Source organism: Uloborus diversus, chromosome 10 (assembly GCF_026930045.1).
Source record: "Uloborus diversus isolate 005 chromosome 10, Udiv.v.3.1, whole genome shotgun sequence".
NCBI lineage: Eukaryota > Metazoa > Arthropoda > Arachnida > Araneae > Uloboridae > Uloborus > Uloborus diversus.
This window is the reverse complement of record NC_072740.1, coordinates 72,131,060-72,275,238: the sequence shown is the minus strand read 5'-3', so window position 1 is coordinate 72,275,238 and position 144,179 is coordinate 72,131,060. Positions and strand designations below refer to the sequence as shown.

General features: G+C 33.5%; 2 protein-coding genes across 2 annotated transcripts in view; both read right to left on the bottom strand.

The window, feature by feature from the left end:
• The window catches only part of LOC129231842 (beta-arrestin-1-like), a 66,319-nt gene extending 1,048 nt beyond the window's left edge, over positions 1-65,271 (bottom strand). Inside the window, exons 1-13 of the mRNA XM_054866224.1 lie at positions 64,796-65,271; positions 53,888-54,025; positions 52,693-52,723; positions 50,486-50,546; positions 43,363-43,604; positions 38,611-38,738; positions 36,547-36,682; positions 23,521-23,605; positions 22,120-22,192; positions 17,070-17,213; positions 11,461-11,547; positions 6,096-6,245; positions 1-1,415 (exon numbers count right to left, since the gene is read on the bottom strand). The exon at positions 1-1,415 is cut by the window's left edge and continues 1,048 nt beyond it. Coding sequence (XP_054722199.1) covers positions 1,331-1,415; positions 6,096-6,245; positions 11,461-11,547; positions 17,070-17,213; positions 22,120-22,192; positions 23,521-23,605; positions 36,547-36,682; positions 38,611-38,738; positions 43,363-43,604; positions 50,486-50,546; positions 52,693-52,723; positions 53,888-53,934 — 1,269 coding nt within the window. The 5' untranslated portion in view covers positions 53,935-54,025; positions 64,796-65,271 and the 3' untranslated portion in view covers positions 1-1,330. The remainder of the gene's footprint in view (positions 1,416-6,095; positions 6,246-11,460; positions 11,548-17,069; positions 17,214-22,119; positions 22,193-23,520; positions 23,606-36,546; positions 36,683-38,610; positions 38,739-43,362; positions 43,605-50,485; positions 50,547-52,692; positions 52,724-53,887; positions 54,026-64,795) is intronic.
• Positions 65,272-72,917: 7,646 nt separating this feature from the next.
• LOC129231047 (glutamate receptor ionotropic, kainate glr-3-like) lies at positions 72,918-142,084 on the bottom strand. The gene is made up of 9 exons (XM_054865295.1): positions 142,029-142,084; positions 136,590-136,859; positions 121,384-121,490; positions 118,205-118,295; positions 117,927-118,085; positions 113,676-113,820; positions 111,751-111,983; positions 88,342-88,598; positions 72,918-73,170 (listed from the first exon to the last, which is right to left on the bottom strand). The coding sequence occupies exons 2-9, from the start codon at positions 136,815-136,817 to the stop codon at positions 72,918-72,920; spliced, it is 1,473 nt and encodes a 490-aa protein (XP_054721270.1). The 5' UTR covers positions 136,818-136,859; positions 142,029-142,084.
• Positions 142,085-144,179: the final 2,095 nt, after the last annotated feature.

The following is a 144,179-nucleotide window of genomic DNA, read 5'->3' as shown; positions in this document are numbered from 1 at the left end:
AATAATAAAGTTGTAGTAGTCAATTGCAGTATAACATTTATATGCATTTTCTGGACGGCCCTTAAACAGAAGAATTATCAGAGCTTTACTATACATAAGAAAAATCCAGATTGTGCAAAAATAGCATCAAATGAAAATTCTAATGCATCATTTTTGAAAGGTTTCCCTTTTTTTCAATTTCTCCTTCTTTTAATAATTAAGAGCTTTATATTTATTTTTTTTGGACTAGTAAAACAAAGGATTTCACTTAAATATTAAATAAGCACATCACTATAACAACACAAGCTAACCACAAATATTTACCACACATACATGTGCAGCATATATTATATAAATATTACACATACATATATATATATAAATTATACATACAGGACTCGATATTGCCCAAAAAAAATCTTGCAATACAATTTATAATTACTTTTAAGTTTAAAAATTCCATTTGCTATTTTCTAAAAAGGCCATTCTGACACAATACTAATAAAAAATTATTTTGTCATAACTGAATTTAGCAAATTAAACTGCAAATAAAAATCTGAACAAGAATGCAAACTTAATATGCCATTGCCCGAGTTGTTTATAAATACTGTTGCAGAACTGCTAATGAAACATTATAAGGACAAAACATGAGTCAGTAAAATCAATTTAAAACGTTGGCCTGAAGCCAAAAGTGTGATTTTTTTTTTTAAATTCAAAACTCGATAGAAGTAATTAAAATCAATTTCAACACTAAAGAATAGCATAGGAAAATATTCATTCAAGTAAATTTTTAAAACAATCAGTACAGTTGATAAATTATGGAGAAAACCTAGCTTAATATTTTATAGCAACATTTAAAAATAAAGATTAAAGTGATTTTGCATCTCTTTATAAAATTTCAAGAAGATTAAAAATCAACAAACAAGTATTTACTTATGAAACATACTTAAATAAGGAATTTTAAACATTTGGTACATTTGAATATTTTCCTATTGAAAACCATTTTTTCTCGATGAGTCAAAACATAAATTAAAAGACTTAAAATCACATACTTGCTCAAAGTGGAGAGAAATTATTTCGAGTCCTGTGCGTGTGCAGGTGTGTGCGTGCGCATGTTATGCTTTGAATGCATGAGTACATAAATCTTCACACATACATTTTAGAATAATAAATTGATGCTTTCATATTGAGGACAAAGCAGAACACAATTGGACAATAAGCCGGGAAATTAATGCACTACTATTTGCATAAATTATGCAACACATATGCTATATTATGCATACTCACGCACACACAAACAAGAAGAATGTAGAAATGTCACAGAAAATAAATATGTTGTGCCAGAGCAAATTTATGCTTCAGTCTCCCCTCTTAAACGCAATCGTGCAAAATCTTCAAATATTAGGTCATCATCTCCATCATCCATGGCAGCATCCCTATAACACACGATAATACTTGTATGCTTAACATTTGGAAACAAATGCATAGCTGCCAACATTATCAACTTTAAAAATCTTACAAAGCATGCCGTGGCCGTATTTGTACACATTTTTTTAACCAACACACAACAAACCGTAAACTAAAAACATTATATTTTCAAATGTATTACTTGTAATTAATCAGCACCGAAAAAAAAAAGAAACAGAAAAAAAATTGGATTCACGAAAGAGAAACATAGGATTACAACAAGCAGTTAGTTTCAAAAAGGCAGGCCTGTGCATTTAAAAATTTAAGAATACAAATGTGCACTTTTAAAATATTGTCTAATATTTTTCTGTAGGATGCATCATTTAATATTAATTTTTAATAATACTCTTTTGGAAGAAACTAATAATTTGATGTATTATCTTACTTTTTCTTTCGTAAATTAATGCAGACAGCTGCTTTTGCTGAAACTACTTTAACTGGAACTTAAGCTTTCTTAAGTTGCTGACTTAACAACATTCAAAAATTTTATTTCAATAACTTATTCAAAACAAAAGTTTTTTTTTGTTTGTAAGTTCTTAATGATTAAAATGTTATCCAGGTCGTTATCAGACAGAGAACTGCACAGCTATATCCTCGCCTTTCTGACACTACTGAATATTCTTTTACACTCTGCATTGCTATGAGGTATGGCTAGAATGGAAAGCATAGAAAAAAGGAGAGCCTTTGATACTTCAATGAACCATTGACATCAACTAATTTCTTCAAAGCAGCTTATTTTTTATCCATCCTCTCCCTTTTTAGCACAACATCTGGCAAATTATCTATTTGTACAGAGCGAAATTCACTTTGGAGCTTATCTTAGGCTCTTCATCTACAGTTTCTCTATTCTTCTGAAGCAACATAACAGAAAACTCATTTAAAAAAAAGCAATACCAGAGATCTAAAACCTAATTATCTTACAATTATGCCATAAGATCTTACAAACTTACAATACCTCCAGAAATCTTACAATGTAAGGCTAAATCTTACAAGTTGGCAGCTATGCAAATAGCTCCTCTTGAATCAAATACGAGCAAAGAAAAATTGTTGTAATTCATATGTTAAAATCTATAAAAACTATTAAAATACTTGAGAAATTCTTTATATATTCAAATATTAGTCAATTCATAAAAATACATTAAGATTTAGCAGAATGAAAGACATTAAAATTCTAAAATACAAGTAATTTCCAGCAAAACATATGATTAATTCAAATTAGGTCCGAAAAAAATTGGAAATTATCTTTCAAATTTAGTCTACTGCAAACAGGGTTGGTGTAAAAAGTTTTTTTTTTATTGAAAAGAAACAAAAAAAAAAGTTTCTTTGGTTTAAATCGGGTTTTTATTTAAACACTATTTGCAAGAAAACAATTTTATTTTTGGAAAATCATGCAGATTTTATAAATTTATTGTTTAAGGCATATTTAATATTCATATTTGTACCTAATTTCTTTGTAATTAATTAAATAATTAAGAATAAAATCTTGGAATTTCATTTCCTCATACTTAGAGAATTCTATAGGAGAATATTGTTTGAAAATCTTTAAATATTATAAAAAGTACAATACGTAAATGGGTTAGTACAAATAATCCAAGAAATAATTTACTGTGATAGTTCAGACATTACTAATTACACATAACCAAGAATAAATTCTTGCAAATGATTTTCCTTATAATCATAGCTATCTACTATAAATAAAAAATAAAAGAAAATTAAAATCACTTTATTCTTAAACATGTGGAAAGTATTTTTTAGTATCTACAAATAAATCATAAGTCTGATGTACATTACATAGGTCTGCCAGATTTCCGATATGCTCAACTGAGACACCGGAATGTCCCCCCCCCCCCCCCCCAGTGTTGTAAGTACGCAAAAGAGTACACACCCAAGTGGATTTTAGAGTATTTTACACAGCTGTTCAATGTTCATTTTCAATGCTATGAGTCAATGGTCACTAATTATGAACCTAAAACAAGGGTATTAAAAAATGACATAAGCAGACAAATTTAAACATTTTACTTCTTACATGTCAATATTTATAAGCTGTTTTGAACGAAGAAACACCTTTGAATGAGGAATACAAACTTTGCCAATATTTTACATATACTTTTTATTGGTAGGGACTTCTTTTAGAAAGTCTTTTTCAGTTTTTAATCTTGTTGTAAAATTCCTCACAAATGACAAAGTAATAGACCTAGATAATCCTTACCAGTTAATTATTTTTAGACTTTTTTTCGGTCATCTGTAATCAAATTTATCTTTTTCCGGGACACCAGGTTTTTGTCTGAAAACCGGGACTGTCCTGGTCAAACCAGGGCGTCTGGCAAGCCTAACATTACACAACTTTAAAAATCAAAAGATCAACACATATTTTGTTTAAAGATTTTAAAAAAAAGTTAAAACTCATATAATTTATTTACCTAATATATCAGTGACAACAATTATAGAAACAGGACAAGTTAGGTTTTAAGAAAATCATTATGTTTCCCCATTGTAGACATTATTTCTCCTGGTTTTATGAGTTTAGGATTACAACTTCTTTTATACAAGGGGGAAAAAAATTAATTAAAAGCCTCAGTAGGAACTAAAATGAAAAAATTTTTTTTACACATTTTAATAATGAAAAATTAATGTTTATTGATTCTTCCACCATTCATACGAGATTTTTTTTATTATATTAGGATCCAAAAAAAATCTTAGAAAGGTGAAAATTTGGCATTACATTTTTCTTATAAGAGCACTGAGTTACATGAATATTTTGTTTTCATAATTTTCTAGATTTTTTTTCTTGCTCTTACTGCATCGTCTATCGGGGATGCAAAAAGTGTGCAGATATAAGCAGAATTTTATGCCTACTCTACTTGCATTACCTTAAAAAATAAAAGTTTCTAAATTTATTAAATCTGTAATTTATCTATAAAACTTTGCTAGCCACTTTGCATTAACTAGATTTTATTCTTTGCAATAATATGTAAAATTTATGAAAACATTTGAGGGAAAAAATAAAATTTTCAAAAAAAAAAACTATTTTTGGAAAAAAAAAAAAAACTTGGTTTAAACCAAACAACCCTGTTGCAAAGTAGTTTTAAAATTGAGGGGAAAATCAAAAACAAACACACGAGTAGAAGTTCAAGTTACGAGTCAATTCCTTAAATTAGTTGAACTTGAAGCTGATTTTATGGAAAAGGTTAACAAGAAATTTTGTGAGACAAATTTTGATTTTGCTTTGATTTTTGCTCGGTCATGGACAGAGATTTGTAGAAATGAAAGATTTTCTGCCTCTGAATACTTGTAGTAAAAACTCGTCTATTTGGGATTCAAGTTACTGGAAAGCTCAAATAACTAGGATTCCTGCTTAAAGTCTTGCTACAAAAATGGCAAAACAATTCCAATTGCAACAAATATGCATAAACACACAACTCTGGCTTTCCCCCTCCCTTTATATGGCAAATATTAAATATTTGAAAAAGATTTTGCAGTTTTCAAGGACTTTTCAAGCATGAAATAAACTTTTTCAAGGAATAGTAAGGATTATTTGTATGAGTGAACTTTTTTACAATAATAAGCATTAATTTGGATCACACTCATATTAAAGTTTCAGCTTTAGACAAGACCTTTTACATCGCACTATAAAAACTTCAAAATCTATCTTTAACAGTGGACGATAAGGATCAGATTGACTACCACTGACCTAAGAGTACTAAAATTTGACGCTGGAGATTCGGCAAATAAAGGCACTAACTGCTGTGTTCAAGTATTGAGTAACTTAAATGAAATTTAAGAAAGATAAATGAATAAACTGTAGATATATATATTTTTTAAAAAAGCAGATTTAAGGGAACATATGTTAAGATAATTGAAAGTTTTGGAAGTTGCAAAAGGGTAGAAATCTCAAACGCTGCATACATTTTCATCGAAGCACAAGCTTGATGTTAGCAAGAGTCATTCAGCGAGTTATTAATTGATTTTGATCTTATACTAATTTTGTAACTCATCGTTTTCTTCTCTGTCAACTTACCTCTGTAGCTTGAACTTATAAAACTGAGGATTATTTACTTCCTATGTGACGAGATGTCTGTAGTGTATCTTATAAAATACCAGCCAACAACACTCTTGTGAACACAGAAACTGACATAAGGTTAATGCTTCTTTCGAGTTACTGAGAGTAGCTTCCCTTACATATTATGCAAATTCTTAGGGAAACCAATATCCGTTTCCTTTGCTTCAGCATTCATTAGGTTTTCTAAATTTTTCGAACTAAGGTGAAGGCAAAACAGGCAAAACTAAAACGATTCTTCATAGTCATTATGTTCAACATCTTTTAATTCTTTAAAAAGCAGCAGAAATTACTCTGGTGACATGAGATCAGAGATGGAACACTAAAGCATGAGAATTAGCTTGACCACAGAGAGAAGGTGGATGACCTAGAAGCAGAAACATCATTTGTGTCATTTGTAATAGGTTGTTTGTTATTATTTTGTAATAGATAGGATCAGCAGAATGAGCTTCTTAATATTAAGCACTTTCCAACTGATTCTACCAATTACAAATAATACAAATGATGTTTCGGTTTCAAAGTCATCTGCCATCTCTCCGTGGTCAAGCTTTACCTCACACATACACTTACATTATTTGCATTGTGTACTTACGCATCAAGACGGATAAGATCTGTTTCAATTCCAACATTTTCATCACTTTGAACAGTTGGAATTGAACTTATACTTCTAGCAGCATGTGGAGGAGGATCATCCAAAGGCTTAGGATGCATTAAAATAAACGGTAGTTCTGCAACTAAGTCACTGACAAAAAAAATTATAATTAGTATCAAGCACAGAAACATTAAGTAGGCCAAACATAACATAAAATTCGATTTAAAGTGAACATGAGTATAAAAAATGGCACATAACAAAGTATGTTCACTAAAATATTAGGGGGATATCACACGAGAGAAATTACGGGACATCGTAACCGCAATAGGAACCGTCAACTCTATCTGGAACTGGTTTTTCGGACGGGAAGTTGCCTACACAGGCCGAGGACTGCTGATGGCCTTTGAAAAAAGTGAGAAAGGTGACAAATTTGAAAACAAAGGTGACTAAAAGGTGACAAAAAAAGTAACAAAAAGATGACCAAAAGCAATTTGTTAAGAACTCAAAAAACAGAAAAGGATTATCTCTTTTTACTGACTTTTACCAAAATAGCCTATATTCTTTTTGTAAAGATTTCTACAGTTTCACTTTCAATAGATGTTTTAATTTTTTTCCATTTTCTTAGTTTCTTCTTCACAATCCTTTCTTCTTTGCTCTTCTTTTTGCTTCTGTTTCAATTCCAAATCCTTTTTCCTTTTACATTCCTCCATGTATGTTGTGTAATTTGCGTGTGCTTGTTGTGCACATTTAATCATTTCTGGACCAATTGGTAAAGAAAGCAAATGAGGATATTCTTTTACAGCGTCTTTAACTATAAGTATGCTGTTTTAAACTCTTTCAGTCCTTGCTGTCTTATTTTCACCAAAAAGATGCTTTGAAATGAAAAATAGTCTTTCAATGTCAGCATTGCCATGTGATAATGCAAGTGAAGCTTTTATCACCTTAGAAACATTGGGAAACTTTAGAACATTGGAAGTTGAGTCCTTTTTTGAAATGTGCTGCTGCCAGTAGATATCAATGGTTTTGTTTTTGGATGCTTCATCATCTTTTTCCAGCTGCAAAAGTTTCCATTCATCTTGCAACCTATCAAGTGGAACATTAAAAGGCATGATTTTGGTAATCTTTATCAAATCCTTACAGCTTCTAGATTGACTTCTCTCTTTCGGATCCAAAAATTTGAAACTTTTCAGTAACCCGTTTGATACGCAACTTTTTTCTATTACATACTTGCATGCAGTCACACAATGCTTTTTAACACCTCTTAAAAACATAACCTTTTCATTTTCTTTCAGTTTTGACAGTTCATCTGTCACCTATCCACTAACAACGAGATCTTCAAGAGGTAGTCTGTTACCAACTGCAAACAGTTTATCCGTGTCTACGTTTGAAAAATCAACTTTCTTTATGACAGAGGCTTTTATAATTCGAGTCATAAAAGTTTGAACAATGGTCTCGATTTCTTGGTACAATTTGTGCATCATAGGCGCTTGGCATTGAAAGCGTTTCGTGAACTGCATAAACAAATCAGCAGATGAAAAGATAAAATGCAGCTCAGCTTTTATAGAAGGTCTTATTAAAACATTTGCAACAGCTTTATATGATCTGCATTGCATAGCTGAATTCTTTTTCAAAGGCACACGTTTAAAAAAATAATACTGAAGAGCATCCCACTGTCTGTTTGCTGCAGGTCCAAGAGTAAGCCAATGGGTAGTTGTGTGTTTCAGGAACTTGTGATGAGGTGTATTTAGTTGAGCTTGCACTTCTTCGAAGTCCTCCTAACGGGAAGGCCAACCATCAAAATAGCTATAAGTACTAAGAAGAAGTTCAGATGCTTCTTCACCTAAATACTGCAATGCTTTGACATACGCATTATGCATTGTATGAATACTGCAAGTACCAATAATTATTAGGCTTTTTTTCTCGTGTCTCAAGGATAATAGTGTCAAACAACCTAAAAACCTTTTTATTAACATAAAGACCATCCAAAGGAAGCATGAGACATTTATTCATGGATAATTACTCTCGGTAAGTGCTTCACATAGCTTCTCAATCGAAATTTCACCAACTGCCTTGCCCAAGAAAAAAGTTTTGAGATGCCTTGTTGTGATACAACATTGGCTTTCAGACCAATATTTTGTTGTTCGTTACAGTTCTTTTTTGTCTTTGACATTGGTAGTGTCATCAAAGCTCAAAGTATAATAGGATAAACATGCTTCTTTTAACATACATTCCCGAAAATAAGGAGCATGTCCATCTGTAGAAGGGATAGAAAGACTGGTTCCGCTCATAGGGTGCAATTGCAAGCGATAAAAAAAATCCCTGATTTCCCGATAGCATAGCTATTTTTCTTAAACAACAACAAGGTGGGGGGCATATTTAAGGCTATTTTTTAAATTAATTTCACTGTTAAAGCTACCATTCAGATACTTTTCAAAGATTTAATTATTTAAAAAAACATTCCTAAGACGCATTTCAAAAAATGTGAGAAAGGTGACAAAAGTTGCAAAAGGTGACTAAAAGTAACCAAATTTTCAAAAGGTGACTAAAGGTGAGAAAGGTGACTGACTCCTCGGCCTGCCTACAGGGTTACTGCCGGTTGCGTGGACGGTTGCTCGATTTGTTCACAACGGGGGCTACCATTTTTTAGCTTACATCCATGTGCTTGCGCTTGTTCATCGCTTTTCGTCAATTTCACATTTGGTTATCACGCTGCGTCGCGTTAATTTGACACTTATGGATGAAATTAGTAATCAAATACTTAATGCAGCTCTTGCAGCTTCAATTGTATGTGGATTTGTGAAAAGATGGCCAAAAACAAAAAAAAAAAGGGAAATGATCAAGGCAATGATTTCAGAGCTAGAGCATCAATTATTATTTCTTGCAGTCACCAAAGCTCCTCCTGTTAAATTCATATTTGAGTTTTAACATTAATTTGTAGAACTTATAGTGAAAATTTCAGAAAACTTTTATTACTATTAATTGAATGTTTGATTTAAAGTGATACTCTTGTTACATTTAAAGAAGACATACAGAATATATGACTTCTCTATGCTTATTTTTTCCCATAACTACTAAATTAAATCTTAATTTTAGATAGGAGTTATTACTCACTTATTGACAGGTAAGAAGAAATTTTAATTCTAACAAATTATACCTAAATTCATAGCTAAAAACAAACATAAAAAATTTTAAAAAAAAAAGCCAGCAAACTCTGATCAATAGGCCTTTCATAATTATTTTTTTAAACGAGTTCATAAATATATTGGAGATGTGCTAACACTTTAACTTACACAAATATAACGCCACTAGATACATATTGCACACAGGAAAATCTGTGGCCGAGTTTCAGACAGTTAAAAATAAAGTGACGCTTTAAAAAAATAATGAAACGATGATGCGCATTTACACAAGCTATACAAGCATTTATAATACAAATAAGCTTAATACTGAGCAAATTAACACTGCATTGAATATTAGTACGTCTCAATCAATATTTCAAATGTTAATAAAAATAACTTTATCATTTAATAATGCCAAACATAATTTTTGACATCTCAACAAAATATTACAATGTGCGTATCATTTTTAAAAAATTCTTTGTATTATCATATTCTTTGATTTTCAGAGGGATTATTTTTCTTGACTGGAATAGAGGACATGTGTTACTACACAGTCAAAATATTACTAAATAGGTGGAGCTAAAAGTAGAGTAAATATTTCACCATTTCACTTTGCCTCACATTCTCCTACATTTTAAGTATTTTCAAATGGTACATACTGTATGTACCCATCAGTTTGAATTAAAAAAGAAAAGTACAGCTTCAATGCTATGATTTTTAAAAAGGAATTTTCACGTAACTTTTTCAAGGAAAAAATTTACTGTAATTGTTTAAGTATCAGAATGGGGTGGTTTCTTCCAGTCAAAAGTAGTACTTTTATCACTGAAATTGATAGAATAAGCAAAAAAAAAAATAACTTGGACACAGAAATACTTTTATTTTCCCAACTGTTATTTTTTAATTGATTTTTTTAAATGTCCGATTTTTCAAACAAGGCGTGGTCTTGATGACGTCACAAATACACGTGAGTAAAGATGCGAATTAAATATTTTGCTCTGTGAATGTCAACACGAATGGCATTTCATCATTCGTGACGTCACACGACAGAAATGTAAACAATGAAAGCGCCACGATTTAAGTAATTTTTTTAAAAATATTAAACAAAAACAAATTATTTAAAAAATGGTCAGATCCTATGTTTTTAAACATGCTCTTTCAAAAAAAAAATACGTTTAAAATTTTGGAAACGTCCCCATTGTAACATTTGTGCAAAACGATTTTCAAAAACCCAATGAAACGAAAAACACCAATATAAATTAAGAAATGCATTAAATTCGCACTGATGTTAACTAACATATAAGTAGCAATTTAAATTCAAAATCAGATGCAAAACCAAAGAATAAATGTCGCTCATCCGTTTTTTAAAGTGTAACTGAAAATTTTTGAAACATAAAATAAATAGAACAATAAAAAGGAATCCCTACATTTCTGTCACCACGATTGCAAATGTATTTTACAGTGATGCTGCCTGACGTCACGAAATCCCAGCGCCCTGATTGGTTCCTTCGTAACTTGCCCAGAATTAAAGGCAATTTTTTTCTAGCGGAGGGAAAAGTTTGCCTCTATACGAGCAACTACGAATTTCCATAGCACACGAAAATTTTGGAGCAATCGTTTGTGGAAGTGAGTAGAAAAACCAGTTCCGGATAGCGTTACGGTTGCTATTGCGGTTGCGATGTCCTGTAATTTCTCTCGTGTGATATCCCCTTTACAAAAGTAGCGTAACAAACTTGGGCCATTAATGTAAAATTCGAAAGGAATTCAGGAGTAGAGAGTTTATATGTCCGGGTTGGAGTCAAACAATATGGTGAGTTTAACTAAACCACCTGTCAAATGTCCTTCTAATTGAAAGTAAAGAGCCGATCACCTGTACAAATAATGCATGGCACAAAGTACTAGGGTTTGTTCTCACCTTGCTGATGATTTTGAATCGAGATCCTCATTAGAGGATCACGAATGAGGCTCAGGATCATTAGTGTTCACACAGCTAAATACACTAATTAAATTGAGTATAATACAAGTTTTCTTTGATTTTCAAAAATGTATAGCAAAAACATCAAATAAAAGACAAATTTCAGCTCTGTCAATCTTAAAAACCAAGAGGAAACTGCTGTATTTCATGAAGAAATCTATACATTTAAGCAAGTATGTGAGCTCTAAAATGAAAATTTGAGCAGTAAAGCAAGAGTTTACATTAAGAGCAAAAAATAAAGTAAAAAATAAAAGTAATCCAAAATTATACATACCCACCAAGAGGTCCAAGACATAATTTCACTTTGACTTTGTATTGGACAATTATGCCAAGGTTCTCTTTCTGTGCAGGATCAGCTATTCTAAAAAAAAATGATAAACGTTAATATAACTTTCAACTTTCTGCACAGTAAAGACTAAAAATATGAAAATATAATACTAAAATATATGCAAATGTTTTACTTAATGCATCTAACAGATAAAATATAAAGCAATTAGCTCTACATGTCTCATTTTCACTCATTTTTTAGATGATACAACAATATAATTATATTTTGAATAGAATTTGAATTTTAGTTTAATCACTTTAACTTTGATTAGTACAATATCATAAATTTAATAGCATATGACCCTGGATATTCTACAATTGAGACAATCTATGAATATCAATGGATTTTTTTTCATTACATTTCAAATCTTAATCTTATTGACAATGCTATCCACTTCATTTCAAAGTCAACTGAGCAGCAAGAGCATTATCAGGCTGGTTGCTTGCAGGATACAATTTCCTAAATTTAAGTTTATTTCAACAAAATGTTTTACCAATCAGCAAAGTCAGGAATTTGCAATTCACTTTAAGAAAAGTAGTTACATGTTTCTTGAATCAAAATTATGAATGGCAGTTTCTGGTTCAATGAAAAGAAGGAAGTATCCCCAGTAGGGTAGTCTTAAACATTAAAAAAAAAGTTAAATACATGTACCTCCACATTGCTACCTTTGTTCCACTAAGAAAAGTAAATTACAAAACCAAAATTTGGATGAATTGAGAGAATATTTAGGGGTCAGGACAAAATGAAAGTTTTAAACACTTATATTGCTTGTTTGTTAAAGTTCACTGTACGAAAGTCACTTTGAAACAACTCAATTAACTAATACAATTCACAAAAAATATTAAGAGACATCTTGAGTAACTTATTTCAACAGCACTGAGAAAATTCTTCAAACGTTCAAGAGGGTGACGTTGATGGCAAATGCTGTTATAAAATATCAGTAAACAAGAAAATGTTGTATATAACATTGGCATTTTAGAAACTTGTATTGCAATGTTTGCAAATGTAAAATAAATCATCCGCAATATTTCTGTACTTAATCATATCATAAGTAAAATTCTTCCACCAAAATATTAAGTGTTTTATTAAAATTTCCATTTTTTCCACGTTTGATTAGCATTCTTAAGTGTTAAATCTTCATAATCTCTAAATATTGACCAATCCACTTGCCTTTTTGAAAACCTTTCCCGAAATTTAATAATATCGCATAGGATAAGGACAGGCTTCTGGATAATACAACTTCCGAAATTAGATTGCTTGAACCACTCAACGTCCAGGCAGTTTTAAGCTGCATAAAATGTTTTTAAAACGAGCTGATGTGTGCATCACATGACTTCCTTTTACTCCAATTTAATGTCATTTTCCCATTGTTGGCAATTTTAATGTGATTCAATAGTTTACTCTCTAAATATCACCAACAGTGGCCAAATCGAAACCAGATTTAAAATTTAAAAAAAAATCGCCAAATTTGTCTCCAACTTGGCGACCAAAGACCGGCGATATATCGCCAAGTGTCCAAATTATAACACCATTTGAGTTTACATCGAAATTAACAATGATTTCCCCCCAAAAAGGGGCAAAGGACCCCCTTAGGAACATCCAAATGCAACCAAAAGGGAAGGTGCACAACTAAACCCTACTAGGAATCCACGTACCAAATTTAAACTTTCTAGGACATACCGTTTTTGAGTTATGTGAGATACATACGCACATACATACGTACATACAGACGTTACAAGAAAATTCGTTGTAATTAACTCGGGGATCGTCAAAATGGATATTTCGGGTGTCTGTACATTCCTAGGCATATATCGACGTGTGGTCAAGTCGAAAAAAACATTCATTCGGGGGTTAGCAAAATAGAAATTAAGGCCGATTTTTGAGTGAAAATTTTGCAAATACAATATTTCCTTTTTACTTCCTTTTACAAAAAAGGAAGTATTGTATTCGCGAAAAAATTTTCACTCAAAAAATCGCCCTTAATTTCCATTTTGCTCACCCCCAAATGAATGTTGAGTTTTTTTTTCGATTCGACCACATGCGGAAAAGTGCCTAAGAATGTATAGACACGCGAAATATCCATTTTGACCATCACCGAGGTAATTACAACGACTTTTCTTGTGACGTCTGTATGTATGTGCGTATGTGTGTATGTGCGTATGTATCTCGCATAACTCAAAAATGGTATGTCCTAGAAAGTTGAAATTTGGTACATAGACTCGTAGTGGGGTCTAGTTGTGCACCTCCTATTTTGGTTGCATTCGGGTGTTTCTAAAGGGGTCTTTTGCACCTTTTTGGGGGGAAATCATTGTTAATTTCGATGCAAACTCAAGTGGTGTTATAATTTGGCGGTCACTTGGCGATATATCGCCAGTCTTTTGGTTGCCAAGTTTTGTCGCCAACTTGGCGAAAAATTTGGCGATTTTTTTTTTTTTTTTTTTAAATCTGCTTTCAATGTGGCCATTGCTAGTGATATTTAAAGAGTTAGAGAGAGAATCCCATTAAAATTGCAATAATAGGGAAATAGCAATAAATTGGTGTAAAAGGAAGTCATGTGATGCACACATCAGCTCGTTTGTAAAAAGAAGTAAAAACAGAAAGAGATAATATCAATTATCAAAATAAATTTAATGTAAGTGTGAAATGCATTATAGGTGCCTTTTATAAAGGAATTTTTTAAAGATATGATAAGCTACTGAACAAGGATCCCACCACAAACAAGTTCAGAATTTCCTCTTGGTTCTCACCAGCATTCAAAAAAATTTTTAATGAGACCCTAAGATCTGAAAAGAAAGACGCCTAATAGGAAACGCCATTTCCTTATTTTCTGAAAAACTAAACTGACTGGAAAAAGTGCCATCAAGAAAAAGATTGGTTAGAACTTATGTTATCTGATATATTTCTTTGAAATGATGGCAACAACAATGAATACAAGCTGTTGATTTAATATGATTAACCTGGCATGAAGCCTTAAATGCACAAAAAGAAACACCTTCATAATTGTTACGCAGAAAAACCAAACTAACGTTTATTTGAACAATACATTACTTATCAAAGCTTAATTTATAAGCCCAACGATAATGGTGGCTATCAATAACACTGCGCCACTTTTTGGTATAGATATGAGGGCTGTTAGAAAAGTATCCAACTTTTTTCTTGTGTGTGAAAACCTGATAGATGTAAACCAACTGTATTGCATGAGCCAACATTGAGCCTTTCTGTTCAAACATGAATTTTCCCAGTCTGTCAATAGGGTCAGTCGCTGGCAGAGTTAGACGGATGTAAAGTGAAGTGTCCAAGTTGGATTTTTTTAATTTAAAAAAAAATAATTACGTGACTGAAGCACATGCTCAAAGACTATGCTCAATCCATTTGCACAAATGAGACATTTTTACGCATACATTTGCACTTGATTCCCGGCATTTTACACTTTGGCATTTAATTGTGATATATTTGAATGTATGGAAATAGTATGAATTATATAATGAAGTATCAACTTTCTAAAAAGCTTTCTTGTATTTACAAAATGATTTGAACGTGTTGCTGATAGTAATGTCATGCCCGCAACACTGTACAAATTATAACTTAAGATTGTTTTTTTTAGAAAAAATAGATATAATGATACCTAACGGTTGCTTATATTGGAATATATCACAATTAAAGGTCAAAAAGGTTAATGTTTAAAATTCCAGGAAATAAGTGTAATTATACGCATAAAAACACCATACCCATGCAAATGGATTGAGCAAATAACTTCTTGTTCACCTCGAGTTTGGGGAATAGTCAGAAATTCCAAGGGGTCATATCAGGAGAGCAATGAGCCCATTGAATTGCAGGAGAAGTTTCTTGCTGAAAATTCATGCCCCAGAGATGTGCTGAGGGATTGTCACTGAATGACATTCGAATCTTTCGAATGGTTTCTACTTAGCTGTCATCCAGCTTCTGACAAAATTTCATGCAGTAGCGCTGCTCCAGTTATTCCTGTTTATTCGTCTAGAAATTAATAAGTCTGACAAAAACTCTACAAACTAACTTGGTCAAAATCTGTTTGCCAGCAACTGATGCTATTGACAAACAGGAAAAAATTCAAATATGCACAGATAAATTCAAATTCCGTTCATGAAAGAGTTCAGTTCATATTCTTGTTTTCACACACAAAAAAAAAGTGTTTTCTAACAGCCCTTGTATATAACATTGAGTTGACTAGCCAATTTCTGTCCAATTGGGTCTGCTAAACATTAATATATAAAATTAAGTCATGTAAAATATACCACTTTAAACTCATGAAACTTTAATTGCCATAAATGAATGAAGATATATTTTTTAATCAAATCTAAATATGTTTATTTACCTGCATTTTGAATTTGAATGCAAATTTAGAAACATTATAAACTCTATATGTACGTTGTGAACAAAAATAGCGAGATTTAAGTACTACCACTCTACTTGATTGGGTAACAGATAAACCCATCTTTATAAGAATAAAACCTTCCGATATTTTTCCATAGGTGCAATGGTCAACATCCCTCTTTAATTGAAAATTTTCCCCATATGATCCAATAAAACTGGTCAGTTTTTGCAAGTATTTCTGGTAAGAAATATTTTGAACATTACATAAAGAAACAAAATAGAAAGTTTTTTTTTTTTTTTTTTTTTGTGGACCATGTAGGGAACACAATGGAATTTAGAGATTTACACAGGGTTTTGGAATGTGAAGTTGGTAATTCTCCCAACAAACACAACAGCAGAAATGCAAACCTATGACCAGGAAATAAGTGCTTTGAAAATCTAAGTGAAGATTATAATATGTTTTCTATTTTGGAAAAGGTTATGCAAAAGTGTCCCCACAACCAAAAAGTTACTTAACTACATGCAATAACACACGCATCAAAATAGCTTTCTTTAACATATCATTATAAAATTTTCTGGAGCTTAAATAAGTCTTTTTCCAAAAATTTATTTGGTGGAAGACCTCTCTTCGCGCCATAAGGTTAACAAACAAACCACCAGTATATTGCCCTGGGCAAGTGAACTGCAGTATTTGCAGAAATGAGTTTGAGATATTTGAAGAAACTTATTTTGCATTCAATACTAACAATAGGGAAAGATTGGAACTTGTTTTCCTCCTTTTTTTCAGCAGAAAACAAATATGCAAGCTTGTACAATAAAGCTAACGTAAAATAGACAAAAATAAAAAAATTTAAACGAAAAATCTGCAGCTACTGCCCCTTACCTGTTATATGACACTAGGTTTTTCAAAAGCCTTTTTGTCAGGAAAGAACTGAGAAAGATTAGACTTATTGAACTTAAAGCATTCATGTATTTTAGCTACATTTCCCAATATATATACGTAAAATTCCAATTAATACATTATATTTTAAACTTTCTTCCCAGTTAAATTTCAATCAAACTGCAATAGGATACAATATCCCATAAACTCTACAAGTACTACAATGAATAATACTTAGACTGCTAAAAGTCTAGAAATCCCTTATTAGAACATTTTTTACACTCATTTCAGAACAGAGATAACAGATTATAAATAAAATATTTACATAGTTGAAGAAGCCAAATTAGTGTCTTCGTGCTTCAGTTGTCCGTCAAGTGCTAGACCCCTCTTATCTTTATTATTAGCTAATAGAGGTCTGAGATAGTATACTTTGGAGAGAGTAAAACCTGGACCAACCGGACAACCATCTCTGCAAAATAAAAAATATAAAAATAATGTTAACATCATTGGCAACAAAAATAAAATGCATCAATATACGCCCTGTAACTGACAAAGATAAACAAAATCTAAATAAAGTTTAAGCATTTAAAGTGATTGAAGAACTAAATAAAAGACAGTTTTATAAAAGAGGCTAAAACATATTTTGCACATCTCTTTTTAATGGAAAAGTAATATTACAGGACATATATACAAACAATACATATGAAATTTTATGCTGAAAGTTATACTTTGTTTCACAATAAGTTGGCACTGAAGGGAAAGCTAGGCAAGCCGAATTGCAGCCGTTGTCAAGGAAACGAGGTTACTCTGCGTAGGGCGCGTGCCAGTCAGTGGCGCGACTTGCCGAATTTGGCGAGGGAAAAAAATAATTTAAAATACCAAGAAGGAAACAACTATCCTTGAAGTTTTCAAAGAAATTAGATTTGTCTCAAATATGTTTCATCATATTTTTATCACAAATGCAAGGCTGTGAATGGGATTTCATTTTACAGCGGCGGAGAGCTATCGGTCACGAAGTAATTAAAAAGTATTTCTGAATGATTAAAAAATTAGCAGGAAAACAAATAAAAAGTAATAATTAAAAGAAGAGAGAATATGCTCTGAAAGACGCATACTCTGTCTCTGGCGATTTCTTCGTTTGCTGATAAAAAGCATGTGCCCTCTTAATACGGACCATCCAGTATAAATATATATCATGTATTTCAAAAGAAAAGATAAGACGACTGAAGTTGATATATGTAAGGAGAACGTTAGCACACAGCTGTGAACATTTGCCCATGGTAATAATGGGTACGAAAGGCATAGAAAAGAACCGCATTCTTTTCAAAAGTATAACATGAAAAACTATCGAACATGTTCTCCAAAGCGCATCTTCGTTTTTCTACTGTAGATTGAAGTTCTTCAACAAGCTTTTCGCGAAAAAAGAAATGTAAATTTTCAATCCTTGCCGGCAATTTTATTAGTTTGTTAAGAAGTGGATCTTTTACCCTGCCTCTGACATGGAAATGGTATTCCACATGTGCCTCCTCTTATCCATATCCTATGTATATATAGCTTCTTTCAAACTTGTGCTTTCAGAAAAAATGACTAAATTAAACTGAAATTGCCATTTAAAAACAAAACAGCTTTCGGGACAAAACTGATTGCATATTTGAAATAATCTGCAACCTTTGTTACGTCCCACATTCTTTACCTCTGTTTTGAATCACTTCTCTTTAATTTTTCACATGCACCTGAGAAATGCGTCCTAAGTTCGTTTAAATCTTTGCAATAAAAAGGAACTCTTAATATTTATGGATTATTTTCCATAATCCCTCTGATTTAAAAATCCAACTGTGCAGGAAAGTAAAAGAAAATGTAACAATGTTAAATTGTTCAAAAGAAAACTAGAGACACCTGTTTTGAGGTTTCAAGGAGCCCCTTTTTCATTGGAAAAAAAAAAAGATTGTGCTCACTTTTCTGCATTAAAACTGGGTGTTCCTTGAAACCATGAAACACGTGTCTGCAATTCTCAGCAAATTTGTGTAACTCAACATTGTTTTATTATCTAAAATAATATACTTCAACCCTGTACATGCGTTTTCCTTTTATACACTCTAGTAATAATGGTAAAGATCAAATAACCAGTTTTGGAGAAAAAAAAAAGATTGCTCTTTTTAAAAAATTCTATTCAAATAAAAAAACTTAGAAACTTCATGGAAACAATTGACTATTACTGCATTCCAGAGCTTAGAGAAGATATTAATTTTGAATTTTTCAAAAAAAAAAAGGTCGATTTTAAGCTCAACTTATTTATGAAAAAAGTTAAAAATAATAAACGAAAATGCATTGAGGTTTGTGCAAATAGAAAAGTTATGGCTCTCAATTTTGCGTGACTGTGAAAGTATATGATTAACCCTGAAACTCAATTTATTAAAAATTATTTTACTTACCTTAGCGTAGTTAATGAAGCCTACTTTATAGGTATACTTTGGGAGTGAGTAAATTTACTTCCTATAAAAAAATTAATTTAAGGCAGGGGTTCTAACCCTGGAGGGGGTAGGGCAAATCATTTCGCATTTTGAGGGAGATGTGTATGTTTCAAATTTAAAAAGAAAAAATAACACTTCTTCATCCAGCAGTTCATTGGTGTAAATTTGTAATAGTGTATCTGTACATACGTGTGTGTGTGTGAGTGAGTGTGAGAGCATTATTTTTTTTTCCTCCATAAACTTTTTAAACGATCCAAAAAAAAAAAAAAACTTTTGTCGTAGCAAGGATTTGTACACAACAAGTATTTGTTACATTTAAACAAAATTCGGGTTTCTTTCATTTGTTCACAACAATGTTCTTAAAGTTTGGGCTCATTATGTGAGAAACGAAAGAATATTTATAACTACCAAGTAATAAATCTCGAATTCAAAGAAAAAAAATCCCGATGTATTTGTAATTGCAACAAATAAATAATTGAAAACTAATATTTTCATTTCATTTTTTATTTCTTACTCACGAAAATTGTTTTTAAAAATGTATTCAATTGCTTGGAAATAACGATGGAAAGCATAAATGAGAAAACAGACCAGGCGGAAATGCTTTGACCACAATAAGGGGAGTTCATTCAAGAGTCATAATGACAATCAGATGTTTTTCCTTGGGCGATGCGAAGTGGGGAGAAACGAGTTCTGGGGGGTTTGCCGGTCCACAGGAAACCCGCCAAGGTTAACCTTGAAAACTCAAGTCTTCGCCAAGACAGAAGTCGAGTTACGGCGCTTTGATTTTCCTTTCGTAATCAAATTCTTACAAATTAAGTATATTTAACACACAACAACTTCAACTATATGTCTCAACCACATACATTCTTTATTTTTTTCACATCATTTATGAATTTACACCCGTTTAAACCTCCAAATTTACTAGAACTACTTCTCATCGCGGAATAGCACATCTCGTACCTTTCCCTTCAGTGCCAACTTAGATTGGAACATACTATAGACAAGTAACAGTATTATTTAATACAGTGGTGTGAATTCTACGGCAAGTGGCCCATATGTGTCTCGCGAAGCTGATCCATGTGACCCATCCTTATGTTTCATGTTACAAATCGAAAAACATTCTGAAGCCTTACAAAGCAATCCATCATCCTCATTCGTTATTACGAATGATTGTTGCAAATTTGAAGCCAAATAGTCAGAAATTGTTTTCTAAAAACAGATGGAAACTTCATATTAATAAAATAAGTATGTAAATAATGATGACAACAATACCTGGTTCGTATGCTTTTCCCTTTTCTTTTTTCCCCCAAGTTATCTAAAAGTTTTTGAATAGACTTAAATTTTATAAATATGTGTTCTGTCCTGAAAGTTTCATCTTAGCATAAGGTGCGACCCTTGGGTAAAAAAAGGTTTGGCACCACTGGTGTAAGATAAAATAAAATACATATCAAATACATTAATGCAAGAGGTTGGAAGAAAAACCAGTTCAAAAATATCAATTTAATGACAAATGTTAATGCATATGCAAATGCATATGTTTTGTGTTATTGTACTAATATCCCATGGCAAGCAATATGGCATGTCACATGAATGGAGCATATCATCACCTCAGGGTAACAGTAAGATATCTTAGTGTTATCTCTGGGTTTAGATAGCTTACTGTTGCTCTGAGGTCAATCAATATTAAAGCATCCCTTTTAACATTTCATTCAATACTCTTCAGTATTTTAAAAATTACAAAACAATATTTATTCATTCTGAAAATTAAAGCAGGATTTTGTCAGTGTTTTTGCTTCATGAGTACTGAACTGATGAAAGATGTTTTTACAAGTAATACAATTTACAAATGATATGGTGAATATTAATGGCTGTCTTAAAGCTATATACAGTAGTTTTACTGTATACAACTTTAAGACAGCCATTAATATTCACCATATAATTTGTAAAGTTGACCACTCTTGTAAGTTTACCACCTGTCTAAGTTGACCTCTAGTTTCAGGTACAGAATTAGATCTATATCATTAATTCAACCTATATAAGTTGAACACCTGATTAAGTTGACCACTAAATTAGTGCACCGCAAGTGGTCAACTTACACAGGTTTCACTGTACTTCTATGCTCATTATATCTTCTTTTGACAAGCTGCACCAAGTGCCAACAATCCTACTGAAGTAATCATTTTTCTCTCTTTCCAGATATGCTGGAGATTTGAATAGCTTAAAACAATGGCCTCTCGTTGAAAATGTTGCCCTTCATTTTGATAAATTTAAGCAACTGAATTACGTCTCCTATAAATCAGCTTTGACTATGCCCTTTTTTCATGACTATGCAATTTTTTGCCTTTTGAAGTCTGATACCATAATTTAAATCTGAAAGTTCTCTTACTTGCTTAGTAATCCTCTTTTGAACCCTTTCTAATAAAGATATATCTTCAGAAAAGGACACCAAAACTGAACACCATACTCCAAATGAGGCAATACCAATCTTCTGTGCATAAAGATGAAATCTCAGAATTGTTTGAAATTATCATGAATTGTATGAAAATGTTGCGCGCTACAGTGCCATTATATTTTATCAATTTCAATACTTATAACTAAAAAAATAAATGAAAAGGCCGAGTAGTTATTTAACACACTAACAAAGCAACATGTAGACTAGTATGGAGTGGGAACTTCCACTGTCAATGATGCTTTAAAGGGATGTACTCCATTCACAAAACCAATATTTAGTAGCCAATAGAGTAGCCAATACCTCCTTCCGAAAATTTTCGTGTTGCGAGTGAGGAATTTGTGTGAGCTCTGAAATTTGTTTGAGCGGGAGTCAACTGTATAACATATTTTTTCAAAGTAATACAGATTTCTTATTTCAAATTTGTATTTTCAATAATTCATATAATAACTTACTCGCTTTCAATTTCTGCAACTGTACATTTGTACTGAGCCGTAGAAAACAAACATATATCTGCAAATTGTCGAACTACAAAAAAAAGGGGGGCTGGTTATAAACTTGCTGAATAAAACAGTAAGTATTTAATAAACAACAGTATTGATCATGATAAAACTAAGAAAAAAAAAACTAAAGATATCATTAATAAATTACTGGCAATATAAAAACAAGTGCTGCAAATAGATCCTTGCTTTGATTTATAAACTACTAGCAGTACCTGCGCCGCAATGCCCATGCGAAGAATTTAAAGAAACTATGTTGAATAAAAAAATCCACTCCCCCCCCCCTTTTCTGATCTGAAATGATCATTTTTCTTCAACTAAAATGCATGCACACCTTTTCAAAAACCCTATTAAAGTCTCTTTGTAATTTAAAACTCTAAAGTAATCCTTCAATTCACCGCTTAACACGCCAAGCAAGCACACTACCATACCCCTGCTCTTTAGCGAGTGAAGCGGACATTTTTCTGCAATTTAAAATGTTTTGCCAAATAAGCAGTACTATGATAAAAAGGTTATAGAGAACAATCACAATTGAATAATACAAGAAATCAAATTCTTCACTTAGATAAGTAATTATCTTCAACTATAAGAACAAAAACAAACGTTGAAGAAATAAGGAAAACAAAACCCAATAGAAAATCGTACAAAATCAAATTATGTACCTGAATATCAAAAAAAAAAAAAAAAACACATTCAAAAATCAGTTTGCTAGCCGCACGGCATGGTTCCTTGCTGCTATCCAGACTGTCGGCCAGCGCCCTCTGTATCAGTTAACTTACCCCACCATCTATTAGAAATTCTTAGAACTAAGCAAGGGCATCCGGGAGGCAAGTTGGGGATCAAGCCCCCCCCCCTTAGAAATTGGAACCTGAATGCATTTAGTACTTTTTTTCTCTGAAAAAAAATGTAAAATCATTTCTTCTCTAGCCATCAATGAATAATTTAATAAAAATGTAAAACTGTAATAAGTCTAATCTGCACTGCAATCAGTTTCTAAGGGGAAAATATTCTGCTAAACCATGGGGAAAATATCTGAGCCCCCCCCCCCCATAAAATTATGCATATGGGTGCCCATTGAGCTAAGCTTATCCCGCTATCTATTAAGAATTCATAGAACTAAACAACTAATTAAACATTTAATTTGTAATTATTTTGGTCAATCTGATTTTCAAAATAAATAGCCTACAGCCTTCCTCAAAAAATGGACCATTCAACACGAAGAGAATTTTTCAATTTAAACCAGTAGCTCCTGAGATTAGCGTGTTTAAACAAACAAACTCTTCAGCTTTATATTATTAGTACAGATTTGACTTTAAACAACATATTATAATGATTATTGTAAAATACATGGCTTACCTGAAACTTTAATTTTTTTAACAGTTCGGTTGGAATTGTTGGCTATATGAACATTGACAGCAATATCTTCTCCATGGTGATACAGCTAGAGAAATAAATCTTACATTACATATTTGTATTTATAATCTTCTACAAAATTATTTCACAGCAGAAATAATTTTCCTCAATGTTTACTTCTTTTAAATATTATTAAATGTACTAACTGAATCACATAAAATAGCAGCACTTCCTTTAACTATAGTGCCTAGAAAGAGTAGTGTGCCGATCGGCGGGGAAAAAGTGAGGTCAGATCTGAGGAAAATCCAGGTGGCGCTACACTCGAGTAGTACGTTATGCTCCTCAATCAGACTCGTTTTAAATCAGCGATTGCATGCTGATTTCGCAGTTTAAAAGCCCCGTTTTTCGAATTAAACTTATTTTTGCGCATAAGACAAATTCTGTAATAAGTGCTAATTGTTACATGGGTGTTCGTTTATTTTTTGAAGCATATAAAATTACCTTATTATAACACTACCTTACTTCAATGAAAATAGTAGACTATAAGGGCCCATTCATTAAATACGTAAGGGTCCCGAGGGGGAGGGGGGTTGGAAAAGCCTCTACGTACCCTTACTTGGGGGGAGGGTCAAACTCATTCTTACATAATATTTTCCAAGTCGATATTTCACATTAGAAATTGCGCGGTCAAGTGATTTGGCAGAGATTATGTTCCATTTGCGTCTGGAAGGTAAGAAACGTGTTAGGATAAGATGTTCTTTTATTTGTTTTACAAAGAATTTATAGTGTAAAATATAATAAAGGAGTCGCATTGCGTACGGCATGTTTTATTTGTAATTAATATTACATCAAAAAAACATTCAGTTTAGATTCTTTTCAGTAACTATTTCTTTACGCAAAAGGTTTAATTTAATAATGTGAATTTAATAACGATTCCAGTGATGTAACGATTCAAGATTTGTTATTTTATCATTTTGGAAAACAAATTGGAATCTTACATAAAAATGGGGGGGGGGGGTGAAAATTCTTACGTACCCTTACATGGGGGGGGGTCAAAAATTGCCAAAATCATCCTTACGTAATTAATGAATGGCCCTTAAGTATTCAATAACAGCGCGTCTCTTATTTCTCTACTAATAATAAAAATGAGTCTCTCTGTCTGGATTTCTGTCTGGATTTTTGTCTGGATTTCTGTCCGGAATTCTGTCTGGATCCCTGTGATGCGTTACCGTTCGGCCGATTTTCATGAAATTTAGTACAAAGTTAGTTTGTAGCATGGGGGTGTGCACCTCGAAGCGATTTATCGAAAATTCGATTTTGTTCTTTTTTTATTTTTAAATTTTAAAAACAGTTTCCGAAGTTAACTGTAAAGGTTTCGAAAGTTTCGCCTTATTCTTAATTTCCTTAACTTTTAATTTGTTTGATAAATCCATTGATTTTTTCTTCAGACGGTAAGTTACTTGATGCATGTTTTTAATTTTTCCGCAACCATACTTCTTTGTAAATTTGCTATATTTCTTTTGTTTTTCAGAGCTCTCTGTGTCAACAAATATTTACGTTTCTTTTTACAAAAATTACAACTTAATTTTTCACTCAATACAAAACCTTGACATTTACAGTGTCTTAAAGATGAACCATCAGCAAAATATTCAGTTCGTTTCATTACAGGCAACACAAATTTGAATTCCTCTGATGTACCCATCCCATTGCACACGATTCTAGCATCAACGTCAATAAAAAGTTTTCTGACATCCGACACTGATTTAAGAACAGGATAATCTACTTTTACACCTTTGACTAAAATAGTAGCATTGATTTGTAAATTTTCTTCTACTTCAATAATGATCTTTTTATCGTCAATATTATTTTCCACATAATTTTCATTATATACAAAAACTACAATATTTGGAGATTTTTTAAATTTCCTACAAACCCAATATTCGTTAGGCAAATTAATATGAACAATTTCATCTATAATAGATTTATACGTGGTTATTTCAGTTTCATCTGCGGAAAGATCAAGTTTTATTTTTTTCAAACAGGGAACATTTTTCTTAACTGCATAATTCCTGATGGACCTTTGCTTTGGTATTTTTTTAGTAAAGTATGTTGGCAGATTTGGGAAAATTGTCGGAATTGCCTCATCTTTCAAAAAAGGTCTTCCTCGAGGAATTAAAACTTCCTCACCATTTATAATATGCTTATAATGCGTTTCAATAAAATGTTTTTCGAAATGCAGAGCACAAATTGAGCAATATTTATCAAAAACTTTATCTAACCTGGGAATTAACGAGTTCCACTTCTTTAGTTTTTCTTCATCTGCTGGAGCTTTAAAAAGCGAAACTTTTTCTTTGCATGTTTTGTATCCACTTTTGCACCCTGGTACGAAACAAGATGAAGCTTTACTTCTTCTAATATTAAACTTTGATGCCTCCATTAAAAGCCTTAAACGCTGTTTCATGAAATATTCACGAAATAAAGGTAAAAAAGAGAAACGCGGAACTAAATTGTAACAAAATCCCGCGTCTACTAATGTAAACATCGCGAAATTGAACGTACGCCTCGACCGCACTGCCCTCTAGCGGTTTTCATACATTTTGTCTTCAAGAATCGAAGGGGAAAAAGCGCCGATCGGCACACTATTCTTTCTAGGCACTATACTTTAACACATAAATGAAAAACCTTTGTGTATTGTACTTTTGGCGGGAAAGGTTGGAAAATTGCCAAAGTGGCGCTTACGATGGGTGTGGTGGATGTGAAAGTTTTTTTATTCTTTTTCAAGCAAAAACATAATCTTCAAAAGAATTTTCTAAAAAGTTAAATATGCTGCCAACAGATGGCACCACAAGGGGAAAATTGGGGAGGGCAAAGGAAGAGAAGCATTATAAGCAAGAGTAGAAGTAGGGGAAGGGAATGGACTTCCCTCCTTGATAAAGGTCCTTTACCCTGATTAACTTACGTTGTTTAAACAGAAAGTCGAAAGGCTAAGTTTCATAAGTCATGCAACAATATTATGTGCTTATACAAGTAGAGATGATACCATGCAGACGGAGAAACAGAATTATTGTCAATGTGAAGAAATGAACATTGGAAACTTGTTTAAAAGCTTACCAAAAATTTATTGGTCCATCAAAACTAAAATAAATAAATGAATAAAATAAATTAATAAAAAAAAACCTCGCCATAAGCGGAGGCGAAGTTTACAACTCCCCAACATCTAACGGACCTAACACCTAAAAGGCTGATGAAAGAAAAAGAAAGCGATTGGACTCTTTCACTATTTATACTTGCATGCCTCGTTTGTATATGATTGGGTATCAAAGGATGCCAACCTAAAACTGAAACTTTACAAGTGCTGAAAGAGTAGAGAAGTTAATCTCATTTGAATAAAGACTTTTACATTACATTAGGAATGAGAATGCGGCTAATTATCGTTTATCGATGTCTATCATACTCTTCTCACAAAAGTGGGTTGCGAAGGGTGGAAGAGACCTGAACACCCGATATAAACCCTGTTTCTCTTTCTCTTAATTAAAATCTTCATTGCTCATCTTTTTATTGGATTTTTTTCACGGAGTTTGTTTTTCAAATAGCTCCTTAGCATTGAGCTATTTGCACTTTTCAAGAAAACGTAATATCTAATTTAATTTGGATAAATTATGATTTACCATTTATAAAAATGGTTTTGCGTGTAAAAAAAGCTTTCTCTTAATATTGAATTTTAAAGTAAGAGAAAATTGACGAAATATCATGCGATACAAAAATGCAACGTGATTGGCTTGATGTTACTATGCATCGTTGTCCCAATGTTTTCATTTTCGCTATCCTTATCGTAGCATATTCTACGTTGTTGGTGACAATTTAGTAATGTTCTTAAAGCTTCTTATATATATTTTTGTTGTTTATTGCAAGCAGTGTTCTTTTTGGCTTGTAATGAACAGCTATGCATGCTAAATATTGTCACTTCTAAAAATAAAGATCATTAAAAATGATTTAACGGAACTCGCATTATTAACAAAACTACACCAATGGTTTAATAAGGTAAACTACACTTTTTTGTGGTAGCCTACTTGTCGTAATACTCTCCCCCTCCCCCCCCCAAAAAAAAAACAGAGGAAAAAGAAATTTTAAAGAAAAAACATTCATAACACTTATAGGGGAAGCTGTTGTACCCACGGACAAAATTTACTTTTTAATTTTTGCTAGTCTCTGGAAATGGATAATCGATTGGAAACATTTTCTGCCAGAATCTACAACTTATAATCTAATTTGGAAACTTTTGTCAGGTAAAAATCTCAAAACTTACAACTTCAAAAAAATTTTCTTAAAAACCATCTTTTTTGTCCGTTGGTACAACTCCCAGCTCACCACACAGACAGGTGCCTTTGTACCCATGGACATATAAAGAAATAATATATAAATAGGTCTGAGGAACTCAATTATACTCAATACATTTTCATAAGACATTTTATAAGGAAATACTTCAAACATCCATTGAAAATAACATTATAAAAATATCCAACAGAAATTAAACTCTGAAAATTAATCGAAGGTTTTTTTTTTCCTTTTTTTAATTTTCCTTAATTTTTAACATCAGTGAACTACAGTAGGCGCCGCTTAATGTGATCACTTTGGGACAAATATAATTTGATAATAATAACCGACTGATAACAACAACCGAAAAGAATCCAAGAAACACAAAATAATGGGTTTTTTTCAATTAAAAAGCATTTATATTTGCAACCGCAATTTAAATTACAATGACTCAACTAAACGCAGTTTTAAAATATAAATTACTACATTAGCAGAGCAGAAATATTTAAGCATAAAAAGAAAAACTAAAATATGTAATTTCGAAGCACATAGTAATAGGCAAAATAAAATATGACCATTTACACACGCATCCTCTTCCCTGATTTGCAAACCACAGTTTCAAAGCAGATTCAATTACCGTCATGGTTTCGCTTGTTGTTTAAATTTTCATTTAGCTTTGCTTTGTTTTCAATCTTGTCTCTATTCTTTAAGAACTTACAAAGTAATGGCTGAGAAACTTTTTAAGTCGTGCTGAAGCATTTCTTTAACTCAGAATGGGTAAACTGTCAAAGCGTTTTAAAATGTTAATTTTCTCCTTGACAATTAGGTCATGCCGCTCTTCCTCCACGGATAAAACGTTTGGCCAATAAGAATGAAGTTTTTAAGGTAACTGGACAGGGAGAAAATGTCTTCTGCTTTACTAAAAGAAGGAACTTTATTTTTTCCGGAAACTACACAGTCCAGTCACATTAATGTGACCATCTGTCAAAAGCCAGAATAACCACCTTTCGCAGAGCGGACTGCTGCGAGACGTGCAGGAAGAGAGTCACTTAGGTCCCTGAAGGTCTTCTCTGGGATGTTGAGCCATGCCGACTCTAATGCCGTGGCCAGCTGCGCTAGATTATGCGGTTGAGGATCCATGGCGCGAACAACTCGATCGAGATGGTCCCACAGATGCTCGATTGGGTTTAAGTCAGGTGAGTTTGCTGGCCAGGGGAGGACGGTAAACTCATCCTGGTGCTCTTCGAACCACGCACGTACACTGGCAGCTGTATGGCACCTCCCATTGTCCTGCTGGAAGATGCCATCATCCTGAGGAAAAACAATGCGCATGTAGGGGTGGACATGGTCCGCAAGGACAGATGCGTACTTGTATTGATCCATCGTGCCTTCCACAATGATCAGTGAACCCAGAGAATGCCAGGAAAACATTCCCCAGACCATAAAGCTCCCGCCTCCAGCTTGGACCGTTCCGGCAATGGTTGCAGGGTGGTTCCTTTCAGAGGTTTCACGCCTTATACACCAACGTCCATCTGTCGAATGGAGCATAAAACGCGATTCATCTGAAAATGCTACCTGTCGCCACTCAGTGGGCATCCAGCTGTTTACTGGCGTGCAAATTCTAGCCTTCGTCCTCAATGAACAGCAGTCAGCATAGGTGCACGAACCAGGCGTCTGCTTTGGAGGCCCAGACGCAGCAATGTTCGCTGAATAGTAGTTTGGAAGACACTTTTGGTAGCCCCTTGGTTCATTTTGGTGGTCAGTTGTACAACGGTAGCCCGTCTATCTGCCCTAATGCATCCCCACTACTGCCGTTCGCCTCTGTCATCTATGGCCCGTGGTGTACCACATTTGCCACGTCGCTGACTTTGGACAGTCCCATTTTGCCATGCACAGTACACTTTTACCACGGCGGCACGCGAACAGTTCACAAACTCGGCCGTTTCGGAAATGCTTCCACCCTTGGCCCGAAAGCCAATGATCATGCCCATTTGGACGTCCAGGGGTAGAAGTGACCGACTTGTCACATATAGGACATTTTCCACAAAAAATATAGGACAAATATAGGACACATTATATAAATATTTTTGCTATGAAAAAAGAAATAATACATATCATATATTATTCAGTTATTCTTATCAATGATTTTGTTTAAAAAAAACCTCAACAAAATACCTTACATCTATAATGGCTTTCCTGTAGTTGAAAGAATAATTTTTGAAAAGGTGTACTTTATAGACTAAATAACTAAACAAAATTTGAACAAAGATAATTTTTATTTTTTCTTCCTTACTCATGACCCACGTACTAATTCCACTGCTCTTAGATTTTATATCTAAACTGAACCCTTTACCACTTGTATTAAGAACAAACAGAGCTTGAGAAGGATCCTTCTGACGTTTTTCAGAGTTTTCTTTATGCTTGAATGTTTTAGCATGCTGCCTCGATTGGGAAAATCCACTATTGCTTATGGGCACTGAACAGTTGCAAAAACGGCAAAAAGCGGTAAAATCATCTTTTCCTTTAGTGCACCATGCACCAAAATTTGTAGAATTAATGTCCTCCTGGTTCAACAGCTCCACACGAAATGCATGTATTTTAAGACGTAATGTGTTTTCATTATAATTTTTTTCCAGGTGCTGAAATTGAACTGTTTTTCTTTTAGTTATGCATTATTTTGACATTAGTAATTAATTTTTGATCACAGTTTTCAGTAACTTTTATTTCATTCGGAACTGCTAGGTCAGCGTTGGCGTAAACGTAATGGCGTAAACGTTTTGCGTCTAGGTAAAAATGTACTAATCGGTATCTTAAATTGAAATTGTAGGTAAAAATCTTACCGTTTGCCGATTCTTTTTGGGCGCTTGTATCTTTAATTACTTCGAGAGTTATTGAAATTGAATAAAGAAAATGCACAGTACTATCTAAACGAAAAACTCACTATATTGACAAAATTTTTACAACTTAGAATAACAAATTGACCAATCGGACTCCATTAAAGATCATTCTTCCGTGTTCCTTCAATTTATTTTATTTATTGTTGGTCGTCTGCTGCGATCAACGCCCGCTGCTGCTAGGAAATCCACTAGTCACATGGTTTGGTTTATGAGCAGCAAAAGGGTTGCCATAGCTCGATCTACTCTTATTATTAGTCTATGTAAGGAACTAACCATTCCACGATCCCAAAATTCCACAAAAAGAAAAGATTGCAAAAAGAAAATTAGAACATTCCGATCAGAAAATGCACTGAACGCAAAATTATACCAACGGAAACGAAAACCATGAAGGAAAACAAAACTAACGGCTGTTGCCCCCCCCCCCCCCCCCCAAATGCAAAATTCTAAAACCAACTTCAGAATTAGTTCTCGAAACTCCACCCACTATAGAGTGACGTCACATTGCTGTAGCCAATGAGAGATGATGCCTGTAGCAGAATTTAGTCAGTTGAGTTCTTTAATTTGAAATTCGTTTGGGCACGTACTTTCAGCGAAAAATCCGATGTCAGAAAGTTTATTTACCGTTCTTTTTAAAAGATATATTTGGTATAAAACGGGAACATAGGAAATATAGGACATTTTTGAAAAATATAGGAAATATAGGACGATTTTGATGCTTTTTTTGAAAATATAGGAAATATAGGATATATAGGACTACTTCGACCCCTGGACGTCGGATAAATCGCTTCGTTTCTGCATTACGCCAACGATTGAAATGTTTTCCGAAGCCCTCACACACCCTTTATCTATGCTCAACTGCACTGTGCTGCCACCTGCCTTCTGTGATTGGTTATTTAACTCTGACGTGGAAAGTACGTGGTGGTCACATTAATGTGACTGGACTGTGTACATTAATTCTCTCACTCAAAGTGTGAGAAGTTCACCACCTGCAACCATAGAGCTCCTACATCCATGCCTGCAACATATCCAGCGATTGAAGTTTTTCATCTGCAAACGAAAGGCATCATAAAGGGAGTTTGGTCACTGAAAACAAACTTCCTGTTTTTTCTAGAAAGAGATTGCATTGCTATTGAAAACCACAAAATGCCACACAAAAAGTTAGTCTTGTCAGGGTTTGTCATTGTATTTCTGTTAATTGATGAACAAAAGCGGGGAGAAATGCGAAAGTTTATGAAAAAGTGATAGCAATAAACGAAGACACTGATTACAATATCCGACTTTTTTAACATGTGTTAGTGTACAAGTGTTCCTGGACTTCGTGATTCTGATAACATTAAGCGAATGATAACATTAACCGTGATCACATTAAATGGCGTCTACTGTATTTAAAAAAGTTACTACTCTTAAGAGAGTTAATGATGTTGTGAATAATTAAAATGTAATTAAATAAAAAAATAACTCGATTCATGATAGTATGGCTCTCTATGTACCTACATAGTAACTTCAATTTATATGCAAATGGAAAACTTTAACCAAAATTAACCTATTACAAAAAAAACTCAGTTTAGGTTGAACCAACAAAAATCTAGAAAAGTCGACTAGAAATGAAAACAGGTGGGACTGACGGTCTGTAGATCCTATTTCAGATGGGGATTACTTCAACACTATATCTTCAAGCCCTACTTCAAATTCAACATCATTGTTGAAAGCAAATTTCGGACGTTGATGACAAGGCACCATTTTGAGGTATTTCAGATTATAAGAAGACTCAGGTTTGACCCAAGGAGACTAAAAATTGCCGTACGTGGGCACACATGGTTATGTGCCCTTGGGTACAAAGGTACGCCATTTTGGTTTTGCAAGCCAGTCACATCGACAGGACCACAGTTTTACAACATTTAAAATCAGAAACAAAACCTTCAAAATATAGGGAATCATGATACCTACAACAAAAATAAATAATGCAATCCACGACGGACGAAAGAAAAAGAAATTGCTCCTTTTTTTTAATTTAGATCCTAGTAAAACTGAAAAATGCGATATAATCTTAAATGTTCATTTGATGGAGTTGAAACTTCCTGGGATACTAGAGAGGGCTGCGACACACACATTAAACCCCAATTAGGATCTCTCTTGACGATACCCAGAATTTCCAGACGAACGTCCATAGGTACAACCGTCCGAGGGTACAGCAGCTTCCCCTACTAAAATACTAATTTCTTGCAGCAAAGTTTTTCTGAACAGGCTCTTAGTTTTAAGCTTCAAAACTTAATGTAAAAATTTGAATAAATTTCTACATATACTTAACATTAACAATGGTGCAGATTAAATGATTTAGTATGTTCAAACAGCCTATTTACTGTATATGCAAATTTAATAGCTGTGCATCACATGACTAAAAGCAAGCATATGAACTTTACTTAGCTAATGCAGTTGTAGAAAGCGTAGCTGAGTGGCGAAAGCATAAACTTCCTAACACTGTGGTCTGCAGTTTAAACCTTGTGGTTTCATAGTTTTTGTAAACTTATTTAATCATTTTTCTTTTTAAATGTTTAGTTTTATAATTAAGAGATTTTTTTTTAATCAAGGATCAAAGCGTAAAATATTTTCTTCTGAAGTAAAAATTTTTTTTAGTGCAGTTTAAAAATAGAAAATATTTAAAAAGAATTGTATTAATATTGTACTTAATTACTTTTTTGACTTAATGAGTTTTAATTAGGAAGGACGGATTTTCGTTGTAATTCAATTCTGTGGCTTTCTTCCTCACACTAGATTTAAAACAAATGTTCTCTAATTTAAAATGTTTCAATAAATAAAATCAAATTTTTGGAGTTTACTGAAACATAACACCTAACAGAGAACACTTATGACATCTACAAAAACAAGTTTCTTTTTCCTTCTTTTCTTTTCAAGGAGAGTGTTATAGCTTGGAACACTTTTCATATTAATTTTTAATGTCAATTATTTAAGTCAAATTAAAAATTTATAAGTCAAATTAAAACAGGGTGTTTCTGAACTCTTGGACAAAACTTTAAAGGGGGGATAGTACACATCAGGAGTAATAATATAATGGCAAAAATAAGAGTCCCAAACATCTTCCGAAGGAGATAGGCACCATTCAAGTTTAGGGTCCAAAATTTCAAATGATCATAAGAAATAGAAAAATTGGTAGATTCCTTTGGGGTTTTCGCTAAAATTATTCTTTTTATCAATTTTCTTGAGCTGCAACCAATAAACTCGACAGGAATGTAATTTGGTTAGAGATTATTTAAATTTCGTCGCCAGTGACGAAAGGGTAAAGGCGCTATGCACATACAAGATGCTCAGAAAGGAACGATTGAAAGTATGAAAGCTTGTGTTAAAGGAACGAAACTGTCGAGTTGTAAGGACACTATTGTGACTAGGATGGCTTTTTAGATATATACGAACAATTCAAAGGGACGTACAGTAGGTTTTGGAAAAGCAGGTTGGTTGTATGTGAGTATCTGCCGCCACCTTGGTCGGAGGGATATGGTAGTAGCTTAGTGTAGGTCAGGGGTGATTGTGAGTTCATCAAAAAATACCTGAAAGTTTCAAAGTGAGAACGGGGTGGGGGGGGGGGGTAATCTTTGGCCCCTATTACTTAAGTGCACCTTTGCCGTAGTATTAAATAGTTCTGAGTCAAAATATTGTGTGTACATTTGATTAAATTTTTAATGGGTTACAAAGTTACTTTTGAGCTGGTGTTATACAAATTATCTTAACATTTGTCCATCTTAAGGGATAGGTGTCCATCTTAAGGCTCTTGCAGGTATATTTGATGAGTATTACATAAATAAAAAAATGCGGAGATAGGGAGATAAAAGCATAACAAAAAAAAACATAATTCTGGTATTTTCGGACATAAAAATACCAGAAATACGTCCGAAAATACCGGAAATTCGGTAAAATACCGGAACACAATCACCCCTGGTAGGTAAAAATAAATGAATCACTCCATTGCGGTCAGTTAAGGCATTCTAGAAACAGAAATGAGCTCGAAGATCGCACATAATAAAAGCTGCCACTACCGTTTCAACAAAGTCGCTAACATTAGTTCCATGCCATTTAACACCTTCCAAGAAACTGATGGTTTCAAGAAAAACTATTCTGAGTAGACTGAAAGATGCTAATATCTTGAACCGGCGTCTATTGCAATTGGAATGGATTTTTGTCGATTGGATCCTCGCTGCACTTGATTATCTGGGTTGTAACAGACACGATTTTACTCCATATTACGCTGTGTTTTGTCTTGTATAGCTGCTAGAGGAGGTTATCCAACTTACGGTTTTGTAACCTTTATTGTGTCATAACTTTTTAATAAAACAATCTTTTATCTGAGTTTGTAATCATTTCCTAATCTTGTCATAGGGTACAGCTATTTTAAGTTTCATGAAGACCACTCGTTTCCTTTTGGGTTTTTTTTTTTGTGACAGAGTATATTTCAACTTCTGAACACAGTTCAGTTTGTGTGACTTAATCACGCTCAATGATTCTGATTTTGAGCTGAAATTTTAAGTTTTAGTCCAAGCATTAAAAAAAAATCTAATGAGATTTAAAAATAGCAGTGAAAAATAGTTGCTTGTTACTCCAAAGGCTAAAGCGCATTTTACCGGCATTTTTTAAACTACATCTTCAAAATTTATTTTCAAGAAAATATTGCTAAAAAAAATAATTTTAGCGAAAACTGCAAACAAATCAACCAATTTTTTCGCTTTTATGATCATTTGAAATTTTGGACCCTAAACTTGAATGGCGCCTACTCCTTCGGAAGACATTTGGGACCCTTTTTTTGCCATTATATTTTTTGTCCTGATGTGTACTATCACTCCTTTAAGATTTGCCCAAGAGATCAGAAACACCCTATATTTTCTTTTTTTTTTAATTCAGACAGTTTGAAAATTAAACCTGACCAAATCATCAAAACCAGACCAGTAGAAACCTAACTTTTACATCTACACAACATACTGCTTTAGATCTACACAACTCATGCCTATAAACAAGCGGCTAGACCAGTTTTGTTCAAAAAAAAAATTTCGTCTCCTATATGTTTTTGATGCAACCTAGTTTCATCTGTTTTAGTTAATCGGTGTACAATATTTTCTCGCGCATGAAAACTCATTCATTTGCAATAAGCAATTCTTTTGTAGCCGTTACATTTTTTACATAGAACTGTATCGTTTTTAGCTAGTTTAAATGTACAAGAGTGTCATTGATTTTTTTATGCTATTCAGTGTTGTGCCATATATGCGTATACTCTCAAAAATTTTTTAGACACATGGCATATACCCTCAAGCTTTAAAAATTTTCATACTATAACATTATGTATATGATTGCATACATATATTGTGCATAACTGATTACTGGGAGTATATACTCAGAAAAATTGATGGGAACATCACTGATGCTATTGCATACACTGGTATCAATTTCCACCTATTCAACACATTATCTGTAAAAATCACTTATCCAAGGTTACCGTGCGACCCTGCAGATAATTGGGAGCTTACTGTGGAGGGATAAAATATATGTTCTGTATTTTAATCCCAAGTTATTAAAATAACTGCTGTTAGTACAAATAGTTTCATGTCCAGCCTCCTCAAATGAATAACAAAGTTCATCTCAACAGAGAAAAAAAAAAAAACTCATGCAGCAAAAAAGCTTCAATTTCAAAAATCATTTGTTCTGAAATATTTGAAAATTGATAAGATAAAACAACTTTCAGCCAAAACTTGAGTGCATTTACAAAAATAATCTAAGAATTTTTAATTTGTTACATATACTGTTCATATTTTTTGACCTCTTTATCCAAGGAAGCCTCCAGATGCAATTTATTTGGCGACATCATGAAATCTTTGCTCACTTCTACGCTTGGCTGCTCACCTTGCCGACTAGGAGCATACATAATTTTTCGAATTGCCAAGCGAACAGAATTCCTATAGATAAAAATATTCAAAAGTAAATACTTAGCTAAAATATGAATAAACTGAAAAAATATTGATGTTTTTAAAGAGATAATTTAAAACCTTTAATCAATAAATATTTTTCATGTTGTTTCCAATTTCTTCGAGTCAATTTTAGTTTTGTAAAAAAGTATATACAGTCAAGCTTTGGTAACTTGACATGTAGATAACTTTACAACTCCAATAAGTCAACATTTAATTTTCCAATGATAGGCTTAATGTTAATTTCAATCGGCGAAAATTTCTTTAACTTAACATACATTTACATAAATCCTTATGTAATACAATATAAAGTTCAGGGACAAGTTGAATAAAAACCTTACCCTGAATAGCTCACATCACTGAAGCATATCCACCTTCAAAATAGTCATCTTGAACGACTATGCACTTCTACTAAGGCTTGTATAACTTTTGGAAGCACTCCTGGAAGTCATTTTTGCAACCTCCTGTAAGACCTCTTGCAATGCAACTTTAACTTCATTGTGGTGAAGAAGGCGACTTCCATGTTGAGGATGCACGCTTCGATTGGATGTCAAACAAATAAGACCACAGTTCATCGAACTTAGCCCTGTGTCACCTTTCCTATTCTTAGCAGTTAAAAAACTTTTGCAGGGACACCGGTTTCTTTTATCAGATGCAGTTAAAGCTGCATCACAGGAGGTCTTACAGGAGGTTGCGAAAAATGGCTTCCAGATCCAAAAGTTGTACGAATGTTGGAGGAAGTGCATAGTCGCTCAAGGCGACTATTTTAATGGTGATGTGCTTTGGTGCCCTTCCTGGTAACGTTTTATACAACTTGTCCCCAAACTTTTGGATTGTTCTTCGTATAAGTCGACCTCCACTTGCTGTTCCAGTCCACTGTTTACTACTGATATTTATTCACATTGACCATTTCTGAAAATTTCAAGTTTTGATTACTTCGTCGGTCAAGCAATTCGTTTTTGAAAAGAATTCTTTTAGAGAGTTCCCTTGACACTCAAGAGAATAAGTCCACCATCCTCTGTGCCATTGATGCAAAATGCTAAGGTTAAGACCGGGTTGGAAAAATGTAGCCAGGGGAGTTCTGCTCCCTAAAAAAGGAGGCACCACAGCACATGTTCTTCATACACTGGTGTGAGCAGGACTGTTTTTCAATAAACATGATGATTGGCAAGGAGTTCATATCTCTTTTGAAAACATATGGATTATTCCTCATCATGAGCTTTTCAAAAAAAACAAAACAATAATTTACAGCAATCTATTGTTATAACATGAATGATAAGCACTAGTAAATAAACAATACAGAAAACATGAAAGGTAATTTACTAAAATACAGAAAGCACTTTAGGAATTAAAATTTTACGAGGGAAGTTTTAACAATTCACTCTTTTCAAATATTTTAAAGGGAAATTTTAAAACATAAAACATATTAACTGGAATAATCGTTTTCTTGTGGAACGAATCTGTCGGAGAAACAGTAATTAGATAGCCCAAACAGGTTAAAACAATAAAAATATGGATGTTTAAAATTGCTTCTAGCAGAAAGAATTTCACTCGAATGTAAATTTCAGTTTAATCCACACTAATACATGCTTGTATTGCATCATAGCAATAACTTTATGTATTAAACATATGGAAAATTAATGGATTCTCATTTTGTCTAATTTTTTCACTGTCCCAGATTTTTTAACGAAAAAGTGGTCAAAAAATACCATCTCTGCATTATACTTACTCGGAAATAGTTGATAATATGTGCCTTATTTTCAAATATTCTTAGATCAATAAGACAAAATATTTGAATATGATATAGCTCTCTTTTAAACAGCAACAAAAAAATTCAAACCAGACTTCAAAGCTTTCAAGATTTCCTTAATGAATCATGTAAGTTTATGCATTAACATTTTCAGTTATAATGTACAAACCTTTTATGAGCTTTTTCATCAGCATTATCTGCTACGTAAGCTTTGAGTTCATAATCTACACCACATGGCTTTCCAGTATCACCAGGAGATGGCTGAAGTGTTACAGATGCTGGACAATGAGGTGGGAGCTATATTTTTAGGAATTTTTGCATATTATAAGAAATTGGAAACATTTACTTATTTATTAATTGTAGTTAAAGATTCTGCAAAATAGAAATGCTGACACTATCAAAATTGACAACGTTGAAAGTTTAAAATAAAAACATGAACTGTCATATAAATTCTTAGAAGTTTTACCTGAAATTTATGGCTATTCTCAAATAATAAAATTCAGCATAGTTAATCACCTATACTAAGTGATTTGAATAATTAAACTGCACAAAGAAAGGTTTTTAAATAAAAAAGTTTTACAGAATAAGGGATGTATGCAGAATGTCACAAGTAGTATCCTACCCGCCTTCTGAACTATCAGTCAACAGGGGCGGACTGGCCAGGTCGGGTAGTCGGGGATCCCCAACTGGGCCAACCGCCGAGTGGGCCACTTCAAGCAATTTTGTTATTGAACATAATACATTCAAGTTCCCACTTAACATTTTTAAAACTGTTATAATTGTTTTTAAAAACTTATTTTGTTTATTCTATGTGAAAAAAGCTTCCTTAAACAGGTTCCCCCCCCCCCCCGATTCTAAGTAAGGACAAAAGTAAATAGCTGAAGTCCACACGTGTGAATACTTTCCTCTCTCATCAACTTTCTCTTTAGTTTTTAGAGCCCAGGGCCATGGCTCCCACATTGTGGAAACAGGAGGGGCGAGAGAAAGTGGGGCCTTTTTCATCCCGAGTCCTTTATAGGCCGTGACACAGCCTATAAAAGGGCCAGGGATGAAAAGGGAGCATTCAAAACTTATAATTGCATGTCTATTAACAAAAATTGAAGGGGCCTGCACCATCAGACAAAGCGGCCCCGACCCTGCTATAAATACGCGGGCCATGCTTTGGGGTGTTTATACATGATCAGGGGCGTGCAAAGGGGGTCATTTAATCCCTGCTGGCCTGGTTCCGAGCCTGAAGAGGTCTCAAGATTTTTTAAACGAGGAGTGAAAATGTAGAAACGTAGGAGTTAACAAGATGAAGAAGGGCCCGTAAAAGTCATTTGTAAAGGGCACCAAAAGTTCTGTGCATGCCCCTGTACATGAGAATCTTTTGAATATCCAAAAACTGCCTGAAATGAGTAGAGCTTCTCCCCCCATTCAAGCGATTTTCATCAAAGAGCAAACTTGATACATACAAAAAAGGGAAACGAACTGAAACCAGGGATGCCAATCCCCCCAGGTTCAAAAGCACCAATTCTCCCCTCCCCTAAAATTTTTTCTCAACACTCTTTCTCCCCTTTTATTTTTTAGCTCCTTTTTTTATTTTATTAATTTTTAAAAATATTTTTTATTTAATTTTTTTAAAATATTTCTATTTATTTATTTTTAATTATTTTATTTGAAAAGTTCTGTGCAACGCCAATGATACACACACACAAACAAAATAAATAAATGAAATAAAATATAAACAGAATAAAATAAAATAAATAATTTAAAAATTAAAAATCTATAAATAAATTTAAATGTAAAAATTTAAAAAAAATCCCCCCCCCCCTTTCGATGGTGCAACTTGCACCATAATCCACCCCGGGGAGCACCCTACTGAAACCCCAAATTAGTGACCCCAGCTGAAGAAGTGTTGAAATGCTGCACCCTCAAAGCCAGGAGTAAAGAGATAACGTTTTCTGAATGAAAACAAATAATCATGATGCCAGCAGCCCCAAAGGAGAGCTAAGAACTTTAATAAATTTATTAAATTGCATACTTTACATATTATTCCAGAGATCAAGTGCTTTATACTGCCGCGGGCAGGTTAATGGCAGTATCTGCAGAAATTAGTTTGAGGCAGTTGAAGAAACGCGTGTTGGATTCACTACTAATAATCGGGAATTGCTGTAATTTAACCTTTTTTTTTCAGCTGAAACCAAATACACAAGCTTGTACAATAAAGTTAAATTACAATAGATGAAAAAAAAATCAAAATTTGCTTTGACTGCTCTTTACCTACCCATGGCAAATATAGCCCTATAGGTTAAAATTGGCAAAATAATGGTTTTGCCCTACCCATGTTACAAAATCGTCATTTTGCAGAGATTCACAAAAAATCAATAGTGAAACAACCGCATACACTAAGACTTCTAAAAAGTCAGAATATTGCCTCTCAAATGTATTAGGAAGTATGTTGACTAGTTTTTATCCTAGTTATATCTCTAAATGTTTTTAATTTCACTTCGAAGCTTTAAGGTACGGTTTTGCCCAACTTTCCCCAAACTGAAAATAAAGCAGCGTGCTTTACTTTAACTTATTTTTCACCAAAACATTCACTTCGTAAAACTATGTATTTATTTGAAGATTCGATGAAAATTTTAAAAATTTGCCACATTATTTGTTTTGGTGTTTCAAAACTCATGTTAGTCATTGTTCTGCTCTCAGCCACAATCAACAAATTGTCAAATAGTTTTGAAGCAAATTACTACAGCTTCTTGACAGCCACCAAGAAAATTCACTCCTTAAGTTTAGAACTTGAGAAAATGAGGGAATTTCGATTCCATTCTTAAAAAGGCAAGTGAATTCGTTTCTTATCTGCAGAATGAATTAACTGAAGAAAGAAATTCGCTTATGTTCAAACATTGGACAAGATCTTTTTGTGGACTATATGCTGATTCATGTTAAGAGATCATTTAATAACGGCTATGATAAAGTGATTGACAGTATAGCTTCCTGCTCAGTAGAACTATCTTGGTTGCTCAACAATTGAGGGAAATTAATTTCTTTATTTCAATGCCCAAATTTTACAGTTCAACCTTTTTGAGCCATTTCACAAAAAAAAAAAAAAAAAAAAAAAACGCAGTTTTGTACCGCAGGTGAAAGCTCATCTATTTTATCAAAAATGAATGATTTTAAAATGTAATGACCACATTTTTTTTCATAAGAAATCTCATATATGTTTGTGATTCCTTAAGCACGAAAATTTTATTCATCATTACCCTTTTAAATTATTATTTTTAATGAAATATATCAGCTGTCATGCTCTTGACAAAATGTTTGTTTTTCCGTGGAATGGTGTTGTTGTACCATATATGTATGCAATTTAAATACAGATTAAAAACTTAAAGTATTTTGAGGGTTGAAAAGTAGAAATGTCTCAACAGAACATCCTAAACATAAATACCATACATTTATTTGCTATCCAGACATGCTTTCAAAAGACCTATTATATAATAAAACCTTTACACACACATAAAATAACACCTTTATATTTTTATAAAATGCTGGAGTCAACTTATTTTCAGAAATTCAGTACCTAAAGGAGGCACGTTAATAGAATGTTTAAATAATTCGTGACATCGATAAGAATCAACTTTTAGAACAAAATAACCGTATTATTTTTGTAAAATTAATTTACATACAGTAAAAATAAAGTTAAAAACTACAAGAACCCCTATAGGATTTGTAAAAACAAAGAATTTCGGAAGTGAGAGTTTTTTTTTTGAATTCTAAAATAAAGAATTTACCTTCTTATATGGTATAAATCCTCACACTCAGTCTAAAACAATGCATCATATGACAATGGCACGTTACAGATACACACCAAGTTGGAGTTAACTTTTAATTAATGTTCAAGTTTGAAGAAACTGGCATTTTCTAATGTTTTTACTTCAAAACACAATTACTGAATTTAAACTAACACAAAGTAAGCTTTCCTGTAAGGTATATTGCACGAATCAACACGTATCTCTCCTGCGTGAAACCGAGTAAACAACCCAGGTAAACAAGTTTGAACAGATCTAAGATTCCTTTTGGGTTACCAAACACGGGTTAGTTTCGCCTGGGATGCCATGCTTAAAAAATTATCACCTCATTGGCGAGAAAAATATTTCAATTTTGTGCAAAAAATCGGATGTTGTCAAATGGGGGGGGGGGGGGTATATCACATCTGTACCAATTCCACTTACTAAACAAGGGAAGGATATCAGTCATGTTAATGCTTTGTGCTGCTAATACATCATCCAGCTCTTTTTTTTTTTTTTTTTTTGTCTCCTTTTGTACCTAGTTCAAATAAAACCATTGAAAAGAACTTAGGTTTAAATAACAACTAAGAAAATGTCAAAAAACAAGCATATTGCAGCATTTTCTCATCTGCAGAGGTGGTAACCTGTCAATTTAACTTCCACTCTCAATTAAGGAAGAATTGGGAGCAACTGGTAAAATTGGCAGCAAGAATTTTCTCACACATTTGAAAGTGAAGTGGGTGGTTAGCTTCACTTCTAAAAATCAAACAGGTAAAAATCAAGACACCTCCCTTGGCCCCCAAATTAAATTAGTCTAATGAAAACTATGGAACAAAAATAAAGAATATGAATTTAGTTCAGAGTATAGTAAAGTAATTCTGCTTTAAAAACTACTACTATGAAAAAAAAGAATTATACATAACATCAAATTTTAGTTAACTTCAGATAAATTACATCAATAAAAAATTAGTTGCAGTAATAAAAGCTTTAAAAGCATCGATGCATGTGGAGGGGGAGGACAATACATGTAAGATGAAGAGAAAAGCATATAAACACAAGAAATTAAACTGTAAAAGGCAAAGAAAAAGATATTTTTGATTGCCTGAAAGCATTAATGATTTCATAAACAAACTTTCATAACATATACATACTTCAAAGAAAAATGGATATGCATCTGGACCCAGTTTTTTTATTAAACGCTCTTGTAATCTCGTAAGAGGATGTTTCATTTCACCTTCTTGTGGGTATATTTGTTCAGAGGCTAAATAAAGATCTTTCCTAAATGTAAGTCCAAGCACATCCAAATCTTCTCTTCCATATCTAAATGCAGCTAATACATGTCCATAAACTTTATGATCTTTTACAAATTCTGGATCAATCAGAACAACGCCATCTGAAAATTAGGAATACCCATTTTAAAGAAAACAAGCGATCCAGAATCTTAGCATAAAAAAAGGCCCAAAAAATCAATTATTTTCGGTTCATGACTTACACTAAAAGACATATATATATATATATATATATATGTCTATATATATATACACAGTCGAGTCCCGACTTACGTGAGGGATGTGTTCCAAGACCCTTCGCGTAAGTTGAAATTTCACGTTGTGGAAAAGGGTATGTTTAAAAACTTTTATAAACATACCTATACGATTAAAGACACTTGTAAACACCACCTCAAACTGTTAAAAACCATTTTTTAACTATACATTACCGTTTCTTTTTTTTAAAAATTGAGTTTTTATTTATTGTATTTACAAAAAAAAAACGTTTTATTTAACATAAAAAACTACTATGATGCACAAAATCAATGATCAATGGGAAAGGAAGACGTAAAATAAACCACTACGGTACATACATTATGTAGTAAGAAAAACAAATGCACTATAGTTGTTGAAACTTTCTCTTTTTCCTTCTATTTTCACAAACTTTAAATGAAACAGCGCTCTTAGGTGTCATTATATTTTATTAACTTTCCCATATAGAATGAAAAAAATAAATGGAAAATGAGGAGCATAGAGTTATTTGTATAAGCGATGTTCAGACTAGTAAGATGTGGGAACTTCCACTCTCAGTGATGCCAAAGGGCTAAACATCCATTCACGAAAAAAACGAGATTCCCTTCGGAAAATTTTCGTGTTTCGGGTGAAGAATTCGCGTTAGGAATAAAATTCTTTACCGGGGAAAAAATTGCGTTACAGCCATTTCGCGTAAGTTGGATTGCGTTGTAGCGGGAGTCGACTGTATTATACAGGGTGTTCCGTTTTAACCTGCAAGACTTTTTTTTGCAACCATTAGTCTTAGATGTATACTTCCAATTGCAAAAATGTTCAAAATCAGATGCAGGGATAAGGTGACAGTTTGAAGTGAAAATAAAAATGAGTCAAACATATAAAATTTAACTTTTTATATGGGCCCCAGGTCCCCTAACTTATATTTAGGGAAATAATCTCCATTGAAAAATAATTCCAACACAAAAAGTTTGAAATTAATATGATCAATATTCACCGAGATATGAAACGCAGCGTTTTGTGACTTACACCACATTTCACTCGCCTTCAATAACACTTTTTGGGGGGAAAATATAGTGGTTAACAAGTGTTTGAAATTACATGTGTGCACAGAGTGTGATTTTTCAAATTATTCGAAGTTTTTGTGCAAGCATATTTGTGTTTTTGCGTATCACGGCATAACATTTGCATTTGTTTTTGAAAAGCAATGAAAAATATTACCTTGTTTTTCTTACTTTGATGACCTGTCATTCTTCTGAAAGAGCGATAAGTTCCAATCTCATCTTCTGCATTATACTTTAAACTGGAATATTTCCTCAAGTTTTGGTCTCACAAATGTCAAGTTTTTTGTGTTAGTAATAGTTTTCAATGGAGATTATTTCTCTAAATATTAGTTAGGGGACCTAGGGCCCGTATAAAAAGTTAAATTTCGTATTTTGACTCATTTTTATTTTGCTTCAAACTTTCAATATCTTAAGTCTGCATCTGATTTTGAACATTTTTGCAATTGGAAGAAGTATACATCTAGGAGTAAAGGTTGCAAAAATGAAGGTCTTGCAGATTAAAACGGAGCACCCTGTGTGTCTGTGTGTATATATATAATTTCTTGCAGCTAATTAAAGCCAGTATAAGACATGCTCATTTCTTTTAATTTCACTTTCTAATTCTTTTATTTTTTATGCTAATGACAATGCTACATATTATTTTCCTTTTCAGGTCAGGTAGAGCAGGACCAGCAAAGCCAAAGGGGAAATTTAATTCTGCTTTATATAGTTAAGAGATTTTTTGAACTGTGCTTCAATTAAAATTTTGTAAGAACAAGTTTTTTTAGGGGCTCCTATGTAGTCAATTGGTTAGGACAGCTGTCTTTCAGCTAGAACCAGGGTTCAATTCCCAGCTTAGAATGAAAAAAAAACACCTTTCGTGCTATATTGCAACATTTAGTAATCCCAAGGCTTCACATTGAAAAAGTTTATCACTCATTTGGAAGAAGAGAGCCACAATACGAAAAAAATGAAACTTTACTAGAGAAGCATTTGAAGTTGAACTCTTCACGCAATTTGTATTAAGAAAGTAAGTTTGCTGTGCTCTCCAGAGGTTAATATTTGAACAAAAAATCTGTCATTATTTTCCAAAGAAGATAACGTCCTTTGAAGGTCTTTAAGTTAAAAAAAAAGAAAATTAAAAATTGCGTATAGTGGCACTCGTTTTACAAATGAGCAATGTGCTGTTGGAGAAAAGTGCTTTTCACTTCAATTTAGTAAAAGTTTATTTGTGTAAAAGATGGTTGTGCAAAAATTATAATTTTTTTTTTATTTGTATTTATATGAACAATTTTCTAAGCTGTTTCTCTAGCACAAATAAAAGCTTCTTTATGTGGATGTTATAGTGTCCTGTAATTTTTATATTAAAAATAATATTGCATAGTATCCTGGAATGGAGTAGTTTGCAGATCAAACACATATTAGTAATAGCTGATATGATAAATAGAAAAGTGACATGTACCATAGCTTCAGTTTTTTCTATGAAATCATTAACTGTCACAGATCCCCTCTCTCTCTCTTCTTAAACAGCAAAATATGTTTCAAAATTTTTGAAGAAATTTAAAACTCTTTCGTATCTTTATCACATTACTTTATAATATCAGATTACAGATCGTAGCTATTATAAATTAAAAATCACAATTTGAAGCTGCTCATAAAAGTGAGCTTAAAATATTTCGATATCATCTATAATATAAGTGAATATGTTGTATATTTTCAACTTGACTGATCCTTTTAAAAAGTTTACTAAAGAACTCAAGTAGATCTGAAAGATGGTCGGTTACAGATGAAACTCATAGTTAACTTATGAATCTAAAGGTGATACTTTTTCTCATAAAACATATCCAACAGTTGAAAGCTTAAATTTTGAAAATTTTAATTTCTAACAAAAGTGGGACTATGACATAGTAACTACAGCAGCAGATTGGGGGGGGGGGGGCAGGAAGTCCCAGGTCCTCTACCAAAAGGATGAATCAGCTTCTTTTTATTTATTACTAGCTGTACCCGATGCGCGGGGCTATGCCAACAAAAAAAAAATATCATTATACTGATTTTCATGACAATCAGTTGAACGGGGCAGAAGTTGCTACTCTGCAGTGCCACCTGGTGGCGAGTGGCTTCAATGAGCATATTATGCACCTTCTCCGTGGAAAAATACATATATATAGCAATTTTCATAATAATCGGTCCAGGTATCAAGTGAAGCCGTGACTATACTCAAATTTTGTACTCACGCAGTTTGCAAGATCAATCAATCGCTAAAAATATCAAATAGAAAAAGTTTTAAATCCCCCCGTTGCATGGAAAGCCATAAAACAATAAAGAAAGAATTTATTTCTTCAAACTCAAGAAAAATGGCAACAGCTAACTTCTTATCAATGAGATCTTTCACGCGAATTAATTTTTACAGCCGATAATTTTATTCGTATTTATCCAATGGATAAATTGGAATAAAAAAGGAACTATTGATCGGATTTTTTTCAAACAAGGTCTTCTAAAATGACAGGCAAAAAATTAGAAGGGTTTTGCAATGTCATTCAACTATCATTTAACACTTCGTCTTGCATGTGAAAACTAATTATTTGCATTGATCATAAGAACAAAATAACAATAACATTAACTACAAGAAAACAATTCCTAATTTAACACAGTAGCACTAGAGGAGTGGTTATTGGAACCATAGAAAAGGCCACTGTGAAAAAAGTAACAAGGTACTTTGAAGGGAAAAATGACAACTGCAGCCTCAAAAGAAAGTAAATAGTTTTAGTGTCTCTGCTTTATTTGCATCTAGTAGGAAGATGGTAATGATGATCCAGTTACCTTAACAAGTCTCAACTTTCAAATGCTTAAGGGTGATTTTCCAAAATCTTGACAATATTTGTTAAAAACATTACACAAGAATTGCTTGACCTAGAAATTTTCTTTAATTTTAAGTTAGAAATAACTTTTGTGATGTTATTATATTCTTATTAAAATAATAACTTATTTATTTTTTCAATGTAATTTTTTGAATAACTAAAAAGCCACTCTTCTGGAATAGCCCAATCAGTTTCTAAAATGTACTTTAATTATTTTCAATGTAGTAATACATTATGCATACTTAACAGTGTAAAATAATAGTCTGTTAACTTATTTAATTATTTAAATAATTATGGTACATCATTTAAAGGTTTCTCCCATGTTTTCATGTCACTCTCCTGGCCTAGAAACGAGTTCAATTTTTTTTAGAATTAAAAAAAAAGGAATTTTTAATCTGCGGTACTATAACACTGCTTATTCTCAATATTTTGTTAGATTTCTAGAGTATTTTATTAATATGATTTGCCTGTTGTTCTAATGTTTAAAATTTTGAAATTCAAAAATTGGGTATGTAACATTTCTGCTGTCACTCTGACGACATTTCCGTTTTGAATAGATGAAATTTTGATTCTACGTGTAGCATGTAATTGAACTAAGAGGTTAGAATAGAAAAATAACATTTTCCTTACTTATAGTTTTAGGCCTACATAACAGGTTTCTCTCCTGGTATTTATAAAGTACTAACAACACATCCAGTAGAATAGAAAGATTTATTTCCACTACATTAGTTAGGAAATAATATTGATTTTTGGAAAAGAGAGTAAATTTGGCTAAACAATAAATAAAAAATGTAGCACTGGAAAAATTCTATTGAATGATTTTTTTTTTTTTTTAAATGTTGCCCGAATAGGTAAATGAAGTTGCTTTAAATTTCTGACTTAGATAAATTACAGAACAACTTTCTAGAATTATGCAAATGCTTTTCTAAATTAGAATTTTAAATAAACAATAGAACTAAATGTGGAAACAGTTATTAATTTGTTCTTTTAGAATTTTAGTACAGCAATTGATTTTTTTTTAATGAAAAGATCTGTCATTTGGAGTGTAAGCTATTCATAGTAAATAATATGGCAAAACCTATATAAAAGGACTGGGGCTAAAAGCAATGTTCGCTATTTGGAAGTGTCTGTAAATGGAAGTTTTACATAGATTTTGTTTTGCCATGCAATAAACATACGTTTTGATTATAAAATGTTAAATAACTTTTGATGAAATTCATTTTATCACTCTCCTAGTGAGTGAAAATTTTACCACCTCATTTGAGGGGCGTAGGATAGTTAAAGTGAGTTCCTTCTACTTATGTCCTAATAAATTCCTAACAAAGAGTATAATTTTTTTTAGATTTTCTTAAGCATTTTTATTTGCAAAAAATTGTGATTGGAAAATGTCAGATATTTTGGAAAATCGCCCTTATACCAATAAACTAAGTCCTACAAATAATACTCTCTACTTTATTTTAGTTTCACAAACATGTGATAGATATAGAATATTAAATAATGCTGAAGCAGCAATTGCTTTAGTGATTCTTTAGAACCGCTGAATTCCAACCACTTCGGAAAATATTAATCAATATATACCTAGTAAGAAGCGCAAGATAGCACAGAATATATGCCCTGACAACAGGCAAAATCCTTCAAATACAAGCCTTATATTTCCACAGAAAGAAAGATGAAACTTTAATTCTATCAGAAAAGTGAGAAAACTGAAAAGTGTATATTATTCTTTTTAGAACCAGTGTCAAAGTTTTTGGTGAAAGCTGATCAACTTTGAGGTAAATCAATGTACAATGGAACGAGAAATTATCGATTTCTCCCAAGAATCACAAATATCTATGAAATTTTTGATAGCAAGAAGGTGTGATGAAGCTTACATGAATGTTTGAAACTATGGAAGTGTTTTATAGTAAGTTACCGCCCTAAAGCCAGGGCTAAGGCAGAAATACTTAAAATACACCTCCAGCTCAGTTATTCCATCCGAGGACTGCAGTTTCGTGCTTTTTAGCACTCATCAGACCGGAATAGGAATCACATGAGCTGGAGGCGAAAAATCTCTTAAGGAAGCCAAGAGAGCCAAACAAACTGGTAGCTAATGCAGAATTAGCAAACCAGATGAGCGACTGCAGCAATGGTGTGGTTCAACTCAAAGATTGATGGCAAAGCTAAGGTATTTTGTAGTAAGTTACCACAAGTGTGCTACATATCCGACAGGAAAAAGGTATGTATTGTAATTGTTAATGTGCCAACTGCATGTGAAAAAACCACCTTTTATACACTTGTTTAAACATATTGAAGGCAACACAATGAGACTAGAAGTATTTTCAAGAAAGATCCACAATATTTAAAAAATAAGGCCAACTGTTCAATTTAATTCTATTTCAGCAGACTTTGACAAGAGTTCCTGGCTGAGGAATAATGTTAATTAAAAACTAATATTTTCTTAACTGTAAATTTCATTAATTACAAACATTTTTATAATAAATAATGATACTCTGATCACTCCTATTTGCTTTATATATACATATTTGTGATCTTGGTTTTTCAATTTTTAAATAAAGAGATTCTTTTTTGAAAATGTCTTTATCAAATTCAATTTGGAAGCAGAAAATGATATTCAAAGGCAAAAAACTTTTATACATAATCTTAAAATATCATTTGGCATCTTTTTCATGCCATACCTAGTAAAAATTAGTAAAATTTTTCTTCACCACAGGATGGTGATCCATCCTTACGTACGTAGCACATTAATGCACACATAAAAAAGTTTAATTTGTATGATAATAAACCAAGAATTTTAAAGCATAAAGTTTATATATTCTGTTGCGATAAGATTTCTAGCAGCATGTTATTTAAAAAACTTACCAATTGGATCTACATGAGTGATATGATCAACAAAATCCCTCTTCCCAAGATAAACTGTGATCTGCAAAAATGAGCAAATTGTAAAACGTTATGCACAAAATTGAAATCAATATAACTTCAGTTTTCTTTCATTTTGATTAGAGTTAGGATTGGTTCGATTTTGCCCACCGCATGAAAAAACCCAAGTGGTTCTCTTTCGAAACTTCCGCATAAAGTTGTATTTTATCTAAGTAAACAAATAAAAATATTTATTTCAGCCAAATAGAATCTATAACAGTGTATCATAGAAGGGCCACAGAGAGTTAAGACGGGTCCCTTGTCAGTTTGGTTGCCGGGACCCCCTACCTCCGTTGAAACTTAAACTTATTCAACAAAGATTACAAACCAGGCCCCTAGTTTTTGAAAAGGCTGAAATGACTTCTCGTTGGCCTTGCGACATGGGTATACAATTTTCAGAGCTGAATAGAAAATAAAAATCCATTTGAAAAATGCTCAAGTGGGTTTTTTCTAAAATTTATGCTTAAAATGGACAACAACAGCATCTTTTATTTCCAAATTTTTATGCTAACTTATCAAAAATGATCTCCTAAATCCGAAAGTCTAATTCTTTTTCTGCACAAAAAATTCATTTATTACTTATTAAACATTGTAATTGCCCCAGAAGCACCACGAGAAGAAACGACCCCTGACTGGCCTGACGTCAGTCGTACCCTCGTACACTATGTCCCCTCCCTCACACTATGTTTTTCAATGGCAGTTGAACGCTGATGCTCGTCTAAATTTTCTTACTTGTTAGGTACATTTAATATTTTGTATACATTTTCAATTTGCAAAGATTATTGTACAATGGAACAAGGATTCTAGAAAGCCGACATCTATAATTTGCAGAAAATAACGTTACAAATCCGCATTTTTTTTGGGGGGGGGGGGGCTGAAATCAGAGATTGATGTGAAAGCTGATTTTTTGGTACATATTTTAAGTTAGTGCTGAATAAGTCATGATAGTTAATACAAATAAGAAAATAAAGGTGGATGGGCTGTAGAGTTAATAAGTTCGTGGTTTGACAGACATGGATAATGTGTGCATTAAATTTTAATCTTCACTTTCAAGTACAAGGTTTTTAAAGTTAAATTTGAAAATTTATGGCATTGATAAACTGCAAAATATCTTTCAATATTGCTGCTAACTCAGAAAAAATTTGTAAGCAAATTAAGAAAAATGAAAAACGTTATTTTAATGCCAAAAACATGTATCGAAACAAAAACTAATTGATAGAAAAAGTACATTAGAATATCGGAGATCTTGTTCGACGCAAAATGTGACATTTCAATCAGTTCCAGTTCAATTTCTTTTTCAAATATTCAACTTCTTCAAAAAAAAAAAAGCTTCCAATGGTGGACAAAGGATGTAAGAAAAAAAAATTAATACAAAACGGTTTCATTTTTGAAAACGTTTTTGTAAAAATATGCACTATGATAAATACTAAGTATTTTGGTATTCTTACGGAGTTTACATTTCCAAGCTTACAGATAATGATATTGGATGCAGACTTAGATAAATTGAAAAGCTTTCTGCGAACACAAATCCCAACTGGAAAATTTTCTGCAAATAATTATTTTGCCTAACTCACCCTTGAATAAAAAATTAAATTTTTATTCAAATATGAAAGAGACAAAAAAATAGTGCTTTAAATCATTTAATCTTTTTTTACAATAACATATAGTTTGCTTATTTTTTCACCAACTGAAGAAAACTGCCAAAACCATTATTCTTTTACACATGTGCTTTAAAAAGGCTTTTGGAGAAAGGCTTTAACAGAAATAAGCTCTGGGATTTTCTTAAAAATTCCCTTAAAAAAAAAATTAATTAACGTTAGCATTTGAAAAAAAATTTCTGCAGAGCCAAAAATTTTCTGCGAACGCCGTTCGCCTATATTATGCAAGACTGATTGGATGTACACTTTTTTTTTAAGATACATTGCCTAGTATACACTTGTTAATACACCCCCCAATCCCATTATACAATTTTTTTTGCTGTGTAAAACATCCTTGAACAAGAGAATATGCTAAAAATTAGAATAAGGATGACAAATGCCAACATGCATGCCAGAAAACTTCTCATATGTTTAAAAAAAGAATTCAACATTTATAAAGAAAAATTAGAACAGAGAACACATCAATAGAGATATATTTTAAAAAGTACATACCTTTCCATTTGGGGAACTCTTCTTAAAAACCCTGTAAGATATTTATGCATATACAAAATATAATTACATAGAGAACAATGTTTATCACTAAGCACTATATTTTAAGGAATAGTACATTTTTAGATTATAGATATATTTGAAAATATATTAACTGTCAAATTTTTAAATTGAAATTTCATCAAAACTCCAAGGAAAGGATTTCTAACTTGGAATATCAAAGCAAATCCTTCTAAAACTAGTTGAGTCCCATTTTGCGAATACAAGGTCTAACAACCCTCTAGTTGCAGTGAACTTTTTTGTTGCATTTTCAAACACTTGTAACAAAATGCTAGAAAACTGGCTATAGCAATCCAAAAAAATTTTAATTTCCAGCTTTTCACAGTACTTGTCCCTTTTATTTTCCCGACCAATTTTTCCACAGGCAATGTTCCTCTGATAATAGTGTGCACTTCACACTGATCATGTCACAAGCCAAATCAATTATCTTGACTGCTCCCTCTCCCCTGTTTTTTTTAATTATTTAAAATTTTCATTTCTACAAGTACTGCATACTGTAACAAGTGAACTTAAAGTTTTGATAAATATATTTCCAACCAAATGATGTTTAATCAGGGGCAGATAAATTTTTCACTTTTCACTCCAGGATTTCCCCCATATCTACCACTATTTGTGGTTTAACCAGGGGGAAAGTCATGGGGGTCAACTCCTGAACTGTCGCCATTATTACACATTCACATTGTGTTCAAACAATTTATGACTAAAATGTAAACAACTGCAACTTATCTTTTTAATTCATTAAACAATTTTAAAGTAAACATTTGAAATACTAATTATTAAATTAATTAGTATCGGTTTTACCCCATTAAGTGTATTATTCGTGGCCCCAAGCATTTTCAGGAATTTTTTGCACCCGAATGTTCATTCGTAGGGGAGGAGGGGGGGGCGGGTAATTCCTAAGCATGATCTCTCTAAAATGATAGCCCGTGTCCGCCCCAGTGTTCTATAAACCAAATGTAGTGACAGTGTGCTTTGTTAATTTACTGACAATCATTTTTATTAAGTTTCTTGTGAAATCATTTTGACAGCTGAATGGATCATTTTATGCTCTTATTTTATTGGCAATTGAAAATTTTAATAAAATCTATAATGGACAGAAATATAAACATTTTAATTCGTGTATGGGAAAAGAATGTACCTTGTTCCTGGTCTTCTACTAGCTTCATCAATATCCATATTATCCATAAATCAGATGCACCAACCAAAATGAGAGAGTTGACTTTTACCCAATAGAGTTAATTAGAGTAATAGTTCACAACTCACAAAACATTTTTACCTGAAATATAAAATCTTGTGTAAAATCAATTGAAAACTGAAACTTAAAAATAATTCAACTTGGTGCAGTGGGTAGAAAAACTAATTTTCTCTTTTTTTGCATTTAACTGCAACTATTTACATGCAAATGTAGCTAACTAGAATTAATTTTCCTCAATTATACTGATTACAGTATGCGACCCCAATTTTGGAATCCCGAAATCGAAAGACCCAAAAAATAGAACTTTTTTCCTTAAATATTTTATTTTTTAAACTACAGAAAAAATTAACATATTTTTTCCTTTTCTTCAGTTTTAAACTTATTGAAAACACAGTAGTTTCAGTTCAGCTTTTTCCTTTTTAATGTTTTCTCGATGCCATGCGTTATCCATAAATAAGCATTTTGCTGTAATTATGCTTTTAACCTATTACCCGCTGGTGTTGCGTTGACGCAACGATCAAAGTTCACTATAGGGCAGTTCTCAAAAGGTGGGAGCAAACACAGACCTCAACTTTGAAGCTTCAACACCAAATAACTTTCATTTTAATTAACTCAAAAATTTTTGAGTTAAATTATAATACTGTATAGAGACAAGAATTGACATAAATTATGGAAAAATTGCTCTTCAAATGCCCTTAAAAAATATTTTCTTTGCTAAAAGGCACAATTTTGGACATACCAAAACGTTAACTGAGCAAATGTACCATTAAAAAAAAATGTTTTTTAATTATTTCCATACGTTTCAAAAAAAAAATTAAATGTATGAATCTTACACTGAATAACTTTTTATTAATATTTTACACAAATAACAAAAGTAAAAACAGATTATTTACTTTGTAAACGATTTTAGAAAAAAGTAAGTTTGAAATTTGATGTATGTCCAAAAGTTACGATCTTTACAATGCTATTATTTGAGAACTAAGTATATGATGTTTTCGTTTTAAAGGTATTTATCGATCCTGAGAATCAATTTTTAATTGTTTAAAAGTGTTTTCATAAGCTTTTATGCAGTATCTTAGAAGAAAAATGATTTTTCTTAAACATACATGTGAGATGTCCAAATCGCGTTACGATCTTGATGCCGATAATTCTGTCCGTTTATTCATAATTTTTGATCATCCAGTCTTCTAACCTCAATAAAAAAGGTTATTAAAATGTTATCTTCTTTAATCCATTGGTATTTTGCATAATTAATACGTTACACATTGAACAATACATAAATTACAGTAGAAACATGGCTGGTTATGATCGAACGAAAGCCATTTTGCGCTAAAATCGACAAGCAAACTCCGTTGGCGACAACACAGTGTATAAGCTAAAGGTTACCAGAAGGGAATTCCAGTTTGACAAATGTAGTTTTACGTCAGCTGCACCAGTTTTGGCTACTTTATCACCTGCGCTAGCAATTTTTTTTCCCCCGCTTTTATTATTTTAGAATTTTTTTTTTTTTTTCTTTTTCTTTTCGAAACATAATTTAACGATCTCCAAATAGAAATACGAATTTCTTTTTTCAATTATTATTTTCAGACATCGTTTTAATTTTTATGACATTAAAAAAATATTCATTTTTAAAACTGATGTCACTTTTTACATTTGTATTATTTTTAATTTGAAGCTTTTTTTTACCTTTCATCAACTTTTTCAAAATCATTCCAAAACTTATATTTAACTTTATTTATCATTATATGTAAAGATCAGTATGTAAAGCCATTCAAGTATTTGATTAATATCCTCTTTATTATTAAATTGCAAAATTCAAAAAGTAGTAAATAAAATTTTCATTGGAAAAGTTAAAAATCAGATTAACAATTGTCAAAAATGGTGAAACTTACATTAAGATGATGTCCAAAATCCGTTACCTACAGGACAACAATGTCCAAAATCTGTTACCTACAGACTGCTGATTTAATTTGCTAATTGACAATTTTTACAAATACCTGCTGTCTTTTCATGTTTATATATTGTGTTCTAGGTATGCATACTACAGAATAAAAGCAAAATTGATGTCAAATTTGAAAAATTTTGAAATTGCTCAAAGTTAACTTTTTTGTTCCCACCTTTTGAGAACTGCCCTTTTATCTTCATCATCGTTCTGAGTTTTTTTCGAAAATCTGTTCCAATGCTTCTTCCAAAGTAAGCTATCTTGTTCTGGGCATTTCAAAAAGCAGAGACGTAAAAAAAAGCAGCTTCCACAGTCAAAATGCACAGAATAGAAATGAAATCTGTTTCTGCCCGTAAAGCAGTTCAGACTGACACAGTCAGTCTACCCCTTTTTCGCTGATGTTGAGTTGGACGCAATGCCTGTTTTTAATTCCCTCTCCTCCCCCACAGAAGTAGTTTCTTTGTGGAATGTTCTGATAAGAAGGGCCTTGACTAAAAGTATTTCATATCTAAACCCTAACTTTTTTTTTTTTTTTTTGAAAGAAAACTAGATCACAAATTTAGTCAAAAAAAAAAAAAGACCACGTGAGAACAATAATTTTTGTATATATAAAAAGAAATATTTTTTTTAATTATTATTTCTAATATTATTCTTAAATCCAAAACAGCAATCTGTATAAAAATTTTCAAATTTGACATCAATTTTGCTTCGCAAAATGGCTTTCGTTCGATCATAACCAGCCATGTTTCTACTGTAATTTATGATTGTTTAATGTGTAACGTATTAATTATGCAAAATACCAATGGATTAAAGAAGATAACATTATAATAACCTTTTTTATTGAGGTTAGAAGACAGTGGATGATTAAAAATTATGAATAAACGGACAGAATTATCGGCGTCAAGATCGTAACGCGATTTGGACATCTCACATGTGTGTTTAAGAAAAATCATTTTTCTTCTAAGATACTGCATAAAAGCTTATGAAAACACTTTTAAACAATTAAAAATTGATTCTCAGGATCGATAAATACCTTTAAAACGAAAACATCATATACTTGGTTCTCAAATAATAGCATTGTAAAGATCGTAACTTTTGGACATACATCAAATTTCAAACTTATTTTTTTCTAAAATCGTTTACAAAGTAAATAATCTGTCTTTACTTTTGTTATTTGTGTAAAATATTAACAAAAAATTATTCAGTGTAAGATTCATACCTTTAATTTTTTTTTTGAAACGTATGGAAATAAAAAAAAAATTTTTAATGGTACATTTGCTCAGTTAACGTTTTGGTATGTCCAAAATTGTGCCTTTTAGCAAAGAAAATATTTTTTTAAGGGCATTTGAAGAGCAATTTTTCCATAATTTATGTCAATTCTTGTCTCTATACAGTATTATAATTTAACTCAAACATTTTTGAGTTAATTAAAATGAAAGTTATTTGGTGTTGAAGCTTCAAAGTTGAGGTCTGTGTTTGCTCCCACCTTTTGAAAACTGCCCAAAACCAATATTGTTGTTGTACCACCAGAAATAACAGAAGCTAGTGACAAAGAAGATGGCAACAACAACATTTTAAAAACGATAATGAAGTTTTGCTGGAGAATACTGCTGGTGAAGTTTTAGTCCATGTCAAAAAAAAGTTTGATTGTCCAAAATCCTGAAGTGAAAAAACTCAAAAACGAAAAACAGAAGTATTGCAATGGACAAAACAGGAACCTATTGACAGGTATCAACCAAAAAATGAAGAATATGTCTCTATTCAGACTGTAAGAAACACTTTAGAAGTAAAAACTATAGTATGCATACCTTCAATTTTTTTTAATTCCAATGTTTTATCGCATCTTGTTGAACAAACGAATTTATATTCCCAGAAAAAGTCATCCAGAATTTAAAGAAACGGAAGCCTATATGGGAAGCTTAATCGGCATCCTTTTGCTAACTGGGTACCATTCTTTGCCACAAGAAGAAACGTATTAACCAGTTGATAAAGACATTTCTGTCCCGATTGTACACGAAGTGATATTACGCTCTCAATACAGAACAATGAAACAGAATTTGCACGCTGATAATACCTACTGCCATTGATAACAACGATAAATTGTACAAAGTATGACCATATTTAAATTTTCAAAATGAGAAATTCTATCAATTTGGTGCATTTTCTCATAATTTAAGTACCAATGAGCAAATAATTCCATATAGAGGTAAAAATTCAGGGGAAAAGTTTTTAAAGGGGAAACCAATAAGATTTTACAATAAATCTTGAACATTAGATAATTCAAATGGCTATGTATTCAACTTTGACGTTTATACAGGGAAATCAATCACAGCAAACTGATTCGACTATGAAAAATTTGGCCCTGGTGGGAGAGTAGTTTGCTCAGAGTGATAGAAACTCCTATAAATCATGCTATGTTCTTCCATGGACAAGTAAAGAACAGTAAATACAGTCTGTCAATTATCTGCACGATGTAGCCATAAAAGCAGTTACTACCGTTTGCCTGCCCACAGAAGAAAGATTCCGCTCTTCCATGGGCAGGTAAAGAGCAGTAAGACAATACTGCTGATTACCAGCACAACGTAGCAATAAAAGCAGTTACGGCTAATTCCCGCTTTTTTATTAGCAGCAACCAAAATTACATATTTGTACCATGAAACTAAAGTAATATAAATTTCAAAAATGCAAAAAAATATAATAAATAAATAAATCTGCAGTTACTGCAGTTTACCTACCCACGGTACATGCGCGTAAACCTCCACTATGACTCAAGTATCATGATTATTGAATGTGCTAGTTTCCTACAACAGAAGTTATTGCTACACAATCAACAAAATCAAGACACTTTACCGAAATAAAACTGGGTAAATAAAGAAAGATAATAAAAGTATCGAAACTATCTGCAGATTTTGAAAAATTTCTGCGCACAGCTTTCGCGTTTTCGTCTACTGGTTTTAGACACAAAGCAAACGGAGCCTGCACTAAGTTTTAATAGCATAATTCACATTTTAAAATTTATAAGCCAACAAGTAGTTTGTAACCCACCAAGCATCAAAAAATGCAATGTATGAGATAAACTATAATTTTTCAGATAAATACCTCAAAAAGAGTATTTTAACATTTTGACAAAATTTATTAAAAACTTTTAAAAAACAGGAAATTACGCACAACCCATCATCGAAAATAGATTTTTCTAAAAACATCAAAAAACAGCATTTGGTTGAAACTTCAACGCAATTGCAGCAGATCAAAAAATCGTTACAAAAAATTTCTTGTTTTTTGTGCACTTTGCACCACTAATAGAATCTTTTCCACACTACTCATCATTAACTTAGGGAACAACAGTGAGAGTCAAGTGCACATAAAAATTTTGAATTTTTCTGATCAATTTCTTGGTATGCCAAATTAGGTTGAAGTTTGGACCAAATGCTGTTTTTCGATATTTTAATCGGTTTTAAAAATATTTTTCTATTTTTGATGACTGGCAGCATGGAAAAGTTGCTATTGGTGGCACTAAATTTCCATTAAAAAAAATTCGAAGTATGGCATAATTCCCTCCATTGCCACAAATCCATAGCAGTTTCGACAATTTCAGTTTTTTTAACATTTTTATTTTAATTCTGTCAAAATGTTAAAAGGGAAATAATTATGTTTATCACATATGATGCATTTTTATATGCTTAATGTGTTATAAATAAACTACTTAATGCTTATAAAGTTTTAAATTTGAAATATGCTATTAGAAAACTTAGTGCAGCTTAGTGCTCTCTGTTTGCTTTGCGTTCAAAACCAACAAGAGTAATTCAGAACTCGAGCTTAGTCACAGGTAAATCTTTTAAAATAAGAACCAAGTTACTCAGTCATGGAAACGGCACTCCCATAAAAACAGGAAAATAAACACAAAACATAAAGCTGTCATTACTGGTGTTGAAAAAAGAAAGAAGGAAATAAATAAAGAACCACAATATTTGGTGTGCATTTTCAATACGCACAAATTCCCAGTCTGACATCTGATAAATAAGATAGAGACAAACTACTGGAAATGTGGTCCAATCAATGCTATGCTGACTGGATGAGAAAACCTACTTATGCTACCATTCTAGGTTATCTATGTTATATTACATAGGCAGAAGAAAGGGAAAATACTGAAAATATTTGATCATAGGAAGTACTGGATGGTTGTGCAACGGTTTCAACTGGACTGTTCTCTCCCAAAGTTTTAAGAGCACCAGGGCCTTATTTAGTCTAGATGGCTCATAGCTGCCTACAGAACTTTTTGCTTACACTTTTGTATCTCAAAACAGAAAAAAGGATTACGATGTCTCGCACTGTTTGTATTATGAACTAATTTGGCCGTACAATTCGCCTACAGAAACGACCAGGGTACGTAAACGAATCTAGTAAATATCACGGCCATCCTGAGAATTCATAACAATACAACCACAGCAATGGCAATTGACAAGAACAAAGATGTCAAAACATTGTCATGAATATAAATGAAAAAATGTAGGACAATTGAAAGAAGAAATAAGGATCAATAAATTCAAGAGTTTAAGGCTCCAAAATTAAAACTTAGGATTATGGAATACTATGATCAGTTCGATTTGGTTCTCAGACATCAACCAATATCAGCCAACCTAGAATAAAATATCTTACGTCAAAAGAAACCGAAGTAAACATAGCATCAGAAGCAATTTTTGAATCTACAGTCTCTTTTACAAGTCCTATACCAGCAAGCGAATAAAAATACTACTACTAAAATAGCATGGAAGCTACAAATGTCCATGAATGAATAAACGCTTTCATTGTAGAAAACTAATAGAAGTAAAAGTGCTGAAATGCAGAAATTCAACTCGAAAAATGATGTTATTGCCTAAAACAGTGTGGATAGAATACTCTGTTGAGAGTATGGACAGACATTTTCTGTACACCCATTCCTCCTTTTGTTCTTTGTCGAGTTCTGTGCTGTTTAACCTTAATTTTGAACGAAGCTACACAAAGCTTTGTAATAGTATAGATTTTAAGTTCAAAAATTCATAAGCAATAAGTAGTTTATTATACATTAAGAATTTAAAAATGCATCATATGTGACAAACATGATTATTTCAGATAAATACGGTGAAAACAGACAACATTTTGACAGAATTTAGTAAAAACATATAAAAAATGGAAATTGCCAAATCTTCTATGGATTTTCGGCAATGGAAGATATTATATCACACACTTAAAAAAAATTATGGGAATTTAGTGCCCACCAATAGCAACTTTTCTGCATCATCCATCATTGAAAATAGAAAAATATTTTTTGTTTACTAATTTTGCTAAAAACATCGAAAAAGAGCCTCATTTAGTCCAAAATTCACTCAAATTCAGGCAGATTAAGTAATTGTCAGAAAAAAAATCAAAATTTTTATGTGCAATTTACTCCACCAATGGCACTTTTCCTGCACACCCATTATCAAAATTTAATAAAGTGTTTTTCGGTCCACCCTATTGTGCATACGGGCATGTTGGTTCGCTTTTCTACTTTTCCATCAAAAAATTGAATAAGCACTTTGATTTTCTTCCATGAGGATCATTAAACATTTCTCGCCATCCGAGATTTTTTTCAAAATATTCAATTCATCGACTTATATTAATTTTTTAAAGTGAAGTGGACAATTGTGCTCTGAGGAAGGGTGCCTCCCCCCCCCCCCCCGTTAGTCCTTACAAAAACAACTGCTAAACAATTTTAATGATAAATATTTTTCAATAATTATAACTAACTTATGTTCTTTTGTGTTTAGCATGAAAAAAAAATCAAGTTTAAAGAGTAATTAAAATAGAAAACTGACTAACTTCTACTTATACACTTTTTATGCCAGAACCATTCTACATTTTTTCAAGAATTAGCACAACTTGCATACCTTCATGAACTTTACTGTTCCTATAACTAGAATTTTGCTCTTCTAATTCTTCTAAAGTTTTTTTTTTTTTTTTGGGGGGGGGGGGGTATACTAAATATGCTCCAACATATCCCGTGTTCTTAGTCTGAAGAAACGCTATCATTATTTTTTTCTTTATGACAAAAATAAACTACAAATAATTATGAACTAAATGAACTTATTTTGGAAAGAACTTTTTACTCCGTTCTTCATTAAACCAATTTTAAAAAAAAAGAAAGTTGCAGACTTATGAATATTGAAAAAATAGCAATAAAATGCTTCTTAAATACAGTAGTCTCGCGAAAATCCGAGCTAATTGGGGCTCACGCTACCTCGGATTACAGAAAACTCCGATTATCTGGAAAATTCTCAGCGATTTAAATTTTATACTTTTCTAATGGTATAAAGTATAGCACCTTACACTTTCTTGTAAAGCGGAAAGGATGCCATTTTCTGCGCGAAAAATTATCACTTAAGTTTCAACAAAAATTTAAATACTATTTACCTTTAAACAAATTTTTATTAGTTTTAATTTCATGATGTCTATACATCTCTTAGAGTGCAAACTTGAAGGCAGCTTAAAAATGCATTTTAATTGTCTCTAAACCCATTTTTATAAGTATTGCCCACACAGCAGTTTGTGTATGCTTATGTAAGAAAAGTACTTCCCATAACGCAAAAAAAATTAGTCATGGAGGGTTAAAATTTCGCATAGACCAAATCGTACGATGTCAAGTCACATTCAAGAGTGTCACTTCACCTGTGGAATGGATTGCTATTTGTTCAATATAACTTTACCATTTGATTTTGTAATAGGATTTGTAGGACTATAGGTGCTATTTGTTGGTCAACAAACCCTAGCTCCCCCTACTAGATTTTCATTGCTTACTGAAATGGATTTTAATTTTAAAAAGGGAAAAAAACCTATTTAGAACGCATAATGCTAATTTTTTTTTAAGAATATTTCTTTAAAGGCAGAAAAATAATTTATAAGTTTTTTTTTATTACGGGTAGCAATAAACATTGCAATCTATTGTAAAATGCATATTTGAATACTTCATAAAGTTTTACTTCATTTCAATATTTGCTTTTATTCAAAGAATATTTTTTAAAACAATCTCCCAATGAAAATCAGTTTGACTCATTAAATACAGTACCAGACAGTTTTTCAGAACAATTGTACTTACGTGCCTTCCATACATAAATTTGGAAAATTACATATCAATTCTATTGAAAGACGAGAATTTCTAAAGTTGCGTAAAGGAAATTTAAGGACAGGTTGTCAAAAAGGTGAATTTAAGATATCTTGATTCTTTAAAATGTTAGCATCTATTTTCATTGCATCATAAAAAAAAGCAAAATTTAAAAAATTTACATGACATTGAAGTTGATAATATATAACAGATTTAGAAAAAGACCATTTTATTCTTTTCTTCTCACACACATTTTGTTCTTAAAAGACTTAAATTTTATGGCCTTTTTAAAAATGATAAAAAGTCAAAATATGGTACGAGTCAGATTCCCACCTTGAGACCATAATAAAAGGCACAATAAAAATTTGTTTGGATGCAACTACTATTTTTTATTTTTCAATGTTTTTTTTTTTCGGCTTTTAAAATTTCAGTTTACTTACAATTCTATTGTACATTTTATCAATTGCATTCGATTAAAATTTTTTTAAATGTAGTAGTAAATTAATAACAAGAAAAATAATTAAATATACAATACTTAAAGACAAAATCAAGCTTTTCATTATCATGACAATCAAATGAAAGGCAATTTTTATTGCGAAATGACCTCATCCGACAATGGTGTCACAGCTCAAAAAAAAATATGGGAAAAAACCAAGGTGGTTTATGCAATACTACTTTTAAACAGATTTATTCTTAAATGTTACAACATGTGTAAAACTTGTACCTATAACTTCGTGTTTACTGATTGGTTTTTCTAGTCTAAATCAATAGCGTAGGATGAAAGTTTAAAAAGTCTTTTTCTACTCTGTGAAATTTTAATGATATCTGACACTATTTTGCTGCAAGCAGGTAAATAGCAGTATCTGCAGATATGAGTTTGAGAAATTTGAAGAGAAACGTTTGGGATTCAATGCTACCAATAGGGAAATATTGCAATTTGACGTCTCTTTCACGCTATTTTTCAGCGGAAACCAAATAAGCAAGCTTGTACAATAAAGATATAAAGTATAATAGATGAGAAAAATGCATTAAAATGACTTTTGCAGTTACTGTCCTTAACCTGCCCAGAGCAGTTTTGATTTGTATTATTTGTACACGACCATGCACTAATTAAACTAAGTTCAAGAAAGAGTCAAATTCAGGTTGTAGATCAATAATTGTGTTTTGAAAGTTTTGAGATGCGTAACTATTCTTGACGAATATTAATGACAATATGGCCTCTGATGAGAGAGCCTATTGCAGTTGCTCATCATTAAAAGTTTAGTACAGTGGAAAAACTATTGTAGATTTAAATCAGATAGAATTATCTGGAGTAAAAATTACTGAAAGTTAATATCAGTTTCTTTCAACTTTTCTAAAGGTACAAGGGGGGAGAGGGGAGGTGCTTCTGTGAAATGCACAACATGTATCATACACTAAAATATTCAAAACATTTCACTAACACATCCTACTCTAGTAGGATCTGGTGAAACAAACGCACATTTCATTGATATGCCGATTCGAACGTTTAAAAAACGCTAGAATAATAAGATAATACTAGCACAAAGAAACACTTGAGATTTTGCCGCCGGTTTTTGAGTAGGAAGAAAGAGAAAAATCAAATTTTTGAATAAAAAATCGCGAAAAAAGAAAAACATAAGGGAGTACTTAAATGCCGCACAACTCTCAAAAACATAAATTGTGCATAACATATGAATAACAAGTTTATTCCCACCTACACGAAAATACCGTCATTCTTTACATGGACCGAATAATTCATAAAAATTGCTCATTGGAGCGCCAAAATACTTACTTTTCAAAGTACTTGCCAAAAAATCTCATCTTCAGAGCTGTTGATTACTGAAGACAGTCAAAATACATACACTTACGACGTTTCTGTACAGCATATATCGGCCATATAAATTCGAACACATATGAAAAATCTTCAACTTCTGGCTTTTGACTTGCTCCTTTTAGAAAATAGTAGCGGAAAATCTTCCAAAACAAAATTGAAAAGCTATCAAAAACACGAATGTTATTTCGAATTTTCATAAAAACCTTGTGTTTGTTTATGAGTCGCGATACTGACGTGCTTGGTTTTCACCAACAGAAACGGTTTCCCCCACTAATTATACGTAGAATTAATTCCAATTAGCAATGCCGACCAGAGTTAATCGAATATCCGCGAACATGCAAATGAAGCACAAACGTCACGGCATATAAAACACATTAAAAGAAGAACGGTTTGCGAAAGAGGCAACAATTCCCTTGCCATCACTCGTGTTGCCCTTCGGTTATAAAACAACATTGTGGGATGAGTAAATAAATAGATAAGTAAAAAAGAAGGGAAATTTGTAAAATAGCACAATTATCCCAGAAAACAAATTTTTTAAAGGGTTTCTGATCTAAAATACCTAAATAAATTCAAGGAAAAGTGAAAAATATTTTTATTGATCAAAGAGGAGGCAGTTATCAATGTTTTGCTTTCTTGAAAACTAAACTATGAAGTAGTACTTTGCTTCGTTTTGCATGGCTTTGTATTCTTTACTCAATTCCGAAATCTTTTCTATGGCAGCTACTTTCCATCTGAACAGTTTAGCTAGGTATTTAATGCTAATTTTATTGAAAACCACAAGGACATTCTATAGGCCCTTTTTGTGAGTCCCCTTTTTCATTAAACCAGTTCCATAAAATGAGAAGAAAATTAGGTATTCTGTTGAAGATACAGTATAAAATAGTATCAATAACCTAAAATTCACACTATCATTCTGAAGCTCTATGTGTAACAATTTCCCTGAATTCACTTTTCAATCAAGCATTGAAAATAATTCCTGCAGTCACATGGGTTTTGTTGGCAGCTATTGCGGATTGAAGTTGCAAGGAAAGAAAAAAAACGGATTTATTCTCGGGATTTTTGGGAGTTTGTTTAGTTTCAAAATTCCCAATGTTCCCCGAAGTTCCGGGTTTATTCCCGTAGCTCCAAAATCGAGGGTTTTTTTTGCATCTAAATTGCGGATACAATTATAGGACTCCTAACTCTAAATTCGGATTACTCGGGACTGCAACCTTTCCGGATTTTAAATTCTGACTCAAGAAATAGTGAAAACTATACTGTCGTGCGGTATTTGTCACGATTTCCTGCTTTTGCTAATGTTCCCGCTAAATTTATTTTATTTTTTGATCAATCTGAGTGAAAGTACACTTCATTATGCTAAAACAAAAGCCGGAATTAATGGTCCGCGGGTGTTGCTTTTTATTATTATGCAGTGTACCAATGTATACAATAAATAAATCATATTTTTACTGAAAATAATTTTGTACTTTTGTTCTATGGAATTTGTACTGCATACAGTAAACTCCCGATTAAACGGAGTTGGGTGGCACAAGTGCCACGGATGACAAGAACAGCGAATAAACCGCAAAAAGGCTAAAATGAGGGACAAATAAGGTAAAAATTGTCCCTCCTCAAAAATTTAGCTGTATTAAAGCATAGTACTTTCTTACAGTAATGTAACTTCTTACAGTAATGTGTATAGTAAATATGTACAGTGCAGTAAAAATGTTTTGTATTTTTGCACATCAGAACTTAATATCAATAAAGAACAAGTACACAGTCCAGTCACATTAATGTGACCATCTGTCAAAAGCCAGAATAACCACCTTTCGCAGAGCGGACTGCTGCGAGACGTACAGGAGGAGAGTCACTTAGGTCCCTGAAGGTGTTCTCTGGGATGTTGAGCCATGCCGACTCTAATGCCGTGGCCAGCTGCGCTAGATTACGCGGTTGAGGATCCATGGCGCGAACAACTCGATCGAGATGGTCCCACAGATGCTCGATTGGGTTTAAGTCAGTGGAGTTTAATGGCCAGGGGAGGACGGTAAACTCATCCTGGTGCTCTTCGAACCACGTACATACACTGGCAGCTGTATGGCACCTCGCATTGTCCTGCTGGAATATGCCATCATCCTGAGGAAAAACAATGCGCATGTAGGGGTGGACATGGTCCGCAAGGACAGATGCGTACTTGTATTGATCCATCGTGCCTTCCACAATGATCAGTGAACCCAGAGAATGCCAGGAAAACATTCCCCAGACCATAAAGCTCCCGCCTCCAGCTTGGACCGTTCCGGCAATGGTTGCAGGGTGGTTCCTTTCAGAGGTTTCACGCCTTATACGCCAACGTCCATCTGTCCGATGGAGCATAAAACGCGATTCATATCTGAAAACGCTACCTGTCGCCACTCAGTGGACGTCCAGCTGCTGCACTGGCGTGCAAATTCTAGCCTTCGTCGTCGATGAACAGCAGTAAGCATAGGTGAACGAACCAGGCGTCTGCTTCTGAGGCCCAGACGCAGCAATGTTCGCTGAATAGTAGTTTGGGAGACACGTTTGGTAGCCCCTTGGTTCATTTTGGTGATGCAGTTGCTCAACGGTAGCCCGTCTATCTGCCCGAACGCATCTCCACAACCGTCGTTCGCCTCTGTCATCTATGGCCCGTGGTGCACCACATTTGCCACGTCGCTGATTTTGGACAGTCCCATTTTGCCATGCATGGTACACTTTTACCACGGCGGCACGCGAACAGTTCACAAACTCAGCCGTTTCGGAAATGCTTCCACCCTTGCCCCGAAAGCCAATGATCATGCCCTCTTGGACGTCGGATAAATCGCTTCGTTTCTGCATTACGCCAACGATTGAAATGTTTTCCGAAGCCCTCACACACCCTTTATATATGCTCAACTGCACTGTGCTGCCACCTGCCTTCTGTGATTGGTTATTTAACTCTGACGTGGAAAGTACGCGGTGGTCACATTAAAGTGACTGGACTGTGTATATATACAATGAAGAAAGCATAATAAATATATAAACTAAAACAACTGAGTTTATTGACAATTTTTCAACAAAAAACAGCCATTGGTATTTGCTTTTTACTGCGAAAATACATGTTCCTGATTGTTAAATTACTCCCGGAATCGCGGATAATCCGTCTCACGGATAATCCGTTAGTAGAAAATCGGGAGTTAACGGTACTTATGAGAAGAAAAAAAGAATTATCCAATTATCCTTAACCGAAAGTGAATCTTAAAAATTGCTGCACAATTAATGCAAAACGCTTACTTAATTATAACACGTGGTAACGAAAAAAATTTTATTTATTTATTTATTTATTTATTTATTTTGAAAAGCTAAGCTGAAAGTACTGTGTTTTCAACAAGGAATGCCGATAAAAAAAAAAAAGTGTTTCAGTAAAAAAAAAATGTTTATTAATATTTAAGGGAAAACGTTCCGGATTTTGGGATTCCGAAATTCGGGTCTCATACTATATCTTCACAAGACAACTATGGTAGTAAAAATTTTGAAAAGTTGGTATGCGTTATTTTGCCTGTGATCAATAAATGTACAGTGAATTCAAGTAGAACGCCGCATCGGCTTAATTCACCGCACCACGAAAAAAGTGTCGGGGGGGGGGGGGGATTTTAAATGCTCAGAAACGCCGAACTTAAAACCGATGATTAACTACTCCATGGTCTATCAGAGTTGAAAATACCCATTGAAAAGCATGTTAAAACAAAAACAGTAACAGTAACAGTATACAGTATATACTTGCATAGGGCTTTATCCCTCACCTTTTAAAGAAAATATAAGAAAATAACGGAATCCTTCGTTCAAATCGATTCCCGGTTCTTGGAGAAAAATCGAGAACGCTTTACGCGTTTTTAAATATAGTCTTAATCTTAAGAAAGAAAATGAAGTTTTATTATCATTTTTGCTATCTAGAACAACATAAGAATGTTTCTGAATGAAAAAAGTGCGCTTTGAAGATCTTTTCTTTTCTCTTTTAATGGTTTGTTTTTAGCGAATTGTTGTTTTCTGTCGCTTTTATTCTCTACTAACATCATTAAAATATGCAAAGGGTCACGTTCACCCCCAAAATGCCCCACTGACATGTTCCAATTGTCTTATTTAGTATTTTTTCTTCATATTTAACTTTTTGTGCGTTGTTACAGGAATGTTTCTTTGGAAGGGAAGGAGGGGTGGGTCACAGCTCCAAATTTTTCACAAAAGAAGCCACCAATTAATTTTAGTTGTATGAAAAAAAAAAAAAAAGATTAATACCTTCGCCCAGTGAAAAGTAAAAAATATCGTACAGAAAGGGAAATAAAGTTTTTTCTTTTTTAATTTCCTCTGAATGGAAAGTTTTTTCCCCTGAAAAGTTCTGAAAGAATATGCAAATATTATTGAAATGTTAATGAGGAATATATGAGATTCTGTGTTGTTAAAATTATCTTACTATGAATCGGGAAATGTACGTTTCAAACATTTTTAAACGAAAAGAAAAAAAGTGTTCAGTATATTATGGAAAAATATGACAAGCCTCAGTTTGAAAAAAAAAAAAAAAAATGACTGGTTAAAAAAGTCATGGTAGCTTAGGAGAAGCTGAGAAATTGGAATTTTTATTTTTGATTAAATATATCACCACGAAAATTACAAAACTACAGCTATAACCCCCAATTTTTCACCCGGCGTCATAAAAGATGACCTACACTTTCGTTTTTAGTTTAACTAGGAAAAAATTTTCAGATCGTCTCTCCCCTAACAACATCAATAGAAATGAGTCTAAATTTTCGTTTTTCAGACGAAAAAAAATTTCATGGGAGAGTCTTCAACCGTTGTCACTTCCTTCGCGTAGGGTTGGTCAACTGTTTGGGGGAAGCAGGGCCGTCGCTAGGTCGAAAAACTAGAGGGGTGTACCCATTTCGCGGTCCCTTAATTGTTTTAAATGCATGTTCCAATATGCAGAGAAAGAGAGCGATTTAGCTTCTGGTTTCAAAAGGATAGTCATATTACTTGACCTTAGTACTAGCAATATAAATTTAAATTGTAAAGATAACATGCAATCAGAAATAGGGGGTGTCGGAGGACTACCTCCTGGCATTTTTTCGAAATCGAAGATATAAAAACGCAGTTTCAGACCATATTTTAACTTGTTGAGGAAAGGGAGAGGAGGTCCAGGATAGCCTCTCCCGATAATTTTTACCCAAATTTAGGTTCTCAAAACACAATCGTACGTTATATTTGATTATTTGCAAGAGAGGGGGTCCAGGGGCTTTCCCCCGGGAATTTTTTCAGATTGTTATTTGAAAAACTCTGTTTTAGACGATCTGTGGTGATGTTAAGGGAGGAAGAGACTCGGGGTGATCCCCAATTATTTCTTAAATTTCAAACTCCAAGCACACAATTGTCATTTACACTGGTGTGCAAAAATTAAGGACGAGACGGTTTTTTCAATATAACTTTGTACAAAAGCTTTCCAAATCAACACATTTAATACCGTAAGATCCCCAATACGTAAGGACATGTGTAATGTAAGCAACACTTACTAAAAGAGAAATCAGAGGGATAAAAAGAAGCTTTATTGAAAAAGTAGCATGGAGTGCAATGCGACTGAAGGCCGAAACATCCCTGTGGGTGACCAGCAAGAAACATCCGGTCTTTAGTAGGGGATATGATCTCCCCCGATCTCAGGCAGGTTTCACAGCGCCTGCCCATGCAGAGAATGAGGGTGTCAATGAATTGTTGAGGCATTGCTGCCCATTCGTCTTGCAGCGCCAATCGAAGCTCCCGAATCGTTACTGGTGGTAAGGTACGAACTGCCAAGCGTCTGCCTAGAAAATCCCATACATGCTCGATGGTATTGAGATCCGGTGATCATGCCGGCCAATCCATACGTTCAATATCCTCACTCTCTAAGAGCTGTTCGGCAGCTACTGTGCGATGACATGGTGCATTGTCGTCCATGAAAAGGAACTGCGGACCCATAGCGCCTCTAAAAAGACGCACATATGGAAGAAGAATCTCGTTACAATAACGGGTCCCGTTGACTGAATCTGCGTCGAAGATGTGAAGGTCTGTACGACTACCAAGCATGATGCCTCCCCAAACGAGAACACCGCGACCTCCATACCTGTCCCTTTCAATGATGTTCGAGGGATGATTGCGGCTTCCCCGCTCTCTCCAGATGAGTATGCGATGAGAATCGCTACTCAGACTGAATCTGCTCTCATCTGTAAAGAGTACTCGTCCCCATTCATTGTCTCTCCAATTCCGGTGTTCCCGGCACCACAGAGAACGCCTTCTCTGATGGGCAGGCGTTAGAGGTACACACCGTATAGGGCGTCGTACAAACAGACCACCACCGTGCAGTCTTCTGGCCATGGTAAAACGCGATATCGGTCGTCCAGTCGCCTGTGTCGTGTGTCTAGCGATTTCTCCCGCCTGTTTCTTCTGGCCTGTAAGACAATATACCGGTCATCTGCGGGTGTGGTTCCTCGTGGACGACCACTACTGAACCCCCGGATAGCTGTTCCTGTAGTTTGAAATTGTCTCCAAAGTCGTGAAACGATGCTGTGAGCAATTCCGAACTCTGCAGCCACACTTGTCACACTGCGGCCTTCCTCCAACTTCCCAATGATTCGACCTCGGGTAAAAGCATCCAGATGTCGTCTAACAGATTGATTATTCGCCATTTCTCGCTGAGGCAGCAACTCGGTGTGATTTTAACTGCTATACGGCGTGCAATCTCTTTGCCAGAAATACTGATTTTACACCGACAACATGCTTTATACTACTCAGACACTCCCCCATTACGTCTGCCTGCACATCTGCGCATGTGCTACCGTACATCATCTTACTTTATCTTCTGATTGGTTTTTCTGTCCGCTCTGCCTCTTCGTTCAGCTGATATGCTAATTTTTTGACTTCGTCCTTAATTTTTGCACACCAGTGTATTTCTGATTGTGACAGGTAAGGGGGGTCAGTAAAGGGGGGTCCGGGGGCTCTTCCCCGGGAGAAATTTGAAAATAGTAGTTCGAAAAATCCAGTTTTAGACGATTTGTGGTTATATTAAGGGGAAGAGAAAAGCGGGGGCCACACCCCAGAAAATTTTTGAAATTGGAGTCTTAAAAACGCAATTGTAGGCTTTTTTTTTTTTTTTTTTTTGGTAAAATTGAGTGCACCGCCAGTTTCTTGAAATTAAAGCTCCGAAAACGTAATTAAAACCAACCTTCTATGAAAAGGGGGTGGGGGGGGGAGTTTTGAAGGGGCTCGCATCAGAGAGGGGGGGGGGGGCATTCTCCCGAAAATTTTTCAATCTGTAGAAAACGCAGTTAGAAGGTTTTTTTTATAACTTTTATGGGTGGAGAGATTCGGAGTCCTCACATGGCAAATTTTTAAAACTGAAATTCAATTACGCAATCGTTGGTACTTTTCAGTACTGTTAGAGGGGTAGGGGTTTGGGACATCTTTTACGTTTATATGAAATAGTAGTTTCCATGTTAAGGAAAGACAATTGATATCACAGTAAGACGTGCAGGATCTTCCTGTAATTTTCGCTTCCAATTAAAAAATATGTATACGAAGTACAGAAAGTCTACTTCGCCATTGCGTCATACATGAAAACACTATCTTTTGATATTTTGATTTCAATTTTAATCGATAGTGTATGTGCTATATAATTCTTTCCTTCAGCACTGAGCTATTCTTCCCTGCTTAGCACAAAAGTCGTATCTGCACTTTTTATTAAAATTGATTTACGGTCAGCAAGTGATTCTTTGTCACATATTTTACCTAAATACAATGTTTTGTGGTCTATTGTGAATGGGAAATATTTTTTAAAAAATTCTGAAAAAGTTGCATCCGTATCAAATACATGGTGGTACACAACTTTAAACGGCAATTTCTCATTTTGAACTCAGATGCAGATACGACTTTTGCGTTTAGCACGACAGTATTGGACTACCATCAATTTTAATACACCCTAGATTAAAATTGAAATCCACAGCTTAATGCAGTGCAAAAAAAAAAAAAAAGAATAGAAATAAAAATTCGTCTTTACTACGAGGTTACATCATTTGCGTCCAATATACTTATTTATTTATTTTTTTTCTACAGGCAAAACATTACTACTATATTTCTGAGAAACAATTCGTAGATTTTCACAGATGAAAGCAATGGCGGCTAAGCTTAGCCCATACATAAGCAAGTAGACAACTCCTTTTAATTCTTTTAATGAAAGAGGTGTAACAACAGATACTTCTCCTTTCCGCATGTCAAACCTCATGTTGTTAATCGTGGTCAAGTCATTCCTCCATTTTGTAATGAGCCCCGCTTCAGAAAGACGACGAATTCTGCAGTGATCAAAATAAAATATGTCCTTAAAAAAGACATTTCATTAATCAAATTACTTGAAATCTTAAGTTCTGAATCCATATCTATGAGACAACATGCAAATGACGCATTACTGAAAAAAATCTATTTAACAGGGAAACAGGGGTGCCCACAGGGGGGGGGGATTATGGCGCAAGTTGCGTCATCAAAATTTGGGGGGGGGGGGGATTTTTTTTTTTTTTTGCCAAGTTTTTTTTTTTAGAACATGAAATTCTTGATTTTTGAAAGGAAAAAAATATTTATACTTATTCAACACGAAATACATGTATAAATAATACCTTTTGAACGTACTCATTCCAAAATTTTCTAGCTGTGTCTCTTCTTTATCTTTACTAATAATAAAGCTGTAAGTCTGTGTCCCTGGATATATATATATATATATATATATATCTGGATCTTTGTCTCTCTAGATCTCTGTGACGCGCATAGCGCCTAGACCGTTCGGCAGATTTATATGAAATTTGGCACAAAATTAGTTCGTAGCATGTGGGTGAGCACCTGGAAGTGATTTTTCAAAAATTCAAATTTTGTTCTTTTTTTTTCCAATTTTTAAGAACATTTTACAGAGCAAATTGTCATAACGTGGACGAGTAAATTACCAAATTATCATAACGTGGAACCGTAAGATGGGCGAGCAAATTAACATAGCACATTGAAAAGAAATTCATCATCCAGTTTAAAAATATACAGGCGAATCAAATGATCTTTTAATTTTCTACTACGGGCCAAGGCCAAGCCGTGCGGGTACCGCTGGTTTTGAATAAAAGAATCATGAAAGACGGGATGGAGTCAGTGCCCGTTGCAAATCAGGATCAGATGATTTGATTTCTTTTTAATTTATTATAAGCTAGCTGCGTCGCCCGGCTTTGCAAGATCTACCTCGAAAATAAAAGTTATTTCAAGTGATATGTGTTTAGCAATCAGGCTTGAATAAAAAGAAAACTAAAATCTGTAAAATTTCCCGACAGATCGCGGAAAAATAACCAGAAAGGAATAATTTTGTATCCCCCGATTGCAGGAAAAGCCTCAAAACAAAAGCAAGAATTTTATTTGTACACAATCGAGAAAAAAAATGGCAACAGATCTTTCTTCTTAATGATTTTATTGATGACTAGTGGTACCTGCACGACTTTGCTCGTAGTAGAAAATTAAAAGGTCTTTTGGTTCGCCTGTATATTCACAAATAATGTAGGGTAAATTTCTCGCCTATTGGCTTGCCCATGTTATGATTCCACGTTATGATAACTTGGTAATTTACTCGTCCATCTTATGATAATTTTGCAAGGGAAAATATTCTTAAAATTGGAATAGAAAAAGAACAAAATCGAATTTTCGAAAAATCGCTTCGAGGTGAACACCCCCATGATACAAACTAACTTTGTGCCAAGTTTCATGAAAATCCGCCGAACAGTCTAGGCGCTATGCGCGTCACAGAGATCTAGATATCCAGACAGAGAGACTTTCTGCTTTATTATTAGTAAAATAAAGATAACTGAGCTCGCAGTAGACGATAAATTTCCGATTTGATATTGATGTTCCTTTGCTTAAAAATGCGTACAACTTTTCTCCTGTTGATTTTACAGCCTTGTTAATGGTTTTGAAATCCAAGGGAAGTAAATATACTTCAGGGATATATACGTGTAACGGTGATGAGAGGAAGGTCAAAAATGGCTAAAATAAAAAGTTTTCAAATGTTTTTTCCCCTGTTATTTATTAATTGTTTGTAATAATTTTGACCACTATGCTCTAGCCTTTCATGGATTCATTTGCACCAATACAATCGCTGAAAACTAATTTTGAAGTTTTCGAATAACATATTTTTTAAGCCCATCACTTGAAAAAATTCCTATTCAGAGTCACAACTGACTACAACTGTATTTATGTCGAGGACTGCATACTAAGTGCCTTGCCTCCATTATTTTATATACCGATAGATGGCAGCACCATCACCGGATCGAACAGTTAATGAGAATTTAGAACTTGTCCAGGAGCTAATAGCTACCTAGAACTAGCACCCCCAGAGGTATCGTTTCACTTGGAGGACATTGAGACCACGAGCATATTTAACGTCGCCCAGTCCCCTTTAATGACGACGGTGGGTCTTCGACCATCGAGGTTCGAACCCAGGACCCTCCGGCCCCGAATCCGACACTCTACCGATCGGGCTACCACTTGAAAAAATTAGCTTAAGTTAATGTAAAATTTTTCATTTCACTTTACTCTCGTTTTTTCTACCATTTTTAAGTTGACTGTTCTTTCAATTTATCATTAGATGATTTTTATAAAACTTTCAATGATGTTAGGTTCCACTGTTGGAAGTAGAACAGTTTGTTCTTCAGGTATTTTAATTATTTTTCTTAAATTATTTTTATTTCCTTTTGTATCTGATATGTGTATATAGAAGGAAGAATTCTATTCGTGAAAATTTTCGAGTTCTTTCGATGTGTGCTGAATAGCTGGAACAGTTTTGAGGATTTCCGAAAAATACCTGTCGTAGTGAACTTGTGTGTGACCCATCTTTTTTGGATATGCGACTTCAATTTCGATAAACTTCCAGGAGAGCTGCTCCACTGTAACGCTCGAAAAACGTCCTCTTTGTCATTAAGAGTTATCTAAAACTGACTATCAAACGGCACGACCGGTCACAGATTTGGACCAAATTCTAGATGTAGGTCAATTTCAACTCGATATGAGCCTAGGTATAGCGGTTTGACTGCATAAGCCCTAGTTCGACTGCAACGGGGGTCGAAAGTTGATAATTTGGACCCAGAGATGCAATGGAGTTACCTTTAAAATTACCAGTTTTATCGCTTTTTCTACTATTGTACTGCAGTATGAGCCGTTTGCCTGCTTACCTTTAAATTAATTACATTAAATACTAATTTTTAATTAACGATTCTCAAATTCAAATTGGTTACTACTTTTAATTTCACTAACTTGAACGCCAAAATAACATAGGTACATGATATTTATCGTTTGCAAATTAAGCTAATTATTTTCGTTTTATATTCATCGTCTGCAAGTAAAAAGTATTTATCGTTTGCTAATAAAAACATTTACTTTAACTGGATATTTATCATCTGCTATCAAAGGTATTCCACATTGATAAGCAAAAATAGAGAGAAGAAAAAAAACTTTGATTTATTGCACATGGTACACAAAAGAACAAAAATACAGGATCGTTTCGACTTTTCAAATAACTTAGAAAATGCGCATAAATAAATACGTGTTCTCCCTTATACTCAATTTTGGGCGATCGAACATAGTGTAGAATTCTGAAATTCCAATAGAAACGCCATTGCATTTCTGGGGCGCAAAACTAGCAACTTTCGACTCTCGTTGCAGAAAAACTAGGGCCTATGCAGTCAAACCGCTTTACATGCGCTCATATATTGTGAGAATGGACCTATACCTAGAATTTTGTCCAAATCCGTGACCCTCAAGGTCGGACAGTTTGGTTGTGAGTTTCCAGAACTGCAATTTTGAAAAAATTATGGGGAGAGCCCCTGAACTTTCCCTCTTTTTAACACACAATCAAGGACAATCTGCATTTGCCTTTTTGGAGTTTCAATTTCGAAAAATTGCCGGGTAAATGCCACCGAACTTCTCTTTCCACTAACATTACCAAAGATCTATCGAAATTGCGTTTCTAAAGCAACAGGTTCGAACATTTAAGTGGAGTGCCCCTCTCCTTTCCCCCACTCTCGTCAAAATCATTAAAGATAGTCTTAAATTTGGTTTTCAGAGCTTCAATCTCGAAAAACACTTCTGGGGAGTGCTTCCGAAAACTCCTTTTCCTAACGTCACGAAGGTCGGCTACAATTGCGATTTTAGGGCTTCAATTTCTAAAAATTAACTGTCCCCTAACCATAGATAGCCTGAAATAGCAATTTTAAGGCTTCAATCTCGAAAATTTTCTGAGGGAGACCTCCCGAATCTCTTCTCTACCTAACATTACCACATAGACACTCCTGTTTGTGAAAATAGCAACACCACGAAGGACTTACGCGAGTGAGCTGAAAATTGCAGGAAATGTAAAGTAGGGCATGATATGCAAATGATTAGAATTGCAGACCAGTAGCGCATGCGTATGCTGAGCAGCGCCCTCTGAACGGCGGATCGAACTGAATATAAATAGACGGCTGTAGTGAGGCATGTATGATTATCGGTGTTTCTTTGCTAGAGTAAACGTTAACTGAATCTTTACTATGCCTCTTCGACGAAGGAAAGCGAAATTTGAGCAAATTTCGGAGTTTGAACGGGGCAGAATCTTCGGCTTTCGTGAAGCTAGATTGTCTTATCGTGCAGCAGCCGCTCGTGTGCAGCGTAACAGCAGCACAATCATGAGTGTTTGGAAGCAGTGGACGGACGAGGGTCGGACAGCTCGGAAATCCGGGAGTGGACCCCGAAATGTGACGTCAGCTCGCGATGACAGACACCTGGTGCGTATGGCGCTGATGGACCGCACAGCTTCTTCTAGACAATTGGCAACACAGTGGTCAACAGCTACAGGTGTTTCATTGTGTGCTTCATCAATTCGGAGACATCTGCTGCAGCGTGGGCTGCGCGCAAGGATTCCTTTATACAGGATTCCCTTCACGCAAAACCATCGCCACCTGCGGCTACAATGGGTCAATGTGCATAGGAGCTGGCGTGCTGATTGGCAGCAGGTCGTCTTTTCTGACGAATCCCGCTACAATTTGTGCCACCATAATGGCCGAATTCGTGTCAGGCGCTATGCCGGTGAACGGAACATTCCGGAGTGCACTATCGAACGCCACAGTGGACGAACACCCGAAGTTATGGTCTGGGGTGCCATAGTATATCATGGACGATCACAATTGCTACGAATTGTGGACAATTTGAACAGTACCCGATACATAAACGAAGTTTCACAGCCCCTAGCTATTTCTTTCCTGCAAGGATTGCCAGGGGCTATAGTGCCCGTCCACATGTCGCCAGGACTGTCACATCCTACCTTGATTAGCAGCAGGTACAACTTCTTCCTTGGCCTGCATATTCCCCGGATATGTCACCGATTGAACATGTGTGGAATTAGGCGGCGTCTCGCTCGTGATCCTGGTCCTGTTGCTTCGACGGACGAACTTTGGTTGCGCATACAAACAATATGGAATACTCTTCCGCAGGCAGATATTCAAACTTTGTTTCACTTTATGCTGAATCGTGTAGCAGCTGTTATTGCGGCACGTGGTAGCCACACAAAATACTAATTTCTATCTCCTTTTATTGTTTGTTTGGTTTGAAAATGTGATCATTTATTTGTACCATTACCACTCAACTGTGTATTAAATTTCATTCAACTATGATGCTTCCTTCACGTTGTTGCAATTTTCACAAACAGGAGTGTAGTTTAAAACTGCGTTTTCAGAACTACTATTTTGAAAACGTTTCGGGGAAAGTCCCCGAAACCGTCCATTCTCCCTTACATAACAGATGAGCATCTACAGTTGCTTTTTTGATACTTCAATTTCGAAAAAAATACCGTGGAGGGACCACCAAATCGTTCCAATCAAAGCCACTTAACCTTCCCAATTATGTCAAAACTGTTTTTATAACAACAATTTCAAAAACTTTCCGTGGGAGAAACCCCCGGACCCTCCCTTTCTGATTAATATTATACTTCCGAATAGGTTCAACTTGCTTACATCCAGTAATGACTCTATCCCAACAGAATAAAGGTAAATCCAATCTCTGTGTATTTTTCATACATTCAGTAAATTACCGGGGGGTAATTTACTGAATATACCTTGCCTCGCGTTCAGTCTTCGAGTTGAACCGAACCATTGCTTCGGTCACTCGTCTGGTCTGCTAATTCTATATTAGTTACTAGTTTGTTTGGCACTCTTATCTTCCTTAAGAGGTTTTCCATCTCCAGCTCAGTCACTTTCCTATGCCGGGCTGATGAGTGCTAATAAGCACGAAACTGCAGTCCTCGGCTGGAAATGACTGAACTGGCGGTGTATTTCACGTATTTTTCATACGTTTGAAAAAAAAAAAAAGATATATCTAAGCTTTTTGGTTCAAGGGCCGTATTGTAAAGTTTTGGGAGGTGAGACGTGTCAACAATCCAACAATATTTCGCTTCAGATGGTAGTAGTTAGCGTTACCCCCTCCCCCTCCCCTCCTCCTGTTAATTTGGCTAGGAATTAAAACTCTAAAAGGTATTATCTTTAACGTTATTTGAAAGCGAAAAAAAAAATTTTTTTTTTTTTGGGGGGGGGGGAATTTGCGCCATTGAGCTTGGGGGGGATGAGCACCCCTGCAGGGAAAAATATATTGGAGTGAAATACTTTTGACGCGTGAATTAATTCTTCAACATACATTGCCTCAAATTTGCAGCCTTTCTAAATGTACAATTTAGATACACTGAGAAATATGGTGATAAAGATGCAAACATGTGTAATGCTTCCGTATCCCCAAAATGTAAAGCTAAAAATATAGTACAAGGCCTAGGTACGCAACTTTCCACATATACTTCCTCTCTCGATCTTTACCCTGTAATAGTAAAAAAGCTACATTTATACAGTTAAAAATTAAAAGATGACCTCAAATGTGAGGAAAATTGCAAACAAACAAAGCGTTAGTCACATAGAACAGCGTTTCTCAACCTTTTTAAGACCCGCGGACCGACAAGAGCTTTTGAAAAAAAATCGAGGACCGTGATGCCCCCCCCCCCCCCTTCTTCTTTTCCTTTTTTATACAAAAAGAAGAAAACCTTGAAGTTAAGGACCACTAAAAAAAAACCCTTCAATTTTTTTATTATTTTTACGGCTCGACGAGGTTCTCGCCCGTTTTCCCTTTTTTTGAAGCAAAGCTTTCAACTCGGGGACCGGTTAACACAATAAAGAAAAATTAGCGAACGACTTAATTTTTTTTTCATTTTTTACGAAATAATAATAATAATAGTAACGTAATTAATAATATATAAATTAAACAGTATTTGGTGTTCAGGAAGTTGCAAAAAATATTTCAATGATGAGAATAAGATACACAATTATTATAATAATTATGCATTAGTAATAAACATTGCTGAAAAATCATAGAAAACTACGATAATTAATCATAAAATGTACATAAACGATGACTTATAGGATATTATTATTCTTATCGTGATTTTTTTTCTTCTTTCCTTTGCTTTGAGTAAGGAAATTTTTTGAACGTGGACAAGCAAAAATTTCTTGGCACCGGTCAAATTGTTCTATGGACCACTGCCGGTCCACCAGACCACAGGTTGAGAATCGCTGACATAGAACATATCTTGATTCAACTAAAACACATTTGATAAAAAAAGAATACGTAGGTGAAGATATTTCTCAAGGTATCAAGGTTAAATTGATAAATAACTCAGTTGAGTTGAGGGCATGTCGAGATCCTGAATCTCCTAAAAGGAAATTATCAAAGAATCTCGTCTAAGCAGCGTAAACAATGAAAATACTGTCTTAATTATCGAATCCAAGAAATCTTAATTTTCTTTCATTTGGAACCCTAATTATAGCCAAGGAAAACATTTAAAACTAATCTAGTTTACACAGATTTCATCGAATAAGATTTCAAAACAGTATTTGAAAGAACCAATGGACTAATTAAGTTTGGAAGTTGATTTGCGTTTTCAAACCAGTCAGTAATTGTAGAAATAACTCATGAAATAACTTTTTGTCATGAGATTTTATATAAAAAAGTTTTTTAAGCCGAGTGGTTAAGGTTTCGACGAATTCCCAAAATATCTCGCTTTACTCCCATTCAAATGTATGTGTTTCCTTAAAAATATTTAGACGTTTATAGTTAAGAGCTGGGTTGTAAAAAATCATTAAGTATGGAACGCTTGGAAATTTCCATTTCCTTTACATGACGCTTGGGAATACACTTGCTAGAAAACGGCTGAGATAAAACATAGCTGAGTCAAAATTAAGAGAAAAAAGCACGTTATAGAGATAATATTTTCTTCATTTAAATTTATTATATTCCTTACGCAGTTCATTAGATTTTAGCAGAGTTTTTTGTACTCTCCATGAGCTATTCTCATATGTTGATGCATTAAGAGCCACATGCAGTGGCGTAGCTAGGGTGGGGCAGAGGGGGCGGTCAGCCCCGGGCGGCACTTTTTAGGGGGCGGCAATCTCACACTCTTGATGCGAAAAAATTCAACGCATTTTGCTACTAAGGAAATCATACTTTTGATCTATTACAGGAGAAGAAAAAAAGTCATTGAATTGTAAGACTTCGGTACGACTATGATAATAAACGTACTCTGATACAAAACATGTATTTTCAGATTTATTGTTCGTTTTTTTATGTCCCTTCACCTGAAGCTACAGACTGAGGGAGGTGGCAGTGGAAAGTTAAGAGATCAAGAGGGGCGGGGTCTTTTTCTTTACTGTAAAGGTTAACTATGGAGGAAACAATAAACTTCCTAACCTGTTGTTATATGATGAAGCTATCACTTGATTTTAAGAAAGTTCTTTAGAAACCACCTTATTTAAAAATTTTTAAAAAAATCTATTTTTTTAAAAGGAAAATGATAACAGGAGCAGCAAGAGTAGGAGAAGAGAGGTCTCAAATAGTGGGCAATTTATGCGGCTAATCTTCGGGGTAGCATTATCTGTTTCGACAATTGCTTTGATTGGTCATTAATTACAAAATTTTCATTAAGACAGAATGAAGTTTATGTTCATTTCATAAAAGCACTTGTTCACAACTCAAATAATAATTGCTGTTAATATTACTTTTTTTATACCAACGAAATTCCGTTCAACAGTGAGTTTCACATTTAGTCATTAATTTTAACGGAAGTTGTTTAGTCGGTAAAATGATGTCTATGTAAAGCCTTTCACGTTTACATATGAAAAATAATTATTTTCAATCCACAACTTTCCTTCTCATGAACCACAGTATGGTTAATCAAAGGTATTAGGGCCTCTTTATCTTATCGCCCTCTATCAGTGCAAAAGAAAATCATCCAAATTTGGTAATATAGCTAGCAATATCGCATCTTGGGCCTAAGATGAGGTTGTTACAGCCTCAATAAATGTGAAACTTTATCCGGAAAGAGCAACCGAACCTTTTTATTGTTTAACGTCACCAAGCAGGCCAAAAGTGCAATTTCAGGCCTTCAATCTCGAAACATTTAAAAGGAATAACTTCCACCCCATCTTTTAAAATTTCAACTTTAAGACTAACACTGAGTTTTTAAAACTTCAATGCCAACAAATTCCCGAGGGCAGTAAAAACACTGACCCTTCGAGTAACGTGATCAAAGATGGATTAAAATGTGTATTTAGGTCTTCAACTTCGAACTTTAAAACCCACATCTCATCTAATATCTCAAAAAATCACTTAAAGTTCGTTTTTTTTTTTAGATTTCAATTTCAGCAAAATTTTAAGAAAGGGCCCCTAATGTTCACGCATTACCTAGCGTCATCACAGATGGCTCTAAATTTAGTTTTCAGAAATTTCTGAGTGAAGCCCGCGAAGCGTTTTTTTCTCTATGATTTACACTGTTAAAAAAAACCTGAAAGTTCAGGTAGTTTTCTGACTGATTTTAACAGAATATTTCCGTAATGCTTCAAAACTTATTTTTTCCTTCCAAAAACAGAAATATCACGAAAGGAAGTAACGAAAACAGATTTTTTCCATTTCTAGGGTTGCCGCTGTGCTGTACTTTGTTAGTATCCTGATTAGCCTTCAAGTTATGATAAACATCGCTTTTTGATAGTGCTTATTAAATCGCACTGTTACATTTTTTAATTAAAAGCTTATTTAGAATAACAACTCAGATGTCGAAGACAAAATAGATAGCTTGCTATTTCATGCCTGGAAAGTAATATACTCGTATGTCGAAATTGTTTTTACGCCTTTGGACTTTGTAAGTTTGGAAAAATGTTTGCGCCATTTTCAGACAGGCAGCTGTGTTTTGATCGCCCTGGTGATTTGATGTGAGTTTTACTGAGTCAGTATTAGAATATTATTGCGGTGTATTATTTTGCTCAATACTTCGAACTATTCTGTTCGTTAGTCATATTGTGTGTTCTAGCGGTGAGAATAGTTTTAGAATCTCGTGTTATCCATTTAAAATAAAGGCTATTGGATTACTTGTGTACAGACGCAATGGAGACACTTAAACTTAGCACCGCTGGTCACATGTAAGTATTGCAGAATATCTTTGAACATGTTAATATACAAATGTATTTTTCTTGTTAATATGCATTTGATAGAATTCCGATGATAGCTGATTTAGAATTTATAGAACTATTATAAAGTTACTGTTTTTGCTCTAACGCGGAAATCACCGGGGGGGGGGGGGGTATACATCATCTGAGTAAAAAATTCTTCACGTGTATGTCAATGATTCTGTTTTTAAACACAGTAAATTGGTATGCGGTACCCTCCATCAGGTATATTATTCCAAGATAAAGTCAACCGGTTTTAATGGTATTTTATTTGACTCATTCTGCAAAAAAAATATTCTATTTTTCATGTATGCTTTTCCATGCCATGCCAGAATATGTACGAGGAGATGTGGAAGAAAATATCGAGCAGTATCAGCATCAAAAATTGGTGTTATATTCAAATCCACTAATTTCCTTGCTGGTACTTTTCGATTATTTTTATTCATCTGAAGGTGCAAATTTCAAGATAGATGCTTGAAAGGTAAGTTATCAAGCAAAAATTTCACTTAAAATATATTGAAGTAATAAATACAAATAAAAAAATAATAGTTTTTGAATGGTTAACTATTTTTATAATATATATTATTTTAAACATAGGATAGAAAAACGAGAGTGAAATTTCAGTAAAATATGTAAAAATGAGAAACGAAAAAATAGCGCAACGAAAAATCAAGAACCGAAAGTTCTGTGAAGATACAGAAAATTTAAAAACGGAAAAATAGATGAACGAAAAATTTAAAAACGGAAAAATAGATCAACGGAAAGAAGAGAAATGGAATTTTCGTTAAATCACGGAAAATTTATAAATGGAAGAACAGAACTAAACGGAGAAATGAGAAATGGAACTTCTGTTAATTCACGGAAAATAATTTAACGGAAACGTAATATTTACGGCAGCTTTGCTGCCGGTACTTTATCCGTTATTTTCAGGAAATTTTTTTAACAGTGTAGAGCCTAAAGCGAACAACAGTTTCGAGAATGGTATCAGGCGGGTAATCCCCCTCCGACTTCTTTCTCATAACGTTGTCAAACAACGCCTTAAGTCGCGTTTTCTAGGACTTCATTTTCAAAAAGATTTCAGGAGAGACGGGAAAACCCCAACATTTTTGGAAACGATCGGCTACCCCCTAAAGGTACTAATGGTAGCCTACAATTGCTTTTTGAAACTTCAGCATTGAACAATTTCCAGACAGCCCCCGAACGTTTCCCAACGTCATGAAAGATAGCCTAGCAATGATTTCAATTTTTAAAAATTTTGGGGGTGGAAAATATAGTCTTTGTTGGAGTTGGGGGGAGTCTTACACCACTAAATACAGCCTATCTATGTGTTTTTCGCAGTTTAGTCAAAATCCTTTCCGCGCATGCCCACGATTGAGGAAGCCCAATCTCTTTAACCCCAAATCTCTTGTCCTCTCTCCCGATCTCTTGTCCAAAGATAGCCTAAATTTGCTTTTTTAACACTTCTATTCCGGAAAATTTCTTTGAGAAGTACCAAACCCCTAACGTCCAAAGAAAGCCTAAAATTGACTATAATTTTGAAACAAAGATCTGGAGAGAGCTCCAAGTCTTGTTTCATGTTAACGTTATTACTAAAAATTGCCTAAAATTGTGAATTGTGACTTAACTTTTAGAATTTTTCCGTGGGCCCTGAATTCCTTTTTTTTTTCTTCTGCAAAAAAAAAAAAAAAAGTTTCCTTTCTTCTTAGTTTTCTTATTTTTATTTTAAATACTTTTGACTCTATAATGTACTAGTTATTTCTCATCAAAAGGGCGGCAAATCGAGGAACTACCCCGGGCGGCAAAAACTGCAGCTACGCCACTGGCCACATGTGGTATTATAATATTTAAACTTATACAAAAACTTCTACCACAAAAATAGCAAAAAAAAACCTATTTTAATGTTCTTTATTATTATTACTTAGATTTTCCTTACACGATAATGCTTATGGATCATTTAAAGTTTGAAATTTAATGTCTCTACAAGTTTTCATCAAATGAGCGGTTTTCAATTAATGAACTTTGTTGAAATTACTTTACTAATATGGCTCCTTGGTTCAAGTGAAAATTACGTTCAAGTAGAGTTTGTCAGAATTTAGCTAAAAAGTCTAATAACTCCTTGTTTCTACAATTCAGGTTTATTTTATTTTATTTTTTTATAAATATTAATAATTATTACTTGAGGACTAATTTATCAAAAGGGAACATATCCGTTTTGCAAAAACGTTCAGGAGGAGAAAAAAACTAATTAGAGTAACTGCAAAATAGTTTTATCATTTTTTCTGGATGCAGAATTGAGCACAAACGCATTACAGGTCATGTTCCAGACAGACCCGCTCCAAACCTGGTCGGCGCCGCCGTGCAAACGTCTCTAGAGCGCCATTATGCAGTGACGTTCGAGGAAAATACAGTTTGCACCTGGAGTGGGGTTTTGTAGACAAATATGATAAGGAAAAAAATACGTCTCACATTTAATTTATTAAAAACAATCAATGTGTAAACATTTAATTTTGGAATACAGTGTACGTTTTCACTTTCTATCTCGAAATTATTTCGAGTTCCAGCTCCTCTGATTTGCTAATGGGTTTGGGGGCGGGGAGGGGGGGATTGAAATATCAAAATTAAAGTCACTCTAAAAATCTCTCTAATTGATGAATAATGAATCAATCTTTTTTGCCTGTCAAAATAAGGCAACAGGGTACTGATTATATTTCTAAATAGAAGTACAATCAAAGGCAGATCCAGGAATTCTTCAAGGGAGGGGCGAAATTGCATTTTTAAAACTTCAATTTTGGAAAAATTACGGAGGAGAGTTTCCGAACCCTCTCTCTCTAACATCTTCGAACATCATTTTAAAATTGCATTTCTGGAATGCAGTTTCGAAAAAATGAGTAGAAGAAAGTGCTTTAACCTTATTCCTTCCTCTAACGTTACCAAAGACGGTTTAAAATCGTGTTTTTAAGATTCAATTTTGCAAAATGTTGCAAGCCCCCGAACCTCTCCTCTCCCTTACACCGCGATGATAAAATTTCGTTTTAAAGCCCCAATTTCAAAAATTCGGGAGAGGTAACGTCATCAAAGATGGTTCGCAATTACGTTTTTGAGACTTCAATTCTAAAACATTTCCTGTCAATAGTTCTTTTAAGTTCATCAAAAATTGTCTTAAAAACACTTTTAGTACTTCAGTGTCTAAGAAATTGCTGGAAGAGTTCCTCAAGGGAGGGCGATCGTCGCCATGCATCGCTCCTCCCTTATATCCGCCCAAGAGTATAATAATAAAGAGATATTTAACCTTAATATCTGAAACTGAAATCAATCATTCTGAAATACGGAATCGTTCTAAAGACACTGAATTGAACATCTAAAACAAATACATGTCCAAAGCTCTTTTTTAAAATTCAATACACAAGAAAGAAAAAAAAAAGGGGGGGGGGAGAGAACCGAGGGCTTTCAAAGTCAAGTAGATACTTTTCGGAGCTTAAAGGTTAACCTAATTTATTGTCTGCTGTCTACAATGTATAAGTATTACGCCCAGGTAAATAATACATGCAAATGTGCATACCGTACTTTTTACGCATGATAAAATGAAGCAGTTGAATTACCACGAACGATAGTTAAAAGTCACAAAAAAGACATGTTGCACAAATTATAATACGACATATTCACCGCAAAAACCAAGATTTCTTGCACCTGCTATGCTCAACCTTGTACACTATAGACTTACTGAAATAACATTCACTTCTCCACATTAAGAACAAAAATGCTAATGTCTGCGTTAATGAGCATCACTTGTCTTCAGTGTAAAAGATTGCGCTTCTGACTAGCATATAAAAACACAGCAAGACAGTATTTTTTCCTTTAAGATGGGCTGCGAGACGGATTGCTTTCAGTGAGCTGTATGATTTTAATTAACCATCATTAAATATAATAAAAAGCTCAATTTTAGTTATTTGTTATTTTGTTTATTTATTTATTTATTGGAGATTTTCCTCGATATGGATTGTTTTTGATTGGTAGTGCTCGGAGCCTTTTTTGACTGTGGCGCCGTCGTGCGCCGCACGACTTTGCTCATAGGGACGGCGTGGCCCTGGTTCCAGAGTAAGAAATTTTCGTATTCAAAAAACAAGGAGATGCCGCCATCTTAATTTTGGATATGTGCATTTTTGAACGAAAACCCGAATGTTAAGAGTTGCAATTTCACCAAAACCCTACTATTTCACCACCTTAAAACTAGTGGATTAGGTTTTGGACCTGTGTTCTTTTGAATCAAAAAGTTTCCGTACAATAGATACATTAAGGGTATATTTAATTTTGTTTGAAATGAAAATTGTAAAGGATGGATTAGTTACCTTTTGATCAAAAAGTCAAACTTTAAATAAACAAGAATTTGCTCTTTTGGACTTCCTGAAAGCAAAGGATTCGATTAAGATCATCTGAAAGATACAGAAAATGCCATAAAATGATGTTTTCTAAAAAGTGGATTTGTTTGATAAATTACTCCTCATTCCTTTTTTCTCCTCAATAAATAGGGGTCTGTTCGAAAAGTATCCGACATTTGACAAAAGAAAAAACTGGCAACCTGGAGCGTTGGAAGTCTAATCACTCTCAAAAGACATTGTCTCTTTGAGACTCCTCACACTTCTCGTAGAGGTGCTGCCGTTACTCGAAACTTTCCGAAAAGACTTGTTTTGAATGGAGTATCGCTCCCGGTTGTCTTTACAACCACAACATCCTTTTTGCCTGAACTATCGTACCTCTCAATCGCCTCTTGAGTTTAGAGAACAGCCAGGAGTCGCAAGGGGTCATATCAGGAAAATTAGGTGCTTATTGAACCACAAGAGTCCGTTTTTTCCGGGGATCATAGAAACATGGAGCCTTGAAAAAAAGGGGGGGGGGGCAGCGAAAATAACAGTAAAAATTGCCTTTAAAGACCGTAATCTGACTTACACAGTATTAATATCTTTTCTGTATGAAAAGCCTATTCTGACAGCCAGTGAAAATAGCTCTACATCCAAGACGTCACCACTGAAATGAAAATTTTGCTCTTCCATTAATTGAGCTTCATAAATAGAGCCAATCTTCTGCGCAAGAAAAGCGAAATCTTCTTTCCAGACTTTATCGAGCCCTTCTCGCAAAGATGAAACAAAGTTAGCTTTGTCACTATCCAGCGATTTAGCGATAACTTCAAGTTCACTTCGAAGTTCCTGGAAAAGAAATATGAATGAAGTGAATCAGTAAGAAACGCTTTATGAGTACTAACAAAAAGAAAAAAAGAGAGAGAGAGAGAGACAAAGAAGAGAAAGAAAATATGCTAGCAATGTAGGAAACACGTGCAATCGACTGGGAAAAATATCAGAAGCGTAATCAAATCTCTAACTTTTAAGCATGAATCACTGCTCCAATACAGTTTTTTTTATTATGTTCTGAGATTCATTTCTCGGTAACAAATGAATAACGAAGAAAAAATATACACGTGTTTCGTATGTGTTGGCACGTACTTATTTGATTAGTACTGTAATTTTACTATATTTAGAATACTATGTTTAGAAATTTCATTAGTACTAATAATATAATACTAGTATAATTTTTAGAAGCAATGTTTAGAGGGAAGGTATTTGAGCATTTAGTGTCCTTATTCTTCATAGGGGATTGGTTAGAAGGTTTTTGAAATTTTCATTAATTAGTGTGATGGTAGCTTTAAAAAAATGTAGTTCAAAAGCATGTTTAATGCATTTGAAGATAAAGGTCAATGAATTTCAAAAAACGAGACAGACAAACTTGGTGTATCATGTCAAAGATCAGTGTAAAGTGTTTTCTGATGGTACCAGGCCAGTCATTTAAGGGGAGGGGGGAGTCAGGAGGGGAAAACTGCCGCCTGGTTTTGAGAAACTAATGCATTTACGCATATGTGGGCGTGTTTTTTTTTTTGTTTTTTTTTTTGTTGCTTTTGATATAATATATATTGAGCACATACCTACCCTTTGATTTTCCCTCGGGAAAATATGAAATGACAGGCCAGTCTGGAAACCCCTTGAAATAGTATTCACGTCACTTTAAGTAGTTTTTTTCCCTTGAGTTCTTAATGATTTTGTATACGAAAATAAAGCAATTATTCATTTCTATATTTTTCGTCATATTTTACAAGTGTCATTATTTGAAAAAGATGATTTAAGTCTGTAAGTATCGATCTGAACTTACTTAGGGGAATGTGGGGCAAAGTGAAATGGGAAACATTTTCACTCTGTTTATATCGCCACCTGGCAATATTTTAACTATGTTTTCAAACATGTAGTTGATTCCAGCAGAAAATAGTAGATCAACGTATTTCATAATTTAAGGACAGTGCCGACCCTTAGTAGTAGAGTGTCTACGGTAAACTTCGACGGAAAAAAAAAGTTTGAAAAATGCTAAATGATGTTTAAATAATGCTTTTGCATTTGAAAACCAGAACTTTCACTTTCAAAAAAAAAAAAAAAGGAGGTGCCTTTTGAGCCAATGCAATGAAAATTTAATCGGAAAAGAACAAAAAACACTTCCACTTATATGTAAAAACATTAATTTTTCAGAACCATGGAGCAATCGGCCCTTCCTGATCGACCCTAAATGACGGGCCTGTTTTGAACATCACTGACCGACATCTCGAGATATAATGCTTCAAGATCATCCATAGTCGATCGAGTCGTTTTATGCTTCCCCAAGAATACGCAATCTGTCATCAGGTGAGCACAAATATTTGAGTGTAAATATGTACTTACTTATATATTTATGCTTGTTGGCGTATTGAACAAGAAAAGTTCTGGAGGTTATGAAACAGAAAGGCTACTTTCTTTTAAAGTAAAAAATTTATGTATATTCCTGTTAAGAAGGAAAACAAACACTTTATGTTTCCGCAGAAAATATATTTACTTTTATTTAAAACTATATTTTATTAGTAAGAAATCAATTTTTCAGTATTTTTCCAGGAAGCCCTCATATTCGGAAAACAAGGAATTGGTTCATCCGGAAAATAAGGAACTGGTCTAGAAATTGGTCTATTAAACCACTTTCAAAATTTTCAGTACTTTTACATCTGTAATTGCGATTGCTCAACCAGCCGCTAATAAAACTGTTAAAAAACAACAGATTTTTGTTTTTAAATTAGGAATATTTGCAAAGCAGAACAAACTTATTGCATCTTTTCTTCTTGGTGTGCTGCGTTTCAAAGCTGACGCATTCTAAAAAATCATTATGAGAACCAAAAGTTAAAACAACACCGGTTGGATTTAACTTATCAAAAGTCAGTCACGCGAAAACACGCTGAGAAATTCATTCCAACTTATACAGAACAGAACGCTCTCGACTGCTCGTTTGCCAGTATTGTCGATCGAGCAGACCACCCACGAAATCCAAACACTAATTTCAGAGAACAGGATTTCTTCACATGTTCGGCACAGGAGTGATCAAAATAAAGGGGTATTATTAGAAAGTTCAAAGAAAAACATCTCATTTTTTGCAAAAAGGACAGTGGATGAGACGTTTCACATCACAATTAACCTTGCTAAGCTTTTTCATTTTCGGATGAAATGTGGGAAACCTAATGAAAAATGCTTTCCGTCGTTGGTGAAAGGTAATTTGTTTTAAATTTTAACGAAAATTGTTTTGTACTACAGTTTGGAAAGTCAAATTTAAACCGCTCATTTACCGGGTTGCCAAGATAATTGGCAGCACGGATGAGCTACTGTATTCAAAAAGCCAGACCACAACTCGTTCAAATTTAATGATAGCAGAAGAAAATGAGCGGATTGTTTTCAATCTGTGGTGGATTTTGCTTTTATGTTCTCAGGTGTTTACGACAGTATGGGTGGTCTATAAGAATTTGCGGAACCTATCACTTTCACAAACCAAGGCGAAAATTCGAAAAAAAAAAAGTATATAACGCACTCAGCAGTGGCGTAGCTAGACCCGACTTTCGGGGGGGGTTACTTCTTTTATATATATATATATATATATATATATATATATATATATATATATATATATATATATATATATATATATATATATATATATATATATATATATATATGTATAATCGCTTGAATTTTTTCCTTTCTTCTTTTTCTTTCTCTTCTCTTTTCTCTTTTGAGACTAACTTTTCGGGGTTTGTCCCATTATACGCCCCTGGCAGACTGTTGTAGTGACTATAAACTGAAGTTTTTTTTTTTTTTTTCTCATCCTGTAATTTCATGTCTACATAATTTGAGTTAAGAAGCCGAGAAAGATGCCCTTTTTAGGGGAAAGAGTGACTGAGGTACAGAATGGGTGTACATTAGGGTGGTTCAAAAATACATGTAAAAAAAAGTTTCTCCTAGATAACAGGACAATTTTTAGACTTGTGGATAGTAATATACTGGAAGAATTTTAGCTTCCTATTTTAGCTGAAAGAGGGTGCTCAACCTTCTCTTCCCAAACTTCATATGCATGGGGAGGGGGGTTAAAAAATACATTGAACTGAAAAAACAATGCTACATATTATAATATACACAAGTACATATACGTTGCAATAAAATAATTATTTACAAAAAAACAGCTGGAAAAATTAAATTTTTCTAAATTTGTGACTTTTCTGTGCTACGGCTAATGTTAAATTGAGGTGTCATTGAACACCCTCTTAAAATTTGAGTAAGAAGCTAAAACTTTTATAGGATAATACTATTAGTAAGTCTAAAACGAATAGAGGGTCCTGGACTCTAGCTGAAAAAAAGTTTTTTTGAACCACCCTCGTGTGTATTGGCGTTTTAATGAATTTATTGCTTTTGGGCACTAAGAATTACCTAGTTTGCGACATTCTGCAAGTGTATGGCAATCCTAGTATTTCTTCTATCTTCTTCTATCCAATGAGCCATCAGCTCAAAACCTCATAAGAGGACTGCGTACTCTTACGCCTAGCCTCTATCGTTTATAAATCCTAGTATTTGCCACCACGTTTGATCCGAAGCACACCATGCATTATTTTGCCATTTTGATGTACTTTTAATTAGAATAAGCCGTCTAACAATAGTTAAAAGTTCTTTTTAAATACAAAATAATCAGTCTAATGGTTAAATTAAGTCATTAAAAAGTAAAGCAATGCGCTATCAAAATAAAATTAGTCATTAAAAAACACTAAAAAAACTCATTTTCAATGCATAATTGTGAAACTTGAGAAGCAAATATGGAGAGTGAACAATGATTTTCTGTTTCGTCAATAGTTTGATGGACATAACATAAAACTTCACCTTGAAGTCAACCTTACTAGATACATTCCCCCACATTTTGGTTTTGTCCAAAAAACAAAAATACCAACCGCTCGTTGCAAAAGCAAAGTGTGTTCTTCCATTTGCCACAGCCTACCTATTCGATTCCGGATTTTTAACCAGTGTAGTCACTAACACTAAAATATATATCGAAGTTGTGTAGATGCTGAACGTGATATTTGATTCACGCTATAAAAAATTAAACCCAATAAATTAAAAATGGTGCCAGGAATAACAATCTAACTCTTCCCATTAATTCGAAGTTCAACTTTGAATTTTAACTCCTGCGTTATCTATTGATAGGCCCCCTGTTCAATTTGATTTTTGCTCGCCAGAATTTGTAAGTATAAAGTTGAGCAAAGTAAACTGCATACTTAGATCTGTCTTTAAATAGTGATGTTCCCCTCTAATTGGTACTGGTTAATATAATTATATTCAATTACCTAGAAAGTACAATTATCTATACACTTCAATGACAGGGGTCAGCATTGAATATTGGTCTATGAAAGGGGTCCGCTAGACATAAAGTTTGGGAAGGGCTGATATAAACCATACTAAACATTTGATGCGAATATTGAAAATTTTTGTGGTGTATAAAAAAATCGCTATTATAAAATGGGACAGTTCTTGTTATCAAAATTTCAAGTATTAATTGAGACTTCCTAATACTCAATGCAGTATTTACTTATTCAATATTAGACCTGTTTTGATTTTAAATTTCAAGTACAATTTTTCATACAGGGCAAAGTGTAATTGCATGCAGGGGGCAAAGTGATATTGATTTTTTTTAATTAGTTACTTTAATTCACTCACTAAATAATTTACATATTCATTTATTAATTAGTTCATTTACACATCCATTCATTTATTCATTCACTTATTTATTCATTTATTTATTTACTTATCTAATGATTCTTTCCTTCTAACTAATTTATTTATTTTTTTATTCATGCATTCATTTATTAGTTTTTTTAAATTCTTTTACTCATTCATTCATCTGGAGAAAAATATTTTAAATATGAAATAGAAAATATTTCATTAGAAAACTATTTTAATTATCACGTTGCCCCATGTATGAAACAAAAGTTTTTTTCCATTTTTATTTGAAGGTACAAATTCACTATCAAAAGAGAAAATAATATTTCGATACAATATCGGTTGTAAGTTGCATAGCTTTATTATTTTATTTTTGTATACAGTGATTTTCAAAATAGATTTCAAACTTGTTCCCCTCCCCCATTTTGAAAAACATAATTTATCTTAATTATTTCATTTTCCCCAGACTTCTCTACTAATATTAGCTGGTTTCTACAAGAAATATTTTTCGTGAGCAGTGATATAGCTAAGATTTATTTCAAGGCTTGAAAATATTTCTCGAAATTTTCTAGGGAGTGAAATGTACTTGAGAGGAGTCGAAATCTTACGAATATTCAGGGGTGCCCCCCCCCCCCCCGCTTCAAGCAAGAGCGCACCCCCTAAAAACCCCGAAGACTCCCAGAAGCAAGAGTCCCCCCCAAAAGAGAAAAATACCCCTCAAAACACTCCCCTAAAAATGTCAATGGCGTAGTCTCCGCCATGACCCCCCCCTCCTCTAGGTGGGCACCCCTGGAATAGTGAAAAATTCTATTTAAAAAAAAGCCAACTCTCTAAGAGGTGAAATGGAAGATGACAAGGGAAAGGAGAGATAAGTACTAAGTTTGGTTCTAAACATTTAGAATATTTGACATTCAAATACAATACTTCAAAATTTCCAACTGCTCCCCCCCCCCCCTATTTTCCCCGATGCAAAATTTTTTATTGAAAATATAAAGCGTTAAAACTCGCTTTAAATGTCTGAGGTGTATTTAAGCTTTCAATGCGCGAAATACTGTTGCAGTAGAGGCGTTAAAAATATGTTTGTGCACATCAATTTAGCTGCGAAAAAAAAAAAAACGAAATTATTTATTTTGAACAAAATAAAATTGGTGGAGAAATAAAAGCAATTAAAGAGATGAACTCTTTTTAATTGCTTTTATTTGTACACGTAGTCATATTTTTATTCATTTCATTCCACAAAGTTATCGACTGCTTCTTTTATAAATTATATTTATATATTTTAAACAAAAATGCTTGTAATTTAATATATAAAAACAAACATTTCCTTTTATGGCACATTTCATAGGTTTTCAAACAGTTTGGAAAAGTTAGATGAAATACACTGTAAAAACAATTCAGAAACGTTCCTGGAAAATAATGGGCAGATGTGCCCAATTTTCGCTAGCAAGATATCTTGCAAAACGAGCTGATGTGTGCATCACATGACTTCCTTTTACACCAATTTAATGTTATTCCCCATTATTGGCAATTTTAATGTGATTTAATAGTTAACTATCTAAATATCACCAACAGCGGCCAAATTGATTTAAAAAAGAAAGAAAAAAAGTCTCCAAATTTGTCGCCAGGTTGGCGACAAAACGTGGCGACCAAAAGACTGGCGATATATCGCCAAGTGACCGCCAAATTATAACACCACTTGAGTTTGCATCGGAATTAACAATGATTTCCCCACAAAAAGGTGTAAAAGATCCCCTTAGGAACATCCGAATGCAACCAAAAGGAAAGGTGCACAACTAGATCCCACTAGGAGTCTACGTACCAAATTTCACCTTTCTAGGACATACCGCTTTTGAGTTATGCGAGATACATACACACATGCATACACTGTAAAAAAAATTCGGAAACGTTTCTGAGTATATCGTGCAGCTGCGGTTCATGAAATTTTCGAAAACGTTTCTGAGTATTTCGGAATTCTCTTTCTGTAATGTCCGGAAACGTGTCTGAGTATTTCGGAATCCTCTTTCTGTAATGTCCAGAAACGTGTCTGAGTATCTCGGAATCCTCTTTCCGTAATTTTCAGAAACGTTTCTGAGTATTTCGGAATCCTCTTTCCGTAATTTCCAGAAATGTTTCTGAGTATTCTGTGCAGCTGTGGTTCATAAAAGTTTCAAAAACGTTTCCGAGAATTTTGGAATCCTTTTTCCGTGATTTTTTCTAAAATATAATTCTTTATTATAGTATTGCATACCATATCAGTTTCAATTCTTTCATATCTAAGAGCAATAATACAAGCAATTTTAGAATCATTCGTGGATTTTTTTTTTTTTTTTTTGGAATTTCTAATGACAAATAGCATGGTTAACAGCATAACATATGCACAGTTATAAATTTTTGAAAAATTATGAAATAATCTACTAGTTTCACTCCTAAGAACAAAATCGTCGGGGAATTGGAGTGGGGGTACCTTCTGAAAAGTGGGGATTGTTTGTTAAACAATCTTAAACTTCAGTTTTTCTCTCAATATTTTCAAGACAAAACTATCAACATATTGTATTTTTAATGCAGAACTTAAAAACATATCTTGTATCAAACTTGATAGCTTTTATCTTCGGATAAAATTGGACAGGACTTACCTACCCTTCGCGTTCCGGAATTCGTTCACCTCAAATCAATTTCTCTGACGAACAAAGTGTACCGAAAAGTACCAACAGAGAAATTGATGAATTTAAATATGACACCAAGTCCCCCTGCTGAAACCATTCGGGTTGATTCTTCTGTTCTTGCCCTTTCCAGCTCATCACAAATATAAATACTTATTCAAAATAGGTTACTGATTTTATTTTTACAGTGTGCGCAAAATGCATTATATATTTTATTTATTAAAACATTGAACTCTATTACATGATTATTCCATTTCATATATACGAGAGTACCCCCCCCCCCATAAGAGTGATGGTGCACCCATAAAATGCTATGAAGCACTCCCCCCCCCCCTCGAAAAAGCAACATCATATACATTATAAATCAAAGTATCATATACATTATAAATCAAAGTATCATATGAATTATAAGTCAAATACTTTAATATGGTGTAAAAATACAAAATTATTTTATTAAGTCTTTTTTTTTTTTGCTTTTGGTAAAATTGAGGCTCGTAAAACGAAAAAAATGAAGACACTTTTAAATACATACATGTATTTATTTGTTAAATAAATTAATACACATTTAACTAATTTAAAGCGTTTCGCTAATGCAAATATTTAAAGAGATATCGTCATTTAGATAATACTGAAGCACTATGTTCCTAATTACAAGAGATAGTTTTTTTTTTTTTTTTTACTTCATACATCTAGCTACACTGTTTACAAGAGAATGAAAACATGCAACCTTAAAGACGAACTATCAAACCTGACAATTTGCATATTATAACATTTAATTCATAATGCTTGATACATAAATGTTCAGCCAAATATTAACTGAGATTGACACATAAAAACAAAGTACACAATAACACTTATTTAAATTTTTTTATATGAACTAAATCTCTTTAAAGTAATAGAGTTGCAAAGCGACTTACCTATTCGTCGGTGGTGGTCTTTTGCAGGCTTTGGTCACCAAAAAGGTGATTTTTATGACAGAATAAAATTCTGCCAACAAAAATTACCCATTTGGTAGAAAGAAGAAAAGTATCCAAGAAAAAAGTAAATTACCTACACAAGTTATGCGACGCAATGAATTTACATGGCGTCCTCTAGGCAGTTATTTGGTTTTTAATTTCAGTTTATATTCCTTCCGCGAGCATGCGTCGAGAATTTGCACTTCGTACTTAAAAATAAGTGACATAGCTTCAAATTCAATCTCATGACGATACATAAGCAAGAAAATATAAGACTTTAAAATTATCTTCAGTGAATTCATGCGAGGAACAAAACTTCTACTAATCCCCTTGATGAGTGTTACTTCGCATACATGAGTCAGCACTTGTTTTCATTGCGTGCTTTCGAAAGTTTCAGTTTAGATTTGCTGCTGGACTATAAAATTGCCGTGTAATCTGCGCATGCGTCGACTCTTACTTTCTTGCTAAACGGGAAACGTTTCTGATTATAGCAGAAAACTGCGGAGGGCGTACGAATCTGTGTATTACGGAAAACTTTTTTGTATATTCAGAGAGTTTTCCGAGATTTTTTACAGTGTACGTACATACGGACGTCACGAGAAAGCTCGTTGTAATTAACTCGGGGATCATCAAAATGGGCATTTCGGGTGTCTGTACGTTCCTAGGCATATATTCACATGTGGTCGGGTCAAAAAAAAAAAAAAAAAAAAAAAAAGAAACTCAACATTGATTCGGGGGTGAGCAAAATGAAAATTAAGGCCTATTTTTTATGAAATTTTTTTTAGCTAATACAATACTTCCTTTTTCGTAAAAGGAAGTAAAAACAGGAACGTTTTCTGCTAAATGTCAGTAAGCTTTCTGAAATTATCCTTGAAATGTTCTGAAGAATTTGGAAATCTCCCCGGTTAAATCCAGTCATGTCTCGGGAATCTTCAAGAAAAATTTGATAGGTTAATGTAATTGATTAGAACTTTCCTGGTTAACCAAGAAACCTCCAGAAGCATTAATACAACCATGGCCAATGCTAAGACAGAATTGCAAGCAAGACCCCTTCTTACCTGTAATTCTGCAGCTATCCAGTGCGGGGGTGCCCACAGGGGGGGGGGGAGATTACGGCGCAAGTTGCACCATCAAAATTTTTGGGGGGATTTTTTAAATTATTATTTGTTATTTATTTGAAGTGATTTATTGATTTATTTGTAGTTTAAATTATTTATTTTATTTTGTTTACATTTTATTTTATTTATTTATTTAGTTTGTGTGCGTGTGTCATTGGCATAACACAGAACTTTTCTAGAAAAAAAACATAGTAATAGTAATTAAAAATAAATAAATAAATAAATAATATTTTTTAAAAAATAAAATAAATAAAAAAAAAGAGAGCTAAAAAAAGGAAAGAGAGTTGATAATTTTTTGGGAGGAGAGGGGGATTGCTCCATTGAGCTTGGGGGAGGGGGATGGGCACCTCTGATCCAGTGACTTATTTGCTCTCGTTGGGAGCTTACACAACCTGGACAGCCCGTAATCGATCTAAAGCCGATACCCTTAATAAACACCCAAAGTCAGTATTTAAACTGGTAGCTAAAAATATTTTTAGAGTGAAAAGTTTGCATTTGTGCAACCTGTCACAATTCAGGAAACGTTTTTCAAAAGATACTTGATTTTGCGGGGAAATAGATGAAAACCTGTGAAATCCCGAAACGCTACACGGAAATAATCATGGACGTTTCGGAATTTTTTTACCAGTATATGATTCAATTCTAAGTCAATGTTTTCAGTAGAGCATAATGCTTACAACACGATTTGTCTTTCGCAGCGCTATCTTTCTTTCAAGTGAAACACTGTACAAGTATAGAGTGAGACTTGGTGATAAACAGAGGAAATGACAATAAGTAACCAATACTTATCAGATGGCTAAATGTTTTGTTGCTTCAAGAAAACGTCAAACTATATCCAAGCCCATCATTTAAAAATTTTCCTGGAGGGGAGGGGGGGGGGGGTCAAAAGAGAGTATGTACTCAATGCATATTACGAAACAACAAAAACTATTACGCCGACATATATGAAAATACATTGATTTCTCAAAACCGCGAGAGGGGGGGGGACGATTGCCCCCTCCGAACCCCCCTAAGAGAAGACCTGATTATATCCTTCTCATTATCTTGTATATAAGCCATGAGTCAGTTACAAAGAAAAACAGTTTTTGCTTCACTAATCTTTGGAAAACGTTTTTATCTTTACTTAAAAAAGTACATTAATAATTAATTAATTATTGATAAAGGATTCAATGTATTAAGTAGATGAGCGTTTTATCAAATCTATAATGGAGTGTCCTTTTGAAGCAATGTTAACATACTGAATACAGCCAAGTGCCCATACTTTGGACAGTTTTGAACTTTTACCTTACGTAGAATATTAATCAAGTTGAGCAAAGTATTCTATTTTTAGGAAGAGCCTTTGTACTTAACTTAACCTCAGGGCAATGTATATATGTGTAGATATGTCCTTTGAAAAATAAAGCGAAAAAAAAAAAAAGATCATTGTCCCAAGTTAGGGTTCCTACTCCCTAACTTGGGACACTTAACATTTGATTTTTCTTTCATGTATGCAGCAATAAATAATAGTTTGGGACACCTATTATTATTGCAAAAAAGTTTATTTTACAACTAAATAAATAAAAAATAACATTAGATAGAAATAATGAAGTCTTGTATGCTGACACAGATTTCATAACGTATACTTACAGCTGAAAATATTGATTGTCTCCTTCTTACACTGTTAAAAATAATCTACTTAGAAACGAAAATATATCTGCTTATTTTTCCGAATCAGAATCTATTCGTAAATGACGAACACTGCTCAGATTCAAGTACGAAGACAAATTCAAAAGTGGAATTGCTTATACGCATGCGTGGTTAGGTATCTAAACGAGGGAAAAATTAACTCGTCACCCATGAAAGTGTTTCACTCAGCAAGTGTATCAATCTTCCTCTTTTTGAAAATGTTTTTCAATCTTTCTAGAAGAAAGAAGTACTAAGAATGTTAACACAGTTTGGTTTATTTCAGCTTTGAGTTAGAATCGCCATCTTCGATTTATACTACTGGAAATGCGAACGGAAACTTTTTACCTTGCATTTTAAATAACTCGGTGTGATGTTGTGCTGTTTGGAATGATATTAATTCGGATCGGCAATAACTTAATGCGAAACATAATTTAACTTGTTTCCAAATAGAAATTCATCTGTACAGTAACAGCATTTTTCAATTTAAATGTAACTGTCATGCAGGCGTGGGAGATGTTTCTAAAATTGTGGAAGCAGTATTTTTCTGTATTGTAACAGGTCAGTGTACAGTTTTTCTTCTTAAATTCATATGTATTTTAAAATAGCGTATCATTATGTTGGTATACTTATATTTTTCATTATTAATAAGAGAAACGATGAGCGAATGTGGAAATGAGTTTTTGCTTATCATTTGATGATTTTTTTAGAGTAATCATTTTTATACATTTAACTCAATTTCCCAAAGTGATATATTTCAACTTAAGTTAGACCAGATTACCCTTTTTGATTGAAAATTTGATGTGTAAAACACCACTTTAAGCGTATTTATTTATTTATTTTTACGGCTTTCATTGTTTAAGAACTTATAAAATGTTGCATATAAATTGTAAACTCTGTTTTCCTTGTTTTGTTCGTTTTTTAGTTATGTATGTCCAGATCCAGCTGGAGAAGCATTTAAATGGATCTTTTAATACAGTATTTGACATTTTTTTTACTGACAACAGCTCTAATGTTATAGATTTCTCCCGGATAAGAATGATTGGTTTCTTAAACACTACTTACTTTTACATGTCTTACCTAACATAATGAATTAAATATGTAGCTAATGTCAGTGACGTACTTTGCATGGGTGACACCAGGGCGGGCGGTAATTTGTGGTGTCACGCCCCCCCCCTACAAACTCAAGGGGAAAAAAAGGTTTTAATGTTCTATGAAAACATGAAATTCATACAATTTTCAGAAGCAACTACATTTGTTTTATTATGAAAATTTAAGCGGGTTCATGTACAAATGAAAACGATAAACGTTTTTTATATAACTAGCCCTGGACGCATATGAGCAGAGCCGTTGTGAGGTCTGAAAAGTACAGGGTGTATGAAATTGATGGACCCTTAAGTACTTCAAGCGTATTTGAAACACAGGGGAAAATAATGGGTTTCAGTTCTTTAGTTTTAGAGGAAGTCTCTACTTTGTTTAAGTCCTAAGTATTATATTCACTCCATGATGGTGGGTGGGTGCGTGTAATGGGGGCCTGGGGGTTCCCTCCCCTGGAATTTTTTTTTAATTTGTGGTCTTTAAAATGCAATTTAGCCTGATATTTTTTAAAACCCTGCAATTCCACTTTGAGCGACAAGTAACACCCGGGGAAGAACCCCTCCCTCCCGTTGCGACACCACTGCTAATGCTCAATATTTTTTTGAACTAGAATATGTGTTTTTATGTTTCACGCTTATTTAGGACATAAACATTATATATTCTGAAGAAATTTTATATTACCTGTAAATTGCATTTATGCAAATATTTAACATTTTTAAAACGTCATTGTGAACATAATGAATCGTGTAGACTGGAATGATGGTAATACCACTGAAAATACGGAATGACTGCCGATTTTATTAAACAGCTAAGCGTGATTGAAAATTACAGATTGAAGTCAAATTTATCTGTAATGTTCAAGCATGTGCAGCTCTTTTACAAAATCAGCAGTGAATCAGTTTCTACATCTCGTAGGAGCTGTGGGTTTTTGAAATTTATTCATTTTTACCCTTCTTTCGCCTTGCAGGTATGGGAGGGGACGTTGCGATTTCGGACGTCTTACATTTACTTTAATGAGAAATTGGTTTTGTACCTACATTAATTTATAGCTTTTTAAATTAGTGTCATTATATCCTATTTTACATTAAAATTCAACATAAATACTAAGTTCAATATTTACTACAACACCTTTGGTTTTTGATGCATTAGAATGCATATATTTTGTTTACTTGCTGACTCGCGACGCGTTCCGAAACCTGTGAGACTCCTTTTAGAATATTGCTCGCCACTGTCGAAGAAACACACTACTTGCTGATAATGTTATGCTTATTTGTGCTTTTTGGTATTGTTCACACAGTGGTGCCTCGTGGGGGGGTGGGAGCATAGCACAAAGGTGCGCATTTGAAATTTTTAGAGGGGTTGTTTTGAGGGGGTATTTTTCTCTTCGGGGGTCTTCGCGATATTTAGGGGGGGGGTGCGCCCTTGCTCAGAGGGGGGGGGCACCCCTTGTTCACATACCCATGTCTTTTCATTTTTCATCTTGTTCGAATCTTAAATATTGTGATGTAGTTTTAAGAACTGCCGTTGTGCCTAAATATAAATTATATAAATTTTTCATTGTTTCACTTACAATATACACTGGTGGACAATTGCTAAGGACGGATGACAATAGTAGCGTTAGCAATCACAAAATTGATGGCAGGGAAATATGAAATTAGCATAAGTTTGGGACACAGCAAAACGTTTTGTGAGTATGCGAATTTTAGACTACGGCGCACAGTGGTTCAAAACGACAAAAAAGCGGAAAAAATTCAATAACTTTGAATATTCTCAAAAAATGCTATGAAAAATTGTTGAAATTGTTGTATGGTAATATTTATCTTCCTGCTGGCTGATCGTATTCACTGCGAAACCCCGATTTTACGTCCCCCGAATCAACGTTTTCCCCGCGTTTTACGATTTTTATCATCAATTTCCAGTTTTTCCGTGTTTTAATAATATTAATTTAACCCGTATGGAAAGTTCATTGGTTATGAATTTCCCACATTTTACGTTCTCCCTTGGCAGTTAAAAAAAAAAGAAAAAAGTTTTAAAATTAAGCAACGTGTTTCCTTCTGTGCATTTTTAAACATAATCCACTCTGTTAAAAGATAATCTCATGAAAACAGAAATGCTACTGCTTCATCCGTAGCCAACCTTGTGAACCTTTCGGCTGCCAATGAAGATGAACAAGAAGAGGAAACACAACTCGTCTCTTCTTTCAATACTGTATTTAAGAGCTTACTAATAGTGAAAGACTATTTTCTTTATCATAAAGACCAGGAAAAAACTTTGCAAAGTAATTCAATCCTGGATGAATTCAATGACTCATTATTACTGACTATTTTCAACCTAAACGCCCGGATTCGTAACTTAATATGTTAGAATGATCTAAATTGGTATGCACAATAATGTTCTTTTCGCAAAATATCGCGTTTTTACCTTTTTATAAGCGTCATCGTAGCAGACTATATTATTATTTTTGTTTCCTTATCTGATTTTTGCTTTCTATACATTTCTCATACTTTACGTTTTCCCATATTTTATGTATTTTATGTTTGATTCAGGCCACTGAGAAACGTGAAATCGGGGTTTCTCCGTAGTTCAAATTCATTTCTGTTTTTAGCGAAAAATATAAATTAAATCAGCTGTATGCCACACGCAAGGTTTATTTATTGCAATTGATACCGTCAAACAATATTTTCTGGCAATGTTGACAAACTGAGAACAGCTTTATACTAGAATGATTTCGAAAAGGAAATCAGAAATTTCAAACGTTTGATGATTTTCTAATTTCATTGTTTTATGAACAGAATGGTTATTCAACTTTTCATACAGAATTATGTGTGAGTTTTAAAAATTTCTTTCTCATATGTATCTTCTTTAAAGCCGTACGAAACGGGTCCGAAAATTGTTATTTTCAGGTTACTATTGCATTGCATGTAGAATAATGCTCAGCATTAAACTATAACAACGTAAATCTGTTAAAAAAATCCTCTATATTTATTGATGAATGTTTCAAGAGCCCCAACTTTCGGAAATAGTAAACAAACGTTTTTAGGCTCTCCTGCAAAGTAGTGAAACTGTGACATACGTTCGTCTGGAGCATCTCAAGTTTGATGACCAATTTCTTTGATAAAAAAAAGCAATTTAGCCCCGTCATAACGTTACGGGTTATTTTATAGCTTACTATATTGGTGTTTGTAAATAGCGGAAATCAAACAAAACATCTGCCACGACCACAGTCGCAGGTGGTCGCAGCTAAAATGTTGCTGTTTATTTACAGGAAGTGTTAAACTACTGATATATGTAAATTTTAGCTCACCGGAAGTCGCCGATAAAAGTATATTCCACAGTATTTTTCATTATATTTTTTGGAAAATAATGTTTTTTTATTTTAGGTAGTAGTTTTCAATTTTCATGAATTTTTTATTTTTAACTACGATGTAATATGCATCCTATAAGTGTGAAAAAACAGTCAGAAATGACTTTTATTAAATTTTAGTCCTCCTTATTGAACGAATGAATTAAAACTGAAGTATAAGGCGTACGTCCGAAAAAAGTAAAAACATAATTGTTCAACAATCTTGACTTATTTTTGTGAAAAAGGAATTTTTTTTTTCAAAAAACTCTTATGGAGTAAGTTACTACAACTCAAGGGCTAAGTAATTACGGCATGAAATATTTTTTATCTTAAAACTTGAAAATGGCTATTTTTTCCGCCCTTGAACCACTGTGCGGCGCGGCGTTGCTAGTCACGTGATAGCGCTGATTAGCGGTTTTAAGGATTGGGCGCGTGATGACCATTGTTGTTCAAAAGCAAAGTTTGACGGGAAAGAATCAATTGACGAACTTGCAGTTTTTTTATCTATGTCTTCCCGACATCCGTTAGATGATTTTTTCGAAAGTAACATATTTTGAAATCTTTCAATAAACATGAGTAAATCAGCTGCTGTTGAATCAGTGACATTTTCTCCACAAACAAAGCCGTGTTCATCTGTACAAAAGGTGAAAGTCAAAACCAGACAATCTTCAATTGTATTTGGACTTGAATAACTCAAAAGGACTCAGAATTTAAGGGCTCACGTTTACCCACTAGCTTTCAAGTGCTTTGCTGCTTGATGTATCATATTGAGAAAAGTGCCGATCAGAATCTTACCAAATGGGAGTCTTCAAAACTTGTCTTGTCAAAAATATCTGATTTCTGTGCAAAAGCAAACATTCCAATGATTACTGAAAGTAAATCCTGTGAGAAAATACTAAAACTTCATGAAGACAACACAAAATTAAAAGCAATTCCTCTTCAAAGAAGAAGTACAACAAATTCCATTAATAAAGTAAAGAAAATGGAAGAAGAATTAGCTAAAACATTTTCATTATGGCCTAAAAATGTAGAATGCCTTATAAAAAATCCAGAAGATTTAGCTTTTCTTCAATCTATGAAAAGTGATCATCTAGCAACCTTTGGCACACACGATAAAATATTACACCGAAACATTAAGTGTCAGGAAATGCGTGAAATATCAAAAGCAGCATTTTGTGAAAAAATAGCCAAGGAAACAAGGAACTTCAATACAAGTTTTAATTCAGCTATTATTGATGAAATTGAAAGAGATGAAAATATGATGCAAGTGATGAGACTGTTCCGAGAGATCAGATTTATAATGCTCATAATACCAGAAATCATCATCGTACAAAACGAACTGGTATATATATGCTTTTATTCCACATGATATTATAAAACGACCTGATGTTATGTCATTAGCAACACATTTAAAATGACAACAGCGCAGCAAGCTTCATACACTAAAGTTTTAATAGCAGAAGCTGGTGGTGAATTATCCAAAATTTCAACATCACATGCAGCAACAGACAGAGTAAGACGATCAAGTGTCAGAGACATTGTCAAATCTTGTAAGGATGAATGGAATGTTATGATTTTGCAACTTTGCACTGGGATTCTTAACTCTTACCAACTTTAACAAATCAAAATATTGAAGAAGAAAGGCTTGCAGTTATAGTGGGTAATTCATATCAAGTTAAGCTTCTTGGTGTAGTAGCATATCCAATAGGAACCGCCAAAAGAAAAAAAGAAAAAAACTGAGATATCATTGCTAATTTAACAACGTATTTGCTCAATTCATTGAACTGCTCTGACTCAATAGTTAATATGTCGTTTGTCAGCAGCATGTGTAGCTATTCAAGAGAGTTTGGGTAAAGCTCTCCTGTGGTCAGCTTGCCGTCACCACATTGGAGAAATTATATTGTCACATGTGTTTGACGATTTAAAAATTAAGACATCGAAGTCACCAGACATATTTGTTTAAAAGATTTCGCAAACATTATACATTACTGCAGTTTGTGGAAGAGAGTGATGCTGATATACCTATAAATTTATCCAAATTTGATGACAGTTCATTCAGTGAGTCTGCAAGAAGATTAATTGAAGAGTGCAAAAACAATAATATCAAATTAGCTAAATCAAATGTTGTGTTTTGCAGAGGTGACTACTTAGAATTTGTTCAACTATGTCTTTTATTCTCAGTAAACGATCCAAATGAAATAACTGCAGCAGACTTTAAATGTCTAGGAGCTTTATATAAAGCAGATGGCAAAATTAATTTATTCAATCAAAATTTGCTTATTTCAACATCAAATCCAAGAACTACCAACTGGAACAATAACTACACATTAACAAGTTTTAAAATTTAGAAATTTTGTTAATTTTGTCACTTTGGTATATAGTTCATGGTGGATCATGTGCACTTCTGTCTTCGATGCACCATGGAATGACTTACAATTCTTTCATTTACTTATAAAATATAGTATTATTAATTCAGAAATTTCTGGAAGTGCAATTAATGCTTTTAAAAATCACCTTTCGTATCTGACAGAAGAAACTGTACCTCTAGCACTAAGGAGTGATAAAGTGCCTGAAGCAGACGACGTGCTCTTGCTGACATTATATTAGCCATTAGACCAGCTAATCTTTCTAATCCAAAACATATATTTAGTATGGGATTTGGAAAACCACAGTTTCCAACAGAAATTCATTTTTCTTCAACACTGTCTGATTTTGTTGGCATTGATTCCTGGTTTTTATTTTTAATTTTGAAGTTAGATTCAGAATTCAAGGTGGAAGATGTGAAACAATGGCCAAGTTGTACTTCATATGAGACTTCAAAAACTAATTTGAAAGTAATAAATGTAGTAAACGATTGTGCTGAGCGAGGAATAAAGCTGACCAATGACTTTTTAATATCAGCCAAAACTGAAGATCCTTACCAGAATATATTACAAGTAGTTGAGCATGATTGAAAACAACTGCCAAATCTTCGGAAAAGGAGGAAAATTGATTAAAAACTAACTTTTAAGCCAACATTTATATTTAACAAAGTAATATTATGAAATATACAATAAATTGGCTTCAATAAATCAAATAATTCTTTCGATAATTAAATAAATGTAAAAAATTGCTTAGTGTGTTATTTTTCTGAGTTTTCATAACTTTCAATTGTCAGGTGGCACACATAGATATTGTTCAAAGTGGGAAAAATTTCACACAAGTAATTAATTTTGTATGTTGAATAAAAGTAGCTTAGGGACAAAGCATTTGTAAACGGAAAAAAAAAATGATGGGGCGTATGATGCACCCTACAGCCATGGCCATATCCCATATTGACATCTTACGTCGGAACGCTGGGGGCGGTAATTACATTTATTGACTTTTACGCATTCAGCCCAAAATGACCGTTTCGTCCTTTGAACTTTTTTCAACGCCTTTTGGATTTCAGAGCATAATAAATTATCGTCACTGCAATGTTCTAGAGTTCTGGCATCAGTTTATTTTGCTTGACATCGAATTACACTTATTTTTTACGCGCTACATAGCTTAGTGGACAGTTGCTATAGCAACTGTCCACTAGTCTATATAGTACTGATTTTGTTGCACTTAGGCAGAGCTTGAAAGAGGTTTTTTCGTCAGGATTAGAAAATACGACGTAGATCAGCAGTGAACGGAATTTAAAGAAATTGGCCCATGTGGTTCTCCAGGGAGATTATAGAAGCTCCAAATTATAAGCAAGCGACTTTTCGTCAGTAACTGGTCAGAGTGCAGATAGGCTCCAGTATTGTAAGGCAAGACGAAATTTTAAGTAGTATTTGGAACGGATTTTTCGGAAAAGGGAATTAGAGCAAAGGCTAGTAGATAACATTGATGGGAATCCTAAAAGATTTTTTGCTTCCGCTGATTCTGGGAAAGCTCGAAACAGTCAAATTGGGCCATTGGTTAATGAGCATGGAAATTTAATCCAAAACGATAAGGATATTGCAAATGTTCTTAATAACTTTTTTTCCAGTGTGTTTAACGTAACTTTATCTCAACAGCTGACACTAGCAAGACACAAACTATTTTGCAGCTTGTGGATTTTGCGCTTTCCAGGAGGAAATTCTATTTCATTTGAAAAAAATTAAAGTAACTAAAGCTCCGGGACCAGATAATATTTATCCAAAAAGTTTAGTTGAATGTGCTGAGGAATTAGTGGATGCTATTTTAAATATTTTTAATGCTTCTTATAACTCAGGGACAGTGTCAGAGGATTGGAAACTGGCTAACATAACGCCGCTCTTCAAGAAAGGGTCTAAAGGTAAGGCTGGGAGTTATAGACCTGTAAGTCTGACTTCAGTGGTTTGTAAGATTTTCGAAACTTACACCAAAATTAACATTATGAATTTCTTAGAGACTAATAGTCTGTTGACTAGTTTGCAGTATGGGTTCAGGAAAGGTAAATTGTGTGCTACTAATTTATTGCATTTCTACGACAAGGTTACCTTGGCTTTAGATAACAAAAAGTGTGTAGATGTTGTTTATATTAATTTTCAAAAAGCTTTCGATAAGGTCACGCATGTTGCTCTTCTCAGCAAATTAGCTGATATAGGAATAGGAGAAAAAACTTTACTTTATGTTAGAAATTGGCAGACTGGAAGGAAATAAAGAGTAGTTGTGAGGGAAAATCATTATAAATGGAGTGATGTTTTATGCGGGGTTCCTCAGGGTTCAGTTTTAGGGCCTCTCTTGTTTATTATTGTTATGAATGACATCAATGAGAGTATTTATGTAAGCATGAATTGTGTTGCTGATGATGTAAAAGTTATGGGGATTGTAGAAAATGAACTGGTAAAACAGCTTCAAGAGGATTTAGATTATATTACTAAGTGAGCGGATAAGTGGGGTATGGCAGTTAATGTAATGAAATGTCAAGTGCTACACTTATGTCATGGAAATAAGCGTACGAGTTATTGTTTACAGGGTTCAATCATTAGTCGGGCAGAAAATGTTATTGATCTGGGTATCTTAATAAATTATCTCTGGTATCTGGGTATCTTGTTAACTTTAAGTTTAGTCAACAGTGCAGCATTGCAAGTAACAAAGCTAACAGAGTGCTTGGGTTTATTAATAGATCTATTTCAAACAAATCCAAGAAGGTTCTTCTGCCTTTATATAGGAGATTAGTAAGACCCCATTTGGAGTATGCTGTACAATTTTGGTCGCCTTATCTGAGGAAAGATATTTGTGTATTGGAAAGGGGTTCAAAGAAGGGTAACTAGACTAGTAAGGGGACTTTCAAATTTAGATTATGATACCAGACTTAATAGGCTTAATATGTATAGCCTGGAGCAAAGGAGAATCAGAGGGGACATGATTCAGTTGTTTAAATTTATCAAAATGAATGATGTTAATGGATTAAATTTTTGCACCGTAAGCAGGACGAGGGGTCATTGTTTTAAGCTATTCAAATCTCAGGCTAACCTGAATATAAGGAAAAACTACTACTTTAGTAGGGTTGTGGGCACTTGGAACAGCTTACCGGAAGAGGTGGTAACGAGCAAAGGGTGGATAGCTTTAAGAAAGCCATTGATCTTCATTGAGAACTAATAAATTGACTAGGACTAGCCTAGCTGGGCCAAGAACCTGTTGCTGGTCGTCACATTTGTATTTGTACTGTTAAAACAGGATTCTTAATATTTTGTCAAAATAGCTTATTTTTAAGCACATCACTTGCTCGAAATGGTTCCGTAGCATTTTGACTTAGAATTGAAAATCGAGAGTTCTTACTTTTGAAATATATCCCTTTCTCAAACATTATTCATCATGTTCTAATTTTTGAAATACCGCTCTAATTAAGAGTCATTCTTGAATAGAACGTTATCTCAAAAATGAGTATTTGGTGAATCATTTTTGAGAAGGGGAGATATTTCAAAAGTAAAAACTCTTGCTTTTCAATTTTAAGCCAAATTGTGTCGGAGCCATTTCGAGTAAGTGATGTGCTTAAAAACAAGCCACTTTATCTCAATTCTTTTGAATACAATCTTTCCACGTTCCTCTATACATTTGGAAGCATTAAATGTATTTCGTGTGCCCAAATAATTTTTCATGTAGCTGATTCTTAGCTCTCTAGGTTCCTCATTTCACACCTTTTCACATTCATTTTCATTCCTTCATATTACGTGAAATACCTCAAATAAATTAGTCTCATCTATACTTTGAGACTCATTTTCATTAGTAGAACTAATATTCGAAATGACTGCGATGAGGAAGTCCCTTGTTCGAGTCCCGGCTCGGGCATGGATGTACTTTCCCTCTCCTGTCCTTGTCTTTCTTTGTGTATTGTGGAAGTCGGACTTACACCAAGTTATGGTACAGTTGGAAAAGTGAAGTTGCGCACCCTAAATTGCCAGCCTAGCTGGTACACGATAACAGCAACAACATTCGTAATACTTTGGCAAAACGTCTTTCGCTCATGAATATATTCCGATTTTTTTTTTACCAATGACAAATTTTCTGTTCTGTGACTGTATAATTTATTGTTATCGGAATAGTCATCATTTTCTAAACTTTTTTAGCTATATTTTTTACAATTACAATTATACAATTTATTTCCATAATATTCCACGTAGATACATTTTATGCCTATAAGAATCCCTACTTGGAAGTCTGTCAAGAGTTTAGAACGTATTTGAAATTTCTCAAATTAATAAATAAATAAGTTAAACTGAATTAGCAAAGTGGAAATTAATGCTCCCAAATGTTGCACAAGTACATAGCCGTTAAGAAGTATGACGAAAATACGGACTAATGTTGCTCAGTTAACGTAAATAACCAAAGTTATTTCCATATTAAAAACTCGCATGTTTTGCCGAAATTTTCAAAATAATTGAACTTACCCATTAAGCTGATGCATCAAAGTTGAACTCACTTAGCCTCAAAAGATAACTAGTATTCATTTATTCTGTAACACCGTTTATTTCTTACTAATGGAATACTGACAAGTGACCGAGCCCTCAAAACAAAATTCGGAAAACTCTCCTAAGTTAGGGTATTGTTCCAAGTATGAGCACTTGACTGTAGTAAAAATCGTTTTAAATACATAGGTTTTAGACAATTGGGGGTAGGAATACAAAGAAAAGCTAAGAGTTGCATCTGTAATGTTTAACAATAACGCATCCTTATTGGAGATATTTTTGAAATCTTTTTTAATCGCGTGTTTAGTTGTCCGAATCCGTCACGGACTTCAGATGTCATTCTTCAATCGTAAACTCGAGAGAACTTCATAATCAATTTTTTTTTTTGAGTTGAGATAGCAACCGCCCAGTTCATTTAAAGCATGAACTTGATGGCTCAATTTGCAACAACTAATATCATCTGATGGATGTAACAACTAATATCATCAATGAAAGCTGATCGGAAACCAACTAAATCAATGATATATTTCAGTAAATTATTATTTCATACCAGCATGGAATCACAGTTAATAGTGCCTTTCCGACATCCACATTTGTATCCTTTTTCCGTCACAAACTTAGCCAAGTCGTTTAAAGTGTCAATTGGTGGGTCATAGGCAGGAAAACTAAGAACAGACATCAATGTACTGCTATACGCAGCTTGCATTACTAAAACGAACAGCAACCATAAACAGACTAGCAACACAGAAGTGGGACCTTGTACCACGGGTGTTAGCCATCCTCCTAGTTAAAGCAAAAATGTGTACATTAAATTAAGAACTCTTAAAAAAGTTTGCATTACGCGCGTGAGCTGTCAGCTTATTACCTCAAATACTACCAAAGATTAAGCATTTTCTCAAAGAAACAAAATAAAATTATAAAATGAATAAATATAAAAGTATATACATACTCGGACAAAGTTTGCATCATTATACAGGACTAAACTAATATCTTTTCAATGAGTATTTCTTTTTGTTTTTCACTTAAATTGAAAAATAATTTACAATAATTACAATGTATCTCCTAATTGATGTAGTGTTTATGGTTTTTTCATAATGTAAAGCAAAATACTTGATATTGTTAAGTTATTTTATCTAGGAGAGCGACCATTTGTTTGCTTAATGTGCCTCGGCAAGCAGTGTCTGCCGCAATCTGCCGTTTCAATGAGCTTGGAAATGACAGTCGACATCCAGGAAGTGTACAAAAACGTACAGTGAACGCTTACATCAATCATAAGAGCAGTGAGTTTAAATTAAAAGTTCTCGAGATTCCTTGAGGAAAGTCGCTCTTGAAACGAGAATATGTGACTGAACAGCGCGGCTTGTGGCAAAGTTTTACAACTTCCAAAAAGTTCACCCCTTTCCTAAAGTAAACGAACTCGGGCGGCTCGAAAGATGCCAATAACGTTTGAGACAGGCCGCAAGTCACCGCTGGAAGCGATTCCTTTCGATGATGAGAAGCTCTTTACCGTTAAACCAGATCATAAATCCTAGAACGATAGGATTTGGTAGACACTCCAAGCACCATTGCAAATGTTAAACATCGCCAAAATCTGAAGCCGTTCTTGGCTTGTGGCACAGTTTGCACAAGCGGCAAAAAATATCTGAGATTTGTGGATGAAGGCTTTAAAATGAATTAAAAAGTACGCTAGCGGATCAATTTAGATGCGGTTCCAAAGCTTTTGTGGGCCAATAAGCACTTTGTCCATGCAGACTGTACGTTTCAGCGAGACTCCGCACCAGTTCACATGGCCAAAACGACAAGAGTGGTGTGAGGAGCATTTTCTTGGCATGATATGATTTGTAGAGTGGACATTTTACTCGCTACACTTCAATCAAATGGATGGCAGTGTATGGTCTATTTTAGATACTTGAGTCTGTCCTAAACCACACAAGAGTTTGAACTCTCTGAAGCAATTTCTCCGGTGTGAATAGGATACATTGAAGGTAAAAGATTAGTGGCTTATGACTGAAATTTTCAATAAGCGGTTGCTCCCCTGAATCACAACAAAAGGCGGCCCCTTTGAAACCAGTTTAGTTAATTTATTACCCAATATATTCTTTTTTTATTATTTGTTGTATTTTGATTATTTATTTATTTTTAATAAAGTTACATGAAAAATTGCTTGTCCGAGTTTTGTTGGTGCATCCTGTACAAGTGTACATATATATACACACACACACACATATATATATATATATATACGTATATATGGTTAATGCGTATTTAATTATTATAATAAACGCTATCTTATAGCGATTCCAGCATTTAATTTAACTTGTAGAAGCGGATGAATTGTAAGCATCGCAAAAGCAAATTAAGAAGCTTTAGGAAAGAGATATTTAGATCAGATAATTAGAAACAATGGTACAACATAAAATAAAACAAATATAAAGATAATATCCTTACCAGAAACTTAAGTTGTAAAGTTCTCACCTTCAGAGCAGATTGTTCCAAGGAGATACAAAAACAATTTCCCAAACTTGTAAGTCTTTCTTTGATAAAAGTGATGATACGCTTTTTGAGTGCCATAGAGAAGACAAAGGAAAATTAGCAGCAGAATAATGAATAAGACCCAAACCTGTAACATTAACCAGTTTTTAGTACAATTGAGTTATTTTTATGGCAAATTGTTCACATTAAGTATTTGTTCTGTAATGGATTTTTCCCGTGAGTAGCATATTTTAAATGAAGTATAAACGGTAATATATACGAGGGCTGTTCAGAAAGTATCGAGACTGTTAATTTATTGTACAAAAACATACATACATAAAAGAGTTTTCAGTCAATCTCCTTCGAAATATGCTCTATTGACAGTAACACACTTCGCCCAACGACGCGACGTGTCCAGTCCTCGAAACATTTCTGGAACTCAGACTTTGGGATGGCCTGAAGCTGCTGCGTCGAATTCTGTTTCACGGTCTCAATGTCCCGAAACCGGTGTCCTTTTAAGGTGTTCTTGATCTTGGGAAAGAGGAAGAAATCTGGATTTGACATGTCCGGCGAGTAGGGAGGATGTGTTACTTGTGTTGCTGCATGTTCTGTCAGGAACTACTGCACAAGATTGCTGTTGTGCGCTGGGGCTACGTCATGATGAAGCATCCAGCGAGAGGAGAGGAAGCCCACATCACCGGTCGTTTTCTGCGCTATTTTCATCATCTCCGTAGGTTTCGGCGCCGGTTTTACCGAGCTTAAATCAAAAATTGATAGATTCGCTGCTCCGTGTTTTCACACATTTTCTGTTTTCGACGAACGCACGCAAACACTCCACATGAAACAAGTCAGTGTGACTGAATGGCGCGCTGTACACATCTACCGATTTTTGTGAGACGAGTTGAAATATGTGCGTACATGATGCGCACAGTCCGACCGCTATGTGTCTTCTGAAATAAATAGAATGAATTCAGTCTCGATACTTTCTGAACAGCCCTCGTATACTACAATATAACCTCAATTTAACTATTTTCAAGGGACTGGAAAAAGTTACCGTTAAATCAAGGATATCGTTAAGTCGAGGAGCATAGACATTCAACGCAGCCAAATCTGGACCAGTGAAATACATCGTTAAATTGAGGAAATCGTTAAATCGAAGTCCCTTTTACTAAAGTTCATCTTAGCAGCATTTTCGTGATTACGCTATTGTGATTTACGTTATACTCAACTTAAGCGTAACATAATTTATGGACGGTCTTTAACGCAAATACGTACATTCAACTTTAGGTTGGAATCGGATATATCGGATGGAGTATTTACTACTTGAAGAATAATTCTGAAGTGAACGCATCAGTTGTTATACTTCGTTTAACTGTGAGGCAAAATTGAGTATTTTAATTTTGTAACACATTTTGAATACCTATGTTGTAAAGGGTATTTACACTTCACATAGGTTTGAGATTAATGACCACGATATCGCTCTATAATAATGTTTCCCTGTGCCTTAAAGCAGAGGTTTACAAACTGGGAACCGTAAGAAGAGGTGAGGTGTGCAAGAAGTGTCCGTGGTATCAATATGTATGTAAGGTTGAGTGCGCCAAATAATGCGCAGTAAGGAAATTCTCCATTTTTTGATACAGTATAACAAAATTCCCTAGAGCCTCTTTCATCGTTATCCAAAAGTCTAACTGATCATAAAGCGTTATTAACAAACCATTTTCAAATCCCAGGCAACAGTACAACAGTGTAGCAAAAGTTGTTGCAGAAGAGTGAAACGTGAAGCCAAAACCAACTGATCTTAGTTTACGGTAAATTTTGTTTCCACATGGTTCCCTGAAGTTTAACTGGCATAAAAAAGTTGCATACTGTTCTTGAAGCCTAAATTATGTAGTTGACGAAGAAAACTCATTGTGTGCTGTCATTTTCCCCTGAGATTTGATAACCTAGAAAAGTATATTGTAGTACACTGTTAAAACTACAGGATGCATTAGGCACCTTTCAGGGAAGAAACGCTTGTTCACCAGCGGCACCCAATACGGAGCCGAAATCGCACCTCTAAATAGGGTGAAAAACAGGCACCTTTTAAAAACTAGACAGCCGGAGTGAAAAAAAAGGACCTTCGGAGAGAGAAATGGCACCCTTACTATAGATCCTCCTCCTCCCTCCCCCGTATTGTGTGCGTTTTTGAATACAGTTGTGTATTTATTTATTTATTTTAAAGTTTTGTTTTGATTTATGATATTCTACGTTTTGGACATTTTTTACATAGAACTCGGTACTGGAAATGATTAAAACATGTAATTACAGCATTTGATCATATTTCAGAGTTTTCAACATAGTTAAGAAGTGCTCATTGCTCTAACTCAGTGTTTCTCAACCTCTTTTGACCCACGGGCGCGGTAAAAGCAAATGAAAAACTTGGCGGACCGGTGAAATCTTTATCGTTTTTTTAAAAATTCATAAAATAAATAATATGAATAATAACTCTGGGGCCGTTAAAAAACATGTGAAAAAATTCAAGGTTCTGATGTTTTTTTTTAAACAAAAAGTAATGTTAAAAATTAATAAAACAATAAATATCTACCCCTTCACTTGGTATCAAAGGTCTGTCACAAATACGTTATAATTTAAAAACGAGTAATTATTTAAAACATGTGAGAAATTATATATTTACTAAAACATGACGTATTCCGAAATTGAAGCATAGCTGTACTTATGGATTATTTACATGATGAGCCAAAAATATTCAGGGATATTACAATTACGGAAAAACAAAATCGTTTCATAAACGTTATTCAAGAGTAACAAAATAAAATGCACATAAAGTTTTTCAACCAGTTAAATAAAAAACCAAAAGAAATTTCTAACGCTATTGCTAACCGCTAACAGGAAATGATTCTAACACTTGAATGAAAAAGCAAAAAAAAAAAAAAAAGAGCTAGACTGAGAGAGATTTTTTTTTTCGCTAGTCTTTCTGTTATAATCTACGAAGCACAAGAAACATTTTTATTAAGGTTCTTTTGGTGATTAATAAAAGTTGCTTATCGAGTATTCAAGAAAATAATGACAGATATTTTTAGTAGCGTTTTGAATGATGGAAATTTCACGGTAGTAACGGTAAACGGGATAACTAGAAGACTAATGGTTACTGAAAAGCAGTAAATGCACTTTTAAATACTTTTAACTATGTCTGAAAGCCCTAAAAGCTACAAATTGATCAAAAGCTGTACTTACTTGTAATTTCGGATAATTAATCCTAGAAAAGTTGTGTTTTAATCCAATAGTGTACTTCATTCAATGTGAAAGACACACAAAAGCAATCATCATTCCTCCGCCATATTGAGGTGGTTGAATGTATGGCTAAGGCAAAAAGCGCATGCGCAATGAGTCTTTCTGCGATTGCATGCTGTTTTGGCTCCTCTGCTCTATTTTCTGGCTTGCATTGCACCTTCAGGCACTATGCTTTCACCTTAGAGGGAATATTTTCACTCGTCTGGAATCCCTGATTATAACAGTGTACGGTAAGACCATTGTTCGTCGTATTAAGATGTTTCCCTATGACATAACACCGGAGTATTTCGGAGGAGGAAATGACTCTGTGTTGCATATGCTGCACATATGTGCACGAACTGTGCACAGGAGTGGGGGAAAAACCCTGAAAATAACGACTTATTAGTTGTTTATATAGAGAAAATTCGAAATCTTCAAAGGGTGCCGCGCGACTCGAAAAAGTTAGAGAACCCCTGACTTAAAGTATAGATAACCTGCAAGCTTTATGTCTTTGGTAAATGGTACCATATATTGAGTAATATTTATTCCATAATTAAATTCTGCAGCCAATTCAATAATATTGTAGTTCAATAATATTTACTTTATAATTTATTCCACAGTCATTCCAATAATATTATTGCTCAATAATATTTATTTTGTAATTTATTCTACAGTCAATTCAATAATATCGTTGTTCAATAATATTTATACTATAATTTATTCAATATTAAATTGAATAAGTTACCATAGATCTACCATGTATTCAAAAGAATATCGACTCATTTCACTGCTGTTGTAAAGTGTGAGTAGGTTTGCGATTTAAGACCAGCAACTCTGGTTATGATAATACATTTTCGTATGTTATAAGCAATGGAGAATCCGCAATCTATATGTGTTTGGTAAGTGATGGTTATACACACACAGCGGAAAAAAAAGTTTGCCGTTTGTTGCATGTTCTAAAGTACACAGACTCATTTTGCTTACCTCTGCTGTAAAAGGTGTTAATACTGCATAGGTTTTTGATTTTAGACCTGGAACTCTGCTTATGATAACACTTTTTTGTATGTCATAAGGTATGGAGAATCCACAAGCTTTATGTCTTTGGTAAGTGATAGTTATACAGCCAGCGGCAATATCTGCTTCCTAAAAATATTTCATTGGTGTTAGGTTTAGAAAGAGTTCTGTAGTTTGCAGGTATACAAAAATGAGCTTTGAGATAATCGACATTACGTTTAAATATTCAAAAGAATTTGAGAACTTACTTTTCTGTTTAGCATACCAACAAGTCCTGTCCAACTTCCATTAGGCAGCTGTCTACCCCATTCACCATCTTGGGGCTTCAAAATTTGATATCTAGAAACAGACTTTTGATTATTTTGTACCCTTCCACGAAATATAACATTCTCCGTGCACACATCTCTACCATTTAGTTGGTATTTTTAAATTTATTTACCTGTCTGTTGGGCACTGAGCAAAACAAAGCTTATGAAACATTGTACAATGTCCTAGTATAAAAATTGTCTTCTGGTTTCACTGCACTTCTGTTACATGTCATGACCACAGATCAATAATAATATAGACAACGACTTCCACTGTACGTAAGGTAGAAACCGCTTCTCTCTCGGACAGGGGACATTAATTAAAGTTATGTACCGTAAATATCGGGCCTTTTATGGGCTTAGATCTAAGTTAGCACGAAGTTAGGCGAAATCTCGCCTTTGTTTTCCAAATGAACACCAAATTTGGAAAGATGTCGTCAGATTTTTACTAAATGCCAAGCAGCACTAATCTGCTTAGAGAACGCAGCCAGCAAATTGCTCATCCCCATAGTTGGTTAACTTAATTTGGGGAAAACACTTTTAGTGAAAAACCACTTTACTAAAAGATAGAGATCAACTCTCTAATACACTTGAGTTGCAGCTCTCGTTCAAATTTGCTAATGCGAAATTAAGAGGATGAAGTTTATAAGGGGTTGGTTGAACAGTTACCGACTGAAAATAATATGGCTTAAGTATATACATTATACTGCTTTAAAGAAATGAAATGTTTATCTATTGAATAGAAGTAAACAACTTCAGTACAATTCGGTACCTAACGGACGGGCGCATCGAGTTGTTCAAAATGTGCCAAGAAGAAGGATCGGAAGAAATAGTGCAATCATGGCTTAATTTACATACGTAGCTTGAGCTCCGCTTCTTTTCAATTTCATACAAATGTTAGCATTTTAGGCAAACTTAAGGCTATGTGCGTAAAAATATGTTGTGGGTGACAACCACAACATATATACCACAACATATATAACAGGAGGTGGACTCCTGCACTTATCTTTGTAGAAATTAAGCTCTGAGTGCAATGCAAATAGGTGGTATGTAGAGATGTGAAAATAGTAACTTATCGTGCATTCTCAATTTTTTATCACAATAGGGTAAGTAAAAGGTAAAATTTTATTTTCAATAAACGTCAAAGTTCCAACTACTAGAAGATATTCTAAAATTTATTCATTTTTATTTATTTATTGATTGATTTCGAGATTTTCAGTTAAGACAGCTTTGAGTTGATTTGTGACAATTCCTTTTTTTCGTTGCTTCGTTGCACTTATTAGCAGAAAAAAAAAGTACATCCTTTTCCTGATATTACACAAGTAAAAATGCTTAAAAGGAAATATCAAATTTGAAAAATGTTTTTTCTTTTCAGTTCGTAAGCTTCCCGCGGACCGAACAAAATTTATTAGCGGGAAGTAGGCTGCTCCCTCCCCCCCCCCCTCCTCCCTCATTTTTTGACCTGGCGACGGCCCAGAGAATATCAATGTTATCATTATTTTGTAGGGATTTATACATAAATAACAAACCCCGCCAATACGGTAAATCGCACGAATCTGGTATAGCACTCAAATTTAACAATCCGAGCTAACGGCAAAATTTGTTAATTATGATTATGCGTAAAATCCCAAGTTAATTGCTTGATTTTCTTAATTTCAGCCCCATAATAAAATGTGAAATGATAAATTTCTTGTAGATTCAATCAGAAATGTAGGATTCCAAAACATATTGTTGTAGAGCTTGAATAAATACTTCCTGAAAACCCTTTTATTACTACATTCGGTTTATTCTTTCAATGTCACACTCTAGGATTGTAATTATGGTAGGGATAATTTTTTTTTTTTTTTTTTTGACGTAGGACAAACATCATGTTATTTTCTTAGTACATCGTGTTGTTTTTCATTAGTTGTAAAATAGCTTCGTCTGTACTAGCAAATGTTGTCATAAATGTAAATTGTTCATTTTTTTAGTTTACAGTTCATTTCACTTTTATCACGCAAATTTATTCCTTGATTTTTATATTTTTTAAGTTGACTCACTGGATGCAAGATGTAGAGTACAAATTTAATCAGGAATTAGAGACTATAAAATGTTTAACCAAATTTGAAAGAGAAAATTGTTTTTCTTTTCCTTTTTAGGGGGTTGGGAGAATTTGCACCATTGATATTGGGAGAGAGGGATGGGTACCCCTGCATCACTGTCACACGAACTCCTCATACAGAATTGTGCTACTTCCAAAAAATTCATAATAAATTAAAAAGAAATAAAATTGTCTGATCCTGTTTGGCAACTGACACTGACTCCATACCATCTCCAATGTTCCCCTTTATGAATGAAGAGACACGGATATTAAATTTTGGAAAGAATACGTCAAAAATTATTATTTATGCATCGTTTTCTTGTTGAAAAAGTTTAAGCATTTTTTTCTTCCAAAAATTTTATGTTCAAAAAAAAAAACCTGTCAAAAATTTTGCACTATAGTCCTCCCCCCCTCCCCCCCCCCCCGTGGCAGCCCTGCATTAACCCCATCTTGCTCATCTAAATGAAGGTTTAGCTCTTATTTCGAATCACAAATAAAATTTTTGCTAAACAAGCTTCATAAGATTCTTGGTTTATAAAATTTCCTATTAAAACCGCACATTTCCGCAATCATTTTTAAACATTCGATCGTTAACTCCAGCCCATTCTCTTCCTCGAGGATTGGAGTTAAAGCGAAGATATCACAAGTGTTTTTCTCTTCATGACGTCTCAAAAATCAATAAATGATCACAAATGTTTCTGCGGTTCACTCGTATCGCGTATTTGTAAATTCGTCTCCATATTCGAATTTACCTGGAAAGATTTCTGAAGTTATCCTTAAAAATTTTAAAATATTTCTCGTTGGTACCTTTTTTAATCTGCATGGTAAATGAAGAAAATGAATTTCATGTGCTGATTTTTAAGCGATTCGAGCGCTAGTCTATTTAATGTTTAGCAAAGTAGACGACGAATCATCTTTTGAAAACAGATTAAATATTTAGCGTTTTAAGTAATATTCCTTGTCTATGAAGTAACAGCAAATTCCCCATTAAAATTTTGAAGAAATAAATTTTTGTTTTGTGAATTAAATAGTAACAACTTACCTAAATCCAAGTTTTTCACGAACTGTTTTCAGCAATTCCGCCTCTGGACCGCTTTCCATCATATGTTCCCCCGTCTTCGATGTAGTTAAAGTCAAATAAGGCGGACTCTTAAAAAAATACGAAATAAGAACATGTTTTAGTATAAACAATTCGTAAAAACATCGCATTATGCTATGCATTGATAAAGTTTTAATTGTTGCAAAAATTATTCTGCAGATAAGCGTTTCTAGTAACAGTGGCGAAAATACCGTACAATATAAACGAAACAGCTGTACATGGTGTGTCCTGAAAGTAATGCCAGTGAGTCGATTAGAAGAAATTGGTTGATTCGACCATTAAAATGTATGAACATGTTTCAGAAGAGGTTCCTCTTTAATCATAATTTAGCGCTTCCAGTGAGATTTCCGATGATTGAAGGATTCACGGAAAAGGCCATTTGGCCGACCATTTGTCAAATGTCTCAAAACGGTGTTCGTTCATGCTAATACTCAAGAAGAGTAACAAACAGAAGTTGAGGGTAGTCACGTCAGGACAGTTGGGCGGCTGGGGAGCCTTCTTACCTCAGAGCAGGAATTAGTAAATGGAGGGAGCAGGTCCAATCATTTTCTTAACAAAAGCTGACCCAAAGACCAAAAGTCACGTGACTCAACTACGACAAATGGTTGGCATGTTTTGCGTGAAACAAGCGAAAGAAACCAGATTTCTTCCAATGCTTTGCTTTAAAATCTATCACGTGACTTGGGGTTTTGGCTTAACGAATGAAAGTCTTCACTCTCTCCATTTTGTCTCTTCTCAATGCTTCTTACCTGCTTCTTGCACTTTTCACGCCTGCAAATCACAGCATTCATCACAATGGCTAACTCTTGATTTTTCATGTGTTTAATGACTGTGACATTTAAACTGCACACTATGAATTCAATATTTCAGCCAAATATTTTCGTCTGAGGTTGTTGTTGGTCACTTTCTAGAATTCACTTCATTGCTCACCTCTACACGATTTTCAAATATCGCTAGTGCCCTTCAGTTTTCTTTTGTAACGGCAGACTTGCCGTTTATTAAAAGTAATAAGGCAAAAAATTTCTTCTGGCGAAGCATCAACTTGCTTTTACGAATCACGTTTAAATTTTTTTGCTTTAGATGCTAAATGCAGTTACAGTGAAAAACCTGTAAAGCAATCTTTCTTTTCCTGACGGAAATCGATTGATAATGGAGGCGGTTGTTTAATGAAGGAAGTAAAAAACCTTTTTCTAAATTAAATTTTGCTAGAAAACATAAATCGCAATGTTTAAATCTAGAGGTGCGTCTCTTTTAGATTTAAAGTGCGTTTCTAGAAGTGCGTCTGCGTTTTTACTGAACACATTTTTTGTTTTATCAGTGCAAGCAAAAGCTTAACTGAATTGCAATCAGAACTCTTTATAATCCATACCACTTTCTTCAACTAAAAACCATTCACGTCCCAACGCAAAAAGCAATGATTTGCAAAACATCAAATAGTTTCAATGTTGTTAAAGTTAGAGTTTCTTGTTTTTTGTTCTCAATTTAAGATCATAAGAAGACATCGAAGTTTAAGCTAATGTTCTTTTTAAAAACAGAAACTGATTGTTAGCAAGAACAAAATTTCTTTGAGCCCAGCCAGCTTTATTTAGAGACGTAGTCAGATTTCTATTCAATCAGGAAGTTCTTGATTGCTGTTTATTGTTTGTCGAATCGATTTGCCTGCTTCTCCTTTCTCCTGACTTCAATCGAGTTAGATGATCGATAAACTTATTTAAATAATTTTTGAAGGGGTTCAATAAATATGTTTGTGAAGATGAATTGAATAGTATCAGTGAAAAACATTTGAGATTCAATACGCAGGAATAATTACTTCATGCAAATATACATTTTTTTTTTAATTTCATGTCATATCTCTTTATTAAAAATTCTCCGCTCTTTTAAAACAGGTTTTAAAACAATTAAAACGCAAGTTAGAAAGCTAAATAAACTAAGGAACTCATTTTATAATGATATGGGGAAAAGCATATTCACAAACTGAAGCTTGTTTAAGAAAACTTATGAAAACGAAATTCTTTTGATGAGACAAAATTTAAACATATTTATTGGTTTAAAATTCAGCGAGCGCTCAGAAAATCTTTGTCAATGTATATAGTAGGGTGGAGTGAAAAAAAGTCAAAATCTGAAAATCGCTGAGTAACAGTGCAGAAATAAATAAATAAATAAATACATAAAACCGCCTTCAAAAAACACCTACGAACTAAAAAGCAAAAAATAACTGATTACACTTGCATACTATTTCCTACCCAAACCTAGAAATGAAATTTATTTTACAATTCCAGTACAAAAATCGGCTAAACTAATCACCCAATTATAAAGTAAACACTGATTTTAATTACTATGCGATGAATAATTTTAAATACCTAACTATTTACATACGATCTCTTAATTTTTAATAACCTTTTAAAGTCGGGGGCCTCCTACAAACTACTACCTAACGTAAATGACAACCCACCGAACATTGAATTAAACATTAATTTATATACACGCGAATTTAGTCTTTAAAACTAAATCTCACGATGGATGAGCATTAGCAGAAATGCAACAATTGATACATCTAATTTCTGATGAACTGGATTCAGTATTTAGTTAGAACCATTTAAATGCTTACGGTTTCCCAAACTACAAAAAAGCTGCAAATTGCAAGTCGTAAAATTGTAAATTATAAATTGTAACATTGTAAATTGTAATTTATGTTTCACAACAATACGTGTCATGTAACTCGTGATAAAAGTCGCATGGTTCTTCAAATGCCCACATTATAGATGAAGATAAAAAATTCCACTAGAATGAATTTTATGTTTGCTTCAGAGAATCCTTGATTAAAAAATTTTATTATGATTACTCTTAATAATAATGTTTTTTAGTACTTTCTTTCACTATGGGTAAAGAAAACACATACCTTTGTTTTATGGCCTTTATTTTTAATAATGGGTTTTATATTTAATCGTTTGTGAGGGAAATTACATGAAATTTATTGTTTTTACCCATAACTTTTCTCTAAAGAACAAATAGGGTAAATCAAAGATTTGGAATCTTAGAGTAAAGTTAGACCACCCCCTTATCCACTAAACAAAAAAAAAATCATAAAAACCGGTTTACTAAGTGCGACGATATACAAAGTTAACAAAGTACCTACAAATCGCTTTGAATATGAGTATGATATTTGAAGAGTTCCTTGAATTTCATCAAACCCGAACTTGATTACCATTAGACCGCCGAGGAAGTATATCGTTTCAAAAAAAAAAGAAGAGAAAGAAAGAAAAGAAAAAGAAAAAGAAAAGAATTTTCCTAATCGGTACAGGCAGGGGCGTGCACAGAAATTTTGGGGCCCGTCACAAATGAGTTTTTCGGGCCCCCCTCCATAATATTTACCCCTATATTTCACCCTTAGTTTTAAAAGTAGTGGGCCCCCTTCATTCTCAAGCCCAGGCCAACAGGTGTTCTTTCTCACCTCCCCCCTCCTCCTGTGTACGCCCGTAGGTACAGGTGTCTTCGAGTATTTATAGAACATTGTACAAAGAAAAAACTAATCTGACGAGTTCAGAACCTCCTCCTTTTTTTGAAGCCTGCTAATTAGCATAACCCAAATTTCAAATTAAACTGGAGGCATTGTGAAACAGTAAATCTAAGAATACTGGTCCAACTTGAGAAATCAGATACCAGTTACAACATATTATTAAAGAATATAAATTAAATCATCGAGGGAGGGGTGTTCTGTATTCAGTTCCCCTTGGATTGAACGCAAGATATGTTTAAAAACTGAAATATATATATATATATATATATATATATATATATTCATATATACACATTTAGTGACTAAATAAAGTTATTTTAGTTTAAAATAACATTAAGTTAATTGTTTCAGCTATTAAAGTAGCAAAATATATTTAATTTACTACTTTGCTACGTAGTAAAGCATTAGTAACATCAATAAGTAAAAATTAACAGGCAGCGAAAATTAATCATCCATATAAAGCGAGAATTACCGTTCAAGACGAAAGTAAAACCTATGCTGTGAAAATTGAAACAATTATTGAAAAGTGAAATAATTATTAAAAATACTATCCAAATATTTTTTTTACTTTTTCCTTGTTTTTAACTATATTAGACACTGTAGTTTTAGAAATTCTATATGTGCCAGCTAATTTTCTCTGGCTTTCTCTATTTTAAATCAATTTTAATATTTCATACTTTTTATTAATCTCAAGTCCAATTAACTTTCTTTTTGAAGCCTTTTTATGTAAAACTTATAGCACAAAGAGCAACAAGCTCGACTCTCCCAGTTCATAAAGGCACAATTAAAATGTCCTATCTCTTAATCCCTTGCACCAGAAACATGTAACTTTACTCATTAGCAGACCCAGATCTACGAATCCGCAGTGCGAGGGGCCCGCGTTCTTAAAGGAGCTAACGGCGCTAGAAATGGAAGAAAAAATAGAAAAAATAGCACTAAGACTTATTTACTTTACAAATAGACACTGCTGGCCACTAGGGAGGGGCTCTACATATTTTGTAGCAGGGGGGCTCAAAATGTATAGATACGGGCCTGCTCTTTGTAGCACAATTCCTGTGTTGCCACAACATATTGCAACTGAAAGAAAAGACTTTGACCTTTTCTACTGACACCTATTTTCATTGAACAGAGTACAAAAAGCTATCTCAAATAGAACAACAAATGAAAAACAAGTTTGGAGAATATAGAGCAGCATAAGCTTTATGCTGCTCTTTAGTTAGTAAAATGCTAGTCCGTCATCAAAGCATTAAAAACATTCTTAGAAAGCTATCAAAAAGAAAATAATCATAATTATAAATAAAAAAATAGATAATAAAATAAAATAATTTGCTGAAGAAAGTTTAAGACAATAAACCAAGTGGTCAACTTACAAAGGGTTTTTTACAATACTCCAAACCAAATTTGGCGTACATTAGTGGTCAAGATAGACAGGTGGTCAAGATAGAGAGATAATCAAGTTACAGAGGTTTTCCTTCATTAAATTCCGGATTAATTCCGTTCCTGACAAAAGCGGTCTACATAGACAGGTGGTTAACTTACAAGGGTGGTCAACTTTACAGGTTTTACTGTATTCCGAAGTGAATTACATTGGAGTTGAATTCCATTGAAGAGATTAGACAAATTAAAGATGCGCAATAAAATTATTAGGATATCTAATTGAATTTCAGAAGCATGAAGAGAAGTCTAGAGGAGTACCTCATTAAAGAAATTCTCCCAACTGCCTGTTTTTTCTTTTTAAAAATGCGGAGTCTTTCTGTAGGAGACATTCAAAGTTGTTTAAATGTGAAATGGTCAGTTTTATACCTCTAATTAAATTCCCTGCAGTTCCGTTAAAAAAAAAAAAAAAATACAGCAGCCTGTTGGTTGATTTTTGATAGTATTGAATTTATTAATTTTTTCCAGTTCCACCGGGTATGCCGATTAACATTAATTTATGTTCCTGGTTTTCATGTACCAATCATGTTTCAATAGAATTTTTTCGCTGATTCTCTGCAGCGGTGGCAAACACAAGTCCCTTGTTGAGTGTCCGCTTCATTCACAAATTTTGCCTTTAATTTTTATATCGCTTGACATTGAACGACAATCAAAGTATTTCTGCTGAGGCTCTCTTTGCAATATGTCGTCAAAGACATCTTTTTTAAATATTTGCCATAAAGCAATAGGGTTTAAAAGTTTAAATAAATGTTAAAATAGTTATAAACAATTATCTGAGTTTGGGAGCAGAGGCAGAAAGTTTATAAACTAAGGCTATTTTCCAAGATATGTCGCCGTCTATTAGACCGAGTTCTTTATATGCTGCTTGATAGGTTGGCTGGATCTTTAACTGTTAATCGACTTTGTAAATATGTAGGACCACGAAAATATTTCAAATGAGTTCTTATGTGACCGAACTCATATTAACTATTAGAATGAATATTGTATATCCTACTTAGAGATGAGTCTTTTTTAAAGCTCTGGATGCCTTTTAAAATGTTGTACTCGTTTCGATCGGGAAACTTGCTTTTTTCATATGCCCCCCCCCCCCTTTTTTTTATTTATTTATTTTTGCGCAATTTCCTTCTGATAGGATATTTGTGAGCTATATTAGTTTAATATATCGTTTTTAAATGCTTAAATATGGTCACCATGAAGAATAGTTCCGCAAATAATTTTTATTTATTTTTACTTTAAACGGTTTTCAATGTCCTAGGCTAATAGAATGCGACAGACCCTATCTTCAGCAGCCTCAAATACAGGAAAAAGTGTTGGCGGTTCTCCTGCTGGCATCATGAAATTTTTATCTTTCACATGTGCCAATCCCTCAGCCTTCAGTTTAAAGGCGAACCTTCAACCATTTTGTCATTGCGGAAGCAATCGGGGTTCTTTTTTACGTATATAAGAACAAAACAGTACGAAACATAAACTGGTAGCGAAGATAACTTATTCTTTTTAAAAAATTGTATAAAGACATATATGCATAATTTATAGCCTATGTGACTCGGTAAGAATGCACCTTTCAGATAGTGAAGGAATTTTTCAAATAGGTGCAGTGGTTCCGGAGATTTCCTAGAACATATAAACACACAAAAATCCGTTCTCTCTCTTTGTAATGTTAGTATAGATTTTTTCGGTATCTATGTAAGGCTTAATTAATATGAAAACAATTTTTGCAAACAATAGCTTTTGATACTTTTTCTGAAAGCACAGAGCCTTACGATGTTAGTCTATTCTATTTCAACACTATACTGGTCAAATTCAAGGCACGTGTATAACTCTAAAATATAGTTTGTTATTTAAATGATCGTATGCGGTGCGTAATTATCCCAAAAAGCCTATTTTTAAATGATAATGAATTAAAATTACCAAATTTTAATTTTTGATGAAATTATTGTGACTTTTTCAGGTTTTTATGCAGTTATGGTCAAACACAAGGCACGAACTGAACCTAAAGACATTTTTTGCTTGTCAAAATACTTTTGCATGACCAAATAGTTCTACAAATGGCTACATTTTCGCACTATTATTTAACGTTCATCAAATTTTGATTTTTTTCACTCCTCCTTAGTATATAGGATTTAAAATCCCATGTTTGAAATTTTAAGTATTATTAATTGAACTATTGAAAGAATTATATAGTTAAATGTTTTTCCGAGAATTTCTAATTTTCATGATTGCTATGCGAGTATCTCAGTTACATGCTTATGATTCACTGGTTTATTGATCAATTGGATAGGTTAATTGGCCAGGGTGGCGACAGATCAGGGAGATCAGGGAAAAGTCAGGGAACTTTATTAATCAGGGAAAAGTCAGGGAAATATCAGGGAATTTTGAAAAAATAACAAAAAATCAGGGAAAATTGATTTTATGAAGAAAAAAATTTTTTTTTTTACTTTACAAAATTAAGTACTCTAATTCCCTACGCATTTTCCGCCAATTATCTGTTTAAAAAAAGTACAATTAGGTGCGATTATACACTGCCGCATATTTGTGCATCTTTTTTCTTCAACGTCAAAGTTTTGAATCTTACTTATTAACCACAGGATGAACTTCCTAAGATTGCTTCTGTGTCTGTTAGGTTGTTTATTTTACCTAGCTTGAAATTTCCTTTTACACTTTCAATGCTACATAAAATAAACAACCATACAGACAAAGAGGAAGCCTTCATTAATGCCTTAGCTCCTTTGCCTTTATTCCATTGTCTCGAAGCAATTAGCGTACTGTAACCACGATTTCAAGAAGAAATCTTTGGTTTTTGAATTAATACTATAAAAGCTTAAAAGTTATTACTTCTTCGCGTTTTTAATTTAATTGCTAAAATTGAACTTTCAATAAAAAAACTTTTTTTTTTTGCCGTTATACTATTTGTTGTTACCGCAGATTATCAAGTTTTTCTTTTCTTCAGACTTAAGTGATTCTTTAATTTTATAACCAAGTTGTATTCTTCTTTTATATATTTTGAAATTAACTAATTGCTTTTCTTTTTTTTTTCTTGCATTTCAAAGTTGTTTGTTACAAAAGCAATCTAAGATTTTTTTTCGTTACATACTGAAATCATTTGAAATAGAGTTAACTTGTGTACTTAAGTAAATATCTTTATTTTGTATTGTTAAAATGCTGTATTCATTCATTAAAACCTATGTTTTTGATTAGAGAAAAGCTCCCTATGAATGGATGTCAAATGGTTTCATTTGTTTTGCATAAATATGTCAATTAGTTACATAAGACATTCCTTCATTACTTCTATTATTTCACTATTACTTGTTATTCTTGCAACAATTATTATACTGTTTGAAAACTTAGTTCAAAATAATTACAATTACCTTTTAGTTCTATCATAAATACACATATGTTTTTAAGAGTAATTTTAATAGTTTCTTAAAATTCTTATGCTAAGTGATTTCTGGAAGTAAAGTATTTTTTTTCTATAGTCTTTCCATGTAGAAAAATTTAAAATACTGTTATGTAGGAATTTTTTTCCCAAAAAAAATCGACTTGATATTTTTATTTTTAAAACCATTTTATTAAAAAAGTAGCATTTTTTAAAAATATATCTTTAGTTCAACAACTTTACACAACTTAAAACGTTTAAAATACTGCATTTTAAAGAAAACTACAATGGATTTCAAGTAGAGCAAAGAAAGAAAATCATTATCATAGGCAACGTAAATCAGGGAAATTTGGTGAATTTAATCAGGGAAATCAGGGAAAAGTCAGGGAACTTTTTTTCACAGTTCCTGTCGCCACCCTTTTGGCTAAAGAGCCACTGTGCGAGAACAATTGTTCTATTTAATGGTAACAACATTCTTAAAATAAGACGATGATTACAAGAAGTTAGTAAATATAGCAATAACTTCAGTAAAAAATAGCGGCGCAAAAAAAATAAAATCGAGAGTATATTATTCTGTTGCGCCAAAATGTTTTTTTAATTCTATAATTTATTTCCAACAGCTTTCCAATTTTTTTAAGAAACATTAATTACACTGCTCAACCAACGATATGAAATCCGAAATCTCATTTCAAAATGATTATTGGCAAAATACGAACAAATAGCAACTTTAAATCTTCAATAAAATATGAACCGTAATTTGAACACTTTGTAAAACCTTGATAATTGCTGAAATGAGGGAAGGATTACTCAATTTTCTTTCGAGTACCGAAAATGTAACTATTTCATCGAAATCCTCGCTACCAGCTTTTTCCTGGTTGTCGACATTAATGACATTTCAGTTTCGCTAGTAATTACAGCGCATGCTCATTTGATAAGCTCAAGTAATTCACGCAACTTTCACTTAACTCTTACTCCTACTTTGAGCTGACGTTTCAATGCATAATTACTTTTTCCTGATGAGAACTTTTTCTCCCTTTGTAAAAAAAAACTAAGCGATTTCGTGTGTTTGCGTAGATGAGAAGCATTGAGTTTTCGAAGTGCCCCTTGATAATTTTTTATACTTATCTTATTCAAGAACGTCATTACAGGCTGACAGTTCAGATTTCACACGCTAATTAGTGTATAAATATTATTTGGTACGATTTTGCTGTTTCATTTATATATATATATATATATATATATATATATATATATATATATATATATATATAAAACGTTTAATGAGAGAGGAAAAAGCAATTTTTTCAACGAGCAAAGAATAGTTCTGTTACGTTTTATTCTGTTCATCAAAGTCAATCTAGATGGTACTAAGGCCATGTGAAGAATCTAAAACATAAAGAATAGAATAGCCCCTTCACCCTCCAAAAGTACTTTATGTGGGGCAAAAAAGAAGTTAAGATAACTTACCTTTTTCAAAATGAGCAAATTGGAAATTAGTTTTCAAAATTACAGTATTTAAAGGAACAACAATGCATTTTACAACAAAACTTGCACTGAAATACTATTTTACATTCTTGGCAGTAAATTAGTACCTTCAAAAAAGAATGAACAGGAAAACTTGCATGAGTGCCCACCTGTATTTAGCTACGTCATCCGTTAACAACTAATTTTCGGTGGCACCCTTCTTCATGCCTACCAATGTTAAAAATTCTCTTGGAGAGACCAGACATAAATGTATTAGCGACCGGTTTTATCCTTAGAGAATAAATTAGTATATGGAGTGAGCTAGTCCAATCATTTATTAGCGAATGCTGAGGCACAGGCTTCAAGTCACGTGACTCAACTACGACGAATGGTTGACACGTTTTGAGTGAAACTAGGGAAGGAAACCTGATTTCTTCCAATGCTTTGCTTTAAAATCTATTACGTAACTTGGGACCTTTGCTTCACGAATGAAAGTCTTCATTCCTTCCATTTTTTCTCTTCTCAATGGTTTTAGCTTTAATGTATTTGGAAAATTTCTTGTTATTTTCTTTTTACATATTGATCATGAGTAGTTAAAACTACTGAGCAAATTGCTTAAAATACTATTTCATGCCTTTCAAGTTTTATATCCGAGTCTAGAAGAAAGCTCGTCTGATGGAGTGATCCAACATATCAAGCCTACGAAGACAGAGCCTACCGCACTTTTAAGCAAATAAACTTAATTATAACAAATTTTAGTACTTAATATAAATGCCCTTTTTTGTGGGCTTTTGGTATCAACAGGGGTGCCCCCCCCCAGAGCAAATGCTCACCCCCCAAATATCGTGAACCCCCCCAAGAGCAACAGCCCCTCCAAAAGTGTGTAATTCTCCTTAAACACCCCTACAAGTTGCAATTGCGCAGTCTGCGCCATAACCCTCCCTAGGTGAGCACCCATGTACTATAATGGGGGTCTTTGCGCTAATTACAAGTTACTATATGCAGTAACTTGCAATTTTTGTGTATTAAAACGTTGGTAATTCATTCATTTAATTCATTTATTTATTTTCTTATTCTTGAACTGTTTTATTCAAGCATTTATTTTTCTCAAAAACTAATTTATTTACTTATTTATTCGTTTATTGATTCATTACCAATTTCCTAACTCATTCATTATTTAATCAACTCGTTTATTCCACCAAATACATTCTAAATAATCAAATAAAAAATACTTGATTATAAAAATATTTTATTTTTCACTTTGTCCCATGCAAAAAATAAGTTAAATTTTTCTATTTTTTTTTTTTTTTTTTGAAGGTATAAATTTGACAAAAATTAAAAATAATGTTTCAGTGCCAATTCTATAATAGAATAAATCATTGCACTGCAATTTAAAAAAAAAATCCGATTTCTTCATTTTGGAAAAGGAAAGTTAAAAATTCGATTTCTTTATTACGGAAAAGGTAAGTTATCTTAACTATTTCACTTTGCCCCACATTCCCCCAAATAATAAAGTTTAATCGTATTTTAACTTAAAGTCGAATATGTTAACTTTGCAATACCGCCTTAATATCAAAAATTATAAATTTGTCCTTAAGGCAGTATTGAACTGGATTCACGATATACACAATGAGCTCTTAAAAAAGAAAAAGAAAAAAAGAAAGAATTGAGTAATGTAGATAGAGAAGAGAGAGCTCTTCCTATAAAATAAGTTTAGCAAGTGGAGGAAGTTGCACGTCAGAGAGATTGTCTTTGTCAATCACACCGGATGAATCAATCAATGATGAGTACGTACCAAAAGTTCTTCATTGTGTGATTCACTTACACAATGAGATTAAGCATACATGAATATAATTCAACAATACATTGAAGTTTTTTACAGGATTTTTAGAAGTCTTTTTATTATTGACACTTGGATTTAGTTTGAGAACGGTAGAAATAAATTAATATGATGTAATCATTGGAATAATTATAATAAAGGAGAAATAGCAATTGCAAAAATTTTGCTAAAAGCCAAAATCTTTTTGTTGATCAACTGATTGTTTCTCTTAAAATAACTTAAGAACAGATTAAAAAAATTTCAAGTTGATATAATATAACACCTTATAAAAATAATGTAACGTAAGATATTCTTAATTGGATGCCATATTAAGATTATTAACGTCTGGAATTGATGATTTTCTCAAAGAATTTCCGATACACCTGCATTCAAATGAAGCGACTCGTAACTTCAGCGATCGAGTTTAAGAAATATAATAATTTACTACATACTATTATAAATTATCGATATTCAGCATATGAGATCTGAATTTTAAAACTCTTGAGAACTACGTGCCATGGAATTTCAGATAACTATTAGAATGGTGATAGTTAATAAACAAAACTGAAGTATGGATGAAAATGAAATACAAAATCGTTTTTGACACAAAAACCAAGATTGATTACATTTTTCTTATGAAGTTGAAATGAAATATTGATCTTCATGTAAAAATAATTTTCAAAATGTTATCTCTCACATTATTTTTTTATTTATGTACCAGTGCCAGGCATTTGGTAACTAAGCCATTAACCTTCGATCTTTCCGGTAATATCAACCAAAAGAAAGTAAAATCAGATTTGTCAGATCGAGTTGTCCGAACGATCGTCGGGCTCATTTGAGGCGATGGGTTCGTTGTAACTTTGTATTCGCTCTAAATGTACTTCCTTTCTATGTGTTGTAAATTCTTCCATGTACTGTCTGATTGTGTTCTTTGCAGGGGTAGGTCCTAAAAATCCTAAAACTTTAAATTTTGTCCAAAAATTTTGAGTTTTGTCCTAAAATTCCTAAAATTTTCATTATTTTATTTCATACTTGCGCAGAAAAGAAAATTCAACCTAAAAATGAAACTTTACATGATGATATGCCTATATTTTAGGATAAAATGAACTTGCTTGACCCTAAGAAATTTTCTCTAAAAAAGAAAGAAAGAAAAACCTATGCTGCTGCTGCGTTTTCTCTTGAGAAGAATGGGAGGGGGATGCATTTATATAACCACAACATATGCTCAATATAAAGCTGTTTGTTTTATCTATAGTTTGTAACTGTTTTTGTCATTCCTCTTATGCAAAAAAGATGTAAAAATAAAATAATAATAAAAAAAATAAAAACAGCTGTGCAGTAGGTGTTGCAGAAAAATAGTTAGGGGAGGGGATTAGGATCTAATATTTTTGGGTATTTTTCTCCTTGAAAAGAAATGAAAAATATATAACTATGTTATCTGAGATGTCGCTCCCTGATCTGGTTAACATGGGAACTTATTTGCATATTGTGCATAATGCTATGCGCAAGGGAGTTGAAAAACTTTTGCTCAACATAGATAGTTTTGTATTAGACATTCATCAATGGTTTAAATTATCACTAACTAGGAGGGAAAATTTTCATTCCTTGTGCAAGTTGAATTGCTTGATGAAGTTTTGGCTGATCATGTCTTTTTATGACATGTTGAAACAAGGTGGTTAACTCTTGGGCCTCTATGTGAATAGACTGATTGAGCAGTATTTAGTTATTGAACACTATTTCTCAAAATCTATATTTGTTCAGTATGAAGCTGTTGGCAATTTAGATTGATATAACAGAACTGCTAGTTCATTGAAAGATCCATTTACATTTGTACACTTACATTTGTCTCATTCCTCTCTGACTTGCTCAAAACATATGTGCTACTTTTATAGAAAGAAAGCCCAGTTGTTAATTTTTTGTCTCTAAAATTGGACAAACTTATCAGAAGTATATTTTAAAAGTTCATGAAATCTAAAGTGGTAGGAGACAAAAAAAGTATATTTCGGTAAATAAAATATTTGTGTACTTATTATAAAGTTAAATTCATCAGAAAATATTTCTTTAAATTTCCTGTTTAGATTAAACCGGATTCCAATCGTAAGATAAATTATTTCTACTTCATAATGTTTCACTGTGTTGAAGAATAAAAGATTGAATGCATTCTATTGTAGTTTTCAAGATTGAATTTGAAACGTTTGATCACTCACTACAAAAAATCAAGCTTATAAATTACATTTAAGTTTATCAAAACTTGATATTTGCTGTCCAAAAAATGTCCTAAAATTTTACCCAAATTGTGTCCTAAAATTTTTGAAATCACCTCTCCGACTCATGGCTTTGCTATTTGGAATAAAAACATCAAATGTAAGGGTGGCGAAACAATAAGATTGTTGTCATGAACGGATCCAGAAAGTATTCAAGAGGGGGGGGGGGTTCAGATACTTATCGTTTTATAAATTCCCAAAACTCCGCCTCCTAACGTCATAAAAGATTGTCTGAAATCTATTTTTGTTTTCTCTTTTTTTTTTTTTTTTGCAACTGCCACTTCAAAAAATTCCGGAGGAGTGTACTCAACCCCATTCTTTACTTTTGAGTGATCAAAGGTGTACTATTATTGCTTTTTTGTGAACTTCAATTTTTAAAACTTTTCAGGTGAGAGCCCACAAACCTCATCTAATACCATCTAAGATCGTCTAAAATTGAGTTCTTGGAACTTCGAAAAACTTCCTATACAAAGTTCTGATCTCTATCATTAAAGTGCTAAGAGATGTGCTACAATTGCGTATTCAAGAATACAGTTCTGAAAAAAAAAATTTAAAAAAAGCTTAGAGAAGCCCTCATTTTTGTAATATTATTGAAGATCGCCTCAAGTTACGCTTTTGGAACTTCAGTATCGAAAATATGCCGAGGGAGAGCTTTTGTATTTCGGCTCAAGAGCGCGGGGCGCGGGGGGGGGGGATCCATCCTTGATTGTTGCCCTGATCAAATAAACGTAGTAATCAATAAGCTTCTCAAAGAACGAATTAAAATCGGACAACGTAGTGCATTTGTTCAAGTGTCCACAGTTTATAGGTCGTCTAGAATTACACATTGATTGTTGTGGGTGTAAAATTTTTACAAAATTGATGCTCTATTAATTCATATTAAACCCAAATTTTCTGAACTAATGACTGATTTTAATACTGTCTCGTTGATGAAAAAATACGCATTTAGAATAACAGTAGATATCTAATAAGTTGAGTTAGAAAACCGTCAATTGAAAATAATAATTTGCAGCAAATACCAAAAATACGAGTGTTTTACTTTATAAAATACTTGTTTTTCGGAAATGCTCTGTAGCACGAAATACTGGAATTCTGAACCGCGTAATACCACCATTGTAATCACTAACGAGCTACGAAAAGTAATTTTAAACCAGGAATAAGTTTTAACAAAAAAGAAAACCATAAACTGTTTTCTATACACTTCAGCGATAAAATCACAACATAAGGAACGTTCATCGTAATAAGATTTTCCTATAATCTAAAAACATCGATTCTTACCTCGTTCACCACTAACTTAATCAATTTTCCGGAATGGTTTTCTTTTCCTTCTTGTTTATACATTGAGTTGAAGTCAAGTCGGCTAGAGTTTCCTATTTTATCTGAAGCACTTTTTTTGGAGCTGGAATTCCTTTGTGGTCTCAGATTATTTAAAATAATCCAGTTCTCCATGGAACAATGGCTGTCTTGAAGCGTTTTGAAGTTTTGTTGGATATTGGTTTCCTCCATGATAAAAATCCACCAAGGATCTTCACAAAAATATTTTAAAGCCTAAAAAATGAATTAACTTTTGTTGAAAACGTGTGTGATACGTGTGTGATATAAAAGAGTCTCCCGTGTCGTATTAAAATTAAATTTTATATATTATGTTGATTATAATGTATCCATATATTTATCTATATATCTGGAGTTGATACATTAAATAATTTTTGTTGAACGCTTTGAATTTGTAACGAATTGAGTATATGCATCTCAAGTGGTATGTTCAGTAGAGCAGAGGTTTTCAACCTGGGCTCTGTTGAACCCTAAGGTTCCATGAAACTTTAACTGGGGTCCACAATTGAAGACTGAAATTGGAAAACGCATTAAGTGCCAAAAAAATTCTTTTACTTTTTTTTCGTCAAAATGAAGTAAATGCTAAGCATTTCCCTGTGGTAAACGATTTATGTGCCTATCCCGCCCCCCTAAAAGTAGTTAAAAAAACGTTGTCAGAGTCCGCCAGTGGAGCAAGTGTTAGCGCCCGTGCGGTGGAGAAGGCAGTAAGTGCCATTGAAGGTTTTTGAAGATTACTATCTTGGTTGGTCCAAGTCTTAATGCAAAGAAAATTAAAACGCAGTAAGTGCCACAATCCTCCTGGAGTCTTATTTTTGATGCCCTGTAAAATTTGTTATTTGCCACTTACTGCGTTTTCCATTTTTAGTCTTCAATTTGCTTTATCCACTATTTGCTTTGTGCCATAAGTGATTGCTACTTGCTTAATCAAAGCTCTTTTTTTTACTTTAGTTTTCGTAAAAGATCAAATTCTTAAAGGTGGTTTACTTGTGAAAATAAATATACATTAATATTTCATTTTTGGTTTTGTTTATTACTCATGGAATATATTTTGAAAATCCTGCAAGAAATCTTTTTAGCTACCTTATCATTCACTAATTTTATTATGATGTTTGTATTGTGATAAAATAAAATAAATAAATATATATATATATATATTTGCATCTTAAGATGCATCAGAAGGATAAAGCTTTTTTCCTGCTTTTTGATCAAGAGATTTCTTTAAGAAAACGAGAAGTTCAAAGAATTCCCTAAAGTATAAAAGGTTGAATGCTCATGCGATAGTGGAATATATACTGCCGGGTGCAGGTAAAGGACAGTAACTGCAAAGTTTTCACTTTTCATATTTTTGCATTTTTGTCATCTATTGTATGTTATCTTTATTGTACAAGCTCGCTTATTTGGTTTCCACTGAAAAAAAAGGCGCGAAAAAAAGTATAATTCCAACATTTTCCTATTGTTAGTATTGAATGCACCACACATTTCTTCAAATATCTCGAAAAGTCATTTCTGCAGATTCTGCCGTTTACCTGCACACGGCAGTATAGTTGTAATTCATTACCTTTGAAACTGTTTTCTCTTTTACTCACTTTATTCTTGTGATTGTAAGTACACTCTAAAAAAATCGATAAGCAAGAAGGAATAGTCAGAATGATATAAAATTTTATATACCTGAGGGCAACATTTCTGTAAGAAAGTGGTTAACAAAATGAAAGTAAAAAGATCATTTATTACTGGAGAAATCCCAAATGAATGTAGGTACACTGTTGAGCATATTCGAGAATTAAGGCATAGCAGCCTTGTACGATGTCCTGCGTCATTTCGTACCACAGTAAACGCGTCACTAATTCAATGAAATTCATTGACTGTCCAACTTACCGTCTCAAGTGATCCCAGACATGCTCGATTTGTGACAAATCAGGGCATCGCGCAGCCCAGAGAAGGGGATAATATGGAAGAGGAAGCCCCTTGATACCCTTGCAGTGTATGACCGAGTATTGTCCTGTTAAAAAATTGTTCCTGGAAGTCACTGCAGGAGTTCCAACACATGTGACTAAAACATGACACTAACGTACTATCATGCAGTCCTGGTGCTGCGTGAGAATATTAGGGGTGACCATATTTCGTATATGATCTCACCCCATAACATCACCATTGCCCCATCTGTGGGCAATCTAATAGTACGTCTGTGGAATTCTGCAGTCACTTGTATTAAAAGTCATGGTAAGGACAACTCTCGGTCACTCGTAGCAATGGGTACCCGGGAGCTTCCTTTTCCGCATTATCATCTTCTCTGGCCTGCTTGATCACCAAATTTGTCATAGATCGAGGATATCTAGGATAACTTTGGACGGTAAGTTGAACGGCCTGCTAGTTTGATCAAATCAGTAGTGCCTTTACAGTAAATGTGGAACGGGATGACGTAGGACAACGCACGATATTTGTAAGACTCAATTCTTGTCAGCATCGTCTCGTGCATTCATGCTAAAGGTGGGGCAACAGGGTATTGAAACCTCCATTCATTTGAGATTTTTTCCATTATAAATATTCATTTTGCAATATTGCAATCATTTTCTTATATCTATATAATCCTCACTCGTGTAAATTTTTGTTTCATTCTGATAACTCCTTCCTGGAGCGTGGATTTAAAAAAAAAAAAAAAAAAGAGTAACTACAACAGTAGTGGCCAGTGCTTCATTTCGCTTCCGTAGTGGTCATTTCAAAGTTTATATTTGAAAAAAAATAGGATTCCTGGTTTCCCAATGCATTCAAACGTGCAGGGTAATACCAATACCTTCTACACGTTTGATGCACTTTTGAATCCATTGGGTGACTTGTAATCCTATTTTTTCAAATATAAACCTTGAAGTGACTGTTACTGAAGCATTGGCCACTACTGGTGAGTTTACCTTACTTTCGAGTAATGTGTTTTATTTTTTCTGATTAGTTCACTAGATATTACGGTGGCAAGTTCGTGTCATAATGTACATTATTTTTTTCCATGTATAAGACAACTAACAATTAAAATGTATAATTTTTAAGCATTCATTTTTTTTCCTCGTTTCTCAAGAAATGATTTCTTATGACATTGATCGTTCTTTCTCTACGGCTTTCAAGCATTTAACTTTTGAATAAGAATATGAACAAGGAATATTTTTACAATGCGTATGTCACTCAAAATTCAACTGAATATTTTAGATGTGCCCACCTCTAGAAAACATTTTCATTTTTCAACATGTTTCCCTTTATTATTTTTTTTTTTTTTCAATTTTGTGTGGATTTGTTGAATAGAAGAATAAAATATCTTAAATCTTTGATGTTTCGTTGTAGCAAAAAAAAAAAAAAAAAAGAGCCTATGATCAGGGTTCGCCGATATATATCAGTCGATATATATTCGATATTTATTTTGTAAATGTCATGATATTTTGATGTTTTCGATACTCATTTTTTCAACTACGGAATTTTCAATATAAAAATTATATTATTCATAGTAATATTGTTCATTTATTATTAAAAATAACCAAAAAGTTATGTACTATATTTTTATGATGTATTAATACATCATTAATGTAACAAAGTAATATAACATTCCTTTTTTACTTGTATTTTATATTCATAAAATTATTAGTAATGTAACAATTTTAATTCATGTTAAAAGTGCCTAATTAAATATTAAACGTTGGACAGAAAAAAAGAAAATATCATATGACTGTGCATCACCTAATGCATATACAGGGTGTCTCAAAAGGTCGTTTACAAACTTAACATGCTGGTCTGTCATATCATGATGAACAAGATTTACATAGGAACATGTGTTCGCAAACGCAATGCTGGCGCACTCCATGCACACAAAGTCAGACACTAACGGATGCACAACATGTCACATATCTATTATACAAAGACGGTTTTATACAACATTTTAGTCTTTTAGGAAAGCTTAAAGCAGTTGCTAAAATTTGAGTCCAGCCAGCTCTCATAATCACGTTGCAATGACAACGCAGCGATCAGAGAAATCTTGTCAGAATGGATCGTTATTACGACGGTCGGTACTTCGTTCGTTGCGACGGTGTCTGACAGTTAAAGGCAGCAAATTTCAACAACAGCTATAAGCCTTCCTTGAAAACTAAAATGTTGTGTAAAATCGTCTTTGTGTAATAAATATGCGACATGTTCTGCATCCGTTAGTGCCTGACTTGGTGTGCGTAGTGCGCCAGCATTGGGCTTGCGAACGTATGTTACTATGTAAATCTTGTTCATCATGATATGGCAGACCAGCATGTTAAGTTTGTAAACGACCTTTTGGGACACCCTGTATTTTATTGCTGAATCATATAACAATGAAAGTAGCTAACCAAAGAAAAATGAGTAATACAGCTAATGCTAAATCAACTCCATTAATATTGATAAAAATGTAAAATGAAATATTAGATCTAAATAGTGAAAAAACCTTAATTTTAAGTCTACATATTGTACTAATAATATAAGAAAATAAAGAGTGTTTTTGAGGATGCAATTATTATTTTTAAGACTTGAGTTTGTGCTGATTGAAAATATCAGATATATGTCGAAATATCCGATATATATCAAAATATCGGACATTTTCCATATTTTCGAAAATATCATGATATTTTCAAACCCTGGTGATGCTTTTAATATGCAGTATTTTCTCTCCCTTCCCCTCCTCATTCGTCTCCAGTGAACAATCCTGAAATTATTTTTTTCAAGATTAGCAAGGCTAAATAAAATCACAAACTATTGAAAACTTACTGTCGTTTTGAAATCCGCTCTTTCGTCACCTTTATAATACTTCATATCAAAATCATAGACGCATTTTAAATGATTCTCGACTATTATAGAGCACTCATCGCGGTTCGTGGAGGTAATGAATTCAAACAATACTACATCCAGGGGCCCGATGAAAAGTCACAGGAGGTCACTGTGACCTCCAAAAAATTTCCTTAGTTCGAAAATTTTGCCAAAGATTCGGCAAATTTGGAGAAAATATTAAAGTATTGGTATTCTTTTTCCTTTTTTTAATTTTTAAATTATTTCTTAATAATTTCTAATGTTCCTTCTGATGCGATGTTTTGCATGGATGATGTGTGTGCATGTTCGGATTATATTTGGAAAAAATTGGAATTTCATTTGGCAAACTAAGAATTTTTCCTCTCCCAAAATTTTTAGTCCGGGGCGCCCCTGAATGCATCAATTTAAATGTACAACAAAAGCTAGGATGTTAAGTATGAAACGATGGTTTTTAGCAAAAAAGGAAAAATTGGTATATATAGAAAAAAAAAAACCAACAACAAGCTAAAAAAATTCAATCCCCTTTCATTTGTATAGCATTTTTTATTTTTAAACTTTTTTTAAAAAGATTAAACTCCTTACCCATACTGATGATTCATTGGCTTTGTTCTGAAGGAAAAGCACGTACTTAACATCAGTTGATTTCCAAACATTCAAATATGCATTGACAATGTGTGCATCTGCATCTGTGAGGTCTAGAGCAGCTGCAGAAATTCCATACTGAAAAAATGACCGCAAAATCTCTTGAGTTGCAAAATCTAAAACAGGAAAAAAAGGTAGCATTGAGATCACCTATTAGAAGTCTTTGTTAATAGATTTTCTTTTTTAATGCAGTTAACCTAAAGGCACTTACATGAAAATGCAAAAGAAATTCTAAAATAACTTTCTTTTATTTCAAGATAATTGGCGTCGCATCTCTACTTTGGCAAGTGGTAAAATAAAGAAAAATGCTTGTTACATGGAAAAACCGTTAAATAGAATCGCATTTTACGTTATTTTCAAAGAGAAAATTGCCCGTCAACGTATGACGGGTGAAAATTGCTTCTACATTTGCACGAAGCAATTGCCTGTTTGGTGATATTTTGATTGTTGAAATTTTAACCCTAACTACAGTGGATGAACCCTAAACTCCAGCAGCTAAACTCCAAACGTTCGTTGTTGACCACTTTTTCATTTCTTCATTCCCCTGAAATGACAGTTTTACCAGTAAAACAGCTAAGTTTCCGGATCCAGTTCAGCCTTGTCACAATAAAGCCTTTCCCTGCACGTTAAACATTACCAAAACATATTATCAAATTATCATGACGTGGCGCGAGTTTCATTGTTGATAACGTCAGGAGCGTTACTCGATCATTGGCTATTATACGTATATATGAGGATTATTTACAAACACATTTTAAATTCATAATCACTAAAACGCATGTAAAAAGATTAAAACACATTTTGTAAAAATCATGATTGTTTGCTGTAAATATGCTATTTATAGAAAAAATGAATTCAAGTTCTGGAGGAGTCAGGCCCATCACTTAATCGTGACAATAATCTAAAATAATCGTAAAAATCATGACTGTTTGCTGTAAATATGCTATTTATAGAAAAAATGAATTCAAGTTCTGGAGGAGTCAGGCCCATCACTTAATCGTGACAATAATCTAAAATAATCGTAAAAATTATGATTGTTTACTGTAAATATGCTATTTATAGAAAAAATGAATTCAAGTTCCGGAAGAGTTGGGCCCGTCACTTCGTTTTTTCCAGGGGGATACAAAGTCATATGATTGCGAAATAGTCCATGTATACTACTATATCGGGGGGAAAAACATGCTCACATGTATGGGAATACATTTATTTCTCAAATCCAAGGAGTCCTGAACCCAATTGCCAGCTCCTGACCTCTTAAAATGACGGACCTATACTCAGTAAAACGAAGATAGATTATTTAATGTCATAACTTGTGCAAAAATGAAGGAAACGTTTTCAGAAAATGAGAGAAAGTTGCTTTAAGTTCAAGAAAAAAAATCTTTCATTCGGGAGCGTATTTTGCAATTTGAAGGTTTATTACATTTCCCAAAATATTCCAATTCGAAAACTGTAAAAATGAGAAATTTCCAAAAAGGATGCGTGTTACATAGATATCCAACTGTAGTTCTAGTTTTACTCCTAAAACAAACCAGGTTTTCGGGGAATGAAACAGAAAACTCGTGGGAATTTGTTTAAAAAAATAAGTTTTTATAATTAAAGATACAGTCAAACATATAACTTAATTAATAGTTGTTTAGATTTCTTGTGTTAACAGCAACTAAATTATTGTTAACAGAAACTGTTAAGAGCTTATATTCACTTGCTGATAATTAAGTGAGCAACAAAGTTTTTAGTGCTTCATTTTTAAACATGAGCTACTAAAGTGAGCATCAATTGGACACTTGGCTTTTATTCTAAAAATCACTCGGTTAAATTATCCTTTATAATGTTGTTGTTTATAAATAAAAATAAGGATGCATAAATTGAGGGGCTGTTTTCAAATATCAGCCACAAATAATTGGTAAACGTTTTCCTTTCCAATAATTCAAGATAATGCCTAACTAAATGTAAGTTTTTCCTAACTAAATACAGGAAAACAAAGCGGTGACCATAAATTAAAAATTATCCCAAAACTTTTTTTTTGAAATGCTAACAAGTTATTTCTCACAGTAAGAAGTTTGTTAGTTCATTTTGCAGTCTTGTTATTATAAA

Bases quoted from the DNA above. Each gene is read 5' to 3' on its own strand.
- LOC129231047 (XM_054865295.1), bottom strand. From the start codon at position 136,817: ATGGAGGAAACCAATATCCAACAAAACTTCAAAACGCTTCAAGACAGC. The intron at 121,491-136,589 runs GTAAGAATCGAT...TATTTTTTTAAG, and splicing joins TTAAGTTAGTGGTGAACGAG to AGTCCGCCTTATTTGACTTT. The intron at 88,599-111,750 runs GTATGAAATAAT...TTTCTTTTCCAG, and splicing joins TTAACTGTGATTCCATGCTG to GAACTTCGAAGTGAACTTGA.